Below are 144,179 nucleotides of genomic sequence, written 5' to 3'. Positions count from 1 at the left end.
AAACTGAAGTATCTGTTCTGCGTAATACCATAGGCCGTGATCATATTTCGAAAGAGTCTTCACCAGATTCTCCGGAAAGAAAACAGTGTCGTCATCACCAAAAACATACCATCTAACATCAGAGTGATTAAGAGCTACAGTCTATAAAACTACCCTCGCTACTCGAATTGCTGACCTCAGGCCTCCTCTGTAAGTATAACGAAATCTTGAAGTGTCCTCGGAGATGCATACCGGTGGAAGGGAGCTGCTACTGTTATTACTGTTAGCCTCTGCATCAGCAGTCGGCAGGCTTTCAAGAAACACACACCCCCGCATTTGTTCTGGTTTCCACTAAAGCTTAACGTAATCTTTGCGTTTTGGCCAAGAATTCTTGTCTGAAGCGATACCAAATACGATATGCTCAAGGGTGGTTGGTGGTGCATATACGTCATGTTGTGAGGAGAACACGAGTAGGATTGGAAGTGCCAAGTAGAAACACTGAAACGAGAAGATATATGATGCATACAGAAGAAGAGATTAAGATGAGATTGATGAAACGAGAAACAGGTTGTGTTTTGTATATGGATTGAAGAGGCTTAATTTTGTTTCAGGAGAGAAAAAAGAAAAAGAAAAAGAAAATGGGTTTAGACAGGATCTTTAATTTGCAAATTTTTTAGGTTCCGATGCAAACTGTAATGGTAGGTTTAAGTTGTTCAGCTACTTAAGAGAGTTGATAGGTATTGAATTATAAATACCTACCGTCTACCACCGCAATTAAAGGCGAAGGCAAGCAACATACAATTTTTGACACATTTACGTTTGTCATTTCTCTAACTGTGAGATAAAATTGTGGGAGTGTTTCCGCATAGGATGGAGCCTGTGACCAATCAGAGCCGTCCAGGTGGGCTCTCATGACATTATCGTGTTGACTCTTATGGGAGAGAGTTGCAGCAATTTGTCTTTGCCAATTTGGCTTTGGGGTTGGGTAGATCCATTAAATGCGTTAAATATGACTAATGAAAAATAATGGGCTGGTAATGCTTTTAGCGGGCGGCAGCTAGAATTTGAAACTGGTATTCAAAGTTACAACGGTTTCAACATGCCAATTGGCCTGAATCCATGTGCAATGTTGTTCTTTGGATTGGGATTCAACCCCTCAACGTTTAGGAAAAAGAATAAAAAACTCTTTAACGTTTCAAAAAAGACTTATAATCCATTTTTTGTTAACAAACACTGTTTGTTTTAATTATAAATTTATTTTTAATTTTTAATTACTATTATATCCTTATAATAAATAAATTAATATATTAATTTGAGATATATCACAATTAATAATTTTTTAAAAGCTTAAAATTGAGACAATTATTTTTTTGCCCAAATTATTTACTATAAATTACAGATATACCCTTTCGAATAACAAATACCAAAATACGCAGCCAATTTTACTTAGCATTTGTCCAATTTACATTTCATCTAAAAGTTAGTGATGGACATGTTTGGTGAAATTAAGCAAAAAGGCCAATAATTTGTCAATTGCCACTAGCAAAACATAATAATAAAAAATATAATTTGTTAATCGGTGCTAGTACATAATGGCAGAAGTTGTCGTGATTCATTCAAGAAAAAAAAATGCCCTGGAAGAAACACAATCTTGTCTACCAAAAGGATACAAATCCATAATTTATCCTAAACAATTTTTGTTTAAGCAATGTTCATCATTCCGATTAACAAACTTCGTATGGGTTCCATTACAAAGATCTACGTTTGATAGGAAAAAAAATATTGAGAAGTTGTGCCGGCAGCTGCAGCAAAGACGAAGAATAAAAATAATTAATATCTCAAAATCATCAAATGCTAATTTAAAAAAAAAACAGCCCACCTAAATGTTTAATATTTACCATGTCCTGATGTCCAATGGAATTACATCCATCTTTGTTGCTGACTTAAATGAGGTTCTTGTTGATCTCTATGGAGCTGAGATTTACTTGAAGAGGTGTGATGTTGATACTGTCTTAAAGAAACGCTATACTGATGCTAATTTGAAGGACAATGCTGATGCTGACTTGAAGATGGAATATCACAGTTCATAATAGATTGTAAGAGTGAAACATGTCTTCCCGAGATATTGCTTTGAAATGGAAAATTGCTTTTTGAAATATTGCTTTGAGCTAACAATTCTGTTGCATTATTAACAGTATGATTAATTAATAAAGATGAGAACCATAAAAAAGGTAAAAAGAATTTTAGGCTTACCTGATGCGGGCTGAAGGTTTTCTGAAGCAAATATGCTTTCTGATGTATTTGTATTTCCCAGCATAGGGCCCTGTAAGTGCATCTGATAAATATAAGTTATTGATTAGTGGACACTGATCAAGCTTATAAATGAAATATAAAAATATAAATGCAAACAACACTTAACTTGATCATTTGCAATGATCGGTGTATTTTTGCATGATCTTTTATTATGACCCAAATTTCCACAATTTCTACATTTTTGCTTGGCCTTTCTTTTTCCTTGTTGCTCCCCTGGCTCTCTTCTCCTCATTGTTTTAGGCCTACCAACTTTGACTTTCACTTGTGGAGGTAAGATTTTGATGCCTTCAACAGTCAACCCAGTAGTTTGATCAGGAAGTGGATGTATAACACCTGAGTATGTGGCTAAATATGCTTCCACCGTTAGTTTCTGATCCACATAATCAGCAGCATCCTCTTGCCTCCGGGCAATGCATGGCATGACATGTTTGCATGGTATCCCACAAATTTGGTAGGCACCACAATCACAAGTTCTATTCTGTAAGTTAACTACAAAGGTTTTGTATTTCTCATCCATTACCTCAAATTCATACTCACTGGCCATAAGAACCCTTACAAATCTTCCTTGTTGCCTAGATACATTCAACTTTCTCCTTACAGTTGGAGGCAGCTTCCCAACCCACTTTTTTGCCTCAGAATGCCTTTTATGCAATCTTTTCATTACTTTCTTTCTAATAAACTCTACAAGTGTTAGCACAGGCTTGTCTCTACATTCATTTAACCAGCTGTTCCATGACTCGCTCATGTTATTGGTTACATGATCAACTTTCACATTATCTACAAATGTATGCCTTGCCCACTCTCTCTTATCAATTTTGATCAGATAATCATAAGCAGCTTGTGTGTCCTTCTTAGCTATTCTTATTTTCTCCATGTTGTCTTTCCACTCAGCTTCACACGTGGCTCTTGCAGCTGCCCAAAATAGATTTCTATAGACTACATCAGGATGATTAAGTCTCAAATTCGCAAATATATGTCTGGCACAGTGCCTTACAGTAGCACCATGCCAATATACTTCTAATCCTTTCAATATTCCCTTTTGTCTATCAGTCATAAATGTCACTTGACTTTGATTCTCTATATTCAGCCACTCACTCATTATGGCCAAAAACCATTTCCAACTGTCAGCACATTCTGATTCGCAAATGCAAATAGCAATTGGGAAAATTCCACCGTTTGCATCCAAGGCTACTGCTGACAATAGCACACCCCCAAATGGCCCTTTTAAATGACAACCATCTAATCCTATAAACCATCTACATCCATAAATAAAACCATCTTTTAAAGCAGGAAAGCTAAACATAAACCTCTGAAACTTCAAAATTGGCCTTCTATTTTTATCAAAACTAGACTCAAACTTCATCTTTACTAACACATCGGGATTTCTCTCCCTGAGTACTTGAGCATAATCTCTCAAACTTTGATAAGCATCTGCATAGTTCCCATTTAATTTATCCAATGCTTTTTTCTTGGCCCTATATATTTTCTTCCTATTTGTCTCAATCCCTAATCTGCTAACCAGCTCATCTTTCATTAATTTAACCGGCATCTTTGGATTATTCTTTAATGTACTCTCAAATTGAGAGGCAATCCATGTATATGATGCTTCTTTAGTCTTTAACACTCCATCACACTCATGTACATCATTCAGTTTTTGAATTCTGAACTTTGTACCAGATTCTACCAGTGCTGCATAAATGAACCAAGGACAACCCTCATTGGAACATTTTGCTCTGAATCTATTGCTCTCATTCTTGATTCTGTTAAGGTCAAACCCATTCTTAATAATGTAGTCCTGAAGTACCCTTCGAAAATGTTGGACGTTGTCAAACTCTTGTCCAACAACCAATCTATCCACTCTACTAGACCAAGGAGTGTTTCATTCAACATGTTGATTGGATTTTGCTCATCTTCAGATTCTGAAAGCAAGGGATGCTCTTTATCCTCTGACTCATAGTTAGATAGAATTTCATCTCCTTCCTCACCGCATTTATTATCCCCTTCTTCGCCACCTCCATTGTTTCTAACATTTACTCCATCATCATTTCTACATGGTCCATCCTTATCTTCCTCATCATCTGACCAATATGCCTCATCATCCTCAAAATCTCCCCACTTATCAACAAGAGGCTGTAACGGGCCTTCTTGTTCAATCTGGGACTGGAAGTGGCTATCTTCAGTTATTTGTGGAACATATTCATTTTCCATAAAATAGGAAGTCCTGATATTCGAGTCTTGGAAGGAATGATCAACTTGGGAATGCAAATTTAGGTCATCAAAGTTGCTCTCAACTTCAAACATATTTGTTTGAGTTGCCATCTGCAATTCTGCGCATTAGTACAAGAATTTCATTGATAATGTTAAGAATGAAATGCATATGCTAGCATAAAGATGAAGATGGAGACAAAGGCAAAATTAATTATATTAGATGTTTAAAGTCAAGTTTAAAGAATAATATAAATCTCGATTCCTTAATCAAATGTACAATAAATATTAACTAATTCACTAGCACTCATCTCAAACCAAAATAAACTAATAAAAAAATCATTAATTTTTAGCACCAAAACGAAGTATCAGGACAAACAAGAAACAACCCAGCCACCTACATACCCAAAACCCCAAAAATCCAAAACTTATACACCAAGAAGCCCAAAAAAAAGCCGTATAATTCTGGTTCAATGTTTGAACATAGATTCTTTTCATGATAATAAAATCATTTATATTTATTTTTATAATAAAAAATTACAAAAAGATAAAAAAGAAAATTAGCAACTGCAGTACGATGAACATGGATACTAACCAAAACTTCTTCCAAAGAACAGGTTGAACTTTATCTCTCACTGTAAGTGTCGCCGTCAAGTCAATCTAGTGTAATGGTTTTGATTCCTCAAAGAAAAAGGGTTTTGATTCCTCAAAGAAAAAGGGTTCAAAGAAATATGTAATTGTATCTCAATTTTTAGTTTTAAAAAAATTATTAATTGTGACATGTCTCAAATCAATATATTAATTTATATTTATTATAAGGGTATAATAGTAATTAAAAATTAAAAATAAATTTACTATTAAAACAAACGGTGTTTGTTAACGGAAAGGGGGTTATAAGTCTTTTTTGAAACGTTGAGGGGTTTTTTGTCCCTTTTCATAAACGTTGGGGGGTTGAATGTCATTTTCCCTTGGGAAAATGAAGTCAAATTTCAGCTATTTCACATGGGTTATACTTTCCTTGATAAAAGGAAGAAATTTGCACAGTTTTTACACTTGATATTGAGGGTTTAACTTGAAAAAAGATTAAAAGATTGAATAGTTTATGACGATTATGGAAGATACAAGTACTTTTATTATAATTAACTTTGTCGCTTACCCCGGATATAATCTAAAGCTAAAGGTTTTACTTCGCATGATAGAATTTAACAAAATTTCTTGGAAAGCAAAATACCCCAAAACCGCAAATGGAGAAAGAAAAAGTGTTGCATTATCTAAAAGCAAATGCTGTATAAAAGTAGTCAAAAGTCTACATGTGTGCACAGGTTCCTATGCTCTTTCTTAAGTTTACAAAATCAGTCCATCTTGGCCAAAAATTTCTAACACCTTAGAGAAGTTTTATGAATGAAATTAGTTTATTTCCTTTAGAGTCCGCCACAAGATTCACAGGCATAATGCGTTCACAAAAGTGCTTTCCTACCAAACATAGTTCTCATGCACCGAGACTTCCACCTAAAATACCCAAAGCATGGAAGAGATAACAGAAACTCAGCAACTAGACCACTTAGAAATTCAAAGCCAAATGCAAATGTTAACAGAAAATATCAGCATGCACAGACCTTCAGTCGCTTCCAGTGACTGCAGTCATGGGGCAATGGTAAAATATTCCAACCGTTTTCTGCCAGGTGACTGCAATCGTGTCCAAGAAGAAGGCTACAGATTGTGATATTATGATCTGATTGGTTACCTTTCAAGCGTGGAATTGATGGAATAAGAGTCAAAGGAAGGTGACACATGTTCAACAGGGACAGATACTGCCAAGTAATTTGAAATGTGAAAGATTTGTCGGAACCCCACTTTGTTTTCTAAATTGCCTTGACAGAATTAGTTTTCATTTTCCAAGAATAGAACTGCCCTGCAACACGAATATAAAACTAACTCCCAGAATCGTCAGCATACTTATAATAAACTACTACAGCTCTAATCGAGAAGATATACTGCTTACTAATAAATCAGTCAACGAGAAGTTGAATACTCAAAAGATTACTCTTTTTTTCTTTTTTCTAGAGTTAGTTCATGAACAAAACCAATAGATACCAACGAATTTCACCAATAATTCACAGGTGTCTGCTTGACCAGTTCACCCCATCATTTGGATCATCCTTAAGCCCATTTTTCCTCCTCAAATGAACTTCACCTATTGGAAACCTCATCAGGGCTATTAGAATTTTCTCACCTTTCCACTAGATTATAATATCAAATCTTCAAATAGAGACACTCACTTGCCATAAGAATAGAAGCTCAAGATATCTTTTTTCTTTTTTTCCAGTAAATGGGGCAAGAGCAACAGTTTAGACACAAAGTATCTATCAGTCAAAATAAACAACATATTTCACCTAAGCCTTCCAGAAACAAACAGAAATATCAGGTTCATTTATTCTAGTGCTATAATACAGCAATTATGGCAGTGAAATTTGGAGATACAAAACAAAAGAATAGGATATAACATCAATCTTCAAATGGAGATATTCACTTAACAAAAGAATAGAAGCTAATGATATCTTTTTCTTTTTTCCAGAGGCAGGGGCAAGAGCAAGAGTTTAGACACAAAATATTGCATCAGTCAAAATAAATCATATATTTCACTTATGCCTTACAATAACGAACAGAAGTATCAGGTTCATTTATTCTAGTGAACTATAGTACAGCAATTATAGAATATTTGCAAAAGCAAAAAAGCAAAACAGGGGGTGGGGCCAAAGAGCTGGAGTTCAGAGACAATTTTCCATCATTCAAATCAAATCATACATTTCATTTTAAGCCTTTGCCAGGAATACAGCAATCACGGTAGTGAAACTTAGCATAAACAAAAATGATACATAAGCAAGATCACTAAAATTTTGACAGTTAAATTTTCTAAATTACTCCTAAAACATTGACATAATAGAAGTAGAACAAATAGAAAGGTAATAGACCTACATCAAATATACAGTATGCATAACGAGATTTATTTAGACAAGAAAAAGCAACGAACAAAAATTTTAACAAGAAGCATGATACTTTAACTTGAGTGCAAATATCTTCCACTACCAATTAGTTGATGACATAACACTTCTTAAGAGTTCCTAAAAAGTTTCTCCTTAGTAAGTGCAAACAGCCACATAATAAAATAATGCTACAAGCAGCCAATGCTCTGCAGGCCATGAAACAGATTATCAATGCTTTCAGACCTTCAATTTATTTTTTAACAGCTATCATGAGTTAATGTACCTGAAAATGTTTTAAATGAAGTGCAAGCAACAAGATATTACCTTGTAATTTACGCAGCAGGGAAATTCCAAGAGGACATCAAGAATGACTAAAGTTCCACAAGCTTTGTCTAACACCATCAGCAACCATTTGTCAAGAGCTAGAAATGCGTGGAAATCAGCTCGTTGCCTCCACATTGTCTAATTTGTATATGCATTGATTCATTATAAGAGGGAAAATGTCACAGCACTGTCAACGGGGAGATTTCATCTGCAGCAGAAATTCAAAATTTGCAAGACAACAAGGTGTCAAAATAAAATAGAATATGAAAATGGCATGACCAGACAGTTGACTTTAGAATATTTTGAAATGTTGACTTCTAAATTATAATCAAGCCTATTGAACCAATTCATTACTACCTCTTCAACGTCAAGTTCTAGCTTCTCTGAAAACACTCTGATCTTTTCCATTTTCCTTACAAGATCAGCTCTCGCACAATTTCCAACAACATGCTTCACATAGTTGCTTTGCATGCTGTTGTTATCAGATAAAACACTTTCCAAAAAGAAGACAATAGGTCTTTTAAATGGATCACTAGGATAGTCTCTCAAATTAAACATAAAGTGACTTTCAACGTTTGAACCTCTCCTCCATGACGTAAAGGTTCTCCACAATGAAAGGAGATCTGGAAGAAGTTGATTGCCTTCATAGACCTCAATTGCATAGCCCCATGCAACAGAAACAGTCAATAGACTTGACTCGTCATAACAAACTGTTTGCTGTAAAATTCCGGCTGGATCAACATTCACAGCTTTGAAAAGATGTTGCAGAGCTTGCTTCTGTTCATATTAGGGAAAATTGGGTCGATAGCATCCAAATGATGAAGAGACAGCAAAGGTTATAATGGATGTGCAGAAAGCAAACAAAACATATCCCCTCGCATGTCAAGCTGGCAAAATAAAATAAACTCAGAAGTTTGACTCCTTAACCACATGACTGACAAAAGCCAAAACTTTATCTGAGGAAAAACAACAGTACTAAAATGAATAAGATGGCATGATTTCCAACATCCAGTTATATAAGCCAACCAATCAACATCAGACGTTAAAAAGTCAACTCTTCCACTATGGTAACCACCCCTAAGGTAAATGTTCACATGAGCAAAACTTCCTCGACCAATAATCAAAGTTACCCAACAAACTAATTGTGCCATTTAAAAAGAACAGACAAGAGAAAACATCTCAAATCTCTTCATAGCACATAGCACAGAAGTCTTCATTTCCCCCTATGTTCAGTATCTACAAAATCAAGCGATAAATCAATCAAGAAAATGCCAAACTATAGATTCATTTTACACTACATCTAAAAGACTCAGTATTGAGTATTATTTCGACAAATGTCCATTGGTGCAGCCATTTATCTATTCTAAGAGACAAAGGTCAACCAGACTGTTGTATTGTACAATGGCATCTCAAGCAATATCACAATTCTGTCAAGCTCAGCTAATAACTTCACTTCTTTATATAGTACTTCCAATTTTTCCAACATCACGATGGAATTATAAATGCATTTGAAAAAAATCAATAAATCATCAAGTAACAAGGAAAATCAATAAATCATCAAGTAATAAGGTATTTTTACCTGATGAAAGCTGGGCTCAGGGTTTAACCCGACACCTACCTCGACCAATAATGCAAACCCACCTCCACCAAATGTCATATCAAATGAATGCTTTGCATTCTGCTCATAACCCTCGCTATTGCTCCCCACATAGAACCACCTATGGCTAATTGCAAACCCACCTCCACCAAATGTCATATCAAATGAATGCTTTGCATTCTGCTCATAACCCTCGCTATTGCTCCCCACATAGAACCACCTATCATCACCATACTTCGACAGCGTCTTCACCAAATTGTCCACAAAGGAAACAGCATTGCCGTCCCCGAAAACGAACCACCGAATGCCTGCCTTCTCATCCGTAAGGTCAACTGCCTCTTTGACAACACGGGCTACATGTACGGCGGAGCGGAGACCCTTGGGGAAAGTGGGGTCGCTGGCTGAAGAGGAATCTGCAGCACGGTCTAAGAAGGTCAGAGCTCGAGCGGAGTTGGAGGAGTACCAGAGGCGGACGTAGGAGCGGCAGCGGGGCCAGGAGCTGGATGAGGACGCTATCGAGAAGAGGAGGTGGCGGCGGGTGAGGGGATTAGCGGTGACCGCGTGTGAGGAGAGGAGACGTGGCGGCGCGTGGAGGGAGGGGTAGTAAACTGAAAAATATGTCCAATTTGGCAGATTTGTGAGGAGTATTGTACTAAACTGAAAATTTCAATTTGGCAGGACTTTACTCCAATAGTTAGATCTGATACTCCATTTAATATGTCCAAAGCCCTCAATACCGATTAGAACATGAATATAGTAATAAAAAATAAAAAAGGTTCAGATGCATACACAAGGATCTGATCAATGTGTCTAAAGTTGTAATCTAAATTTACTACAGAAAACAGCATGAATATTTGGTATTTGACAATACATGCTCATATAAAATAGTAAGAGAGGAACAAATGATTCTGTGTCTAAAGCTCTATAATTCTAAATTTATTGCAATAATAGCATTAATATTTCACTACTTTCAAGTAATTTACTAAAAATGATCATATGAATGCTCAAGTACAAAATTATGTAATTTCCTTAACAAATATTAACTCACAGGCAACTTCTTCTTTGCCCTTTATCAGTGGCACAAGAATTAAAACAAAGTTCACATGCAATCCCATTTTCATCCATAATTATAACACAAAGGTAATAATAAAGAGACGAGTAACTAAAAAAATTTTTTAGCTATTGTTTCCTTTATCTAGCAGAACAGATGCAAGAAAATAAATTGGTATTTCAAATTGCATTTTCAAATAGAACTGTTGCAAGACATAGCTACTGCATGCTGCCACATCAACTAGATTAGATTCAATAACTCGGTTGTCCAGATATTCATGGTCAATGAATTCCATCCATTTCTAAGTTTTAGCACAAAACTAAGAATTTTCAACAAACTAAAAGTACAATTACTGTCACAGACATTGATCTAAAGCATAGAAGCAAAAGGAAAAGTGTTGGCACCTAGGATGCCTTCTACATTGAGACCATTTTGGAGTCAGGACAGAAACCATGAGGACAGAAACCCATGTTGTGCATTACATTAAAAGGACACGCAAAAGAAAATCAAGACGAAAATTCCTCTCGACTCCTGTACAGGGCCCCCTCATTTGGTGGTTCTCTTCGGTTTACCTAAAACAAACACAACAAAAATCAGAAAACACAATTAGCACAAAAATGCAAAAAGAGTGGTTCAAAAATACGAATAAAAAAGAATAGTACATACCTAAATTTTTCACCGTGAATTGCAGCTCCAATAACAACAGCTTCATCAGGGGTCACGCCTCTTGGACTCTTCAAAGGACTCTTCCCAAAGAAGAGTTCCATGTACTCGCGCACTGAAGGTACACAGCCCAATCCACCAACAACAAGAATACCATCAAGATCCTTCCTCGTGATGTTTGCCACTTCCAAACATTTTTGACAAATAGCCCCAGTCTCCTCGATCAACTCACTAACCAAGGATTCAAACTCAGACCTCGTGATTGTGACCTCCAAATCTTTCTGCACGAGAGATTTCTTCACCTGAATATTGAGCAGGTTGTGAAGCTTAACTTCAACTTGGGGCTCTGAAGACAGTCTAACTTTTGCTCTTTCAGCAGCACCCAAGAACCTTTGAAGGACAAGTGGGTAATGTGAAGCATCAAATGCATGACAACGCGTAAATTCCCTCCATAAATGCCGCACCAATAACAAATCGAAGTCCAACCCTCCATGACTTAAGGATTTTCTCTTTGCTTTCACCTACAAAAGACAAATATAAATATGAGTTAGTAGTAAGCAATAAAAAACTGTATTTCATATTAAATATATATATATATATATATATATATACCTTAATGACACCATTTGAGATCTCCAAAATCGAAAACTCAAATGTACCTCCAAAACTGTAGACTGCAAAAAGCCCATCTCTCTTATCAAGGCCATATGCGAGTGCGGCAGCTACGGGATCCTCAACAACGCCCTGTATGTCGAGACCAGCAATATCACCGGCATACTTTATTGCTTCTCTTTGAGCTTCATTAAAACAAGCCGGAACACTTATCACGGCCTTTGTAGCAGACTCTTTCAAATAAACTTCGCCAATTGCTCTCATTTTGGCTAAGATGAATGCTTGTATCTTAGCCGGAGAGAATATGCCGAATTCCGTCTCCACCCATGCCTCTCCTTTAAAACCCCTTACAATCTTCGGGTAGAGACTTGTTTGAACTTTACTACTATCATACACTGTACCCACCAAATGTTTGGTATCAAACAGTGCGCGGGATGGGTACAGAGATGTCATCATATTTGCTTGTCTACCGACCCATGACTCCCCATTGGGTTTAAAGAACACTACTGAAGGCATCGATCGAAATGACTTCTTAGTATATCTGCCACCTTCTACCTCTTCAATCACCACGGGATCCTACACAATTTCATCATACGTTAGAGAGATGAACAAATAAAAGATAAAATATTCAAAGGTCAGCAATCTTACTTCTCCTTGCATAACTGCAACACGAGAATATGTAGTTCCAAGATCAATGCCAAGAACATTTCCCTGAGATTTAGAACTATACATGTATGTATATATATATATATATATAATCCATAAGAAATTTTGCCCACAATCAGTTTAAAAAAAGAAAAGAAAAAAAAAGCACTAACAAGTAACGAGATATAAGACCACACAAACACAATACCTGAAATTGCGTGCCAAACTCATAGATGAGACTAGACAGTGATGCATTGCTGGAACAAATTTGGGTTCTGGACTTACAACCTTTTAGAAAAAAGACAAAAGATAAAGAAATGAGTACAGATGAAAGGATGTTGTAAGAATATTAAGAATGGTTTATTACTAAGATGTTATTGTGCATATACCAAAACTGTGAATTATTTATTTCATTTGAGGTACAGGAATGTGCACTTATCGAGGGGGCATTTGCAGAGGAAGAACATTTAGAAAAATGAAAATGAATCACTTTAAGAATCATACTCTGATTGTGCAAAATTTAGAAGTTGGAATAGAGCAGTGGTTTGTAAGAGATTAGTACTACTAACAGCTAGTAGGAATTTCAAAAGGGGGTTGGAGAGCATATTCAAGGCCAAATTTAAAATTCAATCATTCCAGGATGACAAGGCAGTTTCTTTTAGGTGCTACAACCTCCTAGAAGCATAAGAGCTAGGTGCAATGGACTTCTGTAAATTGGAAGAAAACTTGTATGTGGGATTGAGCAAGTGGTCTGTGTACAAAAAGGTTGATTTGCTGGCCTACGGGTTAATATTTTTGGTTCGTAATTTCACATATGAAGACTTGAAATTCTTGAGAAAACTAGGGAGTGTGGTGGATGCTTCGCTTGAAGCTCATCATGAAAAACATCGAGACTTAGGACTTCAGAGAAGCAAAGATCAAGTGAGGAAGCCAGAAACAAGTTGTATTCTGCCGCAATCATGATTGAAGGAGTAAAGGAAGTGGCGATGGCCATGAGAATCTTGTATAACATGGTTGAGATTAGGGTTAGCGCAAAAGGTTGGCAAACTGAGACAGGTTGAAGATGAAAGGAACTGATTACATGGCAGTAGCAAAAGAGAAGAAAGAAGGTGCCTATCTAGAACAATGTCTGTAAGCAAGAATTACAAACAACAAATGTTATACAACCAAAAATTGCATATAGTGGTGTAATGCAGCACATACATGAAGATACTCTAAATGGACTTCTATTTAACATCATTCCTGGCTTTTTGAATAAAAAATGAAAACACCATTTACTTAAGGAATTTGGATAGTAAATATAAATTCACACATATCATTAAAATTTGTGCTTTGTACCTTGTTGGCAAGTTTCAAGAACTCCCTGCATCCCTGGCTGACGGACTGAAATAAACAGCAAAGAAAGCAAGTCAAGAATCTGAGTAGGTACAACCACATGTGAAATACAACACATAACAATTAACAAGTGCTCTGATAATTGTTCTTAATCCTTACAGAGGCAGAAGTCTTAGCCAATGGATAAGCACGACTGAGCTCACAAAGCTGCTCATATTTCTCCAATGTTTTTGGTATTGCTTGTTCTTGTGCTTCTTTAGCTGTTGGATGAGACATTTCTTCCAAGGTGACACCCTTTTGGCTGCTGACAGAATCCTTCATTTTCGCCAGCTCTTCTTCCTCCTCCTATAAATCAGTAAAAATTAATAAATTCATAACATATTTCCCACAGTTATGACAGCAAAATAAACAGGTATTATTTACCTCAAAATTTCTAACTCTAGTATCATAGTTCAACTGAACATTGAATATACAAGTTAATGGAGAATCTAAACTAAGATACTACCATCCACTGCTATCAGCCCAGCATTTCCAAAAATCCAGAAAGAAATGGGTAAGTAGCAAGGCATTGATACTTCCAACAATTAGTCACAACTTTGGACATTTGATACACATAGATTGACTTGAAGATTCAGTATGTAATGAAAATGGAACCTTTTTGCAGAATGAGTTTTGGTCGTGGAGTGTTTAGGTTTTCTCCAAGGGAAAATGGTCACAGAAGGTTTGGGATAATTCATAGACAGGATAATCCAGAGCAGGGAACAGGTTCAAATGAAGGGACCTCACAAGAATGAGCAATGTCAAAACGTCAATTCATAACATGAAGCTATTGTCAAGAAGTTAGGATTTTTCAGTTAATTTTAAAGTCTTATCAGAATAAAGTTTTAGATAATTAGTTTAGTTTTGAGGTTTATCAAAATAAAGTTTTAGATAATTATTTTTTAAAATTCAAGTTTAGATAAGTATCCTACAATTAGGGGATATTAATTAGGAGTTTGTTTTCTGCATTCTATTTAAGTGTAACTTGTAGAATGAATGAAATAAGAAAAAAAGAATTTCAAACTCTAAATATTCACATGGTATCAGCCGCTGGTGATATTTAGAGGTCTATTTTTCAATGGTGAAAATGAATATTTAGAGGTCTATCAAACTGCCATGACTGGTGAAAACTGTGGTGAAAATCAATGGTGAATGAATATCAAACTCTAAAATGAATATTTAGAGGTCTATTTTTCAATGGTGAAAACTGCCATGACTGGAGCTACAAAGAGCTCATCGGCATCCACCACCGAAGATGATGATAGTAACACCACAACTCCTCAGCCGCTGCTGCAGCAGTCTGAATATAACCAAGATAGCTCTTCTTTGCAACTAACTGTTCATAAATTGAATGGAAAAAATTACTTAGAGTGGGCACAGTGCGTTAAGTTGGTAATTTATGGAAAGGAAAGCTAGGGCATTTGACTGGTGAAGTAACAAAACCAGCTGCTGGAGATCCTTCTCTTCCGACCTGGAGATCAACAAATTTGATGGTTATTGCATGGTTGATAAACTCAATGGAGACTAGGATTGGTAAGCCTTATCTTTTCTTACCTACAACGAAGGCGGTGTGGGATGCAGTCCGAGATACCTATTCTGATTTAGAAAATTCATCTCAAATATTTGAGTTGAAAACTCGACTGTGGCAGTCTAAGCAAGGTAATCGGGACGTCACAACTTACTATAATGAACTGTTGATCCTTTGGCAGAAATTAGATCTTTGCTATGATGAGCAGTGGGACTGTTCGAGTGATAGTGTAAGGTATAAGAAGATGTTGGAAAATGACAGAGTATATGTGTTCTTGGCAGGGCTAAACCATGACTTAGACGAAGTGAGAGGCAGAATTCTGAGCAGGAAACCCCTTCCATCTATTCGAGAAGTGTTTTCTGAGGTAAGAAGAGAAGAAGCACGACGGAATGTCATGCTTAATGATGTTAAAGCCACCAGTGAAGTAGAGAGTTCAGAGAGTCCTGCTCTTGTTTCAAAGTCACTTGAACCTGATGGAGATCGAAGGAATTCAAAGAAACCTTGGTGCGACTTCTGTAAAAAGGCTTGGCATACAAGAGAAACTTGCTGGAAGCTACATGGCAAGCCTCCTCATGTGAAGAAGAAACAGGGAAGTGATGGACGAGCCTTCCAAGCTACTTCAGATCAAGAGCAATCAGGTTCTTCAGAGTCATCACCTTTCACCAAGGATCAATTAGAGCACTTGTATAAATTGTTTCAATCCTCATCCTTCAATTCATCTACTCCCTCTTGTTCATTAAATCAAAAAGGTAATTATCTTTCTGCTTCCCTTGTTTGTCATCATTCGAATCCTTGTTCTTGGATTATCGATTCAAGAGCAACCGATCACATGACAGGCTCTCCATCTTTGTTTTCTGCCTATAAGCCATGTTCCTAACTGCATGTTTCAGCTGTTAATAATGACAATGAAGTTTTGTTGTGGCACTTTAGGTTAGGCCATCCTAGTTTTCAGTATTTGCAATATTTATTTCCCAACTTGTTTGCTAATAAAAGTTCTTCTTCCTTTAAATGTGAAATTTGTGAATTAGCAAAACATCATCGTGCATCATTTCCTTCCCAACCCTACAAAGCCTCAAAACCTTTTTCTGTGATTCATAGTGATGTTTGGGGACCTAATAGAATTTCTACATTAATAGGAAAAAGATGGTTTATTACCTTCTTTGATGATCAAACCCGTATTTCTTGGGTATATTTAATGAAGAAAAAATCAGATGTGGAAATGATTTTTAAAACTTTTAACAACATGGTACAAACTCAGTTTCAAACTAAAATTCAAGTTTTCCGAACGGACAATGGGAAAGAATACTTTAACAAGTTTTTGGGAGATTATTTTGTGGAAAATGGCATATTTCATCAAAGTTCATGTACGGATACCCCCCAACAAAATGGAATTGCTGAACGCAAAAATAAGCATCTCCTTGAAGTTGCTAGATCCTTACTTTTTACAACTCACGTTCCTATGTATTTGTGGGGGAAGCTATACTCACCGCTGCCTATCTGATAAATCGAATGCCTTCAAAAGTTCTACAATTTCAAACTCCATCTGATTTCTTTAATCAATGTTTCTCTACCTCAAGAATTTGAGTCACACTTCTGCCCAAAGTATTCGGTTGCGTTGCTTTTGTCCATATTCACAACCAGAATCGGGGCAAACTTGCTCCAAAGGCTAGAAAATGCATTTTTGTTGGATATTCTCCAACACAAAAGGGTTATAAATGTTTTGATCCTATTTTTTAAAAAATATTTGTTACCATGGATGTTACATTTTTTGAAAAACGAAGATATTATGTAGATAATCATCTTCAGGGGGAGAATAGGAGTGAAGATTCTATCTTTAACACTATTCACCTAGAAACCCCTTCTATTTCTTCTGTGCTACACTCACTCCGTCCAAAAAAAAGTCTCGAGGCTGCTATACCTGAACCTAATACTCTCGTACATGTTCCAAACACTGCTATACCTGGTTCTACCATTCCTGATCCCATATTAGAACCTAGTGCACCTGAACCACAAGAAAACCTCACTACATCTGATAATTTTTTTTTTTGCTAAGAAACAAAGATTAAATATAACTATAAGAAATATGTACAAGGATTAGGAGGATTACAAATCCACAAAAAAGGACGAGAAGTCCCAATATAAACAGAACACTTAGAAACTGCAAAGATAAAATATCCCAAAACCCAAAAACATTATCATTAAATCTGATAATGTAAATGCTAATCAACCTGGACAGCCTTCTAATGTGCCATTAGAACCAAATTTATGTGCAAGACAAGGTAATAAACAATCTGAGTTTAATGTTTACTCAAGAAAGGGTACTAATCAAAGAAGAGAGAACCCTACTTTGCAGCAAGGCCATGATTCCAATCGAAGGTCGGATCAGACTTTCTTCTTCCTCAGGTAAATCTGATTCTAATTCTTCTTGTGAGTTAAATTCAAATTCTCAGGTTCTTAGTAATCTGGACATACCTATTGCTCTTAGGAAAGGTACTAGAAGTTGTGCCAAATACCCATTGTCTAACTTTGTTTCGTATCACAACCTATCACCTTCTTTCTATGCATTTACCTCACAACTTTCTAGCGTAGAAATTCCAAAGAATGTATAGGATGCTCTAAGTGTACCTAAATGGAAGGCAGCTGTCCTTGAAGAGATGAATGCTCTTGAGAAGAATCAGACTTGGAAGGTGGTCAATTTGCCTAAAAGGATGTCGACAGTTGGCTGCAAGTGGGTATTTACTGTCAAATACAATTCAGATGGTTCACTTAAGAGATACAAGGCTCGCCTACTGGCAAAGGGGTTTACTCAAACCTATGGGATTGACTATTTAGAGACCTTTGCACCAGTAGCAAAGTTAAACACTGTACGAGTTCTCTTGTCTATTGCTACAAACCTAAATTGGCCATTACAACAATTGGATGTGAAAAATGCATTTCTCAACGGGGATTTAAAAGAGGAAGTATGCATGGATCCTCCTCCTGGTTTCTCTGAAAAATTTAGGTCAAATGTGTGCAAGTTGCAAAAGTCCTTATATAAACAATCGCCTAGGGCTTGGTTTGAGAAATTTACTACAGCTGTGAATAGACAAGGTTACAGACAAAGTCAGGCTGATCACACAATGTTCACTAGAGTTTAAGCTAAAGGTAAAATCACTGTGCTTATAGTGTATGTGGATGACATTATTCTTGCTGGAGATGATTTAGTTGAAATGGACAGATTGAAGCAAAGCCTAGCCACTAATTTTGAAATCAAGGACTTAGGTGCCTTGAAATACTTTCTTGGAATGGTAGTTGCTCGTTCCAAGAAAGGTATAGTTGTCTCACAAAGGAAATACATCCTTGATTTATTGAAGGAAACTGGAATGAGTGGCTGCAAACCAGTTGATACACCTATGGAGTATAGCCTAAAGCTAGGTGAAGAAGAAAAAGCCTTAGTGGATGCACGACGATATCAGAATTTGGTGGGAAAACTTATTTACTTGTCTCATACTAGACCAGACATCGCTTTTGCAGTCAGTATAGTACGTCGCTTCATGCATCATCCTCGGGAAGAACATCTTGAAGTTGTTTACAGAATTCTCAGATATCTAAAAAGTACTCCAGGAAAGAGACTTTTGTTTAGAAAAACAGAGAATAAAGGTATTGAGGTATACACTGATGCTGATTAGGCAGGTTCGGTTACAGACAGGAAGTCTACTACAAGCTATTGCACTTTTGTATGGGGTAATTTAGTGACTTGGAGGAGTAAAAAACAAAATATGGTTGCACGAAGTACTGCTGAAGCTGAATTTAGAGCTATGGCACACGGGCTTTGTGAAGTATTGTGGCTGAAACAGGTTCTAGAGGATTTGAGAAGACCTACAGTTCTACCTATGAGGTTATACTGCGACAACAAAGCAGCAATCAGCATTGCACATAACCCAGTGCAACACGATAGGACCAAGCATGTTGAAATTGACCGTCACTTCATCAAGGAGAAACTTGAGAATAAGATTATCTGCCTATTGTTTGTTCCAACAAAACAACAAACAACAGATATCCTAACCAAGGGACTCCTCAAACCTAACTTTGGACATCTTGTCAGCAAGTTGGGAATGATTGACATCTACGCACCAACTCGAGGGGGAGTGTCAAGAAGTTAGGATTTTTCAGTTAGTTTTAAAGTCTTATCAGAATAAAGTTTTAGATATTTAGTTTAGTTTTAAGGTCTTATCAGAATAAAGTTTTAGATAATTATTTTTTAAAATTCAAGTTTAGATAAGTATCCTACAATTAGGGGATATTAATTAGGAGTTTGTTTTCTGCATTCTATTTAAGTGTAACTTGTAGAATGAATGAAATAAGAAAAATAGTATTTCAAACTCTAAATATTCATAGCTATGAACAAATCAATCCTACCTGCGGGAATCATCCCTCACATTCGACAATTTTAAATCCATAAATTCAATTTGAAATTACATATTGAACATTCTGATAATAAACAAATTTCATAATAGAAAAAAGAGTGAAGCATAAGTTTAGCATTCACTATTAAATGCCCCAACAATTTTTTTTTTAATTTATTTATTGCAACAACAAACGAAGAGCGTTTATTAACAAAAGGAATGCATCAATAGAATGTCAATAAAAAGAACAAAAGCTTTTATTGAGTAAATCATAGAAAACTAGAGTTATACTATTAAAGAAACACCAGCTCCCTGAACAAAGCAGAAGCAACAGTATTTTACCCATATAAAAAATTGCAAATGTAACTAAAGTGTCGTGTCAAAAACCTTGATTGGTTCTTCCTGCATCTCTAGGAACTCCAACTTCCTTCTACTTCCCAAAACAGAATCTTCCAATGGCAAGGTTGTAACCCCAACTGTATCCACAATCTTATCTGGAAGGAAGGAGAGTGTAGCTTGACCAGCTTTCTCTGGGCTAGCCTCTCCAGACGCATAGAAGGCTCTGCAGAGATTACAAAAGACAGAAAAATATAAATCTGGGCTTATTTCTGAAAACAAACACTTAAAAGGTGAAGCTTCAAGTTACCTAGAAAGAATCAAAAGAGACGATGGTACAGTATGATTGAGAGACAAATCCAGCCAATCATGCAACTGCATAAAGAAATACAGATTTAAAGGCCAGGATAATGGAACTTTTACTATAATTACACAGAGAACAATAAAAATTTGAAAGAAAGAAAACTTGAAACTACAGTTGCCAGCTAATTCAGAAGTTCCAGAACTCCTAATAAAGATAGATCTAATACATAACTTCTAAAAGAAAATCCTTATGGGTTTTTTGTTGATTAGGAAGTTGCTTTCATCCACTTCAGCACCTACTACCATTTTGTATTTAGATGAAGATCATGTTCAAAATCAAAAGTTAGGAGAAAAAGATATCATAATCCAGTAAAACTACTGAAGTAAGTGTGATATTATTTCTAACTTTAGCTTATATTAACACCTCTCTATCTATTGCGATACGAACCCCATGACATAACGAATCAAAATTAGCTACTGCATCTATTGTGTAATGTTCCTTCAATAGTTCAGTAATCAAAGCTTTGCTCAAGGCAGCTTCACATTCGGAATATTTTCCATATTTTAATATCCAATTTTTGAAACTGCAAAAATAGGGTCTGCTCCAAGTACAACAAGCCTGAAATAGAAATACAAAATTAACTCAACGAAATTAATTAATCAATAAGCCAAGCCAGAGTTAGTTATTATTATTCGAAATAGAAAAAAAGACACAAATAAACAAATGAATGAATGAATCCTCACCGGCTGGAAATTGTTATTAAGAAACCTACAAAATCAAATTAATTAACATAAACAAAATGAGAGATGTGGACGGAAAACAAAATAAAGAAGATGAGAATTTGGGAAACTGTGAAGGAAAAGGCTACCTGACTTTGAAAGCGAGTTCAGAGGCAAGCCACAACATGATTTGTGATTTTGTAACGGAGAAGAACAAAGGAATGTGATTGATCAAAACAGAAAAGATTTAATGAGACTTGAAGAGCTGTTTTGTTCCAGAGTCAGCCATCAGCCAGCTAAAGAATGCAAGAAATCAAATATTTCATACGTTAGAGTCTGCGAAATTCCAAGGAAGAATACATCTACAGAGTACAGATTACAGTTTAACAAAGACCTCAACTGAAAATTTTACTTTTCGAACATCATCCCAGTAACCAGAGGCTCATTGATACAAAAATGATCATAGCAAAGGATGTTTAAAGCTGATAACGCAAAAACAAAAAGTTCTACTGATATAACTTACAACATAGCTCCAAATTTTACAAGCAAAGCCAGTATATAACAACCAGTTTTACATTATTAATAATTATTGATAGTTTCATTATCCACTTATAAATGACAGAATCGGTTTACACAAAAATCACCCAACAACAGATCATGAGAAACATCATTAAAAACAACAACAAAAACAATAATAATAATAATAATAATAATAAAACTAAACAAAATCTGATGAATCACATTGAAGAGCTTACCATTAATCATAAATATCCACAAATCAAATGAATTTACAATAAATGCAGAGCTAATCAATGCAAAATCCAACTAAAAAATAAATAGCAAAAGCAATCATCCCATGCACCCACAAACCAACCAACCGCGATGGTTTATTGTGTTCAAATCAACGAGAACTTTTTTAATGGGGTCAGACGTCACAATCTTTTAATGATATATCAACTGAAAACAGTAAACGAAGGGCTAGGGATTTAATATATATAAAGATGGAAATGTCGAATGACAAAAGTAAAGAATGGGCTTGAGATTCCATCATTACTGTTCTCTTAAAATGGCCAGATCGTTACCTGCAGTGATGAAGACGGTGACGAGATGCTTGAGATCGGCGGTGAAGACGAACAGTGAATATCGCGCTATGAAAACGAAGGGAGACGAAACCGGCACAAACGGAGAAGAAACGGGAAACCAGCTGCTGCTTCACAGCTGATGGACCAGCGATGGCGAAAACGGTGGTTGATTTTGGCAGCGACAGTGAGGTTTGGCTGCGATAGCGTTCGGCCGGATGGAGCTTCGATGCGAGGCGCTAGGCTTTGGATTTGGCGGGATGGCAAAATCTGGATACAACCGGATCCGGGTCTACATTAAAGTATGGGGTTCACCTACGTTGCAACGGTTTTACCATACCCCGGTTTTTGTTTTTTGTGATTTAACTAAGGGTAAATTTTAATTGAGTCCTCATTATTTTTTTAAAAAAAATTCAAAGACCAAAAGTTTACTAAATGAATCAATTAAATCATTTCAAGTGCAAATTTATGTCATTCAAACCCTTAACCCAATTTTTCCGTTAAAAAAATCAGTGAAAATGTTAAATATAGAAAGATAGGTATATCGCTATAATCATATTAGTGATTTAAAGTACAATTTTAACCTTGGACATTATTTTTTTTTCAATCTAACAGCCTATTTATCAATTTGAGCAACTGAAAACACTAAACGAATATCTTTAGCCAATTTTTTTAAAAATTCAAATATAAAGAGTGAATTATACATGAAAATGTAATTTGCTATCCATATAATTTCATCACATCTATAAAAATATGATAATTGTTAAACAAAAGAACATATGTATTGAATATAATATTAAAAAAACTACAATAACATTCGGTCTAAAAATGAAATTAAAAGTATGAAAGTCAATTAAATTCAAACTAACAAATACCTTAACAATACTAAGGTAAACTGAAATTTAAACACAAAAACTAGTTAATTGTCTTCTGAATTCTATAATGGAGAATTAAATGTCAACCCAAGGTGAAATTATACTATCCTACTCCTTGTTAACAGTGATAAGTGTTAGCCTAAAGGGCTGTACATAATGTAATTTTGATGATAACAAACATATGTATTAAGTGATTTAATAAATATTGTATTTCACATTTTCACTAGTTTTTGAAGGATAATATTTATGCAAGTGAATCAAGTGAAATCAAGATTGAAGACACTCAACGGACAACGGCGACATCAAGAATATCGTTTAAAGCTTAACGAACAAATTAGTGCGATAAATTCTTGTAAAGCCGGTATGATTTAATTGATGCATGATTTAGCATTTGAGAAGCTCAATAGATTAATTTAATTAAATACTTTTCATAAACTAAAATGTTTTGTTTTTATAAAGTAAAGTATTTTGTGGATTTGAGTAAATTGGACTTAAATGCTAAGATTTGAAATCTTTGATTTTAATAAGTATTAAAATTCGGAGTTGGACGTTTTTACAAACATTTGAAATGTTTTGGGCCATACTATAATTTATGAATATTTTTGGACTAAAGTGAAAGATTTTGAGAACTTTGAAAAATATAGGTATTATGTTGAAAAGGACCTTTGTGTGAAACAAGAAAATCTTTGGGGCCATATCATAATTTCAGAAAGTTTGAGAAAGACATCTATTTTTATGAAGTTCTGAAATTGGACCTATTTATAAAGTTTTTTGACATTTTGAGCCATAATATAATTATAGAAAGTTTTGGGCTAAAGTGTAATTTCAATTAACAGTGTTACTGTAGCAAATTCAAAAATAACGGTAATATTACTGTTCCTGAGCGGCTAGCCGGATAATCAAGCGGCTAACCGCTTGAGCGCTGGAATTTGCCTATAACGGCTAGTTTTTGGGCTTTCACTATAAAAACTCAACTCAAACTTCATTTTAAGAACTAACACAAGCAAATATAAGATCATATAACATATATTGAGCTTTCATTTCGTAAATCATCATTTGTTGAATCATCATTGAGCTATAATTTGTTATTCACTCTTAAAGAGAGTTTTATTGTTGTGAATTTCATTTCTCATCAATTTGTGAGTGTACAAGTGTGGGAAACACTTGGGGTGAAGAGATTGGGGATATAATCTCTTGTTGTAAAGGTTCATTGACACCTTGGAAGTCAATTGTAAACATTTGAAGCCTTGGGAGGCTTGGATAGTGAAATCCTCAAGCCGGGTGAGCTTGGAGCCGTGGACGTAGGCGGGGATAGCCGAACCACGTAAAAATCCTTGTGTTCGATTTCTCTTCCCTTACTCTTTTAATATTGTACTTGATTGAATTTATTGTTTTTGATTTGATTAAGGCGGTAGATTAAATTGTTGTGCGAATTGTATTGCATAAAATTTAAAATCCCAATTCACCCCCCCTCTTGGGTTGCATAACTTGCATTTCAATAAGTTCTTCATTTTGAGGTTGAAGTACAGTCCATAATAGTTGTGTATGTAGTCCCACTAGTTGAGTGACATTGATTGAAGCCTAACTAGTAGGGGTGTTCAGAATCCAATCAAATCCGCTCAATTCGTCTAATCTGTAGAAATCCGATCCGTAAAAATCCGATCCGTGGATTGGTGGATTGGATTGGATTGAAAATTTGATAATCCGCAATCGGTGGATTGGATATGGATTTACTTCTGTAAATTCGTAAAAATCCGTGAATCGGCAAAAAAATAAAAAGTATTTATTTAATTAAAAAAAAACTTGTAAATATGACATTATTACTTGATACCTGTTTGGTATGGCTTATTTAATAGATGTAAGTGCTTATTTAATCTTATAAGCGCTTATCATAATTTTTGTTATTGTTTGATTGTTTTTCTAATAGAGCTTTTGAAACTTAAATAAGTTATTTTTCCTCTACTAGTAAAAGCTCAAATTTTGGGCTTTTGGGAGTAGAAGTTGAAAAACTTTTTTTAAATATTAAAATATCTAAAAATCCTCTATTTATTTGTAATTTTATTTTATTCTTTTCATAACATAACTTTAAAAAATTTATCTATGAAAGTAATTTCATAAAATTTTAATAAAAGCTCTTATTGACAACCAAACAACTAAATTTTTTTTAGTAAAAACTCGATTTATAAAATCTCTACTTGAAAAGTTGTACTAAACAGAGCCTTACTAGTTAATAAATTAGTTAAAATATAGTTACAGTAACACTATATTATATCTTATCCGATGATAATATAAAATAATGAAAAATTGAATGAACAAATATAGCTTCCTAAATAATTAATTTCCATGTACTGATCTAAACGAATGAGATTTTTTTCGTTTTGGTGTATTATATTTTGAAACTTTAAATGTATTTTCTAGTATTATTTAAACAGTTAATTTATTTAAATCTTATTTAATTTTAAATTTGATCAGTAATAAAATTATTTTTTTATTTAGTTAATTTGTGGATTGGACAGAATTAAAAATTTTCAGTCCGCAAACCAATTCGCAAAATGGTGGATTTGATATGGATTTGGTTAAATCCGCATCCGATCCGCAGATGTATGGATTGGATTTGAATTGAATTTCACCAATCCATGGATTGGATTGGATTGAAAATTTATAATCCGTAAAATCGTGGATCGAATATGGATTGATGTCCAATCCGTAAAATCTGATCCGCGAACACCCCTACTAACTAGCTTGTTCATAACTATCGCCAATTGATTGTTCATTGACATCTACTTCTTGAGATTGTGGGTTAGTTCCATGCTGTCCAAAAAGGGAAAAAAAAGACATCAATTTCATTTATTAAGAAAAAAGAATCAATCTATTCAATATAATTTCATGATCAAATCAAACATGTATAGCTAGTCATGTCTTATTGGTTGCCTACACATCACTAGGATCACCAAGTTATTAATCCATTTGATAACATAACAAAAAATATATAACGAGATTCAATTACAAAATCAGACCTGTGCAGTTGATTAAGTGATATCACTTGCCTGCGCACAAAAAAAATCACCAAGTCTTAAGCAATTTAATGAAAAAGAACAAAAAAAATCCTTTAGAATTAAACTTTCATAATTAGATTAAACATGTCCACTTGATTAAGTCTTATTTCTTCCTTGCACACAACCAATATCACCAAGTTTTAAGCAATATCTAGTGCAAAAGAAAAAAAAAATCCTTTTGAATTAAATTTTTATAATTAAATTAAACATGTGCACTTGATGAAGTCCTATTGCTTCCCTACACAACATCATGATCAATATTTGTTAACTTCACCCAATGAAATTTAAAAAACAAAAATGACTCTTATATTATAGCTCTATGGTTCTTGTGAATTTTGGAAAATTAAGGCAGCCCCTTTTGTTGTGCCGAAGACATCTACAAGCATTACATTTGATAGTAAACCTTTTACTAGTTAGTTTGGCCTCACCAGGTTTTTTTGTTCTTTTTTTTTCGGTCTACCAACTGGAGCCTTTATGTAAGATGGTCCAACCTTTACAAGCACCACAACATCTGAAGGTTCAGCTTCCACTTCAGGCCATGCACACTCATCAGGAATAGGATTTATAGTCCCTATGTATGTCATCATAAAAGATTCCTTGGTTAGATAATGATGCACATAATCTTTAGGTTGCCCTCCTTTATGAAGAATAGCAGCTACTGCATGTTTGCAAGGCGCTCTACTAACTTGCCACATCCCACAGTCACAGGTACCATCTGTAATATGTACTAGGAAGTTTCTATAGCCAGCTTGACAACATTCAAACAACTCCCCTCTACCTCCAAAGACCTTAATTCTCCTTGTCTCATTTGAGGATTGATTTAGTATTTCTCTAGCATATGGGGTCAAACGGTCTTGCCAAGTTTCCCCTTACTGATATTTTTCCAACATTCTCACCATTAGTTGTCTACGAATATGCTCAAGAATAGTTAGGATAGGCTTGTCCCTAACCTCATCCACCCACTTGTTAAAAGATTCAGTCATGTTGTTTGTAACATGGTCAGATTTCACATGGTGATCAAACCCGCTTCTAGACCACTGTGCAGGTGGTATTTTTCTCAACCATTCACAACAATTTTGGTCTTTAGCCCTAATTTGACTCATTGCCCTCTCAAAGTCATACTGATTTGCATCCCTACAAGCTTTCCAGATTAACCCCATGACATTCAAACCAGAAAACTTACACTTCAAATTTGCAAAGATATGCCTAGCACAATATGTAGTACTAGCATTAGGCCAATATTTTTCCAATCCCCATAAAAGACCTTTTTGTCTATCACTAATAATAGTCACAAGCTTATGATTATCAGCCCCAATGAATTCATACAGCAAAGATAAAAAATAACCCCAACTATCATAGTTCTCTACCTCACATATGCAAAAAGCCAATGGAAAAATTCCACTATCAGTATCTAATGCAACAACAGATAACAATACTCCCCTGTATGGCCCCTTCAAGTGACACCCATCCAATCCTATGAAAGGTCTACACCCAGTTAGGTACCCCACTTTAAGTGTAGGAAATGACAAAAAAAAAAAAAATCTTTGAAAAACTGGGCTATTTGACAATGGCCTATCAACCTTTACCTTGACACAAGCACCTTTATTCATGTTCAGTAGAATGTGAGCATATTTCAAAAGCTTTCTATAGCAAGCAATGTGGTCAGCACCTAGGTTTTTTAATGCAATTTTTTTTCCTTGTATAGTTTTTGTTTGTCACATTCAATCCCATGTTTATCTTTTAACTCGCTCCTTATGACATTTACACCAACTCCTGGGTTAGCTTGAATAAGTTCAGCACAAACTTTAGCCATCCAAGGTGCTATTGCATCTTTGTTAACTAATTTAATCTGGCAATCATGTTTCCCTTTAATATACCTAATTTTAAAAGTTATCCCATCAACCATCGATGAAGCATGAAGTTTCCAAGTGCATTTTGGATTGACACAACAACAAGTATACCTAATACCATCATTTTTAATCCTATTTAACTCAAAACCCTCTTGGATTGCATATTTCACCATAACCTCACTTAATAATGCAACAGATTCAAAGGTATTTCCTACTTTTAGACTAACTGAACCATTTAGATTTGGTTTCCACTCATTATCAATAATGGATTCATACATATGTGAGAAATCATTCTCTTCATCGGATGAGTGGGACAACTATTGGTAAAGAACTCCTCAAAAACCGAATACAATTCACTATCATTTGAAATTAGCTTCCTCTGCCTACTTGTAGTCCATGACAACATAACAGAAATTTCAATCAAATCCATTTCATTGTGTCCATACTTAACCATGACTTCTAAAATTTCATGAAACAACCTAATAATCTTATATTCCTCTGGGTCCCTATATCCTATCTCATACACCTCCCCATTAATTTTAACCAACAAAAAAAAGGTAACATGGCTACCTGCATCAATTTTAAACAAAAAGTATTGCATAAAAAACTGGCTAAACTAATACGATTTTATTTAGTAAAGAATAAAAACTCAACCTAAATGAAATATACATGTAATTCGGTTAAAAAAAGTACAAAAGCAAATTTAATCTAATACATATAAAAATAAAAACTGAAAAGAAAAAATAACCCAGCAACTATAGAGAATTTAGTCTAATATATATATAAATTACCACTCATAATAACACATAGAATTCAATTTTACATGAACAAAGAAGTAAATACAATGAATTCAATCTTATTAATATAACAATACCAATTGGTTGAAATGAAATATTGTACATATACAACAACTCAAGAAAGCCCATAAAATAGGCAACATAAGTTCAATAAATACATATATAAATATGGTGTATTTGTTCTAATTATTATATAAAGAGCAAATTAAAAAAAAGTATATTAAATACAACATTCAATAAAAAAAATCCACCAATAATTAAACATAGTTTGTCATTTAGAAAAATAGACTTGAAAAACCTAATTTTTCACAAAGATCACTAAATATGGAAACAATTTTATCAGAAAATGCTTGCAAAAATTACTAAAAAATTAGAGTTACTAACCTTTAAACTCAGGTTCTCTCCAATACTTGAACTCAATCAATGCTAACAAAGCTTTGGTCAAAATCACAGTAGATTTATACAACATTTTTGGCGTCATCCCACGTTCTCTCAATCTCTCCTCTCACACGAAGAATATGGCAGTTTCTATAGTTTTTTTTTTTTGAAAGAACTTTAACTTGGTTAGGTTAATTGACATTGCTTTAAACTATTGCCACCTGTAAGCAAACTATTGCCACCTGTCACAAATAAAAGAATGAGGAAGGGTTCAATTGTTCTTTTACTAAACTACCCTCAACGTTGTTAATATGTCTAATTGACGAGTTAAGTTAAGGACTTGAATGACATTAGTTTATACTTGAAAGGATTTAATTGATTCATTTAGTAAACTTCTGGTCTCTGAATTTTTTTCTAAAAATAATGAGGACTCAATTAGAAATTACCCTTTAACTAATGTTAAAATTATAATATTTTCTACTCACATATACAAATAAAATTATATTTAGCGCCTTACAATCTTTTTATTTATTATTTTTCATAAGTATTAAAGTATTTATTTGTTAGTATCCAAGATATATTAATCAACACAAAACACTAATATAAATAAAAAGACAACAATACCCTTAAATCTCTCTTCTTCCCACCGTTGTCTCCATCATCATTACACCCACCTTCATCTTCCTCCATCATTATCATCTTCACCTACATCTTCACAGTTTTTAAGAAGAAGAAGAAAATATTATTATGCTTTCAGATCCAAAATCGGCAAAACCCATAAAAAGAAAAAGAAAAAGAAAAAGAAAAAGAAGATGATGATAATATTTTGTCTTCGGAACCAAAATCAACAAAATCCCTAAAAAGAAGAAGAAGAAGATATTTTTTTTTTTCAATCTAAAATCGGCAAAATCCAAAAAAAAAAAAATGATCTTGAGGTTCAAACTAACATTAATAAACCCACTTCATACTTCTTAAAATAAATAATTTCCAACCTCAAAAAAGCTGCACTATAAAAGACCTAGCTTTATTCCAAAACCTACCCATCAAATTCCACTTATCCAATCTCTTTCTCCCTGCTTCAACAACAACTTCAGCAAGCAAAGTCCATTGTTGCCGCGCCTTTTCATGAGCATAAAAGTACTTGAACTCTGCACCTTATCTATTTTCTTCAACATTTTTCAGGAAGGGTAATTTTGTCCTTCTAAGACTTATAAACAAATTGTAAATGAAAAGAGTACAAGATGCTCAAGTAAATTTGACAATAGTTAAATCATAAAAGACAAAAGTTGGGGTACGGTATAACAATTGCAGCATAGGCGGATCCTAAAGTATGATGGCAATATTCCCACGGCGGCTCATACCCATCGGGCCCCAATCAATTTGGGTTCGGTATAGGCCTTCAAAAAATTTTAAAATTAAAAATGAGTCTATGTTAAAAATAAACAAAAATTTTAAATATATTTTGGGTTTGGATTCGGTGATTTCATCATGCTCCCGAACTCAAACCCAAACCCGAGATATTTTTTCTAAATCCAAATATTTTTTAATTTTATCAAATAATTAAAAAATACTCAACACAATGAAAAAAAAAAACAAAACCTTGGATCTAAAACTCACAATCTCTCTGAAAAAAACTATCAGTCGCATCGCCACTTCCAAGTCTCCACCAGGGCTTCGCTTCTCGGCCGTCATATCACCTCCAAGTGGACGCCGATTCCCACTATTAACCTATTCGGCACCGTTTAGTGCTACTTCGCGACGATGATGTTAATTTCTCTATTTACTCCACCAATGCGGTTTCTGCTACTCTTTACGTGATCACTCTCTAATTTGTAAGAGGTAAATTTTTTAGTTTTACTTTTATTTTGTTTATTTTATTTTTTGCTGGAATTTCATTAATTAATTGCTGATTGCTTTATTACACAGAATTTTGAGCTGGCAATGTTGATTTTTGTTTTTGAACACTACCCTAGCTTTTCAAAAAAAATTCAAAAATTTTGTAGTTGGTATGTTGCTTGAATTTATTTTGTCTAATGATTAAGTACTATTAAATTAGCCTTCAAGTCATATGATTTAAATGGATTGATTCGAATAATGCAATAAATTTCTTAATTGATTGTTAATTAATCTGCTTTGGTTCTTATTACTCCCCGTGAAAAAATTTTATTACTAGTAAAGTGAAATAAAATGTGATGCTCTTGCTATGTGCTGATTCTTGTTTTTTGTTTTCTTCCTCACTTGCACAACAAGTTCCTACCCATGCCATCATCTATTCGAGGCAATTTTTGAAGTGGGCTTGGTATCAGACCCAATTCCCTTCCTTTGTTGTGTCACAAGTTTCAATTTGCTCGCAATTGCAGGCTCCATGTGCCAAAAAGTAAGGGGGTTTATTTCTTCAAGTCTTCACATTATGTGGCTAGTGTAATAGATTGTCTATTATTGCCCCACTATTGGTGAGTTTTATTTGAAATTTAGAAACTTTTGGTTGATTTTTTTGGTTAACTGTTTCTGGATATTTGCTACTTTTATATTTTAGCTTTATAGCATTGCTAGTTTTTCAGCTTAAATTCATGAATTTGACTTTTTAAGGTGTTGTGCTTAGAAGCTTCTGATTAAAATTTAAAGATTTTTACTAATGTGATATTGAAATTTAAGGATTTCTACAAATGTGATTGTGTTTGTTGACTACTTATTATTGATTATTTTTATGTTTTTGTGGTATTGGTTATTCGTTGAATTTATATTTTAGGTCAAATTTAGTAGATTCTGCTTGTTTATATGAATTTAGAGGGAGTGAATGTGGTGAGGCAGAGTTAAGCTGAGTTGCGATAACTAGTTGACTACAATGAGATTAAAGAATTGTGCATTTCAATTACGTGGCAATCTGAATTTGGCCTGAAAATTTTAATTTGTGATTTGTTTAGATGAATTTTTTATTAAAAGGACAAACCATGGTGATCAAATTACTATATTCATCATAATAGTATTAAAATATCCTTGTTTTATAAGAGTTTATGGGTTATGTCTGTGGCTGACAAGATAAATTTTTAATTTTGATGATCTGGTTATATTCATCGGAATATTATTAACATATGGTTTGTTTTAAATTATTTACATTTTCTTTTAATTTTTTTTTAATTTTGATGTCTATTTTTCTATTTCTGAGGATGTGGTGATATTTTCATTTACATATTGTCTATAGATTCAATAAAGAATAAGATTATTGATTATAGGTTCGACATTCAACATGTCAAGTTCTTTGCCCACACCAAACTTATTAGATGATGATGGCAATCAAACTCAAGCTGGATATGAGCTCTTTGTGGAGTTATATGGTTTACATTTTAATTTTTATATTTTTATTTATTTAATTTAACTAATAACTAAGTTGATTTTAGTTTTTATTTGTGTTTTTTTAATTAGCTGTGGCATTTACCTCGCGACCTTTGCCAAAATTCTTGATGAGGAACTTGAGATTGAAACCGATGTAGAGGTTGTGGAGGCATATACTTTTAATTTATATTATTTTGTTAAGTATTTAGTTGAAATTGTTAAAACATGTTTTTATTTTCTTTAGTTTATCTTCTTATAGGTTTATGAAGAATCTTAAAATGTGCATCAATGGTGATGATTACAGAAAAACTAATGCAAGTTTATGTTTAAGGCTTAGAATTATTATGTTTTCATTTATATGGAGGTTGTTCAAATTTGATCATTTGTAATTTTTATTTTTAAATTTGTATGTCCAAAATTTTTTTTTTTTTAAAAAGAGACCCGAATATGAAAAATTTATTCATTTTTTTCTTTACAATTATTCATTACAATATCATTTAATTATTATTATTATTATTATTTAGCTTCTTAACGAATTTTTCAAAGTTAAGGAAGATTATGGAGTTAATTATGGTTATACATATTAAATATATAATTCAACTTATATATTTTTCAATTGAAATTTCATTAGATAAATAATTTAATTAAAAATAATGCGTATCCGGATCTGGATCCGCACAGATCTTAAATTTAGGCCCCGGATCTATATTTTTTAATCAGATTCGGATTTTCCCAGATTCAGATCTTCCGAATCTTTGCAGATGCTGGCTAGACTAGGATTTTTTTGGCATCCTAGGATTTGCTTTTTAAAAAAAATTTCTTGATATTTATATTTTTCATTTTAAAGAGAGTTTAAAATACTACTGGGTTAGAACTGGAACTGAATTTTTGTAAAACTATGTAAAATTATTTAGCTCTCCATCTAACCTTCTTATAATATACAATAGAGGTAAATAAAGGTAAATCTTTTTCTTTTTGGTCTTATGTAGGGATGGGTGTTTGGTTCGGGTTAACTTATGAAATCCAAACGGGTCGAAAGTTACAACCTGATCAGTTTAATTTCGACTTAGGGTTTAATATATATCTCCTTAGCGCGGCCAAACCAAATTCCAAATCCCCAACCACAAGCACAACAATAACAGCCACAACTTACAGTCGTTTGCCCATCCTGACTCCAACTAATGCCCGATGCCCACACTCACCTTATGACTCACTCACTCCCGTAGAGCCACAGTCTCACTCTCACACACCCACACAACCATACTCTACTAACGCTGACACTATCAGTTTTGTACTGCCGTGGCCCGTTCGCTTCCAATCTAGCTACCATGCCTTCTAATCCATCAAGGTTAATACTCACTAGTCACTTGCCAGTAGCTTACTTCTTATTATTGTTATTATATTATCATTATTACCAATTAGTAATTTAGTAATGATAGAATTTGTTCTACAGTTTCACTTCTTTTTTTCAGTCAGGGTCCCTGTTGTTCAACATAAGCCATTTTGTATTTTTGTGTTTTAATCTTTCTGTTATAAAATCACATTTGATTACTTAGAACTTAAAAGTTCATTAAAGATGCTAAGCTTACTTGATTGTAGAAAATGCTTTGGTTAAAAAGTTGTTCACATCTTAAATTGGTGTAAAATGATTTGTTTTGTTACATTATTTGGGTTATTGAATCCCTTTTTTTTAATAAAATTTTTGAGCCATTATGTAATTTGCAAAATTTGAATTGTTTCATGAGTTCTCATTTGCATCAAGATTTTTTTTTCAGTTTTTCTTTGTCTGGTTATGTTTATGCTGTACATTCATTTCAGATCTTTGATGCTATGGATTCAAAGCATTGGAATAAGCAGGACAAGACAAAATTCTTTGTGGAAATACCGAATTTTTTTTTAGGATGATCCTTACTTATTCAAGTATTATAGGGATCAAATTGTCAGTGATTGTGGTACCTACTTTTGCAATAGACCATTTAAAGCTCTTTTGGCGAAGTACTCCATGATGCATAAAATGACAATCCTATATCATCTGTAAACCAGTGGTTAAGTCGAGATCTCCAATCAGGAAATAAAACATATATTCGAAAATATGGTGAGACTAGACAAGAAACACTAGTCATTAAGGCATGTTGATACACTTTGGGCATATCGAATAGCTTTCAAGACTCGTATTATCATGTCTTCATATAAGCTAATATATGGGAAAGCTTGTCACCCACTAGTAGAACTTGAGCTCGTACATATTAGGCCATCAAGAAATTTAACTTTTACATAAAATAAGCTAGTTTGGAAAGGAGATTATAGTTAGCAAAACTTGAGGAGATTCACAGTGACGTGCATGAAAATGCCAAGAGTTATAACCAGTAGACGAAAGTCTTTCATGACAAGCACATCATGAGAAAATCTTTTAGACTAAGAGAAAAAGTACTTTTATTTAATTCTCACCTACATCTGCTCCGAGAATTGATTTTTTTTTTTGTTTGGTGTAATTTAATTTATTACTCTGATTAAATGGTAGATAATGGTATTTCATTATAATTAAAGTCGATTACATCAATTTCCTGCAGCAACTGATATTCTCAGCCTAAGGTATGGATAGAAACTCAATCTTTGCAAAGCCTTACAAACGATTTCTTTCACTTCCTCAAAATCTATAAAACTCGGTCTGAAGGGTTGCGACTGCTCATGAGGAGTAGCATCCCCGTTGACATCTGTTAGTAAATCAAAGGTAAAGTATGATTTGTAGGTGAGTTACCTCTTAAATTTATTGCCTATGTACTTGGTTGCGGGAAAGAAAATTATGCAAGAAAATAAAGAGCTAGACGGCTTCAAGTGTTTATCCTACGTATACCTAAACAAACTGCAACAGACGTCCTTGTACATCTTTAGGAATGGTGTCCAATAACATGAAAAATAAGATTCAATTCATTAGGAATGGCTTAAATAAAGAGTTATTGGACGATGTCCTTTTGTCTCTTAAAATGCATGTCAATGGATATTTACAAAGAGCAATTACCCAGTTATGACCATCACTCCAAAAAGAATATACACGATACATTCTCGAAAATTTGACTATAAATACTACTGTTTGCCAGTTTATAAGAAACTTAAGTGGGAAGTCTATCCTCAACCCATAGAGAGCGTTCAAGTAGTTTCTAGACGTAAAGAGGAAGACTGATATGAACCCTGTCAAGAACTAACATAACCCTAATCAATTTAGTCCCCAAGATCGAATCTAAACCAGAAATTGAATGAAACCTCGACTTAATGCTTAATGAAAGCACGAACCTTGGTATGTGAAGACGCCACAATTAGCTATGGATGGTCTGATTGATAAGTCAAGAGTTTGAACGCCACGTAAATCCAATAAGTTCAAAGAGTTTGTAAAGAACCAAAGAGAATTAACTTTCTCATCAATTGCATTTAAACTTCTTTGTTTATTGAATACGAATACATTATATAGGGTTACTTACAAGAATTTTTAGAAATATATTATAAACCAAAAATCAAATCTGAATCTGAATATGAATCTAAACAAATAGGAAAGAATTTAAATCAAATCAGAATCCTAATCTAAGCAAATAGGAAAGAATCTAAATCAAATCAGAATCTTAATCTAAGTAAATAAGAAAAAATCTAAATCAAATCAGGATCTTAATTGGCTTAAATGCCTTACATCAATTAAAATGGAAACTAGATGATTAAAATAGAAATCATTGATTTGTTTCTCTAATAGCCTCCTCATGTCTGGAAAAGGAAAATAATATATTTTCTCGCCACAATGTGCAAGCCAACTCCCTATTTCACGGAAGTGATTATTTGGAAACTTCAAGAGCCTTAATCATGTATTTATCACGTGCGATTTCTTCAACGAGACTCTATGAATTTGATTGAGCCCAAATTGTTTGAATAAATCCATTAAGCGCTTCTTTGAATTTTTTTGCTCGAACTCTTGTAACGGGCCCGACGAGAACTTGAGTAGGATCTGAATATGCCTTATTCCATGTGCTTGTGATAGTTTTATCCTTAATCGCATCAAAGACATGAGTCACATCAAAACTACTATTAAAAATCTTTTTTTAATGTTCTTTATCATTTGCATGATTGCTTCTAATGGTGTGATTTTATATCTAATCATTGTTTACTTTTTTTTTTACTATTTACTTTTGACTTTTAAGTTATGAGCTTTACAAGTCATTTTACAAACACACCATCCTATTTATAGGTATGTTTTATTGTATCTGTCACCAAGATCTTTAAATACAAACTTCTTTTTTCATTCACTCACAAATTAACTCAAGAACATTTGTGTGCTCTCTGGGTTCAACTATGGAAAATACAAAAAGTTTATTCAATTAGTTATAGATCTTGATCGCGTCCTAGCAGAAGGGAAAATACACCTGGTATATAGAGGATGTGACTAAGGGTTACTAAAGTTTGTCTTAAAAGCTGCTTATATTAGAGGAAACTAAGTGTTAGACATCAACCCAAAAGCCTACCGACTAGAGAGGAGTTAGTCGTCTCAGGAAGTCTTATAAATCTAAGGTAGTAATTACTTTGGAATTTGATAACTCTATGAAATGAGAGTTATCATGGCACTTTTAGAGTTAAATCAATAATACTTAGAGAGTAAATAATGTTTTTCATTGCATTTTTATTATATTTTGCATAAACATTCATCTTAGTTTATTCTTAATAAATTTTGTTTGATTTAGAATAATTTGTGTGCTAAATCATATGCATTATTGTAGGTGTCCGGAAGCTTAAATTTCAAAGAATGAATGTTGATGCAATAGGTTTGCAAAAATAAGGAAAGAACATGGCTACAAAAGAGTTGAAACAAATCTGGAACAATGCAGTTGCTGTAGCAATTCTGGAACAACGACAGAGAAAATTCCGCGCGAGATACTTGCTGTTTCCTAATCTGACTTATGTGCGCACTAAGCTTCTGTTTACCCGAATTTTCAGCTATAAAAGAAGCACACATCATAAGGAATAAAGGGGGGCCGTCACCCAAGAAGAAAAACTACAAAAAAACAAAAGAAAAACAAGATTCAAGAGAGAAATTAAGGGCTGCACAAGAGGAGAATTTGCATAAATCAATTGGGAGCTCAGTCCTTCTTATTCTTCTATTATTTTCTCGTTTTCTATTTATTTATGGGGATGTGTTTCGTGGCTGAAACTTTGTTCTTTATTTTTTTTTTTACAAATCATGAACTAAATTTATTTGTAGTTGAGTGATAAACAATCTTGATGGTTTATTGATTGAAAATATGAGCTGTTGCATGTTTGCTATAGCATTTTATTTTGATACCATTTATTTTTATTCATTATTTCAGCTAATCACCCATTTAATGATACAAGTTAAGGGAGAGTCATAAAATGACCTATTTTAGTGGAACATATCAAAGTGATACTTGATCTTGCATTAGGTTTTCCGTAGAGATGGCAACATTCCCCAGGGGGCCCATACCCATGGGTCCCCAATCAATTCGGGTTGGGTATGGGCTCCCAAAATGATTTAATTTTAAAAACGGGTCCATTTTGGGGATGGACCCAAACCCTAAATAAATTTTGGGTTTGGGTTCGGGGATTTTATCGGGCCCCCAAACCCAAACCCGAAATATGCTTTACTTAAAAAAATTTAAAAAAAAATGTTTTAATTTAATCAAATAATAAAAAATCAAAGTACATATGCTTAATTAAATAATTAAAAAAATTTAAGAAAACTAAAACCCTAGATCTAAACTCACAGGAGTCACTCACATTGCCGCCTCCAAGACTCCAATGAAGCTTCACCTTCCTGGCCATGGCTTCACTTTTTGATTCACTTTTTCTCACCGCTCTCATTTCTCACTTTTCCATTTGGGTTTAAAGAGCTTCACTTTTTGAACCAATAGAAGAAAATGTAAAAATCCATATTATAACCTACCACGAATTTGAGATCTCTGAAATTAAGCGTAAGAATTAGTGATGGAGACCACGAAGAAATTGTTGGTGGTGTTGGATGTCGGAGCCTGGGCCATGAACGCATAAGCTCCCTTGGAATTAATATGGCCAACAAGCAGCTTATGTCCTCCTCCCATCATGCTTCCAGCTTTGGTTTGTCTCCGATCTGATCTAATCTTATTTTTCAATTGTAGAATTTATTATTATTTCATTACTTTCAACATAATTTCTTTCATCTCTTTATGAATCACTTTTCCGTAATTTCTTTTTTTCAATAGAATTGCAATACAGCCCAACGATTTTAACTAAGGATAAATTTATGTTTCAAAATCTATATATAATTATTAATTTTTTTGAAAAAATCCAAATATTTAAAATTATAAATTTTTATGAAAAAAATGGGGAACGGGTCCCCATTTTAATCCCCACCTAGTTCAGGGATTATCGGGTGCATCCTCGAATTATCCCTAATTAATTTTTTTTCGGGTATGGGTCGGGTTCGGGGATTACTTCCAAATCGGGTTCAGGTTCGGGGATCATGATTCCCGCCCTGAACCCGCCCCACTGCCATCACTAGTTTTCTGGATTGAGTTTTACTTGAGTCCCAAAACGGTAATGCTTGATTTAAGATTAGTGATGAACTAGACATAGAGATTCACCTTGTAGGATAAATATAACATAAGCATGTAATGTTATATCTTATATTGGCATAATAACTTATCACTGTTGGTTGCATATAAATATAAGGTATCTAACATGCGACTGCTGAGGATGCATAAGGATTCTACCCAGTGCTATAGTAGATATTGCAGCAACCGAACCAACCATTAGAAAATAGTCAAGACCATTAGGAGAGTTTATTCACTCAACTACTCTATATTCCCATTGGTTTTATCCTTGAGTTTGACGTGATAATTTACTTTATTGCATTTTATTTATTGCGTTTTTATTTAATTAGTATATTAATTTCATTAATTGTTTTATTTTAATTTAGAACAAAATCTGCACTGTTAAAATTACTGTAGCAAGTTTGATAACATTAATCCCTGTGGAGATGATCTTGAATACTTATCATTATATTACTTGATATGTACACTTGCACATGGACACTAATAGCATTAGTATTTATACCCAACAAGTTTTTGGCGCCGTTGCTGGGGATTGATTGTTCATTGTGATTTGTAAAATTAGTTTTAACGGTGCTAATTTTTAATTTTATTTTGATTTGTTTATTTTGTTGACATAGGTGATCTAGCAACCCTTGCATGCCCAAATATAAATATGTTGAATTCCAGTTTGATCCAGAAATTTAAAGAACTGCAAGGAGATTGAGAAGAGAGCATCAGAAATTACAAGATGCTGTAGCAATGGATGATTTGCAAGATTTGAGAAACTTGAACCATAGAGAGAAGATACAACTAGTCAATGTACATAAAGGTTTGAATGGACAATGTGTTCAAAGGCAACCAGGGAACAACAACATTATTCACATGGCGAACGATAGAGATAGAGTCATTCAAGACTACGCAGTGTTGACTCCTCAAGCCATACATCCGGGAATATTTAGACCTGACGTTCAAGCTGACAATTTTGAACTCAAACCCGTGATGTTTCAGATGCTTCAAATAGTAGGGTTATTCAATGGTTTGCAATCCGAAGATCCTCATCTACACCTTAAGTTATTTTTAGAAGTAAGTGATACTTTTAAGATTGCTGGAGCATCACTGGAAGCATTGAGACTCAGACTTTTCTTGTTTTCTTTGAGAGATCGAGCAAGAGCATGGTTGAATTCTCTACCACCAGATTCTATCACTACATGGAATGATGTGGCTGACAAATTTTGGATAAGACACTTCTTGCCAACCAAGAATGCAAAGTTGAGGAACGAGATCACATCTTTCCAATAACTTGAAGATGAGAACTTATGTGATGCATGTGAGAGATTTAAGGAGTTACTCAGAAGATGTCCTCATCATGGTATTCCTTGTTGCATATAGTTGGAAACTTTCTATAATGGTTTCAACCCAAGCACTAGATTAATGGTGGACGCTTCAGCAAATGAGGCCTTGTTATCTAAGTCTTACAATGAGGCTTACGAAAGTTTGGAGAGGATAGCCAATAATAACTATCAATGGCCATCAACCAGACAAGCTGCAACAAGAGGAACATCAGGAGTCCATAACATAGATGCCTTGACAACATTGTTAGCCTAAGTAACTTCATTAACAAAGATGGTAAATGATATAACTACTGCTCTAGCAACTGTTAACCATATTTCTGATGTGTCTTGCATTTATTGTGGAGAAATGCATTTATTTGACAATTGTCCTGGTAATCCAGCTTCGGTTAACTATATGGGCAGCTTCAATAGACATAACCAGAGCAATCCATATTCAAACACTTACAACCCTAGATGGAGACAGCATCCGAACTTTTCATGGAGTTATCAGAACCAGACTGCTGCAGCACCCAGTATATTTTATCAGCAAAATCAAGAGTAAAGAAGCATCAACAATGATCAACTCAGCTCCCTTGAAGGTTTGATTAAGGATTACATTGTGAAGAATGAAGCAGTTGTCTAAAGTCATACCGTATCTTTGAGAAACTTGGAAAATCAAATCGGACAGCTTGCTACAACATTGAGCAACAGACCTCAAAGTAGTTTACCCAGTAATACAGAGGACGCAAGAAGAGAAGGGAAAGAGCACTGCAAAGTGATTAACTTAAGATCTGAAATGATGTTCATAGTCCCGTTGGTGTACCAAAAAGAAGAGCTGAGTCCACTTCAATCCAGAAAGAAACTCAAATTGAAAAAGAGTCACAATCCTCCACTTCACAGCACACTGGTAAGAGCAACCAAGCTACAACATCTGTCGAAAAAGATTATCCAACACATGTGGACAACGACGCTGCAGCACCAACCCAGAAGTCCAGAACATGGTAAAAGAGAAGCAATCTGTACAGCCTGCTGTAGCACAATACTTTAGGCGTCCACCACCATTTCCTCAAAGGTTCCAGAGACAGCAATAAGACAAGCAGTTCAGCAAAATCTTAGAAGTGCTGAAACAGTTACATATCAATATCCCCTTTGTGGAAGCTCTAGAGCAAATGCCAAATTATGCGAAATTTTTTAAAGATATTTTGACCAAAAAAAAAAGAAGACTGGAAGAATTAGAAACAGTTGCCCTAACACAAGCGTGTAGCCGAATGCTTCAGAGTAAGATACCACAGAAGATGAAAGATCTAGGAAGCTTCATAATCCCATGCTCGATAGGCACTAAATATAGTGGCAAAGCACTTTATGATCTGAGGGCTAATATCAATCTCATGCCTTTAACAGTGTTTAAGCAATTGGGAGTTGGTAAATGTAGACTAACAACAGTGACTCTACAACTTGCTGACATATCTCATGCATATCCAGAAGAGATTGAAGATGTGTTGGTAAAAGTGGATAAATTTATTTTTCTGGTGGATTTCATTGTGCTAGACTTTGAGGCAGACAAAGAAGTGCCAATCATTCTAGGGAGACCATTCTTAGCCACGAGAAAGACTTTAATTGATGTTCAAAAAGGAGAATTAACCATGAGAGTGAATGACTGTTGTGCAAATTTTATTGAACTCGCAAGTGCACGAATCTATTATAGAATAGATTAATGGTGACGAGTGTCGATCCCACGAGGAGGTGGATTTTAATTATATGTAGAATTAATTTTGTATAAGGGTGGTTGGATTTGTGGTGAAAGTGACTTAGATTATCTTAAAATTGGAATTGAAATGGCGAGAATAAATTGAAGAGAATTCTATAGAAATACGACACTTGCGTATCTGGATCCGTATCAACATGCACCATGGGCTAAATATTCCTTATTAGTGCTAATTAAATCATGACGGGGAATCCACACCTCATGAACCACACTCTAATCAATATGGTGCTAAGGGCTTATCGTGCCAAATAATAATAACCTTGTACTAGGGAGCCGGTGAAACTAAGGCGGTATCTAGACAAGATTATTATTATTTATTGACGAAAAGTCAAAACATCCAGAATAATTAGAGGGGAAGAGAAAATAAATTTACCAAATAAAGCCCATGACACATGTTGAGACTTCACCTTCAACCCAAGCTTGAAAGAAAATTAGCTACTCATAATTGAACTAGGGGTAAAATGGGAATTTATTAAAATACATAGAAAATACAAGATGGAGAAGGAATTACAGAAAATAAAGCCCAAAAATGGATCAAGAGATATCAAATTAAGGGAGGATGCCCTCTTTTTATAGATACATTGAGTAAATCATGGCCATCGAATCAAAAACAGTTTGGACGCTCAGGATTGCGCCATGTCATCAGTCAACAGTACACGGTTTGAACAGTGACATGGTTTGACCCGGCTTGAACAGTAACGCGGTTTGGTTGAAAATAATCCTATGTATATGCATGTACCGTATGCGTAATTTTTGGTCCACTAATATGCTGCCACGTCACCAATAAACAGTGCATAAGAATTTTAGTCCAACAGGATCGTGACACCTCATCAGTCAATACCACATCATCGGTCAATGCCACGTCATCGATCCATCTATGTGAACAGTGTCGTGAACAGTAACGTAGACTGTACCATTTTTCCTTTTATGCTCCTCCTAAGGTTTTCGACAGTCCTGAGTTCAAAAGTGATGTCCGTTTTGCCGTCTAATCTCTCGTTCATTGTGAAATGACTATGATGCTCCTAAAATACATAAAATACTTAATTATAATACAACACACATAATTAAATGACAAGAAGCTTAAATACATAAAAGTAAGGGTGTTAGTAAAACTTGAAGTGTAAATGACGATTTTCTCCTTTATAAGTATACATTTTCTAGCACTCAACACACCCCCCAACCAGCTTATTGCTAGTCCCTAGCAAATAAAGCGAAAATAAAATTCAAATCCAAAATAATTTTTTCTCATTATTTTTTTTAGCAATCATGTTTATTCAATCAGACTAATGATAGTAATCAAATAAAAGTATAAGCATTATCTCCAGTCTAAAGAAATATCACACCCACATCAACCATCCATATGAATCAACCCAGTAGACTTTGTCATAGCTACTTTCAAGAATGACATGTCAAACCCCAAAATCTAACTGGAAGTAGCGACACTCTCACAAAGAAATTAAACCCAATAAAAATAGTCACTTCAATGAATGGTAATTGAAAGAAAATAATAAAGAAGTGATATCACATACTCTCACAAAGATGAAAGAAATATGCCATCAGCTTAGAAATAATACGATCTCAAGTCAAATAAAAATGCTAGTCAACCCAATTTATTTATTTATTTTTTATGCATTTTAGCCCATATAACTAGCTTCTACTTCAGACTATAGTTCCCTAAAATAAAAAAAGACTTTTATTAGGACGTAACGTAGGTTAGGGATATGGCTAACAAAGGAGAGAAAATAAGGAAAATAAAGTGTATGTTTGAGAAAAATGTAGAGATTTTTTTTTGGAAGTTGCAAGGTGAATTTCACCTATAATTGTTTTTTTTAAACAACAATTTTTTTATTTTTGCTTTTGTTGGGCATAACTTCACTGTACAAAATATTTATTTATATTTTTCTCAAACATAAATAGGTGATGGAACTTGTAAGATATTGGGTAATACGCCAAATCGGAGTGGGTCAAAATGATAAGTTTGACAAAGAAAAGTTTTTTTTTTTAAGGCTCAAAAGGGTTAACTATGGATATTTGATAAAATGGATGGCTAGAAAGGCTCAAACGGATCAAAGATGACCCTTCCATAATCTTTTAGGGCTCTAAATAATCTCCCATATCTACTAGTTAGATTGGTCTCCAGATGTAGCAACACACATTTTTTTTCTTCTTTTTTTTTAATTTTACAACTTTTTTTTAAGGGTTAACTCAAAAGAAATCTAGAGATCGTGTATAAAATAATAAACTGCTAAACTGTATGAAGAATGGGCAAAACGGTTACTCTCCAAGAAAAATGATAGGCTCAAAAACTCACTTGGTACTTATTATGACATGTTCATTCCTTTAAGCAACACATATTTGTCTCCGACATCAACATGTAGAGTAGCAAACATGGCGTAATATCACTTAAGACCAAAGATAATACAAATACTAAAATTTGAAATTCATTATGTCATCCAATGTTAAAACAAATCACACAATTTTTTTTTTCAAACAACATTCTACCCCCCAACCTATTCTAAATATGAAAGGAAAATATGCATGCAGAAATGTGAAAATGATGTAGAAAAACTAATTAGAAAAGTTACACTTAAAATGATAGAAAAAGAAAATGATTTTTTTTTTAACTAAGAAGATGCGTTTCTAGAGGCACTACACTCCATATTCAGCCATTTTCGACTAAAAAATTTGAAAATGTATATTTATAAAGGAGAAATTAAAAAGAAGAAGAAAAATGAATATCAAAGCTTAATAAAGAAAAAGAAAATGTCTGAATTATTTTTATTTTTATTTTTTTTTCAAACGATGAAGATGCGTTTCTAGAGTCACTACACTCCATATTCAGCCATCTTCAACACAAAAAGTTAGCAACAATTAGTTTCTACAACAAAAAATCGTAAAAACTTAACCAAGATTCCACAATTGTCGACTATTCCCTCCCCCCAACCAGAACGCAACATTATCCTCAATGTTTTAAAGGAAAGAAGTAGAGTTTAGAAGACATCACCTGGGTGGTCCAACACAGAATAAAATATTTACAAGTGAAGAGTTAAATCTAATTTGTACTTCTTACTGCGGCTACTGTTACCATCATTATTTGGACGCTCCAACACAAAGGTCCAGGGTCTGGCTCCGGTCTATAAGCTTGTAACAGATCAAGTAGCTCATTAGCAGTGTGAGCACAAATAAAAAGTTTTTTCGCATTGGAAGGAATGAAATAGTTTTTTATTGCATAGTTAAGAAATGCGATGAAACCATCATAAAAGTTATTGACATTTAACAAACCGATGGGTTTCTAGTGAATGTGCAGATGGGCCCAAGATGCTAGTGTGATAAGTGCCTCTAGTGTTGCAAGATCTCCTGGAAAGAAAATAAAAGCATCAGCATGATTAAGCATTTCAGTTATTCTTTCTTGCATACCTGAGACAACTAACTCTTCTCCAGTCGGTGAGTCAGACAAACTGCCCAAAGGTTTTAGGGCTCTTGGGATGATGCCTAACACTTAGATTCCTCTGACAAAAGCAGCTTCTGAGACCAATTTTGATAACTCTCGGTTACCTCCTCCGTACACCAAGTGTAATTTTCTCTCTCCTATATTTCGACCAAGATCCATGGTTGCCTCAACGAACTCTTTATGTTTGTCATAATTAAATCCAGAAAGCACACAAATGTTCTTGAATTGTCTATTGAGAGTAGCTGCCATTGAGATACTTCTCAAAAAAAATTTGTGAGTGCTTGACAAAAAATCATATTTAATAATCTTGGTGACAGTGGGTCACAGCTGTGTATGAGGTAGCATGTCAGTGTCAATTAACGTGTAAAGCACATGGCTTGAGAGTCAAAAAGCAAACAGTAAAAAGAAAAAAAATGATAAAATAAAATTATTAAAGACAATAATGCAAATGATAAAACAACAGTAAAATAAAACAATAGTGAAGTAAAAGGATATTTACAGATAGTTACAACTGTGGCTCATATCTTCCTCTGGTTTTACATCCAGAAACAGCTTGAATGCCCTTTATGGGTCGAGGATAGGCTTCCCATCCAGTTTTCTTATAAACTGGCAAACAGAGTCGTTTATAGTCAGATTCCTGAGACTATATCGTGAATGCTCTTTCTAGAATAATGGCCATAACTAGAGAATTGCTCCTTGCAAATATTCACTGTGATGCGTTTCAAGAGACAAAAGGATATCATCCAATGACTCATTATTCAAGCCATCCCTAATGAATTGAATCTTATCTTCCCTGATATCATACACCATTCCTAAAGAACATGGGTTTTTATTGCATCTCATTCTGGCACATTTATGACAAGCAACACAAATTCTTCGAGTTCTTCGTTTTCTTGCATAATTTCCTTTACCATAACCAGGCATGTATGCAATAAATTTTGGAGGTAACTCACCTGTCAATCGTACTTTAGCCTCGATTAACCAACGGATGTCAACAGGTATGTTATTCCTCATGAGCAATCGTATGCGTTTGGACTAAGCTTTATAGATTATAAGGAGGGCATTCTGAGGAAGTGAAGGAAATCGATTGTGAAGATTTGCTAAAATCTCGTTTCTGTCCATATCTTCGCCTCAGAATATCAGTTATTATGGGAAACTGAAGTAACCGACTTGATTGTCACGGAGTACCGTTATCCGCCACTTCACCGGAGTAACAAACTAAGCACATAAACAAAGAAAAAAAAACTAAAGCACATAAAGAAAATCACAATCGTCCTCTTATTGAATTTACCTCAAGCTCCAACTGGATGTTGTAGACACTTCTCTCAATGTCTCTGAGTTGGCTTTCTAAATCCTCAACATAGGCTACTAACTCTGGTGGTTGCAGAGTCCAAATACGATGTGTTTTACAAAATCGAATTTGCTTTTTGAGATGAGATTTTACACGTTGAAGTTTTTAAGAATGTTCAAGAGGAATTGTTTAGCTATGACACTCATGATTAACAATGATAAGAGAAAACTTAATGGTTAAACAAACACACTTATACAAAAATAATTAGCAAAAGAATAATAAAAAGAAGGAAAAAAAATCAAATCACCGAAAAGAAATAAAAAAAAACTCAATTCAAATCTAGTAGGTCACTCAAATTTATTTTGGTGTCCTCTCCATGTGGTTGGTACTCTAGATATGGCTTTAATCTTTGACCGTTGACTTTAAACATGACACCGTTCTTTAGGTCCTTAATTTCAATTGCCCCATGTGGAAAAACAGTATGAACAATAAAGGGGACAGACCATCGAGAGCGTAACTTACCTGGGAATAGGTGCAAGCGAGAAATGAATAAAAGCACTTTCTGACCTGGAGTGAAAGATTTTCTCATAATTTGCTTGTGATGGAAGACTTTCATTCGCTGCTTGTAAATCTTGGCATTTTCGTATATGTCATTGCAAATTTCTTCAAGTTTTGCCAGTTGTAATCTTCTTTCTGAGTTAGCTTGCTGCATGTCACAGTTGAATTTCTTGATGGCCCAGTACGCACGATGCTCGAGTTCTACTGGTAGGTGGCAAGCTTTTCCATACACTAGTCTGTAGGATGACATCCCAATCGGGGTCTTGAAAGTCGTTCTATATGCCCATAATGCATCATCAAGTCTTAATGACCAATCTTTTCTGTCTGGCCTCACCGTCTTTTCTAATATGTGCTTTATTTTTCGATTGGAGATCTCAACTTGGCCACTGGTTTGCGGATGATATGGGGTCGCCACTTTGTGAGTGATTGAATACTTTGTCAAAAGAGCTTTGAATGCTTTGTTACAAAAGTGGGCACCACCATCACTGATTATCGCTCGAGGGAATCCAAAGCGTGAAACAATGTTGCTTTTCAAAAATCCTATCACCACCTTGTGATCATTAGTTCTATATGAAATTTCTTCTACCCATTTCGATACGTAATCAACAGCAACCAATATATATTGATGGCCAAAAGAAGGGGGAAAGGGTCCCATGAAGTCGATACCCAATACATCAAAAATCTCAACCACTAAAATTGGATTTAGTGGCATCATATTCCTTCGCGTAATGCTCCCCATTCGTTGACACCTATCACATGAGGAACAAAAAGTGTAAGCATCTCGAAATATAGTTGGCCAATAAAAACCACATTGTAAAACTTTAGTCGTTGTTTTCTTAGCACTGAAATGGCCTCCACAAGCTTGTTCATGGCAGAATGAAATGATATTTTGAATTTCACTTTCTGGGACACATCGTCTAACAATTTGATCTGTATAATACTTGAACAAATACGGGTAATCCCAAAAGAAATTCTTTATTTCTGCAAAAAATTTGGCCTTGTCTTGCTTGGTCCAATGCTCTGGAAGTTGACATGTAACAAGATAATTCACGATGTCAGCATACCACGGTAATACTTCCATACTCATCAATTGTTCATCTGGAAATGACTCATTCAATGGTAATGTTTCCATAATTGTGTCAAAATGGAGACGAGAGATATGGTCAGCCACAATATTTTCTATGCCTTTCTTATCTTTAAATTTCAAGTCGAACTCCTGCGAAAGTAATACCCAACAAATTAGTCTAGCTTTTGCATCTTTCTTTGTGAAAAGATATTTAAGAGCAGCATGATCGGTGAACACAATTATTTTACAACTAATGAGATAAGATCAAAATTTCTCTAATGCAAACACTACTGCTAGCATTTCTTTTTCAGTAGTTGAATAGTTCAACTGTGCATCATTCAATGTCATACTGGCATAGTAAATAACATGGGGAATTCGATTAACTCTTTGTCCTAATACTCCTCCTACTGCATAATCAAATCCATTACACATGAGCTCGAATGGTAAGCTACAGTTTGGGGGCTGAATGATGGGTGATGATGTCAACAACTGCTTTAATTTTTCAAATGCCACAAGACATGAATCATCAAAGACAAAAGGTACATCCTTAGCAAGTAGATTGCATAAGGGTCTAGAAACTTTGCTAAAATCTTTAATGAGACGTCTATAGAAACCAGCATGCCCAAGGAAAGATCTTACTTTTCTGACTGTTTTGGGTAAAGGAAGATTTGAAATGAAATCCACCTTGGCTTTGTTAACCTCAATACCTTTGCTCGAAATGATGTGACCGAGAACAATACCTTATTTTACCATAAAATGGCACTTCTCCCAATTTAAGAATAAGTTCTTCTCGACACATCTCTGCATAACTAGTGTTAGATGATGTAAACATTGATCAAATGAATCACTAAAGACAGAAAAGTCATTCATAACGACTTCAAGGAATCGTTCAACCATATCAGAAAAAAATGCTCAACATGCATTATTGAAATGTAGCAGGTGCATTACATAATCCAAATGGCATTCTCCTATATGCAAAAGTGCCAAAAGGGCAAGTAAAAGTGGTCTTCTCTTGATCTTTTGGTGCTATGGGGATCTGATTGTATCCTGAGTAGCCATCTAGAAAGCAATAAAATTCATGGCCTGCTAATCTATCAAGCATTTGATCAATAAATGGTAAAGGAAAATGGTTTTTACGTGTGACATAATTCAACTTTCTATAATCAATGCAAACACGCCATCATGTAGTTACTCTAGTGGGTATCAATTCATTATCAGCATTGGTAACTATTGTGACTCCTGACTTTTTGGGGACAATTTGTATAGGACTGACCCATGAACTATCAAAAATTGGGTAAATGATACCTGCGTCTAATAGCTTAAGAACTTCAGTTCTAACAACTTCTTTCATGTTAGGATTTAACCGACGTTGCACTTCTTTAGTAAGTTTAGCATTTTCATCAAGGTGAATGTAATGCATGCAGTCTACTGGGTTTATACCTTTTATGTCCACTATGGTCCATCCTAATGCTCCTTTGTGCTCTTTTAAAACATCCAACAATTTACCTTTTTATTCGTCGTTTAAGGATGATGAGATAATTACCGGTAGAGTACTTTCTTCTCCCAAAAATGCATATACCAATGTGTTGGGTAATGGTTTGAGCTCGAGTTTCAGTGATGATTTTGATGATGGATGAGTTTCTTCTCTGATGGTGTTAGTTGTTCAACTCTTGACTTCCATTTATTAGTGTCCATGGATGGTGCTGAGTCAAGTAGGGCGTTATCCTCATCGACTGATCTGTCAATATCAAAATCCAAACCAAAGTGAGTTAAACATGTTTGTAAATGGTCATCACTAAGGTTTGAAAGAAAGGTGTCATCAACTAATGCTTCAATTAAATCTACATCAACAATTCCATCATCTGCATTTTGAGGTTGTTTGGCAATGTTGAAGATGTTTAGCTCCATAGTCATGTTGCCGAAGGACAACTGCATATTTCCAGTCCTGCATTGAATGTGAGCATCCGCAGTTACCAAGAAATGTCGGCCTAAAATAATGGAGATGTGCTTCCTTGAATCCTATATTGGTTGAGTGTCAATTAAAATAAAATCAACAGGAAAATAAAACTTGTCTATCTGGATAAGCACATCCTTCACAATACCACGAGGTATTTTCGTTGATCGATCTGTAAGCTGTAACACCACTGGAGTTGGGTGTAATTCTCCCAGTCCAAGTTTCACAAATACAGAGTAAGGCAACAAATTTACACTAGCTCCTAAATCCAACAAAGCATTCTCAATTGTGTGGTTCTCTATACTACATGAGATAGTAGGGGAGTCTGTGTCTTTGCATTTTAAAGGAATTTTGTGTTGGAGGATAGAACTAACGTTTTTTGTTAAAAATGCTTTCTTTTGAACATGAATATTTCTCTTTTTAGTACAAAGGTCTTTAAGAAACTTGGCATAAGATGGAACTTACTTTATAGCATCAAGTAAAGGGATGTTAACACTTACCTGTTTTAAGATTTCAAAAATCTCACCTGTGGATTTTTCCTTCTTTCCTTTAGCTAGCCTCTGAGGAAATGGAGCTTTCGGAACGTATTCTCGTGGGTTGGTTTCTTCTCTCTCCTCCGGTGATGAGTCCTCAATATTCACAGGTACAATTTGATTTTCTTTTGTCACCAGCATCTCTACTTTGTTGTCGACTTCTTTTCCTTTTCGCAAGGTCATGACTACTTTGACCTCTCCATGCTGTTGTGGTGAACTGGTACTTGCTTCATGCACTCCTTTAGGATTCGGCACTAGTTGACTTGGAAACTTACTTTTCTCAACAGTCATTGCCAAGGTCTGAACTAAAGAAGCAAGCTGTCCCACCATCTTCTCGAGGCTTGAAACTGATTGGGCTTGTGAGTTGAAGCCTGCTTTCAACTCATTTTGTAGTCCATCAATGGTGCGATTCTGTTGCTCAATCGTGGAGTGAGTAAGATTATTGAGATTCTGGAATGCATCCTCCCATGGTCTAGGTTGAGAGTAGTTTTGGTTCTGATTATATGGTCTAAATAGTGGCTGAGAGGCTTGAGGAACTTGAGGAATTTATTGCATTGGTGGAACTGAAGTTGCTGGTCTATTTTGGTGGAATCCTTGAGACCATGAAAAATTGGGGTGGGCTCTCCATCCAGGGTTATATGTGTTGGAGTATGGGTTGTAATTTGATGGTTTTCTCATTACACCTATGGCATTGACTTGATCTGAGTATGAGTCATGACATGTGGTTATGTTGATATAGCAGTCGTTAACGATGCTATTTGTCGAGAGAGACCTTCAACCATCTCTTTGACTTCTTTAACTCCCGAAGTTGACTCACCAATGTAAACCTCATTCACTCCTTTAATTCTTTCAGTATTCCTGAGTGATCGACTCCATTGTTGGGAATTATCCGCTTGTCGCTGGAAGAATTCCCAAATCTCTGATGCACTTTTTGACATTACCTCTCCTCCACTTGTTGCCATTAGCCATTCTTGCACATTTGGCAATAATCCCTCCAAAAAGTATTGGCATTGGTGCCATTTCTCGTACCCATGATGTGGACACTTCAAGAGTAGTCCATTGAATCGCTCCCATGTTTCGAAAAACTGCTCGTCTTCTCTCTGAGTAAACTATGAAATTTGCCTGCGAATTGCATTGGTTTTATGCACTGGGAAATATTTATTCAAAAATTTTGTTACCATTTGTTCCCATGATGTAATGCTATTAGCAGGTAAAGTATTTAACCATGAACGAGCTCTATCCTTTAAAGAAAATGGGAATAGTCTAAGTTTAACATCATCATCTGAAAAATTCTCATATTTAAATGTTTGACAAATAGTATGAAAATCATTCAAATGATTATATGGGTCCTCATTTTCTAGGCCATAGAATGTTGGAGACAATTTAGCACACTAGGTTTTAATTCAAAACTCCTAGCAGCTACATTTGAGTATCTTATACATGATGTGCTCAAATTAGCTAAAGGAATGAAGTAGTCCTTAAATGGCATCTCATGTGGTGGTGCTTGTTGTTGCAAATCTATTTTATTTTTAACGTGTTTGTGTGTGTAAAGTGTTTTCTCAAGTTCAAGGTCTATAGGCTCAAGATTAGGTAATAATGACCTTCGACCATACATGCAAGAAACACAAAAATAAATGGAAACAAAACAAATAAAAATAAAGAAGAATGAGAAATTACAGTACTAACCTTATCACGTTGTTACAACTTTTCTATAAAAACACACTAAAACAAATACGTAAAATAAATTAACTAAAATTAAATTAATAAGATAAACAAAAAAAATTACAAAGAAAAATAACTTGACAATTAAATTACAGAATTTTAAAGAAGAGAAAAAAAAATTCTTAGCTCAAAATGTAAATTCACTCTTTTTTTTTCTTTCTTTCTTTTTTAAAAATAAAAAAAATTACAAGAAAAATAACTAAAAGAAATTTTTTTACAAAAATTAATTCTACAAATTAAAATAACTTACCTCCCCGGCAACGACGCCAAAAACTTGTTGTGTAAATTTCATTGAACTCGCAAGTGCACAAATCTATTGTAGAATAGATTAATGGTAACGAGTATCGATCCCACGAGGAGGTGGATTTTAATTATATGTAGAATTAATTTTGTATGAGGGTGGTTGGATTTGTGGTGAAAGTGACTTAAATTGTCTTAAAATTGGAATTGAAATGACGAGAATAAATTGAAGAGAATTCTATTGAAATACGGCACTTGGGTATCTGGATCCGTATCAACATGCACCATGGGCTAAATATTCCTTATTAGTGCCAATTAAATCATAAGGGGGGAATCCACACCTCATGAACCACACTCTAATCAATATGGTGCTAAGGGCTTATCGTGCCAAATAATAATAACCTTGTACTAGGGAGCCGGTGAAACCAGGGCGGTATTTAGACAAGATTATTATTATTTGTCGATGAAAAGTCAAAACATCCACAATAATTAGAGGGGAAGAGAAAGTAAATTTACCAAATAAAGCCCATAACACATGTTGAGACTTCACCTTCAACCCAAGTTTGAAAGAAAATTAGCTACTCATAATTGAACTAGGGGCAAAATAGAAATTTATTAAAATACGTAGAAAATACAAGATGGAGAAGGAATTACAGAAAATAGAGCCCAAAAATGGATTCAGAGATATCAAATTAGGGGGGGAGGCCCCTTTTTATAGATACATTGAGTAAATCATGGCAATCGGATTAAAAACAGTTTGGCCGCTCAAGATTGCGCCACGTCATCAGTCAACAGTATACGATTTGACCACGCGATTTGAACAGTGACACAATTTGACCCGGCTTGAACAGTAATGCGGTTGGTTGAAAATAATTCTGTGTATATGCATGTATCGTACGCGCAATTTTTGGTCCACTAACATGCTGCCACGTCACCAATCAATAGTTCATAAGAATTTTAGTCCAACAGGATCGTGACACCTCATCAGTCAATGCCACATCATCGGTCAATGCCACATCATCGATCTGTCTATGTGAACAGTGTCGTGAACAGTAATGTAGACTGTACCATACATGTGAATAGTACCGTACATGTGAACAGTGCCATTTTTCCTTTTATGCTCCTCCTAAGGTTTTCGACCGTCCTGAGTTCAAAAGTGATGTCCGTTTTGCCGTCTGATCTCTCGTTCATTGTGAAATGACTATGATGCTCCTAAAATACATAAAATACTTAATTATAATACAACACACATAATTAAATGACAAGAAGCTTAAATACATAAAAGTAAGGGTGTTAGTAAAACTTGAAGTGTAAATGACGATTTTCTTCTTTATAAGTATACATTTTCTAGCACTCAACAATGACCACCAAGTTAAATTCAATGTGCTGTGAAGAGTCCCGATGAGGTTGAAGACTGTAATTTTATCAATGTTGTAGACTTTGTTGTAGCAAAGAGATTACACAGTTGCTGTAGTAAAGAAAAAATCAATGTTGTAACATTTGAAGAACTTGATGATGAAGATCGTGGAGTAGCTAACATAGAATGGTCAGGAGAAAAGCAACCATTTAGAATTGACGAGCAAATCCAGCAAAAGGAACTCAATCCAGACCAACAAGAATTCAAGGTTAATGGGCCAAGAGTGAAGCATTATATGGGAGCTGATGTGAACAACCTATAGAAGGATCGATTCTTGAAGGATCCAGATTGAGAAAACAAGAAAGGTCAGACTGAAAGACTTAAAATCAAGCGCTAATTGGGAGGCAACCCAATAAGTGAAGTTGCTTTAAGTTTTTCAAGCATTAAATTTAGTTTTAAAATTATTTAATTTGTCTTTTTGTTATTTTAAGTGTCCATCTAATTTTTTGTCTTTGTGTTAAATTACAGCAAGTAAAAAAAAAGGAAGGAATTACTACAGCATCACTTACAGCATGACATATAACAGAAGATTCTCAAACAACATAGGAATTTCTTGCTTTTGCAGCATCACTGGATTGATCAGATTTTATGATAAGGAGCGTTTGAGAAGTGGATCAAAGAAAAAGTGACCCTTTACAGCCTGTGCTGCAGCAATGCTTCCAGCAACAGGGGAGTACCCCCTAACCGCCAGCTTATTTTACTCCTTTATGCAAAACTTTTCTTTTATTTAGTTTTAATTTTCTGATTCATTCTGCATGTCTTTTCATTTAGTGTATGCATGTGTAGTTTGTGTTATTTTGTTTTTTGTGCTTGTGAGGACACAACACCTCTCAAGTTTGGGAGTAGGTTGTGTTATTGTGTAAAATTTTTGTGAGTGCATGTGTTTGTATTGTGTGTTATGTGAAGCTCTGTTATCTACTATTTGTGTATGGATTTGAAAACCTAATGAAGATAAATTGAATGTTATTCAATATTTATGAGAATGCCAAGTAGGGATAGTTATAGATGGAGGTTGAAAATTTGTCCCAACACTTAGACTTTGGTTGAATTTTATGAGAATGCTGTAGCAGAGCCAGGAAAACAAAAAAAAGTAGAAAATATCTCAAGTTTGGGGGAAAATTTTTGTTGAACTGTGCATGTTATGAAATATATTTTGCTTCAATGACTTAAGTTGCTGAGTAACCAAGATTGAGTATGTACCATATGCAGACTTGAGTCCAAAGGCAACAAGAGTTATGAGCAGTATTGTAGCAACTATATATTAAAAAAATGGTAATGAAGGAATGAAAAATAAGGGGTTCCGCTGCCTAGGATACTGAGTAACCTAGTCTGTTCATGAGCCCCATGTTCAGCCTTGAATCAAAGGCATCCAAAGGTAAGACCTAGATATAACATCCTAGATGTGTTTGCTGTAGCAACTCTAACATGTACTTTGAGTGAGTAATTGGGTGTCGTCATTACAAGTGATAAGCATTCACATGAAGGCTCCATGTTACATTGAAGAGAGTTTAAAAAAAATTATTATCATTATTGCACAGTTTGAGTTTATTTGTGAATTCTGCTTCCCCATATGTGAATATATTTATGTTCTACCTCTAAATTATATGCAATGTTGTAGCACCTTTGGAAACTTATCAAAGTGGCACACACACACTTTGGACAGAATAAAGCCTAAGTCCATGACTGAACTGCTATGGCTATTTTGCATGATTAAGAGTGTGATCTTAGGGTGAAAGAATCCTTGCAAATTTGATGACAGAGCTAAGTTATTTGTTGCATGATTGTGTAGTGTTGTCATTACTTGAGGACAAGTAATGGTTTAAGTTTGGAGGTGTGATAACTCTATGAAATGAGAGTTATCATGGCACTTTTAGACTTAAATCAATAATACTTAGAGAGTAAAAAATGTTTTTTCATTGCATTTTTATTATATTTTGCATAAACATTCATCTTAGTTTATTCCTAATAAATTTTGTTTGGTCTAGAATAATTTGTGTGCTAAATCATATGCATAATTGTAAGTGTCCGGAAGCTCAAATTTCAAGGAAGGAATGCTGATGCAATAGGCTTACAAAAATAAGGAAAGAACATGGCTACAAAAGAGTTGAAACAAATCTGGAACAGTGTAGTTGTTGTAGTCGTTGCTGTAGCAATCTTGGAACAATAACAAAGAAAATTTCGTACTGGATACTTGCAGAATTGCGATATGCAGTTTCCTAATCTAACTTATGTGCGCCCTAAGCTTCCGTTTACCCTAATTTGCATCTATAAAAGAAGCACACATCATAAGGAATAAGGGGGGTCGTCACCCAAGGAGAAAAACCACAAAGAAACAAAAGAAAAACAAGATTCAAGAGAGAAATTAAGGGCTACACAAGAGGAGAATTTGCAGAAATCAATTGGGAGCTCAGTCCTTCTTATTCTTCTCTTATTTTCTCATTTTCTATTTATTTATCGGGATGTATTTCATGGCTGAAACTTTGTTCTTTATTTTTCTTTTCAAACCATGAACTAAATTTATTTGTAGTTGAGTGATAAACAATCTTGATGGTTTATTGATTGAAAATATGAGTTGTTGCATGTTTGCTGTAGCATTTTGTTTTAATAGCATTTATTTTTATTCATTATTTCAACTGATCACCCATTGAATGATACAATTTAAGGGAGAGCCACAAAATGGCTTATCTTAGTGGAACATATCAAAGCAATACTTGATTTTAATTTGGATTTCTCGGATTGAGTTTTACTTGAGTCCCTAAAGGGCAATGCTTGATTTAAGAATAGTGATGAACTAGATATAGGGATTCACCTTGTAGGATAAATAGAACATAAGCGTGTAATGTTATATCTTATGTTGCCATAACAACTGGTCACTGTTAAGTTGCATATAGATTCAACATGCGACGGCTGAGGATGCATAAGAATTCTGCCTAATGTTGTACTAGATACTGCAGCAACCGAGCCAATAATTAGAATATAGTCAAGATCATTATGAGAGTTTATTCACTCAACTACTCTATATTTGAGTTGGTTTTATCCTTGAGTTTGACGTGATAATTTACTTTGTTGCATTTTATTTATTGCATTTTTATTTTTGTTAGTATATTAATTTCATTCATTGTTTTATTTTAATTTAGAACAAAATCTACACGGCTAAAATTGTTGTAGCAAGTCTGATAACATCAATCCCTGTGGAGACGATCTTGAATACTTATCATTATATTACTTGTTGTGTACATTTGCATATTGACACTAATAATTAAAATTGTTGTAGCAAATCTGATAACATCAATTCATGTTGAGACGATCTTGAATACTTATCATTATATTACTTGTTGTATACACTTGTACATTGACACTAATAGCATTAGTATTTATACCCAACAGCATCTTAGGCTCATTTGAACATTCATAAAAAACTCATAGGCTTATTAAATGTTAATAACTTTTATGATGGCTTGATAATATTTCTTAACCACGCAATTTAGAATCATTTCACAAAAGTGGTGCAACTTCTTCTCATCTTCTTTTAAGCTTCTAAAGCTAGTTCAGCGTGATCTCTCCAACTTGTTCTTTTAGTATTTATGTTTCCTTAATCTTTTTTTTTCCTTTTTGTATACATATATTTAGATTATGAAATATTAAAAACAATGTTTATAATAGGTTTGGGGTAAGGTATTTTAATTTTTTTTTTAAAAGTAAGGCATTTTGTACAATTTTGTGAGCTTGGCTGACACGATAACTTTTAAATTTTAGTAATTGTATTATTTTTTGCTTTGAGTTAAGTTACACTACGTTAAAGTCTTCGTATGTTGATGTTTGTGACAAGAGTGAAATGAGAAATTTGATTAATGAAATTGATTGAGTCACTTGAAAGAATGTATATGTTATAATAAGTTTCACGTGAGTTTTTAAGCTTTTTTTTTTTGGAGAATAAGCATTTTTACTTTTTTTTCATAGCTTAACAGTTTATTATTTTAAACATGATATATGTATCTTCTTCTCAATCAACAATTAAAAAAAAAAACTTTTTATGTGTTTTTGTATCTGAAGTTCATTAAATTAGTAGATATAAAAGACTGTTTAGAGCTCTAAGAGATGATAGAAAGGCTATATTTTATTCGTTTGAATCTTTTATAATCATCCCTATTATAAAATATCTACAGTTAATGCTTTTGAACATGTATTTATTAAAAAAAATTATTTGTTAACTTGTCATGATATCCCCCTTCAATTTGAAGCATTACTTTATGTTTTCCATCACCAGTCATGATTGAGAAAAATAGGGATGACTAGTTATTCATAAAAGTGGTGTAATAAAAATAAAAAATAATATAAAAATAAAAAAGAGAAAAATTAAAAAATAAATAAATAAATAAATACCCAAGATTGAAAAAGAAAAGGCGATGTGAAATACAACTTGTAATTTTTAAAATCTCTATTTTTCTAAAGATATATTTTGTTTTTCTTATTATTCCTTTTTTATTAGCTATGTTCCTAACCTACATTACTTCCAATAAGGGTCCTTCTTGATTTCACATAACTATAATCTGAAATAAAAACTAGTGATACGAACTGAAAGATGTGATGATTTATAAAAATGAATAAATTTAATATTATTGCTTCAACCAGTAATTCATTTGGATTAAAATCATATTATTTCTAAGTTGTAGACAATATCCTTGCAACATTTTGGGTTTTGACATGTTATTCTTGAAGTGACTTGATTAATGTTGTTTTGATAATTGATTATTTTACATGAGTTACTTGCCATATTCATGTGAACGGTTGATGTGAGAGTGATATTGGATATTGGGTTTTTTGAAACATGTTTGCTTAATTAAGAGAATCCATAACTTATAAACTAGTCTAAGAATATTGAATATTACATACTTCCCGTTTTAAGGATCTCACGTTCTCATAAAGTTAATAGAAATACAACGAAATCATATCATTAATATATATATATATATATATATATATAGGCTCACAGTCCGTCACGGTTTTGTTATTGGGCTTTCCAATCCAAAACACATCTACTTAATTAGGAGAGCTCACAACTTATAAACCAATCTAGAAACTTACTTGTTAGCGATGTGGGATACTATATACTTCTCCCTTGAGGACCTCACATTCTCTTGATGGTTATGAGAGATATAACAAAATGAAATAACATAATAAATATATCCATCCATACATTGGGTCAAGAGTCAACTCTGATACCAATTGTAATATCCAAGCTCAACAACTAAGTAGATATTATCTACTTTGGGCTCCTCCCAACCTAGCACGATTTTGTTATTGGCTTCAAAATCCAAACTTGTTTACTTAATTACAAGAGTCCATAACTTATAAAACAATTTAGGAATTCACTCACTAACAATATGGGATATTACATGAAGTTATTCATAAGAATTAGCGAGTCAGCTTATAAGTTGATGTTACCACCTGCATCTAAAATTTATCTTGTGTTCCATGTAGCTGAACTTAAAGGAAGAATTAGCAAAGAATGTCTTCTAGAAACTTATCTTCGAGAAATCAACCAAGATGATCAGCTTATACCAGTTCTAAATGTTGTACTTGAGCGCAGGACAAGAAAGGGAAGGGAAGAAATTCTTGTTCACTAGCAAGGCATATCACCCACAGAAGCCACTTGGGACGATTGTGTATCAACTAGACACTACTAGGAAAATGGGCTTTACTGACACCAATTTAGTATCAGTAATAACTTTTACTGACACTTGTTAATTGTGTCAGTAATGCTCCAGCCAGAACACACTGACACTAATTTTTGGTGTCAGTGCTTTTCGTGTCAGTAATTCGTGTTACTGTAGTATCACTAAAATAATGACACTATGGCGTTAGTACTTAATGATACTATTTACGTGTCAGTAATTCATGTCACTATAGTATCACTAAAATAATGATACGAAGTGTAAACATTTAATGATACTATTTACATATCAATATTTAAAATTGAGTCAGTATTTAGTGATGTTATGCTGCTTTTGGTTAGTAATATATTTTTATTTTAATTATATTTTTCCAGTTTGTTTTACAATTAAAAAAATAAATATATTAAATATATCAAATCTCCCAACACAATTCACATAATAAATATCCCAAATACATCACTTAAATTAACATAATTCAACTACATCATTGTTTGGAAAAAAAAAAAGAACATAAGTATCAAATTAAGTTTTCGACAAGTTTTAAGCAACAAAGTACTAAATTCAGTTTCAACGAACATTAACCAACAATAATAAGCACAAGAATGTACTGAATATCCATACGTGGCTTCATTTTTTTCCCCCACCTACAAGCACATAAAATCAATTAGAACACCACAAAAAATAAGTCTTAGAGATTTGGAAGCAAAAGTGGTCCTAAATTACTCATATATTACCTCGCGATTGTAGGTTTTAATTAACTTGGCAACATATGTAGCCTATTGATCACGAAGTTGCGAGAGCTCTTTCATCGAGTACTCATCAATTCCCTTGAACTTTAATTTCAAAACAAGAAGTTATTCGCCAAAAGTTAAATTGTAAACTTCTTAATTATCATTCATTTAAATATATCCGTGTGATAACAATTCAAAACACTTTATGCACTTGAAATGAACTCCAATAATGTTACTCTTCTATCCAAAATTATACAGGCAAACACTAAATATCTTGAAAACCATGCTAATAAGAAAAATTTTTCAACGAGTGTTGATCTACATTATTATATAGTAATGTTTGAAGCCGAAGCAACTTGTGAACACCAACACTAACCACTTTAATGCAAATGTGGATGTAGATATAAACCTCAATAGGTATATCTTCATCAAAGTGAAGTAAAAGCAACAATATTGTAACGTGTTGCCACTAATAACAACTTTGCAACAAACCCATTAAAACGTAAGCGAGTGATGAGCAGTAGAAGATGGACAGGTAAAAGTAGATATTTAGAAGGTTTATAATTAAGCACTTATAATAGTAATTTGAACAAAATCCTAAAATTGAAACAAAAGAAGCTTTGAAAGCAAAACAGAAGATGAACAAGCAAGAAGGGCCCTAATGGTTTTTTATTAAGTTAAGCTAATTCATAAGTGAAGTAACTAATAAAAATTAAGACTTAAAATAAAATAAAAAGTCTTCATATTGTTTAATCATCATATACATTTTTTTTAATGTTTAAAGTATATGTATAGAGAGAGAACACTCAATTTTACAACCTACTTATGAATTAAAATTTATCCACAAAAAAGCAAAAAAACACAAAGCTAAAGTTTTAATTTCACAGTTGGTGATCAGCAGCTGGGGCAATAGGAGAGGCAAAGCCTGATGAATTGGAAACTCCCCCAGCATATATAATATTAAATGCAGCAACAATTATAGCAAAGACTAGTGAGAAAACATATGCATCAAAGCTGTTTTTGACACCCAATTCTGCCAGAATAAAATTAGTAAGCGTAACAACTAATTGAACCACAGAGAAAGAAATTTCCGCAGTCCTAACTAGTTGCATCTGCCTATGTACTCTAGTTGCAGTTCTGGTTCTTCCCATGATATAAGTATACATACTCGTAGCAAAACCAAATGCTGACAATAGAAATGCAGCAAGAAGAATTATTCTCTTCATTTTTCCCAAGGTAGATTGCCAATTTTCCTGTTACTGTTATCTCCTACCATTTTTGTAATCTCTAATAATTCCCCTAACAACATAAGTTTATAATATTACACTTATTTTCAAATACACTTTAATTCATATTTATTATAGATTAAATAAATCACATGAATCATTTGATTTTTATTGCCTGATCGAATTGAACCGAATTGCCATAATACAACTCAATTAGATTCAGTTTGGATTGAACCAAGTCAAATGCTCACCCCAATCAAGACCATGTTATTCTACTGTTCGTTTTCATTTCAACTTGGGAAGAACCAAATAGAAAAAGGGAAACAACCATTTGACTCTCCTCCCTGTTTGAAATTTCAATGGCGTGGGATTCTCTTTGAAATTTCCATTGAAAACTAAAATCAAACATAATTTTCATACTCGACTTCATAGCAATCCAAATCTAGTTGAATTAAGTACACATAGACAAATGTATAGCTTATGTGTGTACATATTTGTTAATATTACAAAAGGGTTCATGAGTCCCTCTCATTCTACAATAGGCAACTACAACTGCAACCCACTCCTTTTTTCTTTATTACATTACAATACCCACCATGACCATCTCCACCTACTTGCCTCTACTGCCGCCAGATGCCTAATGCTACTGCATTTACCCTCCACTTCACTTTTTTGTTCATGACTTTTATTTGCCCATCATGCCATTTTCAATTAAGCCCATTTTTCAATTTAAAGTCATCATGGATAACCTAGATATTTCTATTAAGAGATGCTAATAACATGTCGATAATCAAAGACTCATTGCAACAATAATTCTAGTACATGTTCAAGAGCAATACTTCATCAAAATCAGTATAGTTAATGTGTGCGGTAAGTAAATTCTATCACGTCGCATGTATAAGTAATAAGTTGGTGATAATGGACAGAAAAATAAAATTTCTTTATAAATATTTCAAAACAAATTTGATCTCGTCAAAATAATAATTATAACAAAATTATCAAAATAAATCTTAATTTGTAATTGTAGTCAATTAGAAATTAAAGAGAGCACAGAAAGAAGACCAATGAAAGAAATAAATTAAAAAAGGCAGAGATTGAGGCAGTCATAAGATTGAGCTTACCTTGAATAGAGATTGAGGCAGTACAGAAGCGACGACGGAGATTGAGGTAGTACAACAACGACCACAAAGGCTGATATATTATACCAATGATGAATAGCTGAGTATTGATGATGGGTGGAAGCGGTTACGACCTTAGGGTGATGACGACAGTGGATTTATTACCGGCGACGACACAAAATCATAAAACAGGGGATTTTGAACTTTCACGACAGGGGATTTTGAATTTTGGTGCACAGGAGATGATGACAGCAAAAGAGACCAGACTTTGGTGCATGGGAGTCGACGGCAGTGGGTAGTCGAGTGACGGCAGTGATAGGAGAGGTTTTGGATGCGTCGGCGGCGTGGTAGATTTAGGGATTTTGTAAGTTTTCGTTTGTAAGTTTTCGTTTGTAAGTTTTATTCACTTAGACGAAATGAGGGGAAGAGATCTATTGGGGATTTTGTTTTTTAATTTTTGTTCTTTAATCTTTTAATATAATATTTGGGTCTTAATTCTATCGGTCTGATGGTTTGCGGAACAAACATAAGTATTTTAAATTTTAGAAGTCTTAGGTTCGAGTTCAAAGTTTTACAAATTCTAATTATTTTTTTTAAACTTTTGATACTTTAGTATCAGTGATTTTTAATATTTAATTTACTGACACGTTAGTATCAATAATTTATAATACTTGTTTGTTAAAAGCGGAAAATGGTGCATATGTACATAATTACTGATACTTTTTATAAAGTGTCAGAAACTAAGTGTCAGTAAAGATCATTTTTTTAGTAGTGAGAATTCAGTATCCTGAACTCACTCTAAAGGACAAGGATGTCCTTTGAGAGGAAGGGAAGCTGTTACAATCTTTGTGCAATTGGATGTAGCTCTTCCATGCAACTCCAATGGGGTTTCGTGGCTATTTGGTGAGTCAATCAAGGCTGAGTCAAGGACCCTTTATCGAGTCAAATAATGATTTTGTAGTTCTTTATTTTTTGCATGTTCTTGATTTTTTTTCATTTTCTAAGTTAGATAATGGTCCTTATTTATAGATTGAATTTTGTTATCTCACTGTTATATATTACAACTAGTGAAATGATTAAAGGTGTGAAAATTTATTTTGAAAAACCAGTATTTGTGTGGAGGAGCTAGACCCTCGAAGCGCTTGCGAAATTTCATCATTTTAATTCAATCATCTACTTTTATTTAATCAATCAGTGCTGCAACACAAAGACACAAATTAAGCTAATGAATCTTCCTTGCAATTATTTAGGGAAAAAAAAGGTGATCTTCAACAGATGTACTTTATTTCCTTTTCGGAAAAAAGGCAAAAAAAATTGCAAAATGGAAAGAAATCGTCGTGGATGAATTACGAACAGCCACACCCCTAAGTGCTCCAACATTCACATAATACTTCTTCTATATTGTGTGCTTGTCTTTAAGCCCAACATGCACCTTTGCGGCCCACGTCCACAGCGAGGCCAGAAACTCGTCATTGGACTCCATGCGAGAGCGCGACACACATTCTCACAATTGAAGGTGTTTGGTTATTCTTGGAAGTCGGAAACAAACTTTTGATTTTGAATTTTGATTGTGAACAAGCCTTGGAAGCTGAACCAAAATTGAACATAAAGCAATCAGAATTTGCGTGTATCAAGGTATAAAGTAGCTGTTATCTTCCATCTTCTAAAGTTACAGTGAGCTCATTATGAGAGAATGTTTCTTGTTTACTCAACGAAGAAGCCCTACTAGAAGTAGAAGTGCATCGACGGACCACAAAGGCCGGCTGTTTAGGCGTTGGCAGAGTTGCGGTCTCACTTCCAAGCATGAATACGACATTTGACATTGTGGGACGCTCACTGGGATCTTCTTGTACGCATAACAGACCAACAATTACACACTTCACTACATCCTCTACATCGCAATTTTCGCTTATGCTCTGCTCCACTAGATTCATTGCCTTGTCTTCTTTCCACAATTGCCATGCCTGCAAACAAACAAATATTGTCAATTAGTTATAAGCCTATGTGAATGTGATAAAGATAGATAAGAGATACTCTTGTGACTTGTCCGTGGAGTGGATTATTGGTTATAATATAATATTATGAATATGAAAATTGCAACACACTCACGTAGCCTAAAAGACTCAAATTCTGTTCTGGCTGATAAAATCCTGTATTCCTTTTGCCACTGATGATCTCAAGTACAACAACACCAAAGCTGAAGACATCAGACTTGAATGAGAATAGCCCATCTAATGCATATTCAGGAGACATATACCCACTGCATTAATAGTAATACCTACCAATTAGTAAATTCTGCCTCATTAATACTTGTTTTAAAGAATGTAAAGTTATATATATGTATCACTTACTAAGTTCCAACTACTCTCTTTGTGTTAACAGCAGTTTCTTTGCCTCCGAAAATTCTAGCCAAGCCAAAGTCTGAAATTTTTGGATTCATATCCTCGTCTAATAAAATGTTGCTCGTTTTTAAATCTCTATGAATAATCCTCAGCCTAGAATCTTGATGAAGATATAGAAGCCCTCGAGCAATTCCCAATATGATGTTGTAACGCAGCTCCCAGTCCAATAGCATGCTTAGTTTTTTATCTAAAGCAAGGTTTCATTAACTTTGAATTAGTATTAAACAACAACTATATGAAGGCAATATATATGCATAGGTATAGGCAGAGGCTAACCAAATATGAAGGAGTCCAAGCTTTTGTTAGGCATGTATTCGTAGAGTAACATCTTCTCATCTCCGCTAACACAATAGCCCAGAAGTCTTACAAGATTTCGGTGTTGAAGTTTGGCAATCAACACCACCTCATTTTTAAATTCCTCTAAGCCTTGTCCAGAGCAACTGGAGAGTCTCTTTACTGCAATTTCTTGTCCTCCTGGGAATTTAGCCTGATAGTACAATCCCACATTAGACAATACTAAATTGTAAATTAGTTGACAAAAAACTTCAATAATGGGTGTTATTACCTTGTAAACAGCCCCAAACCCTCCTTGTCCTAGCCTGTTTGTGTTTGAGAAGTAATCTGTAGCGGCTAGTATGCTCTCGAAATCAAAAAATGGTACATGTATGCCTTTTGCATTGTCTTCTTGGAACCGTCCTGAGTCGATCAAGTCTTTGACACGTCTCTCACTGTCACACAAGTGAAGTGCCAGATTTCTCTGAATGTCTCCCCTGTTTCCTGGATTCAAAAGTCTCTTTGTAACAAGCTAGCTATTTTTCTGTTTTAGGGAATAGTGATTCAGTAATTAATAGTTACCATGTCCCTCGGCATTTCTTCTTCTTCTTTGCACATACATGTAAAGAATGGTGCTCGCAAGGCTAACTAAAACGATTATGCTTATAAAAGTTATTGGAATTGTCAGAGACAAAAAAGATTTTCCTCTTGAAACCCCATATCTGTGCTTCCTGTCACCACCTACAAGAGTAAAAAAATATTCCCATTCATACAAATAAAGTGCATAAATATTTCCAAATGTTTGAGTTTTTCCATGGCAGTAAATTCCATATTGCATTCAGTCAAACTTCATACTTCATCCTCTCACATGTTTATTTACTTTTAGAGTCCATGAGAAATATAATTCTATATGTAATCCCCATATATAATTACAATCTACAGTCAATTTCATGGCAATAATTATTCTATACTCTTTTTCCTCTCTGAGCATGAAAAGCAGAACACCGTGTGCTTTAGATAAATAGTGGTCTCACCTTTACTACAACTTAAACTTGCGCTATCCCATTGAAAGTTTCTATCACAAAGGCACCTTTTCTTCCCATCTCTTGTTTCATTGCATGAAGAATTTGGCCATCCCTTGCAGTCTGCAGATGACGAGCAAGTCAGCTCTGGTGATGGTTCCCATAATATCTCCACTTCATTAGTACCTGCAAGTGGATCTGCATTGCACCAGCCAGTGACATGAAAAGGTGAAGACTGGTCAAGATGCAAAAACTCGGCTCTTGAATTGCCTCCTTCACAATTCTCTCCAACTTTGGTTTGGATGACAAATTTTTGAGTTTCTGGATTGATTCTTGTGACTTTGAATGTGCCACCAGGTGCCTGAAAGCTAACCTGGCCTGTGGAGATGTTGCAGTGGAAGTTAAAGTAAGCAGCATCACCACATTTTGGACCAGTGCTAAGGGGATAAGGAATCAGGTTTGTGCCACAGATCTCACAAGTTCTTGGCATTAGTTCTGCAAAAGGTGAACAATAGTTAAAACGTAAATGGGTAACTCTGCTACTATTAGGCCTTCATGTTGTGTTCTTTTTCACATTGGAAGTGGAGCTTGGTATCTCTTAGAGGTGTTGATTTTTAACATAAATTATTTAGAGTAATCCTGTGTCAGCCTGAAATGACATTTCCTACTAATGTGAACCATCATAATAGTTTTTAATCTAAAATCAATCGTAACTTTCATTTCACTAATATCTTTAAAAAATAATAATAATAAAGGTTTTAGAACTAGATTAGTTGGATAAATTAGTCACCACACTTCATTGGAAAAAATTAGGGGTGTTCGCGGATCGGATTTTGTGGATTGGACATCAATCTATATCTGATCCATGATTTTACAGATTATAAATTTCCAATCCACGGATTGATAAAATTCAATTTATATGTCGATGGATCGGATTCAAACTTGATTCAATCCATATTCAATCCACCATTTTGCTGATTGATTTGCAAATTAAAAATTTTTAATTTTGTCTAATCTACGAAGTAATTAAATTTAAAAAATCTAATATAAAAATAATTTTACTACCGATTAAAGTCAAAATTGAATAAGATTTAGATAAATTAGTTTAGATAAAGTTAGGATAATACATCGAAAGTTTCAAAATATAACACTCTAAAAAGAAAAAAATCTCATTTGTTTAGAACAATACATGAAAATTAACTAAAATTATGAATTTAAATATATACATAAATTGAAACCTGAGAGCTTGGATGTAACAGAAGAAATTAAGAAACTTGAAGAGATTGAAAAACTCGAAAAGAAAGTAAGAAATTAAGCTTAATCACCTCAAGTGGTGAAGCAAAACAGCGATGGCTTATGTGTGCAGTGGGGTAGAGGTCTGATGTTATGTGCTAAAGTGTTCTATTTAGTTTAGGGTTTTTTGTTTTGTTTTAGAATTTTTAATGTTGAGCTATATTTGCTTATTTAATTATTCAAATATTTAATTATTTTATATTTTATATTATTATCGAATAAGATATAATATAGTATTAATTTAACTATATTTTAACTTATTTATTTATTAGTAAGTAGCAATACTACATTTATAAGTTTTATTTTTTTTATAAAATGAATTTTTTTTTATTTATGGATTTTTGCGAATTTAAAGAAGTAAATTTATATCCAATCCACCAACTACGGATTTTTAAATTTTCAATTCAATTATATCCAGTTATCCACTAATCACAGATCGAATTTTTGCAGATTAGACAGATTGAGCGAATCAGATTGGGTTCTAAACACCCCTATGAAAAATATGTCCTCTAATTCTGCAGATTCTTAGAGGCTACTGAGACTCAAATTTGCAAATACTTAATGGTGATTCGGACGGGGCTTAAGCTAATCAAACTGGAACAATGCTGATGATTTTAAATTTGGGGGGAGCAGCATCCTCAAAATTGTATTGTAAGGGGTGTTTAAGCCCATCCCCATTCTGAAGGCATCATCTAACTAAGCAAGTGGAGTAAATGTGAGTCCTAAACTTCAGAACTACCAAGAAGTAACCCTAGCACCTAAGCTATTTTGTTTTCTCTTGCAATTCAAATAGCCATGAGTTTAAACATTGTCCAAATAACGTAAAATTCATACCTACATCTTGGCCTGCCACACGGACATAGAGGCTACCACCGCCCTCATATTCCTCCTGGAGATTATTGAGATCCAGAGACCAAATCCAGCAAGCATTGCCATCAGTAACACCCCGTTGTGTGATTTTAGCTTCTTCATAGGAATAAGCTTTGCACTGGCAGTTATTGAGGCACTCTAATTTGCATTCCATTTCATTCTTAGCCTTAAATTGAGAATCAGGGTTCCCTACATTCATCATTCGTAAACTCAAGAATGTATCACTCTCAGCAGTTTTGGAACAGATTTTTGACTTTCTGGAGCATCCACCAGAAAAGTCTCCATTATTCCAGTTATCTGGCAAGCTAGGATCAAACCCAGGCAAACACTTGCACAACACCTTGTTATTACTATTACAGATGCCAAAATTTCCACAAGCATTATAGACACTGCAGCTGTCTCTCGGTTCTGCCCAAATTAAAGACCAATCCTTCTCATTTTTCCACTTAAAATACAGAATCTGGCCAGTAAAACTCATTATCATCCTTGTATCACTGTATAATGCTGAAGTGAGGTAAGGCACAGTGATATTTTGGGTACTTGAGGTGAAATTTGATAGCAAGTAAGACAATGCAGAAGGCATCTCATCAGAACCTATGAATTTACCCGAAACTCCACTCTTCCAGTACCTCATTGATCTTTTCCAAATGACGAACTGGCTATCTCCTTCTTGATCCAGCTGAAAAGTGAAGTTCCCAGGCACTGGATCATCGTAACTTGTCCATGAAGTCAATATTATATTTTCATCCATTTTCATGCCTGGAAGAAATGTATCAGTTGGATTACCAAAACTCTGCCATAGGATCCTCCCCAAGTGATTCTCTTCATCTTCATCACTGATGACAAGATTCCCACTATCCATAATTTTTGCTGTTCTGTTCATAGAAGGCGATCCTTCAAGATTTGTCGACCAGTAAGTTCTCCCATTTTCATCGAACACCTTAAGGTTGCCATCTCCTGCAATGGAAAGAACTCCACTATCATCTAAAACTGGACTGTCCCGATTGGCAACCCATACAATTATTTGTGGATTAGACCGGTAATACCATATTCCTACATATCTTCTGTGAGCAGCGCTGCCGTTAGGAGTGAAGAATCCTAGTTCAAATTTGTTGCCACTTGAAACAAGAGTGTCTCCTTGACTGTCACTAATCAAATTGTCTAACATTGTTATAGTGTCTCTAGCTGAGGCATATTGAAAAGGAGTGGAAATCAAGAATGCATGCAAAAAGAAGAATGATATCATGTGTTCTATGTACCATCTAATGATGAAAGTGTTTGTGATCTTTCCTCTTTTTCTTGTCATGGTGAAAGGATGTAAAATAGATTTTAGAAATTCTTTTCTTAACTAGAGGACTTGCACTAGTAACCAATCATCAACTTTTTTAATTACTGGTGGGTTTTTCATTATCGACAATGTCCCCACATGGAGATCGGTGGTGACAAAGTCAACAAGTTACAGTAAGTTGTGTTGATCGGAGTGGAAATGTTCGCATAATTGAATAATTGTCTAAAGTTAATAACGACAGCCTTGTCTCATCTAAGAATAAAGTTCTCCTGTAGATTGGAAATATAAAACAAGGGGGAAAAGGTTAGACAGCGTCTCCTTTTGTAAAGTGGCGTAACCAGAATTCAAACCGAGCAGCCACAAATTTATTTATTTTTTTAATAGAATTTGATTTTTCACAATGTTTTTAAATAATTTTAGATTTATCAGATTCATTTAAAGTGATTCTAATGATGATAATTTAATTTTAAAACTACGTTTTTACTTATTATTCAAAGTTGGTGGAGAGTGAGGACAAATTTTATTAGGAACAAATAAAATTTTTGGTTGAATATTAAAAAATATTTTCTAAAAAAATTAAGACTTGCAGGGGCACCTGCCCTACTTATCTCTATGCAGCTCTCTGCATGCACGTCCAAAGGACATTAGGTAAGGAACTGAGGAAACCTCATATCCGATCCGTCCATGTAAGAAATTTTCAAACGAGGTGAGCAATATAACCCATTAAGTTATTCGATTTGGTCCAAATCGAATTGGTGGTTTTTTTTTTGGGTGGGGGACATGAATTAAGAGTGATAAAGTATAGTTATTACTTTGGTGTCTTAACCACATTTGTTAATGCTGGGACACGGGTCGGGAGCTTCAGCTTAGTATTACGTGTGATGTGTGTGGTCTAGTTGTAGTGGAGTTAAAAAATCATCTATGGGTTAGAATCTCAGTTGAGTGGCCTAAAAATAAAGCTTTTAGGATTGACTGGCAAATTGCTAGGCAAAGTTGAATTATTGGAACAGCAAGCTGGCTAGTAATTAAGGTCAAGGTCTTTGAAATTTTTCTTAATCATCTTTTTATAGCCGGTCCCCTGTCTCCTCGTCTTTTCTCCTTCTTCTAGAATGAAAAGATCGTAGACATGACTACACTACTCCGGCAAATATTTAAAAGAAAAAAAAAAATCTCTTCCTCACTAATTATATAATTTAATGATAATGACCCGTGAAGACTGTGTTGACTGCTGTAATCATCAGCTTCAATGCATTTTTAAATAACAAAAGGTTGTAGTAGGAGGCTAGAGTAATTACATTGCCTTCAGACTTCACTCGTTGTTTGTCATTGAATGACTGGAGGTTCAATTCATTACATTTGTGATCCAAGCTTTGCATAAACATTGAAAATCATGATTCCCTAATAACACAGGATACATTGCAGGCACCTTCCTATATGAGAACCAAAGTTTGATGATGTACAGTAAGCTGATTGTGCAGGACTAATAAAAGGAGGACAAACTTATAAAGAATTCTGCCCCATTATCTACCTTCTAAACTGTGTGTTAGTTCGTTGTTTGATTCTGGTTTATTAAAAGTAGATGCCGAGCTAGAAGATCCTCTCCTGACGACAAAGGCTGGTCGTTTAGGGGATGCAAGGTTCACAGCTTCACTGCCAAGCATGATAACAACATCAGACATTGTGGGACGATCATTTGGATCTTCCTGCACACATAGGAGCCCAACATTTATGCACTTTAAGATTTCATTTGCTTTTGAGATGGCACCTGCTTTCTGATCCATCATATCTAATGCCTTGCCTTCTTGCCACAATTTCCATGCCTGAAAGTTTAAATTAACAAGAAATTGATAAGAAGTTTTAAATGGCGAAAACAATATGAAAATTTCTTCTCTACTTGCGTAACCTAGAAGGCTCAAAGCTAGTTCTGAATTATAAAATCCAGTGTTTCTTTTTCCACTGATAATCTGAAGCACAACTATGGACTGAGAAAAATCCATCTAATGCATACTCTGGAGACATATAGCCACTGCATTACAATAGACATTGTGATTTTTCACTTATATTACTTCGTCAATTTTCATAATTTATTGCATCAGGAAACTGAAATTTGTGTATATGGTAAAATTATAACTTACTAAGTTCCAACCACTCGATTTGTGGTTCCATCAGTTTGTTTGCCTTCAAAAATCCTTGTCAAGCCGAAGTCAGAAATTTTGGGATTCATCTCGTGATCCAGTAGTATATTACTCGTTTTGAAATCTCTATGAATAATTCTCAATTTAGAATCTTGGTGAAGATAGAGAAGCCCTCTAGCAACTCCAAGAATGATGTTGAAGAGCATCTCCATGTCCAATAACACACTTAGCGTAGCATCTGAAAAGGTTTTCATTTCATGTACAAAAGCCTTAATGTTAGTAACTACGAGTGCTAGTTTCTATCTATCAAAATACACTATATTGTCGTGTTGACTTGAAGACAATTAGGACATGGGTTAAGGACTAACCAAATATGAAAAAGTCCAAGCTTTTATTGGGCATATATTCAGACAATAAAATCTTTTCGTGCCCTTATATGCAGAAGCCCAAAAGTCTAACAAGGTTGCGATGCTGAAGCCTAGCAATCAGCAAATGCTCATTCTTAAAACTCCTCCAAACCCTGTCCTGAGATAAAATTGTTTAAAGGGCTGTTTGGTTAACAAGAAAATTGAAAGAGTAAAAACTACAGTTCAAAGAATTCTAGAATATTATTTGATTCATTCTGAATTGATTGACAAAGTGATTACATGGTTGTTTATATACACAGCTGAATATATCAGCTCGAGCTTGTTACTAACTCTAACTAATCAAAACGAATCTTCACGTGTGCTGGTAATTACATAACCACCAGGTGCCACCTGGACAACCAAATCATCAATCTTTAACCGTGTGCTGTAGCTGCTGCAATCCTTTGCTTTATCTTCTGTTTGGCTTATCGTACTGCAAGCAAGATGAGCTTCCTTAACATCCTCCCTCAAGCTCAATGGTATGTTGATGACATTGAGCTTGGATCTGAAATAGCTGAACTTAGGTAGAGATAAAGATTTGGTGAGAATGTCAGCCACTTGCTCTTCAGTGGGAATGTATCTTACTTCTAATTCCTTGCTAAGAACCTTATCCCTGATGTAATGCACATCTAATTCAATGTGCTTGGTTTTAGAATGAAAAACATGATTCTTAGCTAGTTCCCCTGCACTTTGATTGTCACACCAAAGCACTGAAGTGGGCAGCTGAGCTATGTTCAATTTTGAAAACAAAGATTGAAGCCAGGAAAGTTCTGAACATGCTGATGATAAGGCCCTGTATTCACTCTCAGTGTTGGACTTTGCTACAACCCCTTGCTTTTTAGAGGACCAAGAGATTAAGTTGTTGTCGAGATAAATGCAATATGCTCCAATGGACTTCCTATCATCAATATCACAAGCCCAATCTGCATCAGAATAGCTATTTAAACCAGTAACTCCAAGTGATCCCCCCTGTTGTAGATAAAGACCATGAGTAATGGTAGCTTGAAGATATCTTAGAACCTTTTTACAAGCTAACCAATGCTGGATTGTGGGAGAACTCAGATACTGACTGAGTTTGTGTACAAAATATGCAATATCATGTCTTGTTAGGACTAAGTACTGAAGACCTCCAATAATGCTCCTGTAGAGAGTTGGATTTTCAAATTCCTGTCCCAAAGATCCTTTTGCTTGCCTTTCCAGCTTAAGACCTGTACTGAAAGGTGTGTCAGTCCCCTTACAATCTTGCATGGAAGCTCTACTTAACAGATCCTTAATGTATTTGGTTTGAGAAAGGTGCATCCCATGATGCGTATAACACACTTCCACACTAAGAAAATAAACTAGCAAACCCAAATCCTTTAAAGAAAACACCTTGCTTAGTTTAGCAACAAACTCTTCTAAAACAGAAGAATCAGGACCTGTGACTAGGATATCATCGACATAAATCAGAACTATAATCAGCCCTTTGGTGTCATGCTTAATGAACAAAGAAGTGTCTGCTTTAGAATTGTAGAAGTGCCAGGTTGTAAGGCAATGTTTCAGCTTGTCATACCAGGCTCTTGGAGCTTGTTTAAGCCCATAAAGAGCTTTGTTGAGCTTGCATACATAGCCTTTTTCAACTGTAAAACCCTCTGGTTGTGTCATGTATACATCTTCTATTAAATCTCCATTAAGAAAGGCATTATTTATGTCAATTTGCCTAACTTTCCAGCCTTACATCACAGCCAAACTCAGAATAACTCTGATTGTTAAGGACTTGATTACAGGGCTGAAAGTTTCTGAATAGTCAACCCCTGCAGTTTGATGGAATCCTTTTGCAACAAGTCTAGCTTTATGCTTTGAGATTGATCCATCAGTGTTGTATTTAGTTCGAAATACCCACTTGCAACCTACAACCTTGAAATCTGAACACATTGGTACAAGACTCCAGGTTTTGTTTTTGATGAGGGAATTATACTCATCTTGCTTTGCAGCTTTCCAGTTTGGATCTGACGATGCATCAAAAGGGGTAGTTGGTTCAAGGCTGTTGTGAGAAGTTAAAATGGCCTTGGGTTTAAAAATGCCAGCCTTTGCTCTGGTAATCATGTGGTGAGTTGAGGCTATGGATTTGGTCTGAGAGTTAGGGACTGGAGTAGGAGAAGATGAATGAGATAAAGGTATTTGAGCTGAAGATGATGGGCAGTGGGATGTATTTTCACTTTGTGAGTTTGAATATGGAAGTATAGGTATTGTACTAGGTGAATTGGATGAAGTATTTGTATCTAGACAGGGAGAAATGAGATCAGTACCTGTGGCATCAGCTCCAAAGGTGTTGAGATTGCTGTTAGATGTTGGTAAGGAATATGTCTGTAGAAGATTGTATTGAAAAGATGGAGTGTTTTGTTGTGAAGAAGAGTGATTGAAAAATGATGAATATGGAAAAGAACTTTAAAAAAAAAGAACATGACTTGATATATAAACTTTTCTAGAATGATGCAAACATTTATATCCTTTATGGAGAGAACTATAGCCTATGAAGATACACTTAGAAGTATGAAAAGAGAATTTGTGTTTGTTATAATCTCTGAGAAAAGGAAAACAGGAACAACTAAAGCTTCTAAGAAATTTGTAATCAGGTTTCAAATGAAAAATAGCTTCATAGGGTGATTTCATGGATAATGTAAGAGTGGGCAATCTATTTATGATGTAAGTAGCTGTATGAAAGGAGTCCCACCAGAATTTTATAGGTAAAGTTGCTTGTGCAAGCAAGGTTAAACCAAGTTCTGTGATATGTCTATGTTTTCTCTCTAATGCTCCATTTTGGTTATGTGTGTAAGGACAAGAATGCCTGAATGTAATGCCTTCTTGATGAAGAAAAGGGACAAAGGGTCTGAATTCACCACCCCAATCAGATTGTAGGCATTTAATGGATCTGTTTAGCTGTTTTTCAACCTGAGTTTTGAAGACTTTGAAGACAGAGAGAGTTTCACTTTTGGTTTTTAATGAAAATATCCAGGTGAATCTTGTAAAGTCATCAACAAAGCGCACATAATATCTATAGCCTTGTGAAGAAAGTTCAGGGGTTGGTCCCCATAAATCAGTGTGTAGAAGTTCTAAAGGGCTGCTGGTTTTGATGAAGCTAACTGGAAAATGTAATCTATGTAACTTTCCCATCATACAAGCATCACGAGATTCAAAAGATTTACTTCCATTGATTGCCTTTAAGGCTGGATAAGTTTTGATTACATGATCTAAAATTTTTGAACTCAGATGTCCTAGCCTTTGATGCAAAACAGAAGTACTTAAAAAGCATCTAGAGTTCATACATGAAGCTGAGACAGTGTATGAACAAGAAGTTTTATTTTCCAAATCAGATGAAACAGCAGAAAACATTGAAAGAGGAACAACTTGAGCAGCTGACTCAATAGTTGTGACATGACTTCGAGAATAAGTTTTATTGGGTGACATTAACAGCAATCTGTATAAACCTTTGTCAGCCTTGCCCTGTAGTATGATCAAATTCTTCACCTTGTCCTTCATAAAACAAAATTTGTTAGTGAATTCAACTGCCACATTATTGTCTTTGGTTAACTGGGATATGCTAATAAGGTTTTTGGTGATTTGAGGAACTAGCAGTATATTGTGCAGGTTAAGTATGAATGAAGCTTTTGTATTATAATCATGCATCTTTAGAGTGGCACGACCAAGATGAGTAATGCTTAGACTAGCACCATTACCAACTACAAGTTTAGATATACTTGCAAAAGGCTCATCAACATGCATGTTGTTCATGTCATTAGTGAGGTGATGTGTTGCCCCACTGTCAAGATACCAGTTGGTATCTGAAGCACCTTCTATGTTTGCTAGATAAACAGACTTTGGATTCCTGTTTGGTGGTGACTTATAAGCACCTAAAGCAATGAACTCTTCAAGTTTCCAACAGATATTAACTGTATGACCTGTCTTAAGACAAATTTGACAGGTAGGTTTGGAAGCATTCCATTGAGGTTTAACATTTCCAGATGTCTTAATATTATTGAAGTTGCCATATCCACCAGGATTCTGATTCCAGTTCCCTCCATTTCTCTGATTATCACCAGAATAACCTCTTTGCTGAAAATTGACACCAGATGAATTTCCTCCATTGGCTCCAGCACCTCCAGAATATCCTTTATAGCCACCATAGCCATAATGTCCAGCATTACCAAAATCAGGATTATATCCATAGCCACCATTCTTACCTCCAGATATAAAACCTTTCTTAAAACTTCTATTATGGACTAAATTTGCCTCAAAATTCCGTTTCACATCCATACCAGCAATCATGTGTGCTTGTTGTTTTATTCTAGCTTTTTGAGTTAACAACATTGCATATGCCTCATTTACATTCATTTTACCAACTCCTATTTGACTAGTTATGTATGTAGCAGCATAATTATATTCAGGTCTTAAACCAGAAAGTATGTGCAGAATCAAATCATCATCACTTAAAGCACTTCCAGCAGCAGCCATATTATCAGCTATGTTTTTCATTTTAATGAAATAATCAGTGACTTTCATATCATCTTTCCTAGTTGAATTCATCATGTACCTCAGATGCAACAATTTGAATTTAGATTGTGAACCAAATTGGACTTTAATAGCTTTCCATACCTCAAGTGAAGTTTTTAGACTAAAGACCAGACTGATGATGCCTTCACTCATTGAAGAAAGCAGTCATCCAAGCAGCATCTGATCTTGTGATCTCCAGGTGACATACTCTGGATTTTCAACAGATCTGAGGTCATCACCAATTCTTTGAGCAGTGTGAGAGGGTGGAGGAGTTACAGAATCATCAATGAATTTTTCAAGTCTATTTCCACGAATGGAAGTAAGAACTTGAGATCGTCAAATCAAGTAATTTGATTGATCCAGCTTAACAGGAGTGTTGAATGAAAAGGTGATTGTGCTCGTATTAATGGCAGCATTATGAACTGTATTAGAAGATGAAGCAAGATGTACTGAAGCCACACTGGCTCTGATACTAGGGGTGGGTGATACTAGGGGTGGGCAAATTCGGTTTGGATCGGTTTGAGACATATTATCAAACTGATCCAAACTTATCGGTTTGAAATATTTTCAAACCGATATCAACCTAAATTTTTTCAAACCGAACCGATCCAAACCGACTGGATTGGTTTGGATCCTCGGTTTGAGTTTATTAGTTAAAAGCCCACTTCTTTTATATTATTTTACCTAAATTATTTGTTATTTTTTTTGTGTCCGCAATCTAAATTGATACCTCTTTTATATTATTGATATCTACTTTGATATCTACATAAGAATTCAAAGATACATCCATACAAGTTCACAACATAATACATTAGTATAAAAAAGTTCTTAACTTGTTCATTCAAAACAAACTCACAAAATTAAAATAAACCTGAACAACATTTGACAATTAAAATATTGTGCATCTTGTCCGTAAAAACTTATGGCCTAATTGCTTTTGATTTGTCAAAATCTGCATAAAATGATAAATATAATTAGTTAGATTGCTTAACTTAGAATATAATGTAATTATATAATATTTCTGGATTGGATCGGTTTGAATCGGTTTGGAATCCTTCCAAACCGAAATCCAAACCGAGTGATGTCGGTTTGCAATCCAATAAACCGAAACCAGTTTTTTTTTACTAATGAAACCAATCCAAATGGTCGGTTTGGATCGGTTCGGTTAAAATATGCCCACCCCCTATCTGATACCAAGATAAAATTGTTTAAAGAACTGTTTGGTTAACAAGAAAATGAAAGAAAATTGAAAGAGTAAAAACTGCAGTTTAGAGAATTCTAGAATATTATTTGATTCATTGAATTGATTGACAAAGTGATTACATGGTTGTTTATATACACAGCTGAATATAACAGCTCGAGCTTGTTACTAACTCTAACTAATCAAAACGAATCTTCACGTATGCTGGTAATTACATAACCACCAGGTGCCACCTGGACAGCCAAATCATCAATCTTTAACCGTGTGCTGTAGCTGCTGCAATCCTCTGCTTTATCTTCTGTTTGGCTTATCGTACTGCAAGCAAGAGGAGCTTCCTTAACACCCTGAAGCACTTGAGAGCCTCTTTACAGCAATTTGTTGACCTTCAGGAAACATACACTGGGATCACAATTATTACAAGCATAATTGTACTGATGACTGGAATCTTGCTGCAATGAATGCTAGTGTGTCTTGCGAGTATTACCATGTAAACAGGCCCCGGAGTTTATTTGCTTCTGAGAAATTATCTGTAGCGGCTAATATGCTTTCAAAATCAATGAAAGGTAAATCTATGCCTTTCTTGTCTTCTTCTTTGAACTGGTCTGAGTCTACCATTTCTTTGACATGCCTCGCACTCTCGTAGAAGCGAGCTGCCATATTTGGTCGATTGATCGATCTGCCTTTTGGATTCAAAATATCATTTGTATAATCATAGTCTCATGTAATCTAAATCGAAGAACAGCTAACATTGTTTAGTTCTGGTTTGTTGTTTTAGTAGAATAATGTGCATAATGGATGGATTCTTTTACGTCGAGTGTAAAAATAAATAATGATGCAAGACAAAATGATCCCACTAGCAATAGTCACTCCAAAAATCAGAGTCCATTGCTGCTTCTTTCTTCCATTAAAGGCATCAACTTGCTGAGTGGAATCTCCTCCTGGCTTATTTTCAGCTCTATCTGCAAGAATAATACTAGTCTAAGAATAGATATATAGAAACAGTGAGCATGACACAATTTCAAATGCCCGAATCTAATTATGTATGGGAAATAGAATGAAACCTTTTTTATTATGTTTACAATCAAAATCCATATGCTGATATAACAATTATCATACCAGGCCATCCATTGCTTGGAAAGCCAATTCTTCCTTTCTCTACAGGAACATTTTTGCCAGTGGCACATATATCGTGTCCTTTTAATGAGTAATTTCCATTCTTACGTTGAATACACTTTAAAGCATTGCCATCCCACCGAAAAGTTTCGTTGCAGAGGCACCTCGTCTCTCCATTATCCGTTAATTTGCAAGTCGAATGTGGCCAATCTTCACAGTCTCTTGGTGAAGTACGTGTTGGCTCGGGTGGAGGATTCCAACCAATCTCTACTTCATATGCATTCTTATATGAAAAATAAAAAGTAGAATTTCCCAGATTTGCAAGGGCAATAAAATAAAATGGCAACGATTGGTTGAGATGAAATGTTCCGTTTGGATTCCTTCTGTAATTATCTGCACCTTTTAATTGGATACTGAAATTTCTTGAATCTGGATAGATTCCAGTGACAGAGTAGGTGCCAATGGGTGCCATGAAGTTAATTTGTCCTGTGGACGTGTTACAGAGAAAGCTGTAAGTACCTGGGGTCACCACAATCTGCCTTAGTACTTAGAGGGTATGGTATCAGGTTTGTACCACAAGTCTCGTAATTTCTTTTTGTTAGCTCTGCAAAAGGTTCCGAATTTAGAGAGTTATAGAACCTACCCGATGTGCTTTATACGATATTTTTTCAGGCTATTGCTACAGCTTGCTAAGTTCTAGTTCATAAAGTAAGAGACAAATCAGGCCCTAAGTATGAAAAAATATTATAATTGTTATGGATCGGAAATCTGATACCAATCAAGGGGATTTAGCACTTAATTGTCGCAGATCAATGTTAACTAGCCATTTTCTATAACATATAATAGTTCTATCTAATCAGATTGTGTCTCTGTTTGCAATTGAGATTGAGCTGAGCTAGGTTAGCTAAATACCATCGTTTTTCCCAAATGCGAGAGAGAGAGTTACCAAGGTCAGAAGCTGCCACACGGACACAAAGGACACGGCTACCATTGGAAAAGCCTTGCTGAAGGTCGTTGAGTTCCTCTGTCCAAATCCAGCACGTGCCGCCATCACTCGGATTATCTCTTCGTGTGTTGTCTGATTCTTCGTATGAATATGCCTGGCACCGGCAAGAGCTAAGGCACTCCTTCAAGCATTTTGTTTCGTTATTGACCGGTAAGTTTGAGTCTGTTTTCCAAATTTTAGTCATCTTCAACCTCAAGAACATGTCCTTTCCACCACATAATGCAGTTTTCCCGGTGGGGCCGCCTGAAAAATCTCTCGAATTCCAATGTTCAGGTGAAACAGGCCCAAAGCCTGGCAAACATTGGCACTCCCGCTCATAGTTACTGTTACAGCTGCCAAACGTTCCACAACTGTGAATCACACTGCAGGGATCTCTTGGTTCCCACCAAATCAAAGACCACCCCTTCACTTTATCTTCAATCCAACATTGAATCTCCCCAGTGCAATTCATGATCAACCTCGTTCTGGAATAGTCTATTGGGGTAACAGTTAAGTTATTATGGACATATTTCTTACCGGCGGGATTGACACTCTGGCTGAAATTTGATAACAAGTATAATATTTGATAAGGAATAATTTCATCTGGGCTAAAGACATCCTGCAGCTCTGCAATTCTCCAATACCAAATAAACGGTTTCGTGATTTGGTACTGATTTTCTCCTTGATCCATCTTAAAAGTGAAATTCCCAGGCTTTGGATCGTCTTGACCTGCCCATGAAGTCGAAGAAAGATTTTCAGCCATATACGTGCCGGCAAGAAATGTATCCGTTGGGTGTTTGAAGCTCTCCCATAGACTTATTCCAACCTGATCATCTTGTAGAACGAAGTTTCCAGAATCCATGAGCTTGGCCACTCTGCGTAGAGGTGATGAACGTTCAACTTCTGTATACCAATATGGAATTCCATTTTCATCTAATAACTTGAGCTTGCCATCTTCTGCAATAGCTAAAACTCCACCGTTGTACGGAAGGGGTTTATCTCTATTGGCAATCCACAAAATATTCTTGGATATGACTTGTAATACCATAATCCTACATATATTGGGATACCCTCAGCCTCAGAGCTATTAGCTGAGGAAAAGAACCCGAGTTCAAATCTTTCTCCAGCTGACGCAAGAGTTTGTCCAGCACAGAGCAAACTGCCAAATGTTATGTTATCTCTGGCAGAGCACTGTGGAAGAAAAATGCGTGACAAATTTGCATAGATAATGAATATCGTAGGTGGTAGGTGTTATCAGACCATCTTCTGATGATTCTTCTCTGAAATCTTTCTCTTCTACTCACCATTTCGAAACAATTCAAAATGTTTTTTCCGTCCATGGACAAGTAGCTACATTTGACATACATTTGCTGCCACAGGCATTTTTCAACGGATGCTTAGGCAATTGTTGGGAAAGAGAGTACCACAACCAGCTGTAAATTAAGAAAAAATAAAACTATTTCCCTCTTTGTGTGATTAAAATAAGAAGTGTATTACAAATAAATAAGGAGAAAAATAAATCAAAGCAATTCAAAGCAAAAATCAACTATAAGATATACAGATTTTTACGTGGAAAATCCAAAATTAGAAAAATCATGGGACCGTAATATGATATAATCTTCGACTATATTAATGAGATTATAACACAAATTTAGGTTACAACAACAGTCTAATAATTATCTGTCTAATAAGTAGGTATCTCAAATAATAACCAATGAAAAGATAAAATAAAAATCAAGTCAAGTGGAATTGTAGAGGGCGATATCAGGAATTTACCCTCAAAATTTGAGAGAAAACGGAGTTAATTTTGCATTCTGATCGTCCAATCAACAATTGAAATTCAAGCCCTAAATATAATGTTGTGTCACTGTTGTCTCTCGTCTTTTCTTCTCCATTCGTTTTTTGTGATTTCGTAATTAGGGCTGCCCTTGTTGTTCTCTCTTCTCTTTCTCATATTTTTCTTCTCCACTTGTTTTTGTGATTTCATAATTAGGACTGCCCAATACTTTTGCGTCACTATTCTCTTTTCTCTCTATCGTCTTTTTTTCTCCACTTACTTTTTTTGCCTTTCGATCGTCCAACCAAAAATTGAAATTCAAGCCTCAAATATAATATTGGGTCACTGTTCTTTCTTCTTTCTCATCTTTTTTTTCTCCACTTGTCTTTTGAGATTTCCTAATTAGTGCTGCCCATTACTTTTTAAAGCCAAATTTCATGATAATTTTCACATAATCCTAATTTATTTCTTTTAATTACTTAAATGCCCAAATTAATAAAACTTGGGCTCGGGCCACCAAATGAGATGGACCCAACAGCAATTGCCTCCACTGTGTCGTTTTTCTCTGCATCGTTGTCTCATTTAATTCACAGGACTCCCATCTTGCAAACTTTATTAACCCTATTAATTTATTTTAGCAGCTTTCTACATTTTGGATATGTCTACTTGCTTAGTTTGTTTTTCCACCATCCAGTGGATGGTATCCTCATGTTTTCTACTCAAATTAACAACAACGTCTAATGCAATGACACGTGTACTATTTTTAAATTTCCATGCATTTTTTTTAGCTATGCATCTCCAAATGAATTGAGAAAGCAGTGTTTTTTAAAAAATTAATATGCATGTGAAGGGTGTAGTAAATAGTAAATAAATAAAGATTAATGTTCTAGGAACATCAAAAAAATTTAATTATTTGTGAAGTTTTTTTAAAAGTTGTCTTTTACTTGGGATCGAAATTTAAAGTAATATTCTTATAGAAAATCTCCCAAATTATCTTGTCCTTTTCTACCTTCAATTTTGAACTGTTTACCCAAAAATAAAAGTTTGATTCTTTTTCAAATTTTCACCAAGATTTGTTTCGAAGAACTTCTCTCTGAGTTCCAACTTCTTCCTTCATTGAAAAAATGTTGCATTCGAAAATAAACATATAAGAAAACGTAGCATATCCGGTAAAAAAATAATAATGTAATAATAATTAGGACGATGAAGCAATTTAAGTGGTAATGTGTTAATAGTTGCACCAGCTGGAAGCTGGGAACCCAAGTCAAGGTCATCTAAGTTTGTCGATTTCACTTTGGATGGTTCTAAAAAGTTGATAGAGAAATCTTGTCTCTTTCATTACTATCAATGTTCGTTGACCGGAACCCCCGAAGACATTTCTTAATGAAACAATTGACGCTAAATGCAAGAGCCAATTGATGATGGTTAGGACTAATAATAGGTCGTGTTTAAACAATTTCATATCTTGCTCTTATTACATCGTATTAAATAACATATATCTAAATTTATTTATTTATTTATTTGATCAAAAATGAGAGTACGAACCCATTCATTATTATTATTGTATTACACGAACCGACTTATTTAACCCATTATTTCAATATTATATCTTTAGTTAGAAGCAAAAATAGTAATTTGTAAATCAAAGCTCTTTAAAAAAATAATACCAAACAAAAGAAAATATTAATATTCTCATGTTTAACATCATAAAAAAATGTAAAAAAATTAATTATTTATTTCTATACATTGATTAAAATCTTAGGAGGAAAAAATTATAAAAAGAGATTTTAATTGCATAAGAAGATGCAATTGTACAGTGATGGCTACAAATTTTACAATACGTATCTATAAATTTTACGATTTATCATAACTTTACATAAGTAGTCATTTTAAAGTTTATTTTTTTCTTTAAAAATTTATAAATTGAGTTATAAAATTTATTAAATTGTATAATAAATGTTAATGAGTAATGAGTGAAATTGACTTTTGATCTTAAACTCAAATCGGATTCCTTATGAAATCCATTGTAATGAGTTGACCCATTGGCCTAACCCAATAAAAATCGACCCAACAATAGTTTTTATTGCGTTGTATAATATGTCCTGTGAACTTTTGCCATGTCTAATACTACTTTCAACAAGCTGAAGGATAACATTTGTCTATAAGGTTCTTGAAAACGCAACTTCTGCACAATAAAATTAAAATGAATGGCAAAAGCTCTAAAATCTCAGATCAGCTTCATTCAAAAATGAAAATTAAGAGGAAAGATTGAAGTTTAATTATCTTACTTGTAGTTTCTGAAATAACTTCATGAGATAGGAGAAAAGGACCAAAAACAAAAAGTTACAAAAATTGTCCAGGAAATAGACCATTACACGAACATCTTCTATTTTTGTGTGATTTGAGATTCTTAAAACAACCCCAATTTTGATGCCTCTAATCAATCTACACTTAGAAATCTCACAAGAGTCCATAGGATTTGGAATCACCAAATTTCATTTTGAAATGAAAGAGATAATAAAGAAATATGAATGTTAGTTCATAATCATTCATTCCACCAAGTAAAGCTGACACTATCTTTTCAATAATGGCACCAAACATTATCATTTCAATAATTTTTTTAATCAAATTAATTTTGAATAAATAAATAGCTTAAATATTACTTGATCTTGAGCTTATTTTTGTGACATGTTTTTATGCTTTTTCCTAATCCATATTAGGTCCAATAAAAGCCCAAAATTCTGTATCCAAAATTGGTCTAAAAGTTCATAATCATTTATGAACCGAAACATGTCCAATATGGTCTTTTTACATGATTGATCTCAAACCCAATGTTTGATTAAAAATTTATGAAATTTATTTTGTTCCTTAAACGGTTTATGAAACATCAAATTTTCTATCTTAAATCATATTTAAGATACATATTCATTTTTTAATAAATTATAACATAAATACCAATTTTCTTAAAATTAAGAAATTTAACTTCTCATTTTCTAGTAACTCTTTTTTCATTTCTATTATGAATGTGACCTTTTAGGTTCTTTGTTACAAGGTAGTAAAACTATTTTAATGATAACTCTTATTCATTAAAAGATGCTACGATTTTTTGTTATCAATTAGAACTTTTCTAATGACCTTAATGTCACGGGCCGCTCAAAACTCTATGATTGGAGGTTAATTTACGCACGCAGGCTCGCTTAGTACTCAAGGCGGGTACACTTAGAAGTGGGGTTAACTTAGAAATGGGCCACCAAGACAACTAACTAGCAGTGGTGCGATTAGCAACCCAAGTCCGGCCCAAGATCTAGAACTCTCTACATATTACTCATTCACTAGAACATTCTAGGACTCACCACTTGGGTCCCTAAATATTTTGCCACTTGTAGTAGAGTTCTCTAGAATTAAGCACTCCACCCCCTATAAATAGGAGTGAGCACCCATCATTTGCACCACCAACACACCCACACAACACATCTAGCACACAAGCTCTCTTGTACAAACATCATTGTAATCTTTCTAAGTGTGTATAATACAATCATACTTGGGCATCCTACTCTTGTTTCCCATAACATTTTCTACAAGTGTTTGTGCTTGGCTTATTTGGGGAGTAATCAAGGCTTACTTGGCGACTCACGCGCTAAGGTCGCTCAAGTGTCGCACGGGACTTTGCTGCGCAAAATTATCATCCCGTTGAAATGCAAGTTATGCAACCCAATAGGGGGGGTGAATTGGGATTTTAAAATTATGCAATACAATTCGCACAACAATTTAATCTATATGCCTTAATCAAATAAAAAACAATAAATTCAATCAAGCACAATATTAAAAGAGTAAGGGAAGAGAAAACAAACACAAGGATTTTTACGTGGTTCGGCTATCCTCGCCTACGTCCACGCCTCCAAGCACACCCGGCTTGAGATTTCACTATCCAAACCTCCCAAGGCTTCAAATGTTTACAATTGACTTCTAAGGTGTCAATGGACCTTTACAACAAGAGATTATCTCCCCAATCTCTTCACCCCAAGTGTTTCTCACACTTGTACACTCACAATTTGATGAGAAATGAAAATCACAACAATGAAACTCTCTTTAAGAGTAGATAACAAATTATAGCTCAATGATGATTCAATAAATGATGATTTGTGAAATGGAAGCTCAATATATGTTATATGATCTTGTTTTTCCTTGTATTTAATCTTAGAATGAAGTTTGAGTTGAGTTTTTATAGTTAAAGCCCGTAAACTAGCCGTTATAGGCAAATTCCCGCGCCCAAGCGGTTAGCCGCTTGATTTATCTGGCTAGCCACTCAGGAACAGTGATATTACCGTTGTTTTCTACAGTAACACTGTTTACTAAAATTATACTTTGGCCCAAAACTTTTTATAATTATATTACGACCCAAAACGTCATAAAACTTTGCAAATAGATCCAATTTCAGAATTTCCTAAGAATAATTGTCTTTCCAAAACTTTCTAAAATTATGATATGACCCCAAAGATATTATTATTTCGCAAAAAGGTCCTTTTCAACATAATGCCCATATTCTTCAAAGTTCTCAAAACCTTTCACTTTAGTCCAAAATATTCATACATTATAGTATGGCCCAAAACATTTCAAATGTTTGTAAAAACGTCCAACTCCGAAATTTAATAATAATACTTATTAAAATCAAATATTTCAAAACTTTATATTTAAGTCCAAATTACTCAAAACCACAAGGTACTTTATCTTATAAAAATAAAACCTTTTAGTTTATAAAAAGTAATTAATTAAATTTATCTCTTGAGCTTTTCAAATGCTAAATCATGCATCAATTAAATTATACCGGCTTTACAAGAATTTATCGCACTAATTTATCCGTTGAGCTCTAAACTTTATTCTTGATTTCACCGTTGTCCGTTGAGTGTCTTGAGCTTGATTTCACTTGATTCACTTGCATAAATATTACCCTTCAAAAACTAGTGAAAATGTGAAATACAATATTTATTAAATCACTTAATACATATGTTTGTTATCATCAAAATTACATTATGTATAGCCCTTTAGGCTAACAATCTCCCCCTTTTTGATGATGACAAACATCTCATCTATTTTGACATTTATACTCCCCCTTAATACATGACATATATAATTAAACGTATAAATCAAATTCAAAACAAAAACTCCCCCTGAATATTTCAAAAATATGAACAAATACTTTAAGATCAAAATACATATTATATTTCTTCATATTCAAAATACATGACTCCTCCCCCTTCATCATCAAAATTACTAGAAATTCATGCGAAAATCGATAATAGGTCAATGGTTAATCAAGAAACATATAATAACCAAACATCCAATTAACCATAAAATGATCATGAATCATCACGCCATCAAAAGAATGCTCATAATACATATTATCCAAAATCATATTGTATGCTCCCCCTAAATATATGGCCAATTAAAAAATTTAACCAAAATGATATTATCCAAAAACATATCATATTTATCTCCTCCTTCATAAAAAAATAGATCGATGCAATCGAAACAAGAACATAAAAAATAATTCGATAAAGATATTACTAATTTTGCGCGAGCAAAAATTTCGGCAGAGTCTCCCCTTAAAATGAACAAATCCTTAAATATACAACATGGTTAAAAACACTTCCATATAAGCTGAAACAATTATAACAAACCAACAACTCCATTAATTCATCAAGCAACACACGTATAATCATCAATCATCGAAAGTACTATAAATCCATGCTTATACCAAAAAGAATATCTCAATGATTAATCAAGAAGCATATAAAAATAAAGCATGCAATTAATCCAAAGAGTCATATTCATTCTAAGAATTCAGAAAATATCATCCAAATATAAATTATCCAAATATTAAACAACCATCATCCGTAATCCACAATTAAAACAATTATGCATATGAAAATGTACGTGCATAATATAATAAGGAACGATGGTAAAATCCATAAGGAGAGCACACTATGGAAGTGGTAATTTAAAATACCCAAAGTGCACAAATTCGGTTTTGTAAAATAATGAGTGAAATGCATGATTTTAAACCGATTATATGGATCCAAGAGATCATTTAAGATAATAGATGGTGTTGATTGGATCAAAAGTGGGCTAAAAAGAGCTTAAATTGGAAGAGAATGAAATGGGTAAGTTAGGTTTTCGATTTTGGGTTTTATGTGGAGAGATGATGAAATCAAGTTTTGAGAGTGAAAATTGAAGGAGTAATGAATGAATAATGATTTGAGTGATTGATTTTAACAAGAAAATGAGTGAAAGATGAAGAGATTTGAGAAAGAAAATGGAGAGGCACTATTCACGCGTGAGAGAGAAAAAGAAATGAGTGAAGAACAAGTGAAGAAAAGATTATGGAGAAGTGATTAACGAAGATGAGATGCATGGGTTTTAGTTTGAATGATTGATTTGGGCATAAAAATGGATGGGTGGTTTACGGTTTTGGATGAAAGAGAGAACAAGTGCAGAAAAATAACAAGTGAAGAAGAAGAAGCAAAAAAAAAACACCCAACCCGTGACCAAGCGGCTAGCCGCCTGGTGGCTGTCCATCTGCACAATAGTTGCTTTCCGGCTAGTTTCGATCAATCCCGTAACCATTTTGTGATCCCGAAACATCTCAAGAGCCAATTTAATGCATGATTCATGATTTTAAACATCTAAAAGATGATTAATTCAAACTAATAATCCATCCATCATGTATAAATTTTACTTCAATCATGAAACATATATGCATTCAAAGATTAATAAGCATATCACTCATTTATCATGTTTGCATTACATAATCATTAAAATCAAACAAATCAATCATGATGAGTTGACAAGCTATCATCATATATATATAACCATGCATCATGATAAAGCACTCAATGTTAAACACAATGATAATTCAATCATGTAAACATACAAGTATACTTTCACAAATTCAAGCTACCATCCATTTTTCATGATTCACTCAACATGATACCAAATGAATTATTAAATACTTACTAAGCTTAAAAGACCATCACTTTATAATCAATAAGGCAATAATTGTTACCAAAACAATTAAATCATATTGTCTCATCATTTTTGCTTACACCATGATCAAGTGATTATTCTCATAAGCTTTTATCAAGGAACTCTCCGCCATTCCTTGATTATGGTGCCTACAAAAAATATTCAAGTTGTGTGCTTTGGTACCCAAATATTCTTGGGTCATTGAGTGTTAACAATAGTTCCTTTTGGAACTCAAATACATGTTACTCCATAATATGCATTTCTTTTAACCGGACATCTAAGCTTGATGTGACCATTTTGATTGCAATAATGACATACAATTTTATCATTAATGGAGGTAGTTTTAATAAAATAACTCTTATAATATTTTTGTTTCAAATTTGGCTTATAACCAATACCTCCTTTATCAAACACACATTTTTGTGAATTAAGCAAGTTATCCAACATCTTTTGCTCATTTGTGAATTTTAACACAATTTAATTTAGCTCATTGCTCTTCTTCTTAAGCACTTCATTTTCTTTCATTAATTCATCAACATGTGATTTCTCATGCTCATATGAAGTACTTTGTTTGCATTTAAATGATGCAATTCTGTCATGCAATATTTTATTATCTAACTCTAGTCCTTTAATCTTTTCATTTAATGAATCATTGCATTTTTGTAAAGCATCCTTTTCATTTTTCAAGTTATCTACATATAATTCTAGATGCTCATGTGAAGTGCTAGGTTTCTCATTTAATAATGCAACTCTATCATGCAATGTTTTATTATCTAATTCTAGGCATGTAATCTTTACACTTAGAGATTCATTCTCATTTGTGAGCTTTACCATTTTCTTTTTAAGACATGCATTCTTTTTACCAATTTTTATCCAATTATCATGCAATTCTTTAAAAGCATCATATAATTCATCATAAGTAGAAAGATCATTTACCTCATCAAGTTCATCATCCGATTCATCTCCAATTGCCATGAGAGCTAGATTTGTCATTTCTTGATGTTTTTCATCATCACTTGTTTCCTCATCGCTATCATCCCATGTGGCTACCATTGCTCTCTTCTTGGGCTTGTTGAGAAGAGGGCATTCCGTTCTTATATGACCAGGCTTCTTGCACTCATAACATTTGATTACTTCCTTCTTCTCCTTTTGGTTCTTGAGGTCTCTAAATTTTCTTCGCTCACTGAATTTCTTAAAAAGTTTTCTAAACCTCCTAGCCAGCATATCTATCTCCTCCTCATCCAGCTCGCTTTCCTCATCACTTTCATGTTTCAAGGCTTTGAGAGCAATGCTTTTCTTCTTCTCCTCATGGCCTTTTTCGGTTGCCAAGTCTTCCTCATAAGAAATAAGAGAACCAATTAAATCATCAATAGGTAAAATATTTAAATCTTTGGCTTCCTCAATGGCAGTCCTTTTTGGTCTTCATTCCTTAGGTAGCGACCTAATGATTTTCTTAACTTTCTCGCTATTTGAAAAGGTATTTCCTAGGGCTCCTAGAGTGTTCACTATGTCCGTAAATCTAGTATACATAGAATACACACTCTCATTTTGTTCCATTTGAAACAATTCATATTGTCGAGTGTACCTATTAATTTTAGACTCTTTCACTTGATTCGTGCCTTCATAAACAACTTCAAGTTTGTGCCAAATTTCATTAGCACTTTCACAACTAGATACTCTATGAAACTCTTTCTTATCTAGTGCACAAAATAAGGCATTCATAGCTTTGGAATTTAGAGAAGCTCTTCTCTTTTCCAATTCATTCCATTCTCGTGAAGGTTTTGGAATATTTTCCCCGACTTCGTTTTTAGTCAAAGGCATAAATGGACCATCACAAACAATTTCCCAAATTTCATAATCTAAAGCTTGTAAATAAATTCTCATCCTAGTTTTCCAATATGGGTAGTCATTACCATCAAAGAATGGTGGTCTAATTGTAGATTGTCTTTCCTTAAAAGTTGAGTCATTATGGGTTGCCATTGATCTTTAACTCTAGATGGTTAAGTCTGCACAAGAGCACCTTGCTCTGATACCAAATGAAATGCAAGTTATGCAACCCAAGAGGGGGGTGAATTGGGATTTTAAAATTATGCAATACAATTCGCACAACAATTTAATCTATATGCCTTAATCAAATAAAAAACAATAAATTCAATCAAGCACAATATTAAAAGAGTAAGGGAAGAGAAAACAAACACAAGGATTTTTACGTGGTTCGGCTATCCTCGCCTACGTCCACGCCTCCAAGCACACCCGGCTTGAGATTTCACTATCCAAACCTCCCAAGGCTTCAAATGTTTACAATTGACTTCCAAGGTGTCAATGGACCTTTACAACAAGAGATTATCTCCCCAATTTCTTCACCCCAAGTGTTTCTCACACTTGTACACTCACAATTTGATGAGAAATGAAAATCACAACAATGAAACTCTCTTTAAGAGTAGATAACAAATTATAGCTCAATGATGATTCAATAAATGATGATTTGCGAAATGGAAGCTCAATATATGTTATATGATCTTGTTTTTCCTTGTATTTAATCTTAGAATGAAGTTTGAGTTGAGTTTTTATAGTTAAAGCCCGAAAACTAGCCGTTATAGGCAAATTCCAGCGCCCAAGCGGTTAGCCGCTTGATTTATCTGGCTAGCCGCTCAGGAACAGTGATATTACCGTTATTTTTGAATTTTACTACAATAACACTGTTCACTAAAATTATACGTTGGCCCAAAACTTTTTATAATTATACTACAGCCCAAAACGTCATAAAATTTTCTAAATAGATCCAATTTCAGAATTTCCTAAGAATAATTGTCTTTCCAAAACTTTCTAAAATTATGATATGACCCCAAAGATATTATTATTTCGCAAAAAGGTCCTTTTCAACATAATGCCCATATTCTTCAAAGTTCTCAAAACCTTTCACTTTAGTCCAAAATATTCATACATTATAGTATGGCCCAAAACATTTCAAATGTTTGTAAAAACGTCCAACTCCGAAATTTAATAATAATACTTATTAAAATCAAATATTTCAAAACTTTATATTTAAGTCCAAATTACTCAAAACCACAAGGTACTTTATCTTATAAAAATAAAACCTTTTAGTTTATAAAAAGTAATTAATTAAATTTATCTCTTGAGCTTTTCAAATGCTAAATCATGCATCAATTAAATTATACCGGCTTTACAAGAATTTATCGCACTAATTTATCCGTTGAGTTCTAAACTTTATTCTTGATTTTGCCGTTGTCCGTTGAATGTCTCGAGCTTGATTTCACTTGATTCACTTGCATAAATATTACCCTTCAAAAACTAGTGAAAATGTGAAATACAATATTTATTAAATCACTTAATACATATGTTTGTTATCATCAAAATTACATTATGTATAGCCCTTTAGGCTAACACCCGTGACAAGTGGTATCAGAGTTACGGTTTGCACCCACCCGCAAGCTAGCTCGGAGACGATGGCCAATCCTTCCAGAACATTGCAAGAGGGCACACTCGGTGCGGAGGTACCGGAGCAAGCTCGTGGCCGCGAGGAGGGATGACGCGGACAGCCAAAGTCCCGAGGTAAGTCCAAAGCCCCTTCTATGGATGAATTGGAACCTTGTGTTGCCACGCTCGAAACTTCAATGGCTTCTGCCCAAGACACCCTTGATACATTAGAGGAGCGAGTCGATGGCCTTGAGTGTGAGTATGGCGAATTCACGGTCGCCACCAAAGCCCTCGTGCAAGACCAAGCCGACTCCCTCCGAGGGGAGTTTCGAGCGTTCCATGACGAGCTGCTCAATTTGCGTAGCTTTGTGTAAAATGAGTTGCATTCAGTCCGTGCGGAGGTCGATGAGGTCCGCTCGGACTGGGCTTGGCACAAGCGCACACTCACACCTAGCCCGACTGCGGTTCCCGCAAGCTCGAGTGATGCGCGCCCATTGACGTGCCCAAGCCCAATACTGATGATGGTGCGCACAACGCCGTTGTGGTGGATAACTTCCTCTTTGGGCTAGAGCAATATTTCAATGCCATGGGTGTTCATGACGAGGCATCAAAGGTAGGCACCGCACCTACATTCCTCCGAGGCGCTGCACAACTATGGTGGCGGCGAAAACACGGTAAGATGGGCAAGGGCATTTGCGCCATCAGCACATGCGCCGAATTTCAGCAAGAACTCCGCAAGCATTTTGCCCCGAGTAATGCGGAGAAGGAAGCACGAGTGCGGTTATGTCGGCTCAAGCAAACGGATAGCGTCAGCGATTACATCAACGACTTCACCACCCTTATGCTTGAGATTTCCGACATGTCCGATAAGGACTCTCTCTTCTACTTTCAAGACGGCCTTAAAGATTGGGCCAAGACGGAGCTTGATAAGCATGGCGTGCAAACTCTCGACGATGCCATTGCCATTGCGGAATCACTTTCCGATTACTTCGTCTAGCCCAAAGATAAGAGGCCTAGCCACAGTAAAGGTGGGGGAGAGGGCCAGAAGGACAAAGGCCGCAACCGCAAGGAATAGGGACAGAAAAAGCCTTCAAGCGGTAAGAGCGGGCAAAGCAAGCGTTGTTAAATTTCTATAAGCAATTATTATCAATCCCAATGTGCAAGTATACACAACAAGTAATAAAGTGATGAGTATTCAAGATCGTCTCCACAGGGATTGATGTTACTCGAAATGCTAAAGCAAATCACAATAATGCAAATCAATTAAGGACCGAAACAAACAATTATCAAATAATTCTATGTAACTAATAATTGTGAGAGATGAAAATAAAACAATATTGTAATGAAATAAACTGAGTTGAATGTGTGTAAGATTCAATTGAGAATATAGTAGTTGAATGATCAAACTCTCCTAATGGGATGACTGTTGTTTACCAAATTAGTACCAGTTGTTACAATAAGTGTTGCAGCAATGGGTAGAATAAATTTGCATCCGCAGCTATCGCATGTTGGAAATCTCATTCATTTAAATCTACTAACAATGACCAGTTGCTCATATCTTTATAGTATGGCATTATAACATTTAATCTCTCTACCCTACAAGGTGAACACCTATGTCTAGAGTGTCACAAATCTTAACTTCAAGTATTGCCCTTATGGGATTCAAGATAACCTAATCCAGGAAACTCGACTTAAGAACAAATAATACTCTAATAATGTCCGCTAAGACATGCCCTTTTGCTGCTCTGTCTTAACTAAAACTATTAAATGGGTGGTCAACCGAAAAAACAGTTGTATTCATAAAAACTACTAGAGTATAATGCTACAGAATTACCATAACAACATAAAAGAACAGTCAATTCTGCATGATTGTCCAATGTTGCCGAAACAACACTCTTCAATTCTGATCTTCTTCTCCTTCGTTCTGTCTAATTACTCTAATGATAATTCCTTGCCGCCCTTCTATGTGGTGCACGCCTCCTTTTTATATTGCAAATTAGGTTAAAACCAAAGCCCATGAGCGTGCATGTGTTTAAATTAGGAAACCTGCAGATCGCGACTTTATGGTTGACTCGCACTTAAATTTTCTCCCGCACTGCTCCCAAATTGCTACAGCACTAGTTGCTCTGACAGCCGCTACAACATTTTTTTATTCCCGATTGTGCTTTACTTCTTTTGTGGCCATCTTCCTTCCTCCTCTTGCTCTTCTAATGTCTCAACATCCTCTCACAAATTTAAAACCTACAATTTAAAACCTGTTTTTAGCACAAATTACTATGATTCAATCAATACTTATTAAAACTCAACTAAAATTAATGTTTATACAAAAGGTACCCAAAATGTAATAAAAACACCTTATTGGTTCTCTAAGTGACCTTGATTCAAGTCTACAATTGATGTAATAACTCTCATTTTCTAGAGTTATCACACCCCCAAACTTAAACCATTGCTTGCCCTCAAGTAATGACATATACTAATATTTCCTGCAAACAAACATGCACACAACTTTAGCTCTTTTATCCAATTTGTAAAGATTCTTCCACCTTCAGATCTCAATCCCAATCATACAAAATGCCCATAGTAAATCAGTTCTAGACTTAAGCTTCTTTCTGTCCATAGTGTGTGTGTGCTATTTTGATTAAATTCCAGATATGGTGTAACATCACCAATGAATTGCAGAAATTTCAGCAGTGATATACTTTATTCATAAAAGGGGTAGCATAAATTTCACATATTCAAACTGTGATTGTTCTAATATTGCTAAATTAGAGAGTCATCAACCTCCTCACTGTAACATTTATTTTTCATGTGAATGTCAATCACTTGTAATGATGACACCCAATTACTCAAACCATGCCCAGATCAGAGTTGCTGCAGCAGTAACTATAATGTAATCTTATCTAGAGATATCTTTTACTCAAGGCTAAACATGGGGCTCATGAACAGACTTGGCTACTTGATGTCTTAGACAGAGGATATATATATATATATATTTTAACAGTGCTACAACATTGCTCATAACTCTTACTACCTTTGAACACAATTCTGCATATAGGGTACATATTCAGATCTGGTTTACTCAGCAACTTGAGCCATTGGAACATATTGTATTTCATAGAAATCACAGTTAATCAAACGTGCTTCTCCCCCCAAACTTAGGATCTGTTCTATTCTTCTGGCTTTGCTCTAGTAGTCTCATACAATTTAACCAAAGTCTAAGTGTCAGGACAGAATGTCACTTTCATCTATAACTTATCTCTACTTGGCACTCTCATAATACTTAATAACACTCAATTTATCTTCATTAGGTATTTAAATCTATACACAAATACTAGATAACAGAGCTTCACACAACACAGACATAAACACATACATAAAACATAAATCACATGCATTCGGCAATAACCTCCCCAAACTTAAGAGATTATGTGTCCTCACAAGCATACATAACAACAACTCACAAATGGACAAACAATAAACTAGTAAAGCTTTTTTTGTTTTTTTTAACTGAAATGAACTAGTAAAGAAAGAGTACTCCCCTGGGGTGGGGACTGCAGCACAGGACATGTTGCTCATTAGCGCTTCTTTGATGCACTGCGCAGCTTATCCTTTGGTGAAGCTTTGGGGGAGGTGGCTGGCAATGTCTTTGTCTTTTTCGTTGCGGGGCTGGTGAGAGGAGTGGTGGCTGGGGTTGCTGTAGCGGTACCTTTAGACGTACTGCTTTTTCTTTTGCTGGATTGTCTTGGACTAGTGCGGATAGGCTGGCTAGGAGTTTGTTGTGGAGGCTTTGGGGTCAATGCATCAGCTGCCTGGCCCTCAGCAGTGATGGCAGCAATAACCGCAAGTAGTTGCTTGGCTTGCTCAGATGTAGGCATAGCTCTGGCTGCTGCAGCAGCCAGCTCAGCATCGACTCGCTCCATTTCATCTTCAGAGGCTGGAGGGGTTGCCAATTTAGCTTTACTCTTATCCTTGCTCTTACTCGCAAAAACTGGAATAGAGGGTTCCTCTTTAGGGTCTTCTTCCTTTTCTTCTTGAATAATGTGTTTCTTTTTGGTTTTAGGTTGAGCTGGGACGGTTAGTTCCTCACTTTCTTTTTCTGAGTTGTCTTCTGCCTCTGAGGGTGAGCTATCAGTCTCAGACTTGTCACCTTCGTCCTCAGGTGGGTCAGATGGCTCAGCCTCTTCTAAGTCGACTGATGCTTGTGGCTCAGTGGCAGCTTCCTCTGTTGGTTCATCTGAAGCAGTGGCTTCTTCACTGGCTGCTGCTAGAGCACCTGTGGTGCTGGTGTCAAAATTGAACTGCTGGAGCAGTGCATCAGGGAAGTTCCGGTGAGTGCGTTTCATGTACAGAGCAAATTAGTGTAGTTGGTTATCCAGGTGCTGTAGATAGCTCCAAAATCGATCATTTTCCCTCTGTTGGGCTTCTACACATTGAGTTATACTATTGCTGAGTTCCTGGATTGTCTGTTCTAACCCAATAGCTCGTCTTGCTCCAGTGACAACAGCTGGTTCGGTGGTTGTTCCAGCACTCTCACCAGCAACTCTCTCAATGGTACGTGCCGTAAAGGCACCATCATTTTTTACACGTTCATCTCTGGCGTCAAGACGAATACCTGAAACTACACAAATGCTAGTGACAAGAGAGGGAAATAGCAAGGCAGCAGTTCGGTGAGTTTTGACTACACAATCTCAGATTTCTTGTGCAATGATGCTACCCACATCTATGGGAAACCCTCCAACAATAACATATAACAAGACCAACCTCTCTTGAAAAACTGTAGTGGTGTGAGTGGTGGGCATAAGCCTAGATTTCAGAAATTTCACCCACACCTTAGCAATAGGTGTCAAATCTATCCTATTAACTACATGTCCTTCCTCGTTAACCCATGATGCCTCTTCGATAGTAAAAGTTTTGAAAATGGTATTCCACTTTTTCGGGGTCAACTTATCACGCAACTTAGCATACTCACAGGCAATTTCAGCAGGTAAGTTATAGAAAGTATTGATAACACAAGAGTCTAATGGGACAAGTGTATTTCTTACCCATACGTTGTGCTGATCAGGGCTTACCAAATTGACGTAAAATTCTTTGACAACAGGCAGCACAGGATCTCAAGGGTGGTTGCAAAACTCTAGCCATCCTCGCTTTGCCACAGCATTATGAATGGTTTGTACAATTCCCGTGAGTTGGTCTGGGAATTGAAACCCTTTTTCTTCCCGAATTCGACGTGGCTCTATGAATTCTTCATATTTTTCTTCAGCGTGATAACTCTGGAATCGTGACGGATCTTTGAGGCGGCTTGCTGTTTTCTTGTATCTCGGCATTGCTGTAGCAGTAATAAATTGAGGTTACTGTTCCTGAGAGTAAAAAGAGAAGAAGAGGTTAAGAATTATGAGAGTTGGATTTTGCGAAGGAGATGGGGAATAATGGCGTAAAGTACTAAGCACAGTGACTCCTTTTTATAGTGGACTTTTAATTGGAGATAACTACGGTAACTTGAAATAATTAAGGGAATAAAATATTTTGAATTAAATGTGCATATCCCAAAATCATCGGCCAGTGCATTTAAAGCTCTATTTTCGGAGATTTGTTTCCGCAATTTTTATCCATATCCATGCATCCATCTGTCATGATTTTATCTCCAACGATAAGTGAAAGGCTCCAGCTTTTAATTTACTGTAACGGTACAATTAGCTGCTGCAACACCCATTCGTTTATTCTAAGCACGGATCTATACTCCCCACTAAAAGCTTCTGACACGTGGTTCACCTCTAAATTCTGCCACCATGCATTCTCACGTGTCAATATAGAATTCAATTGTCACACTTACTAAATTCAAGCCTAAAATTATTAAAAGACATAGATATATCAAATTGAAGTGAAACTAAAGTATGCCATAATGGAAAAGGATAAAAAAAATAAATGGTTAACATGGAAAAACAAGATTAAATAAAATAGTAAAGAGGGAGAGCTGTCCATAAAACCAAAGGATATCAAAATTGGTTTGAAGTGGCTGTCTCCTCAATGGGCTGCCTCCCATGAAGCGCTTGATTTAAGGTCTTTCAGCCTGACCTTCTATCTTTGCTCAATAGCTGGGTTCTTTAAGGAGTAACACCTCCTTTGAACATTCTGCTGCTGGATGTATGTAATGCTTAACCCTGTGCCCATTAACCTTGAACTCGTGGCCTGTTTGTTCATCTAGAAGATCAACAACTCCATGAGGGTAAGATTGTAACAGCTTAAACGGGCCAAACCATCGTGACTTGAGTTTTCCCGGAAACAATCTTAGTCTTGTGTTGTGGAGCAACATTAATTGACCAGGGGTGAATTTCCTGTGTTGAATATGCTTGTTGCCAGTGTTTTGTTATCTCTTTATAGATTCTTGCATTTTCATATGAAAATAGTCATAATTCATCAAGCTCACAAAATTGAAGTTTTCTTTGCTCTGCTGCAGCATGCATATCCCAATTTAATTTCTCCAGTGCCCAATGGGCTTTGTGCTCTAGCTCTAGTGGCAAATGACATGCTTTGTCATAAACAATTTGGTAAGAAGACATGCCGAGTGGAGTTTTGTATGTTGTTTTGTAAGCCCATAGAGTGTCATGCAAATGTAAAAATCAATCCTTCCTTGTTGGGTTCACCACTTTTTCTAAGATCTTTTTAATTTCTCTGTTGGACACTTTTCATCATTGCTGCAGCAAAGATTTTGTTGCAAAAATGTGTGCCTTCATCACTAATAATTGCTCTAGGAGTGCCAAACCTGGAGAAAATATTTTTTTGAAGAAAAGTCACCATTGTTTTAGCATCATTGGTAGGTAGTGCTGCAGCTTCTACCCACTTAGAGACATAATCTACAGCAATAAGGATATATAAGTTCCCAAAGTATGGGGGAAAAGGTCCCATGAAATCTATTCCCCAAACATCGAAAACTTCTACTTCCAGTATGTTAGTCAATGGCATCTCATGTCTGCTAGTTATGTTCCCTATCCTTTGACACCTGTCACAACATTTAACAAATTCATAAGCATCTTTAAAGATAGTGGGCCAATAATAACCCGATTGCATAACTTTGGCAGCTGTTCTGTGACCACCAAAATGTCCTTCATATGCTGCAGCATGACATGACTCCAGTATTTGAGGCATTTCTTCTGTTGCAACACATCTTCTTATTACTTGATCTGAGCATAGCTTATATAAATGTGGGTCATCCCACTGATAACTTCTAACATCATGAAGAAATTTCTTTTTCTCTTGAAACTTCAGCTCAGGTGGTAGCAACCCACTTACTAAGTAGTTAGCCAAGTCTGCATACCATGGAGGTTCTGATTGCTGTAGCATCTGTGATTGCTGTATTACCAACAGCTGTTCATCAGGAAAAGTTTCGGTGATGCCCTTCCTTGTCATTGTACTAGTGTCTGCTTCCAGCCGTGACAAGTGGTCTGCCACTTGATTCTCAGTCCCCTTTCTATCTTCAATTTCCAGATTAAATTCTTGAACCAATAAGATCCATCGGATTAGTCTTAGTTTGGCATCCTTCTTTGAAATTAAATATTTGATGGCTGTATGGTTTGTGTAAACAGTTACTTTGGTACCCACCAGGTAAGCTCTGAATTTGTCAAAAGCAAAAACTACTGCTAGTAACTCTTTCTCTGTAGTGGTGTAATTGATCTGAGTTGGAGTAAACGTTTTGCTTGCATAGTATATGGAATGAAAAACCTTATCCTTTCTTTGCCCCAATACTGCCCCCACAGAATGATCACTATCATCACACATCAATTCAAATGGTAAAGTCCAATCTGGAGATATAACTACTGGAGCAGTGATCAGAGCTTTCTTTAGTTCTCCAAATGCTTTAAGGCACTTTGTGTCAAAGTGAAATGGTTGGTCATGCTCCAGTAATGAACACAGAGGCTTAGCTACCTTGGAGAAATCCTTAATGAATCTTCTGTAGAATCCAGCATGACCCAAAAAACTCCTAACACTGGTGGCAGTTTATCTATTACCTCTATCTTGGCTTTATCTACCTCAATACCATCCTTGGATATTTTGTGACCCAGCATTATTCATTCTTGCACCATGAAATGGCACTTTTCCCAATTGAGTACTAAGTTGGTCATCTCACATCTTTTAAGAACTTCTTCTAAGTTGTGTAAACAATCATTGTATGTTTCCCCAAAAACTGAGAAGTCATCCATGAAAACTTCCAAAGTTTGCTCTACCATTTCAGAAAATATAGACATCATGCATCTCTGAAAAGTTGCTGGAGCATTACATAGCCCAAATGGCATTCTTCTGAAGGCAAATGTTCTATAAGGACAAGTAAATGTAGTCTTCTCCTGATCCTCTGGAGTTATAGCAATCTGGTTGTAGCCTCAATACCCATATAAGAAACGGTAGTACTGTTTTCCAGCAAGTCTGTCCAACATCTGATCTATGAATGGAAGTGGGAAATGGTCTTTTCTTGTGGCTTTTTTGAGCTTCCTGTAATCCATACATACTCTCCATCCAGTCACTGTCCTTGTAGGAATAAGTTCATTCTTCTCATTAGCCATTACTGTTATCCCTCATTTCTTGGGAACACATTGAACTGGGCTCACCCATGAACTGTCTGATATTGGGTATATGATTCCAGCATCTAACCATTTGATGATTTTCTTCTTCACCACTTCTTTCATGATAGGGTTCAACCTTCTCTGGTGCTCAACTGAATTGCTGGAGCAATCTTCTAGCAGAATTTTATGCATGCAAATTGATGGGCTTATCCCCTTTATATCTGCCATGGTTCATCCAATTGCTCTTCTGTATTTTCTAAGTAAATCTACTAAACTTTGTTCTTGACATGCATCCAAAGTAGAAGAGATGATTACAGACAGTGTGTTATTTTGACCAAGATAAGCATATTTTAAATGTGAAGATAATAATTTCAATTCAAGACTAGGAGGTGATTCAATAGATGGTAAAGCTATTTTTACTTCCCTGTCTAAAAGATTCAAATGCTCAATAAACCTGGTGTGCCTATCCGATTGTTTTTCTTCCATCCAATCTGTCTGAATTGCTGCAACATCTTCCTCTTCTGCATCATCAAAGGTATTGACTCTGTCAAATGCTTTACTGCAGCATCTATCCATTCTGTCTGCTACAATAAAATCCACTACACTCAGGAAGTTGTAGTCTTCTACTTCATCAGGGTTTCTCATAGCTTCTAGTACATTAAATGTGACTTGCTGATTATTCACTCTTATTGTGAGCTCTTCTTTATGAACATCTATCAGAGTCTTTCCAGTTGCTAGGAAAGGTCTTCCAAGTATAATGGGTACCTCTTTATCAGCTTTAAAATCCAGTACAATGAAATCCACTGGAAAGATGAATTTATCAACCTTCACCAGTACATCCTCTATTTTTCCTTCAGGGTATGCATGAGATCTGTCAGCCAATTGCAGAGTGACTGTTGTTGGTCTGCATTCCCCTACTCCAAGCTGTTTAAATACATATAATGGCATCAAATTAATGCTAGCTCCCAAGTCACAAAGTGCTCTGCCAGCATACCTTGTCCCTACAGAGCAAGGTATTGTAAAACTCCCTGGATCTTTCAATTTTGTGGGAATTTTACTCTGGAGCATATGACTGTTCTCCTGTGTTAAAGCAACAGTTTCAAACTCTCCCAGCCTTCTTTTTCGTGCTAAGATATCTTTTAGAAATTTCACATAATTTGGCATTTGTTCTAAAGCTTCTACAAAAGGTATATTTATGTGTAGTTGCTTCAGCACTTCCAGGAATTTGCTGAACTGCTTGTCTTGTTTTTGCTTCTGGAACCTTTGAGGGAAAGGTGGTGGATGTCTAAACTGCTGATTAGATTCAGGAGGTACCAAACTTTGTTTGTTTAGGGTGGTGCAGGTTGTGGCTACTGGTATGGCAGCTTCCTTTTCAGCATGATCTGATTGCATTTCTTCTGCAGTTGTTGTAGCTTGGCCTAATAATTCAGTGTCTTGATGGGGATTTTTCTGTAGCACACTTCCCTTTTGAGTTGGTTTTTGTGCTTAATTGCATTCCATCCCCTTTTTAGTTATCTCAACTAGTATATCAACATTTTTTCCAGATCTCAAACTAATTACCTTGCAGTGTTCCTTGCTCTCTCTCCTAGGATCTTCTGTGTTGCTAGACAGGCTCCCTTGAGTTCTGCTACTTATTGTTGTAGCTAGTTGTCTCATTTGGTTCGCAAGGTTTCTTAAGGATACAGCTTAACTCTGCACAATTGCTTCATTCTTTGCAATATACTCATTGATCAGTGTTTCTAATGAAGTGATTGGATCCTGACTGATTTGTTTTTGCCCTTGACTCTACTGATGAAAACCAGGTGGCTGTGTGTTTCTATTATGTCCATTGAATGCTGGAGCATTTCGATTCTAACTGCTCCATGAAAAATTTAGGTGTTGTTTCCAGCCTGGGTTGTAAGTATTTGAATATGGGTTGTTCTGAGGTTGTAGATTGAAGTTACCCACATAGTTTACTGAGGCTGGATTTCCAGGATAATTATCAAAATCATGTTCTTCACCACAGTAGACACAAGAAAATTCAGTAACTGGCTTTACTATTGCTGGAACAGCTGTCATGGCTTTTACCATGTTAGTCAATGAGGTTACTTGAGCTGATAAGGCTGTAATTGCATCAATGTTATGTACCCCTACTGATCCTCTTGCTGCTGGTTGCCTGGCTGAAGGCCATTGGTAATTATTGTTGGCTATTCTTTCCAGAATTTCATAGGCTTCAGTGTAAGATTTGGATAATAGAGCTCCATTTGCTGAAGCATCCACCATTAACCTTGTACTCGGATTCAACCCATTGTAGAAAGTTTCTAATTGAATGCAACAAGGGATACTATGATAAGGACACCTTCTGAGCAATTCCTTGAATCTTTCCCAAGCCTCATACAGACTTTTATCTTCAAGTTGGTGGAATGAAGTAATCTCATTCCGCAACTTTGCATTTTTTTTCGGTGGGAAATATTTCATTAAGAACTTATCAGCCAATTCATTCCATGTAGTGATGGAATCAGATGGTAACGAATTTAACCATGCTCTTGCTCGATCTCTTAAAGAATAAGGGAAGAGCCTCAGCCTTAAGGCAGTTTGTGTTGCTCCAGCAATCTTGAAAGCATCACTCACTTCCAAGAATAATTTGAGATGGAGATGAGGATCTTCATTAGGCAATCCACTGAATTGTCCCACTGTTTGTAACATTTGAAACATCACTGGTTTTAACTCAAAATTTGCTGCTTCTACCTCAGGTTTGACGATCCCAGGGTGTACAACTTGCGAAGTTAGTACAGCGTAATCTCTTATAACTTTGTCTCTATCATCAGCCATGTAAATAATATTGTTGTTGCCTGGCTGTCTCCCGTTAGCATGTTCATTCTGTTATTCTTGAATGTTGACTGGTTGTAGAGGCCCGTGAGGATTCAAATTTTGTGCATCCTGTAAATTATTCATGCTTGAAGCAATTTCTTAATTCCTTTGTTCTCTTCGTAGTTTCCTGGCAGTCCTTTCAATCTCATGATCGAATTGGAATGCCACAAATCTGTCTTTGCGCATGCATGTACCGATCTACCAATAAATAGAATGAATCAAATCAAATTTGGCGCTATCAAGATTTACTTCACACTTCAAAAATAAACAATCAACCCCCGGCAACGGCGCCAAAAACTTGTTGGTAAATTTCTATAAGCAATTATTATCAATGCCAATGTGCAAGTATACACAACAAGTAATAAAGTGATGAGTATTCAAGATCGTCTCCACAGGGATTGATGTTACTCGAAATGCTAAAGCAAATCACAATAATGCAAATCAATTAAGGACTGAAACAAACAATTATCAAATAATTCTATGTAACTAATAATTGTGAGAGATGAAAATAAAAAAATATTGTAATGAAATAAACTGAGTTGAATGTGTCTAAGATTCAATTGAGAATATAGTAGTAAAATGATCAAACTCTCCTAATGGGATGACTGTTGTTTACCAAATTAGTACCAGTTGTTACAATAAGTGCTGTAGCAATGGGTAGAATAAATTTGCATCCGCAGCTATCGCTACGATTGGAGGTTAATTTGCGCACGCAAGCTCACTTAGTACTCAAGGCAGGTACACTTAGAAGTGGGGTTAACTTAGAAATGAACCACCAAGACAACTAACTAGCCGTGGTGCGATTAGCAACCCAAGTCCGGCCCAAGATCTAGAACTCTCTACATATTACTCATTCACTAGAACATTCTAGGACTCACCACTTGGGTCCCTAAATATTTTGCCACTTTTAGTAGAGTTCTCTAGAATTAAGCACTCCACCCCCTATAAATAAGAGTGAGCACCCATCATTTGTACCACCAACACACCCACACAACACATCTAGCACACAAGCTCTCTTGTACAAACACCCTTGTAATCTTTCTAAGTGTGTATAATACAATCATACTTGGCCATCCTACTCTTGCTTCCTATAACATTTTCTACAAGTGTGTGTGCTTGGCTTGTTTGGGGAGTAATCAAGGCTTACTTGGTGACTCACGCGCTAAGGTCGCTCAAGTGCCGCACGGGACTTTGCTGCGCAAAATTATCATCCCGTGACATTAAGATGCATTGCTAATATCATTGAACAATAATGATGTTAAGGTTTCTATAAGTCATGAATAACACCTAACAATATTTCATAACCATCCAAATAACAAGAATTGCTGGATCTATAGAACCTCTTCTAATTGTTTCTCTATGTCCTAGTCTTTTCATCATCCATGCTCAGAGGAAAGCATGGCTTCTGGTTTAGAGTGTTAAGCACTTATGCTTTATCTCAAAATAAATGTAAATGAACTTGACATGAAAAATATAATTTGAAATCCTTCAAATACATTTCACCTTACCCAATGATTTCTCATGCCAATTCATATTAACTTATAGGGGATATCCTTTTTGTTTGTTACAAAGTGATGAATTTCATATTGGTCGTACACTTGTCTCCATACATAACTAACCATGATAGCTACAGCTGAATCTCTTCCTTGATTCGGAATCAATTCTTATGCTTTCACATATCATAAATGTCTATGTACAAGACATCTGTGATGCCTCATGTCTAAAGACCATTATTAAATATAGTATCTATTGCAATGTATAATAAGCTATTAACACTCAATACCATATGACTTATTATTATTAGGTCAAGTTAAGTAAACTTGTTCTTACAACAAGTAGCTATGTGTTTGACTTGGTATATCATGTCAATGATATGAAACTTACCATCCATTTTAGTAAGCATACCATAAAAGAGTCATAACATATACTAGTGTTTATAGAAATTTTCAATGTCCAATCATAAATCTACCACTAGAAACTATTTTAGAATTATATTACAAAGGATACATGTTTCATATTCTTGACAATATCGAGATTGTGTTCCGTAACTATTTTACTTCTTGGACTAAATTTTGTCATTTTATAAATATTAAAATACTAATCAAATACAATAATTCCCTAAAAGCAAGCGCCACTCGATTGGCCTTTAAGGCATATCACTAACACAAGCATACAAAAGCTATTATCCAACTTTCTAACATAATTTTTTCAATAATTGGATAGACAAGTTCTTTTCTTATGGTTCAAATTTGAATTGTCAAATTGATTGAATGAGCAAAATAATCTTGGCTTGGAGATCAAGGCATGTGTAATTACTCTTGATTTTAACTCAATTCTTTATTATCACAATTTGGGGCCTAAAGGGACCTGATGACCTTTGAAATAGAATTTGTTTTAGTAATTGTTGGAAACCATCAATTATCTTTGACATGTTCGAGTGGTTAAAGGTTAAGGAGACACATTTAAGATATCTGTGCAAGGTCATTTTGTGTTGTCAACGCGATCTTTTGGGCTCATCAATTTTATGAAGAATAGTTAAGTGGATACAATGAGTAGAGTTGCTGCCACTAGGGATGGCATTTTTTCTTATTAGGATAGAATCATGTGGGATCCCATCTTGTTTGGGACATGATTTGGACATATTTTTGTTCTAAAAAAATAAAGAGTCGGGAACGAGGTATTTTTTTTTATCGCACTTGTATAATCAGGACAAGACTGAGATTGACAAGTCCCGTCCCATCCCATCCCATCCTATTGCTAATCCTATTGGTTTGGTTTATTATTATATTATTGAATTATTAGATATTTTAACATAGTTGAGGTTGGTTACTGTCCAAATATATTGTTTTTGAAGCGTGAATCTTAATATAAATGTGTAATGGAAGTAATAGGCAATTAAAAAATGTTAGCCTAAAATTATATTCGAACATGCATGTAGTTAAAATAAAACTATTATTTGATTATTCTACTTTATATTTATTCAAGATTTTTACTATATTGAATTATGATGAGCCTTAAAAGAGAAAATTCATAATTTATTTATTTACATTTGAGACTGTTCATGATAATAAAATAGGACGAGATATTTAATGGGACGAGATTATAACAAATTTTTGTCACAAAAAAAATAAATAAAAGGACAGAAATGAATTTTTTTTTATCCCATCTGCATATACAGGACGAGACTAAGATATCGTTTTTACATCAGTTTTACAACTCATTTTCTCTCTCATTATAAAAAATTTTCACAACACACCCCCACAGATATCTCATCTCTTTCACCATACTTGGCTTTTTTTTTTTTTCAAAAGAAGAGTTTTGTATATAACTTTCATGTGAAAAATAAATAATTAATGAAAAAAATACTTGGCCTTTTCTTTTGGCACATGGGATTTACCTTATTAAAGGTTTTGTAATTTTTTTTCGTAAGAATTTTGCATATTCTTCTTAAGACATGTCTATTTTTAAATTTCTTTTTCATTTAGAATTGCCTTAAACCTAAAAAAAGTAGTATATATTCGATGTGCTTTCAAAAGCGAGCCACACCCTACTTGGTCATGTAGAGTTAAAAATTGAGAGAGAGAACTTGTCTATAGAACAGTAAGAGAAGTGTTGTGCAAGGGATTTATCCATTATATTAGAGAAAAATGTAGGATAAGAGGAGTCTAACTAGAGGGCAGTTTTGGAATCGTTGGGTGTTATTCGATGTTTTTTTTTTCTTATAACTTTATAAACTTTTAAATGAGGTACATTTAGGTGGTGTTTGTTTTTTTGTCTGAAATCTGAATAGACCTGAATTAGTCTGAATTCTAAATTGGTCTGAATGTCTGAATCTGAATAATATGTTTGTTTTTTCGTCTGAATCTCGAAAAATAAGTATTAAGTTGTTTTTTTTTCAAGTTAAAAAGCTGAAAATATGTACTTTTACATTTGTATCCTTATTAAATTTGAATGTCAAATAAATAATATATTAAATACCACAATATTTTAACATTTATAAGTAAAATTATATTCAATTGAATACATAATTATTTTGGAATTTTAATATATAAAATACCATAAATTTCAAATTTTATCGTATATAATATAAGAAAGAAAAAACAGAGATATTTTTATGTGGGGTAAATATCTATGGGTGAGTTTTGGGATAGACATGAAAAATAAATTATAAAACAGGGATATTTTTGACATTAGCAAGTAATTGACTTAATTCAGATTTCTCCAGTAAGTAAAAAGCCAAAAAAATTAGCTTATTTTATTAAGTCAAATTATCTAAAAATTCTCATTAAGTTATAAAAACAAACACCTCTAATTAACTTAATTAATTAAGTTAAGTCACTTTAAGTCATTAAGTTAAAAAACAAACGCCACCTTAGTTAGGAGAGGGGTTTTATGAGTTAAAATTTTGGGTGTCAAAGCCTCAACTCGGCCACAATGTAAGCCTGCGTACATAGAGTAATCATGGACATGATTGCTCTATTCTGGCAAATATTTAAAAAAAAAAGAGAGAAAAATGGAAAAAAAAAAATCTCTTTCTCTGTAATTATATTTTTTTAATCATAATGACCCATGAAGACTGTTGACTGCTGTAATCATCAGCTTCAAAACATTTTTAAATTACAAATGGTTGTAATAGTAGGTTAGAGTCATTTCATTGCCTTCAGACTTCACTTATTGATTGTCCTTGGACGATTGGACATTCAATTCGATACATTCGTGATCCAAAGCTTTGCACAAACATTGAAAATCATGATTCCTGAAGAGAAGTACCTAATAATAAAGGATACATAGCAGGCAACTTCTGATATAAGAACCAACATTTGATGATGTACAATAAGCTGATTGTGCAGGATTAACAAAAGGAGGACAAACTTATTAAGAATTCTCCCTGATTATCTACATTCTAAAGTATTTGTTAGTTCGTTGTTTGATTCTGGTTTATTAGAAGAAGATGCCGAGCTAGAAGATCCTCTCCTGATGACAAAGGCTGGTCGTTTAGGAGTTGCAAGGTTCATAGCTTCACTGCCAAGCATGATAACAACATCAGACATCGTGGGACGATCGTTTGGATCTTCCTGCACACATAAGAGCCCAACATTTATGCACTTTAAGATTTCATTTGGTTTGGAGCTGGCATGTAGTTTCTGATCCATCATATCTAATGCCTTGCCTTCTTGCCACAATTTCCACGCCTGCAAGTTTAAAATAGAACTTGATAAGAAGTTTAAAAATAGACAAAACAGTGTGAAAATTTCTTCTCTACTTACGTAACCTAGAAGGCTCAAAGCTTGTTCTGAATTATAAAATCCAGTGTTTCTTTTTCCACTGATAATCTCAAGCACAACTACGCCAAAGCTGAAAACATCGGACTTGACTGAGAAAAATCCATCTAATGCATACTCTGGAGACATATAGCCACTGCATTATAACAGACATTGTGATTTTTCACTTATATTAGTTAGACAAGTTGAATACAATTTCCATAATTTATTGCATCAGGAACCTGAAATCTGTGTATACGATAAAATTAAAACTTACTAAGTTCCAACCACTCGATTTGTGGTTCCCTCAGTTTGTTTGCCTTTGAAAATCCTTGCCAAGCCGAAGTCAGAAATTTTAGGATTCATCTCCTGATCCAGCAGAATGTTGCTCGTTTTCAAGTCTCTATGAATAATTCTCAACCTAGAATCTTGGTGAAGATAAAGAAGACCTCTAGCAATTCCAATAATGATGTTGAAGCGCATCTCCCAGTGCAATAGCGCACTAAGCATAGGATCTGAAAAGGTTTTCATTTCACGTACAAAAGCCTTAACGTTAGCGACTATGGTTGCATTACGGTTGCTAGTTTCTATCTATCAAAATACACTAAATTGTTGTGTTGACTTGAAGACAATTAGGACATGGGTTAAGGACTTACCAAATATGAAAAAGTCCAAGCTTTTATTGGGCATATATTCATACAATAAAATCTTTTCGTGCCCTTCTATGCAGTAGCCCAAAAGCCTAACAAGATTGCGATGCTGAAGCCTAGCAATCAGCACAACCTCATTCTTAAACTCCTCCAAACCCTGTCCTGAAGCACTTGAGAGCCTCTTTACAGCAATTTGTTGACCTCCAGGAAACTTAGCCTGCAATCACAATTATTACATGCATAATTATATTGATGACTAGAAACTTGCTTCAATGGATACTAGTGTGTCTTGTGAGTACTACCTTGTAAACAGGCCCAAATCCCCCTTTTCCAAGTTTATTTGCTTCTGAGAAATTATCTGTAGCAGCTAATATGCTTTCAAAATCAATGAAAGGTAAATCTATGCCTTGCTTCTCTTCTTCTTTGAACTGGTCTGAGTCTACTACCATGTCTTTGACGTGCCTCGCACTCTCATAAAAGGGAGCTGCCATATTTGGTCGATTGATCGATCTGCCTTTTGAATTCAAAAAATCATTTTTATAATCATAGTCTCATGCAATTTAAATGGAAGAACACCTAATATTGTTTAGCTCTTGTTTTAGTAGAACAATGTGCACAATGCATATTAGTTACCTTGACTATTGATTCTTTTCCTTCGAGTGTAGAAATAAATAATTATGCAAGACAGAATGATCCCACTAGCAATAGTCATTCCAAAAATCAGAGTCCATTGGTGCTTCTTTCTTCCATTAAAGGCTTCAACTTGCTGGGTGGAACCGCCTTCTGTCTTATTCTCTGCACTTTCTGAAAGAATAATACTAATCTGACTAAGAATAACCATGTAAGGGGTTCTTTAATTTTTGCAGTCAAAACCCATATGTTGTTGCATTGACAATAAACTATATTGCTGGGTCATGCCTTGGAAAGCAAGTCATTTTACTCAAGAGTGGTACATACATCATGACCTTTTTCGTGCAAACCTTGAGTACAATTGAAGGCAATAGCCATTTTCAGACTAATGCTTATACGGGTCATAATATAGTATGCAGTTTGCTGACAACTTTGTTCATAAAACAAGAGAAAAATCATGGCCAAAGTGGGAATGAGTACTAGAAAAGGAGAGATTAAATTATACTACGATAACTTTGATATTGTCACTGTACTGTTTGCAATTATGATTGAACTAGCCTGGCACTTTCCACAATTATTCTAAAAGTGTGAGAGATACCTAAGTCAGTAGCTGCCACACGGATGTAGAGTTCATGACCACCATTAGAAAAATCTTCCCGAAGGTCCTTGAGTTCCTCTATCCAAATGTAGCATGTGCCAGCTTCATCTCTTCGTTTTGATTCTTTATATGAATATGCCGTGCACGGGCAAAATCCACGGCACTGCTTCGAGCACTCTGCTTCGCTTACGACCAGTAAGCATGAATCCGTTTTCCCAACTTTTGTAATCTGCCTCTTCAAGAACATGTCCTTTCCACCGCACAATGCAGTTTTTCTGATGCAGCCGCCCAAAAAATCTTCTGAACTCCAACTTTCAGGTGAAGAAGGCACAAAGCCTTGCAAACATTGGCACTTCCGCTTATGGTTACTGTTACAGATGCCAAAATTTCCGCAGTAATGAAAAAGACTGCAGTTGTCTCTTGGTTCCCTCCAAATCAAAGACCACCCCTTCACTTTATCTTCAATCCAATACTGTATCTCCCCAGTGTAATTCATGATCAACCTCGTTCTAGAATAGTCTATTGGGGTAACAGTTAAGTTATTATGGACAGATTTCTCACCGTCGGGATTGACACTCTGGCTGAAATTTGATAACAAGTGTAATATTTGATAAGGAATAATTTCATTTGGGCTAAAGACATCCTTGAACTCTGCACTTCTCCAATGCCGAATAAGCGGTTTCGTGATTTGGTACTGATTTTTTCCTTGATCCATCTTAAAAGTGAAATTCCCAGGCTTTGGATCGTCGTGACCAGCCCATGAAGTCAAATAAAGATTTTCGCCCATACACATGCCGGCAAGAAATGTATCCGTTGGGTATTTGAAGCTCTCCCATAGATTTTTTCTAACCTGATCATCTTGTAGAACAAAGTTTCCAGAATCCATGAGCTTTGCCACTCTGTGTGGAGATGATGAACTTTCAACTTCTGTATACCAGTACGGGGTTCCACTTTCATCTAATAACTTGAGATTTCCATCTTCTGCAATAGCTAAAACTCCACTTTTGTAAACCAGGGGATTTTCTCTGTTGGCAACCCACAAAAATATTCTTGGATTTGACTTGTAATACCATATTCCTACATATCTTGGCCTTGGGATACCCTCAGCCTCAGGGCTATCAGCTGGGGAAAAGAACCCGAGTTCGAATCTTTCTCCGGCTGACACAAGAGTTTGTCCATCACTGAGCAAACTGCTAGATGTTATGTTATCTCTGGCAGAACCATGTGGAAGAAAAAAGCATGACAAAATTGCATAGATAATGAATATCGCAGATGGTAGGTGATTATCAGACCATCTACTGATGATTCTTCTCTGGAATCTCTCTCTTCTACCCACCATTTCGAAATAATTCAAAATTTTGTTCGTCAATGGACAAGTAGCTCTGCATTTCACATACATTTGCTACCACATGCTTTTCGATGGACGCTTAGGCAATTGCCTCCTTGAGCCTCCACTGCGTCGTTTTTCCCTGGATCGTTAGCTCATTAATTTACTTGACTTCCATCTTGGAAATTTTAGTAACCCTATTAAATTATTTTTAGCATCTTTCCTCATTTTGGATATGCTTACTTGCTTAGTTTGTTTTTCCACCAGCCAGTGGATGGTATCCTCATGTTTTCTACTCAAATTGACAACAACGTCTAATTCAATATCCATGCACTTTTTTTTTTTTTATAAACTATGTATCCTCAAATTAATTAAGAAAGCAACTACTGTTTTTAAGAAAATTAGCATGTATATTCAGGTGTAGTAAGTGAATAAATAAATAATTATGTTTTAAGAATATCAAAGATCTTTTCTTATTCTTAAAGTTGTCCTCCACTCTGAATAGAAATTTATTTTAATATTATTAAAAAATCTTCGAAATTATCTGGCCCTTTTTCGACATTCAATTTTGAGCTGTTTATACAAAAATATCAAGTTTGATTCTTCCTCAATCTTTCGCCAAAGATTTCTTTGAAGAACTTCTCCCTGAGTTCCAACTTTTTTAATTGAAAAAATGTTTTATTTTAGAAAAATAAACAAATTAAAAGACGTAGCATAACTAGTCAATAGAAAAAAAATATTAGGGCGATTGAGCAATTTAAGTGGTAACGTGTTAAAAGTTGCGCCAGCTGGGTGGTGGGAACCTAGTCAAGGTCATCTGGGTTTGTCGGTTTCGCATTGGATGGTCCTCGCCATTTTGTGATGTAGAGAAACCTCTGACTCCCTTTCATTGGAATTATGTTCCATGACATGACGCCCGACGACCTTTCTTAAACAATTGACGCTGCCTAAGTGCAAGGGCTAAGAGATAATGCTTAGGCCTAATAATTGGTAGTGGTTTGGTATCGTGTTCTTCTCATGTTGTATTTGGGTCCCTCTATCTTACATGCATGTAAGATACACTCCCCTCACATGAATAGTGTGTGGGTCCCATACATATACTATTCATGTGAGGGGAATGTATCTTACATGCATGTAAGATAGAGATTGCCGTTGTATTTTAGTTATATATATCTAAATTTATTTATTGATTTATTGGGTTGAAAAATAAAATTATCAATTCATTTGTTATCATTATTGTGTTACTCGAACTAACCCATGTAATTCTCTATTTCTGTATTGTATCTTTAATTTAAAGCGAAAATAGCAATTTGTGAAACAAAACTCTTTAAGAATACAATATCAAACAAAAGAAAATATTAATATTCTCATGTTTGACATCATCAAATAATGTACAAAAAATCAACTATAGTTCTAGGCACCAATATCATTGATTAAAATCTTAGAAGGAACAAATTATAGAAAAAGAATTGTCTTGCATTAGAAGATACAGTTGTATAGTTATGATTATAAAAATTTTACCATAAGTACTTAAAAATTTTACAATTTATCATAACTTTACGTAATTAGTCAATTTAAAGTTAATTTATTTTTCTTTAAAAATTTATAAATTAAGTTATAAAATTTATTAAATTGTATATTAAATGTTAATGAGAGAAATTAATTTTTTATCATAAACCCAAACTTGACTCTTTATGAAATAAATTTTAATGAGTTGACCGTTGACAACCTGACCCAATAAAAATTAACCCATCAAACATGTTTATCGTGTAAATTCGTATCATGTTAATTAGTGGTATAAACTCTTGCCGTGCCCAATTCTACTTTCAACATGCACACAGAAGCTCTTATCCAAGTTCCTAACTTGTAATTTTTTCAATAATTCAATTGACAAGTTCTTTTCTTATACATAACCCAACTTTGAATTGAGCAATCAAGATTAAAATGATTAAGATTGATGAAGTCTTTAATCAAAGTACTTAGGCCATATAATGAATTGAGCAAAGAGTAAACTTTCTGGAAACAAACGAATTCCAATTAACTCAGAAAACGATCAACCGATATTTTCTAGAGAGGAATTTTTTATTCTGGAAAATAACGATGAATCATTTATGAGAAAACTGCTAACCAATATCTTCCAAAGATGATTTTTTATTGCGGAAAATAACAATGAACTTTTTACTATATAACAACTAACCGATAGTTTCCAGAAATGAGTCTATTTTGCAAATAATTCTTTTGAAGATCACTGGAAAATAATGGCGATCCAACTTCTGAAAAACGATGATCCGACAATTTGAAATTACAACATAACAATCATTTGCTCAGGTCAAAACGACAATCCGACAGTAACTACAACGACCTGATTATGTGCAGAAGGTCAATAACAACTAATTTTTCATCTCCAACTATAAAAAGAATCAATCAAATTCAAATTTAACAAGATTCTATAATTTATCATTGAGCTTGTCATTGTATATTCAATTTCTCTTATGCTTAAAACTTGTTATTCTTTCATTAAATCACACTTTGCGCTTTCATTTGTCAACACATATATTATGTGAGGGAAACTCTTTGTAATCTTCATTTTTGAGTGATTATAAGTGTGAGAAGCATTTGAAATAAGAGGTCTGGGATAAACTCAGATTGTAAAGGTCGATTGACACCTTGAAAGTCAATTATAAAGATTTTGAAGCCTTAAGGTGTAAAGCTTGAATAGTGAAATTCTCAAGTCCAGTAAACTTGGAGACGTGGACATAGATGGAGTTTGCCAAACCACGTAAAATCCCGTGTTCGATTCTCTTTCCCTTCTTTGTTTATATTTTAATTTTTTATATTAATTTAATTATTATTTTTTGAGTTTATTGGATATTTGCATTGATATTGTTTTAATTATTTCATAAGTTTTCATAAATGAATTATTTTCAAAACTTAGAGATAAATTAGAAAATGTTTTTGAGATATTTGAAAATAACAAGCATGAAATCCTGAAAAATAGGCTTAATTGAGTTTCACATCGTTTTTGTCAAATTTGAGCTTATGGAATTTAAACGATGAACCGCCAAGATTACCATTAATTTTGACATACATACCATTAAACATGAAGCCCTCTCAATCGAAAACAGTTAGCCCCTTACTCACAAAGACTAACTGTTTGTAAACAGATACCCTCTCACTCAAAAATAGTTAGCTACTTACTCATAACGGCTAACCGTTTACAAACAAAAACCCTCTCAATCGAAAACGGTTAGCCGCTTAATGATAATGGCTACCCGTTTGCAACTTCGTGTCTTTGCTTCTAGCTAATATCATTAAGTTCCCTTTTAGTTTATTTAAATTACATCTTACCCAAGACTTCCTACATTAATATTATAAGATCGGCCAATTTTTTTGTTTTCCTTATTTTAGTTATTGCGATGGTTGAAGTCGGAAATCTAAGAGCATCTCCAAAAGGGTCTTTAAATTTTACTCTTCAAATTTCAATTTGCTTACTGATGTGGCAAATAAGTGTATAGAAAAATATAATCCCCTCCAAAAGGCTCATCAAATAAGAATAAATTAATATTATTTTAATCAAATCTTTCCCATTATCAAATGGAATTGTTATTATATTTTTTAAAAGAAACATAAATAATAATTATTGTAGTCTTATCTTTTCAATAAATAATAATAAAATATTAATAGAAGAGGGAGAAACTCACTCGGCAATATTGAAGAGTGAGAAATAAATCTTATTTGAAGAATCTAAATTAACGTGTCTTTTGGAGTGTTTAATATTGATATGGCTCTTCAAATAAGAAGTAGAATCTTATTTGAAGAGCCTTTTGGAGATGCTCAAGGCTCCGTCAATTCGATATCAATAATGCCCCGATTAGCGTGTTCAAATTAATTAATATTATCATTTTCGGTTCCTTCGAATTTCCTAATTGTTGTCGTGTTCAAGTCACACTAATGAACTATGTCACAAATTATCACATTTGTTTGTAATTTAAACAACTATAATAATAGTTAATATTCGAGTTTATAGTTCTCATTAATAACATATTGACTTATTTTTTCACTAATAGAATTGTGCTATATAAGTCCTATTTTTAAAATGGGGGCAGATCATCAATCCCTAAAAATGATTTTATTTTTATGTTTCTTAATATTTATTGAACCAATTAACGGATGGAATTTTTTAAAATTAAATATCCAGATCATTTTTAATATTTTATCTCTTCGCATCAACCTCACCCGAATTACTCTCTCTTTTCTTCCACTTTTTAGCTTTTGAATGTGCTCTCTCTCCCTCCCTTTTTTTTTTTTTCTTCAATCAGTAACTCCTTTTTTTTTTAATTTGATATTTTTCTCAACAACCCATAAAATATCGAACCATGAATTTTGATTCGTTTGATATCCCAGTTGCCTCGTTTAACATTTTCTCACATAAAAGTATTCTAGAAGAGAGGTGCACGCACGAAGGCTTTTCAGTTTTGAGAAAAAACTCAATCGTCTTGAGTGCTGGAAATGGCTTGTGTTATATTCGAAGTCCAGTCCATAACAAATGACTTGATCATGTCCCAACAATCGTGATCATGCTACATTGAATTCTACTTGCACAATTGGGACGTCGGATTGTACTTGTACCTAGTCAACTGCAGCATATTGAATACACTATGCTGATACTCCATCACATACGTTTCCATTTATTACAACAAAATACCTTAAATTTTCCTAAACTGGTTGATGAACATAAGTATCCATCCTTTTATTGGGAGATCTTAAAGTAATAATAAGAATAATAGTATTCCATAGTAATAATAAACAAGAAAATTTTCTAATTACTGAAATGAATATTAATAACAAGACAACATCTCTAGTTATGTATCACAGGACCTTTAACAGCTTGACGACAGATTGATAGGCTCACCACACAGCTGCTCCAATTCACTTTCCAGAAGTTTTAACAAGTTAGCTTTAGTGCGTCTATATACCCAGCCTTGTGCACCCGTATCCCAATCAAACCTGGATGGACCGCTGCAAACAGGAGTATTTTCCTTCAGACTAACTAAAAGAAGATAGTAGAAAATGCACAAAATGATCGAATATGTGACTGTGCGTCTGGTAAGTTTCCCACTTGGGAGCTATGCCTCAGGCCCACAGCTCCTCAAATGGACACTAGCATGCATGGTGCCGGCAACTCAGAAAATGCTAAATAGAAATTTGAATAAACAAACATGGATCAGGGAAATTGTCAGCCATCTACCCAAAAATTATCCTTTTATCAAAAATACTACAAAGCTTCAGATTTGTTCGATTTTCCACCCATTATTTACAATGTTCATCCGCTGTCAACCAAAAAGACAGAATTATCCTTACAAAATAGCTACTACTATAATTTGTGTTTGCTTTTGATTTATCATTTTGCAAGGATAATTCTGTTTTTTTGGTGGATGGTCGATACAAATTACATACAGTAGATGCAAAATTGAACAAATTCAAGCTTTTGTAGTATTTTTGATAATGAGGTAACCTTAGGGTGGATGGCTGATAATTTTACAATAAATACTACCTCCTTTAAAAACAAAACAAAACAAACAAAGCAAAACAAAATGAAAGCAGAAAACAAAACCAGTCCACAGGAAAGTCATCAATATGATCGACCACAATAATACCTCACTGGAGAAGACAACCAAATTTGCCTATTTGGCGTTTGCTTGTTCAACACATAAGTGCCCAAAGCCCCAAGTTTAAGGGTCAAAACCTCATTCTGCAAATAGTAGCAAATTTGCATCAGAACATACACAACACGTACCAAAAGGATCAATCAACTCGAAATGTTTCTCACCCCATAATCTACATCAAAGCCATCAATTTGGATGGTATCACCGTATTCCTGTGAGGACCAAAGAAAAGAGAGTAAAACGATTAACACTACAGTGGATGCACTTGCACAAATGATTAAGAAACATATAATAACTTGGTTTAATGGGAAGATACCACAAAATTTTCAGCTAAATTAAAACAATTACACATTATCCTTACTACATGCATTGCAAAACAGATTGTTATAAAGAATAAATAGCATTCCCATCCCTTGTTACAGAAATATGTTATCCAGTGTAACATTGCTGAATATCAATCGCCAAAGAAGAATGGCAGGTCATAACTTCCAAGCTAAATTCTGTGAGTACTAGAACAAGGACAAAACTCATATGCAACTATTAAAATGAAAAACTCAAATAATCATAACGAAGAAAATTATAAGCATCACAACGTTTTCATATCCACTTTCATCTTTTCAAAAGGCTTCATACATACTTTCAATTTTCTCTGACTCATCATCTCCTGAAGCACTCTTACCTTACTCATATCTCAACAGTGTTCAGACCTAAACCACTCATCACATATTTTTAATCCAAAATACGGGTTAAATAAATCTGAAAGAGAGTTAGGTTTTCCTTGCAGTGGTGGCTTTTATGGTCCCACCTCATATAAAAATGCCCAGAGACTACTAAATCGTCATCAGCAATATTCTCTTCTTCTTCTTTTTCTTCTTCTTTAATCTTTGTCAACAATAACACCTTTTTGTTCCTATCAACTTGGTTTTTCTACTATCTTTTGCTCTTTGGAAGAGGCCATAACAAATTGCAGGATCAAAGAGTTGGCAAAAAATGACTTTATTTGATCACCCACCAATTTCAGTAAGCATAATAGCTCAAACAGTTACAACAGCAAATTCATAAGGTTGTTATAGCTAGATATTCATCTCCTTCTTCACCCAACCTCCACCATCACCGTCCTCTATTCTTTGCCAAGAGCTACATCATTATGTTTATTATCTTTCTGGCTTTTATGCTATTGCTTTTGGTTACCTTACGTCACTTTATGAGGCCAAATAATTTGCAGTTAACAAGAAATGGCTTCATTCGTCGCATTGTATGAATGATAACTCCAATTTTTGGGTATGAAAAGCTATAAGATTATTGGTGGCTAGACATTCCACTCCTTCATTACCTCACATCACCACATCTAAAGCAGCAAAGAAAACAAAAGCAAGAGCAGAAAAACCAAGTAGACAAAAAGCAAAAGGGTGTAGTGGTTGAGAAAGAAAGTGTAAATGAAAATTATGGACTGTGGACATATAATATGATAAGGTGGGCCACAAATTCCATGATCATTCACCATTGCAAGGGGAAAATAGCTCCAGTTGGGATTATTTTAACCCATATTGTGAACCAAAACAAATGGTTCAAGTCTAAACCTTGCGGAGAATACAATAAGGGCAAGAGAACTATAGGTGACCACCAAAGCCAGATTTGAGAGACGTTGGTAGGTGGAGAAATGTCAGGAATGTGTATAAAAGACATTGCTGAGTGGATAAATGTCGACAACGTATATAGAAGAATAGTGAGCCACTGTGAGAGTCGTTGGCGCTAATTCTACAGCAACTTTGAGAGAGAGCAATATGGGCTTTGTACTAGAAAAATAAACCAAAAAGAATAGAGGCTTAAGGAAGTTTTGTTGGCCTTAGCAGTTTTGCTTATGGAGTTCTTAGAAGTAAGAATTGTATATTCACTGATTAGATTGTGTTAAACTGGCTTCCTGCTGAATCCAATAACGGTGGGCAGATGATTCCTGGTGAATATTGCAGAAAATGTTTGGGTATTAATCTATTTAAGTATCTATTAGTTTTAATGAAGTGAAATGTGTGGAAGAATGTACTTTCTTAAAATCTCAAAAAGCATACAACAGGAATTACCTCAAATTTCTCTTGCAAGTCATGGATTGTGGAGTTAGCTAGCCTGTGAAATTCATCCTCCTGCAGAAGAGAACTGTATCCAAATTAATCAACATGTGCTCTGTTATTGTCACTAATAACATCACCACCAGAAAATAATGAAATTTCATATAATAAATGAGAAAGTTTTTAACTAAAAGAAAGAACTACTCATCATTTTTGGTCAAAATAACAAGAACTAGAGGCCACATACCGATAATCAATGGCTTCAGGGGCTTGAAAGTCACTGTCTAGACCGGAAGGACGAGAGGAGAAGTTTCTAGTAGCAGTAATTAAGGTACTAGAAGGATGCCGGAGACTGTTGCCAGGCAGCATATTGATAATTCTAGAAGGTACTAGAAGACGAGAACAAGACCTATGAATTGGAGAAGAAGGTTTTACAGCTCCTGAGAGCCTTCTTAGGACCAACAACTTGGAAGCCTTATCCATTATTGCTTATCAAACACCAACTGTTTCTTCAGTCGCAAGATGATCATATATCTCTAGACCTACACAGTATAAAATCCATTATTACTGCATGTTAAAAAAAAGGGAAAAAAAGAAAGATGCACATTAACTTGCAGTGGAAAGTATTAGATCTACAAATAGACAGCCATTAACTCTAAAATTTCCAAACAGAAGGAAAATTGGGAAATCTTTTTTGCTCAAAGCCCAAGAGGAATTACAAAGTGCAACAAGAAATTATTAAAAAAATTAATAACAAGTAAAACGAAAGCACGGTAAGTAAATATTTTACTTTTCTGAAGGCTAGTGTGGCAGCAACAATGTCTGCGGCGGTATTGAGGCTGAGGGATGAACAGAGAAGCTAACAGAGGGAGTAAGAAAGATGAAATTAGGGTTTTTCAAAGCGTGTAGAACACAACAAAATTGATTAAAAACTCTGCATTCAGGGATGAAAGTGAAACAGTCTTTAGTTAGTCAATGTCAGCGGCAGTCAACTGTTAAACATTACCAGATTCATTAACCAGCTAATGCTTGAGGGTAAAGTGATATTATTTAAACTATTGGGCCAAATTTTATATTTGGTAAGTTAAAAGAAAAAAGGAGAAACACTTCTGATGTTTTCAACTTTGATAAGAACAGAAGAAAAATTGAGAAATCTTTTTACTCGAAGCCTAAAAGGAGGAATTACAAAGTACAATACAAAATCATAAAAACAATAATAAACAAATAAAATGAAAGCATGGTAACTAGATATTGTACCATTCTGAAGGCTTTCGTTATGGTTTTCTATGATGCTTTTGTTAATTAGGGGCGGGCAAATTGGGTTTCAGTTCGGGTTGTTCGAGTTTCGATTTGGATTACAACCAATTCAGATTGGAGAATTCAACCCAATTCGGTTCCAAAAAAAAAAAACACCCAAACAAATTCGGTTCGGTTCAGGTTTCAGATAGGTTTGGATTGAAAACTCGGGTCTAAATTTCAGTTTGGGCTGCAATTCAGGTAAAACCTATTCCAAAATTCAACTCAACTTAAAAATGAATCAAATCCCAGCCAGACAACCAACCAATATACCAAAAGAATCAAATACCGGTCCAGCTCAATGATGCAAAAAAGGAAGAGAGAAATATGAATACCAGCTATCAAGCATCCTCAACAAGTCTTTTTAAAAATCAGAAGTTAACAAATAACAAAAAATAAAAAAATAACAAGCAGTCGAGTACCAAGGCACCAAGATATTGAAGGTTGGCAACAGGGGTGAGAAAATCGGGTTTCAGTTCCGGTTGTTCAAGTTCCGATTTAAGTTACAACCTGTTTAGATTGGAAAATTCGATCCAATTGGGTTCAAAATGCAACCCCAAACTGAACCGAAATTAATTCGGTTTGGGTTTGAGTATTGGATGGGTTTGGATTGAAAATACAGGTCTTAATTTCGGTTTGGGTTGCAATTCAGGTTACAACCTATTTCAAAATGAATCAAATCCCCACCAGACAGCCACCTAAAATTATAAAAATCTCAAATGCCTGCCCAGCTCAATGATGCAAAAATGAAAAACAAAAATGAATACTAACTACCAAGCATCCTCAACAAGTCTTTTAAAAATCACAAGTTAACAAACAACAATAAATAAATTAATAAATGAATAAAGAAATAAGAAATAAATATAACAATAAATAAAATAACATGCAGCCGAGTACCAAGCTGCCAAGTTACTGAAGTTACATCTCCAATTACAAACAACCCATCTCCATAAACACATCTCTAAATGAAAAACATATATAATAGACTAATAATCCATTACCATCAACACTCAAGACAATAACAATTACAATGTTAAGAAACCAAATCAGCAAGAACTACAAACAGCCACTATATAAAAAAGATTGCACAGTTTCATTGCCTGTAACGCCTCTTACCCATGCCCAAAAGAAGATTTAACTACAAACAGCGATTCATGCTTCACTTGGAACCGCAAGTATAACCTCACCTTCTGTGGCTGACGACGGCGAAAGAATCCGGAGGCAGCGACGGCAGAGACGACAATAGTTGGACCGAGGAAGCAAATCAAGAACGGCTAGAAGCTGCAGCGTCGAACACACTTGGACCGAAGTGACAGCGGCAGCTGCGTGGCGTAGGCGTTTGTTTTGAAAGGGCAAAGCTAATCCGATCGGTTTTTAAATTTGAACCGGATCGGATTTTTTGGCTCTCGATTCGGTTTAACCCAATCCAACTACCGGCAACGCCTATTACCATGGGTACGGGCAGAATGATTGTGGGAACGATTAGATGCGTTCATATAGATAGGTTTTGCCATTGGTGTGAAGTGTGATGTTGACGTGTGACGGATGACGAGATTGCCAAGTGAAATAGGACATTTTATTTTTCATGTACACAAAACAATCCATGAATTAATAGGCTTAACATGAAGAAAACTTTATTAATTTAGTAAATATTAATATGCCAATAATAATAATAAATTTTATGAAATATAGAGTAGTATATTTAAAAAACTTAATGATTCCTTCAAGTTGTCATATGTATATATGTGTCTGTATTGTTTGGGGAATAAATAAGAGAATGCCACATGTCAAGTAAATGATCAAAATAACAGAGGAAGTCACTACTTAATATTCGTAAGTATACATTTAATAAAAGTTAAAATTCTTTTTTTCTTACAATGTTAATAACACTAATAATTTCATTACATTTATAAATCTCTAATTTATTTTTTGAATGATTTATTATTATTTGTTTTTAGGTATGATTTTTGTGTTTTGTAGGAAAATCACTAAAACTATGATGTTGGATAGGAAAAACAGCATGAAATTTGGATACTAGAAGTTTAGAAGCTTTTGAAAGAATTCTACCATTTGATTTGACATTATTTATGAATGATTTGAGATCGTTCGTATGTTTGAGCTTATGTGCACCCTGTTACATTAGATTTAACACACTAAATTTGGTAGTTTAACTTCCTCAACAAATGAGCAAAAGAAAGCATAGATTTTGATTCAAAATTTAGCCATTGATTATGTTCAGTCTAATAATCCATAATGATTGCAATTTAAGACGCTTGGATTTTATTACTAAATCTCATTGTAAGATTGTGATTTAAGCTTACCAAAAAGATTATGTAAATACCTATTCTTGATCACTCAAAATTCACCATTAGAAAGGCAGGAGCTCTCACAATTGAGGGTGTGCTAGATTTTAGGGGTAAAGAAAAAAATGGGAGAGAATTATGAGGTGGATTTTAAAGGAGAGCATTTTAGGTGTAAATCTATAGTGAATTTTAGGGAAAATTCTCTTTTCTTTCCCTTTGTTTTCAATTTTCTCGTATTGTACTTCATAAAGTATATTAAATAAAATGAGTGTTTTCCTTTTAAATATGAGTAATTAAATTTTTTGAGTTAAGATGAAAGGTAAGCTCAAGGAATCAAATCTTGTAATTTAATTAATCTTTCAAGTGAGTTTTAAATTCATTTTCTTTGTTATATCTTTCTTTTGTATTTTTTCTTTATTGTTTACTTTTATGTCATGTTAATTTGTAAATCTAAGTCTCCTGGGATCTATATGAAATTTTGACATAATGTCGACACTTTAATTTAATTGTGGTACATTAGGTACTTGATCATGTATTTATCCATATAAATGGTTAGTTAAGAATTAAATGGTATAATAATTAATTAGAAAAAGAAATGCATAATATAAATATGATAGATTATTATGATCATAATTTGAAATTCGAGAGTGAATCTCATAATCTTAGCATTTTTCTAATTGGCCTCTATCAATTTCTTTTTCTACCATTCAATTTTATTTAATAACTAACTACTAAATTTATAGATTTCTTGTGGTTCGACCCTAAACTTATCGGGTTATATTATAACTAGACACTTTTATACTTGAGAGTAATCACTATCTTTTCAATCGTGTCAGTCACCAAAAGGAAGTTTGTATGCCAGGTGATTGAAATGGTATGAGGGATACACCATGTAAAGGCAGAAAGATTATAGCAAAATATTCGAGAATGTCAGGTGCTTAAGGACACAATATTACCCAAAAAAGAATGATTAAATCTTTTGAACATAATAAGAAATCAATAAAAAAATATGGTGCTAAAAAAAAGGGACAATAGGCTACTACATCAGCCAAAAAGACCAAAAAAGTAGTTATAGGACAATTGGGACCATCTGTCCTCACCTTCCATGTCCACAACTGCTTAGCAGGCTCTGCAAAGGTATGTTGAACTATCTAGTATAGCTCAACACATATATGTGTGGGTAATATGTGAAATAATGAAATAACTTGCTCTTCAAGCATGCATCCAAGGCTCTAACAATCATGAAAAGCCAAAGAACAAGAATATTCTTTAGTCAGAGAGATAAAAGACCAAAAAAAATTGTGTCAAATGGTAGGATAGCAAAGGTGCCTCGGGCACTCCATATAAAGACGTCAGGTTTTATTTTTCTCACTCATCATAAAATACACTCACAACAAAAATTAAGGCTTTCTTTAACCTCTAGCCACCAATGTGTTAAGGGCTTGCAAACTCTTAACACTAAAAAAATAACACCAAAACTAACTTGATCATCGGAATGTAGTCCTCGACCACCACTGGCTCCACCTTTTACCTTTTTTTTCTCCATTTTGTAAGATAAACAAAACCTTCAAACCGACCCTACCCAAATCTAAACCTCTCACAGTATCGTGACTTTCTCAATTTACTCTAAAGCTTCATCTAAAGTCATATCAAGTAACATACCTTGGTTAGGGTTTTTGTTTAGCTAGGTTTTTGTTTTCCTTTTCTTTCATCCCTAAATCTAGTTAAAACAATTGGTGATCTCTTAATCGCGAGTGTATGAAAAAGCCTCCACAACAATATCAAGCTTATCATTGCGTGTGTTTACACAAAGATGGCACTTGACCTATCTTTAGATTATATGATGTGAGCAATCTAAAGCAAATAGGAGACCACAACAGTAAAAAGATAGGTGATTCAACAAGGAGAGCACCCCAGCTTGATAAGGCAAATCCATCAAGCAATCAACTGGTATTTGCCTAGATGAAGAACTTATCTCTCATAAGCGCTTTAAGGATCTCACATATACAATCCTTAGAGTAGTGGGATCTTGGATGCCCGAACTAGCAATTCCCTCAATGATTCAAGTTACTCCACCATAACAAATTGATAAACAAATCATGCCACAAGATGAACATTCCACCGCCTCTTGCTCTTCCTATAGTAGCCAGGGTACTAAGTGCACAAAACAAGCCCGCAAGGATCTTTAAGACAACCTAAATGCCAAAAAGTCTTTTTAAATGGCAGCAGCATCCTCAGGTGCATGCGGGGTACCCCGTGAGTCTTTAAAAAAATAGAACACCTGAAAGTTTAAGTAAAGCTCTTTTCTGAAAGTTTAAGTAAAGCTCTTTTCTGAAAAGTAAATGTCACTGGTGATCCAAAGGACACATTGACATTCACCACAAATATCTAAATAGCAATTCTTTTAGAAGCATTCACTACGCCTCAAATATCCCAGTAATTTGGTAATCGGGCACCACAAATCCAATCAAGCACGTCGAGCTATATCGTGACTAGATGCTTATCAAGGTTATTTGCATACCTAGTGTACGGTGTTTACACACACCTCGTTAGACTAGCTGTTAATGGAGTTTAATCATGAGTTTTCCTGCACTTCCTCTCAAGATTAAGCGACTTTCAAACTTGCTTTTATCAAGTAACGGGAACCGCAATCTTGGCTAATTATCTAAGTCACTTCCACACAAAAAAAAATATTGTGGACCGATGCATTTGGTCACCAATGCACATTGTCCCACTTTGAAAAGAACTGATGGTTGAAAAAATTATGGCATCCTTTTCAAAAGAAAAGCCCATTTTCATATGGCGAAGCCTATTCTAAATTTTGCAATAGATCAAGATATATGAAGTAAACAATTAGGCTAAGATAACCTCTTTTGGTACAAGCCAATCAATTGATACTATCATAATGGAACGATAGTAATGCACTTATAAACTACTATCATGATGAGGAGATACTACTAGCAAAGGGATAACACTTTACCTATTTGTGTTTACTTTATCTATTTTCTATAATGCTTATGTTTTTATAACATGTGGTAAGCCCTGTAAGAAACCTAGTATACCCTATGGTGATCATTTGCATTTTTAATTCTTAAGTTTTTTATGACAAGAACAAGAGATCTCAAGATCCTGTCTTCTCTTTAGGATAACAAAGTTGAATCACGTAATGATCCACACTTTCGTTATCAATGAATGCATTTTCTTTTCAAAATATGATGATGTGTGTTATTTTATTCACCTCTCAATTAGGGAATATAGATAAATACTTTGAAATGATGTTTAATTTGAAGATAATTGCATTTAGTTTAACTCCATATATGTTGTTGTGCAATGTTTATTATGACATAGTATAGTGTTAAGAGATCGCTTTATTTTAAAGTAAGCTACGATACTTAACTTATCCTGATCATGACGATCTACTCAAGGTCAGAGACAGCAAAAAGAATATAGAGAAATCAAAAGTGGCTTTTCAGAGCGATTATGAAAATGCGACTATTTGAACAAAAAAATGGAGAGTAAAAAAAGACATAAGGGCAAAGTAAGTAGTCGTACCCTAGCTTCATAAGGTTTTGTTAAAGTATGCATGTGTTCATACCTTTATTCTCTTGCTTATAGAAAGTAGGGATCAGCTAGTAAAAAATGAATAACAATCATGAGAGTTGAGTGTCTAAAATAAAATAGGTAGGCGACCAACCGCCTTTATTATTATCTATCATTTTAATACTAATTTGAAGTGAATGGAAAAACATGAAATTTTGGACCATTTTACAAAAAAAAAAAAAAAGCCTAGGAGGATTCTAAAGAATGCTTTAGAAAAGCAAGAAATGAATTAGTTTACCATTGTTGTTATGCCAATTGAGAATTTTCATTCTTAATCAAATTGTTATGATGATACTTTGATTATTGATTATTTGTTGAGATTTGCCACAATTTCTTTTAAAATATGCAGCAAGTATGTCTAAGTAAATCACCATATATCTAATGGGATAGAGTTGCTCCAACCCGAAGGAAGGGATAACTTCACAAAAGTATAAGCCAACAGGCACTTAAGGTACCTCATCTCTAAAAAAAATTTCCTTTTATGTAGTGAAGGGTGCCCAATAAATCTTTAAGACACATGCTTAACTAAAAGTCCAAACACAAAGGTATAGATAATGAAGATAATGCACCCAAAACAAAGTTTAGCATTAAAGTTCAAGTACAGGCAATGGCATGATTGCCGAAAGAATCTAATGTAAGAGAATAATTCAGGTACACCGGATGGAAAGCCATAGTATGAGAGCAGAAAAAGAATTTCAAGCATAGAATTCAAAGAATGCTAGTAAGTGAAATGTTGCACTAGTATGAATTCACATTAGATAGATCATTTTTTACCATCTTTCTCAAGAAAGAGATCGGTAGAAGTTGCAGAAGTATAAGCTTCAGTGGCAGGAACGTTCGATCAGAGTTTTGGCTGGGTTTGGTCAGATACACTAAATCACCTCTATGGACTATTAAACAGGGGTGCACAAGATTTCATTTTGCCTTTGATCATAGCTAAGATAGTTGATCTATCTAACTACTTCTCCACCTTTAGTACTTTCAACATTGGCTCTACAATCCAAACTTCAATCATTATACAAGCTCAGCCCATAACTCCTCATAATTTTTGGCAACACGAGCTTTTTCTTTAGATAGATCATTGACGCGCCCCTTCAAAACTTTGTTTTCCTGAGTTGCATGTAGCCAATAGGAGGTACCCCAATAAATGTACAAGAAAAAATAGAGAGGAAATAAGAAAACGAGTCAGATTCAAATAACTACTCACATCCTAATGGGCTTTGGGGTGCTTGGTTATAACATTCACTCAAGTCAAACCTATCCACCTCTGCCACAACTTTAGGGGCAATGTTCTCAATAACATAGTGCATAAACCCAAGCAAATATGAGACTTTTTCATTCGCCACCATATCTAACCCTTCTTTAGCAAAATCCTTAAGTAGAAAGAAGAGCAACCATAATTTTCTTTTGCTCGTAGTAGGTGTATTCATGGAGCCACTTGTTTTTCAGTTTAATCTATCTACGCGAGTACTTTTACCAAGTGAGCTGCAAATTAATATTTTAAGCTTTTTAGTGACCCATTTCATCTATGAGAAGCAAGAAGGCCTAGTGCTCTTTATTGAAAGAATGATACCAAAGCCACCCAAGAAGTCATTGTAAAAAAAAATTAAAATCATTTAAGAGAGAATCCACATTTGCCAACTACTGTACATAAAAGAGAAAGGTCAATTGCATAAGTACGAGACTCTAAGGCCACAAAGGAAAAAGAGGGGTATGGAATGTAAAAAATATAAACAAACGCAAGATGAGGGGGATATCCCAAAAACACCTTTTAACAATATATACCCTACACGTAGAAGCAGATACAAAGGCTTTCATCAATCAGTCGACTTTCTCCAATCTTTCTACACTTAACACATCACTCTCTCTTTGTAGAGCCACAATCCCCTCTTTAAAGTCGCTCACTTTTTTCCCCACCTCTTGAATATGATATTTTCCCTTAATATAAATGACATCTACAAGGTCACAGGGAGCCTCAGGAGAGAAGAATAATTTATATATGGAAAAATAGGATTAAAAAAAAGAAATGAGCCACACACTGTTTTCATTGAAGGAATTCCAAAACTTTACTTACTCACCATTAGTTAGGGTATCCCGCCTCTACTAACCATCGACTACTAAACAAGAATATTTGTAACCATTTTTAAAGGTAGCATCCATTTCCACAAAATTTTTGTGGGTGGCCCAAGTAGAAAAATATGTGGTGGATAAAGCCTCAAATTTTTTCAATTGATAAAACGCTCTCAATTCTCTAAGAGAAATATCTTTCCCAAATAGTCCTGACCATAATACCCGTAAATGGCTAAACATCATCATGAAAAAGGGTCGAAGGGGTAAACGGGGTGTTAGGTTGTTAGGTGCTTAATGAGTCAACATCGTCCAAAAAAGAATAATCATATAATAAGAATCAATAAAAAAAATGGTGCTAAAAAAGAGGGGACATCTAGCTGTCACACTTGCCAAAAACGACAAAAGTTAGTCACAGAATAGTTGGGATCATCTGTCTTCACCTGTCATGTCTACAACTGCTCAGTAGCCTTTGAAGAGGCATGTTGGACCACCCGACATGTTGGACCACCCGGCATAGCTCAACATGTGTTTGTGTGGGTAATATGTGAAATAATAAAATAACTTGTTCTCCAAGCATGCACTCAAGGCTCCAACAGTCATAAAAAGCCAAAGGACCGGAATTTTCTTTGGTTAGAGATAGAAAAGGCCACAAATAATAAGTAAGGGAGTATGACAACTAGGGACCCCAGGGTACTCCATAAAAAGACGCCCAATTTCTATTTTTCGTATTCAGCATAAAATACACACATAACAAGGGTTGAGGCTTTCTTCAACCTCCAGTCACTATTATTAAGGACTGCAAGCTCTTAACAACCGAAAAATAGAATCAAAACTGACTTGAGCATCAGAGTGTGGTTATCAGTCACCACTGGCTCCCTCTTTAACCTCTTTTCTCCATTTTGCAGGATAAACAAAACCTTCAAGCCAATCCTCTCCAAATCTAAGCCTCCACAGCACACTTACTTCCTCCATTCATTCTCATGCTTCATCTAAGGTCATATCAAGTAACACACCTCAACTTCGCAAGGCACCTTGTCACCTTGATAAAAAATTATTATGTTTAGCTAGGTTTCTGTTTTCTTTTTCCTTCATCCCAAAATCTAGTTTGTGTGTGTGTGTGTGTGTTGTGTGTATTTTTAGTTCAATTAATATTAAAAAAATATAAAATGTTTGATACAAAATCACAATTAATTTAAAATATAGCGGGTATTCACAAAATTCTAACTAAAATATGGCTTTGCGTAACAATACTAACAACCAAAAGGACCTAAGCACGCAATATTCAGAATAAAAATCTGTTAAGGTTGAGGCCAACAGAAATGGTTAAAAACTCTGCATTCATGGGTCAAAGTGAAAGAGTTTTTGGATCAATCAATGTTATTGACGGTCAACTGTTAAACATTAATATATTCTTGTACCAACTAACGATTGAGGGTAAAGTAATATTATTTAAACTATTAGGTTGATTACTTGGGATTTTTCTTAATATTGTTTGCTCACCTTTTGATTGAAAAATTAAATTGAGTAGTTTCTTGTGACATGATTAGGTTGTTGAAACTATTTTTTGGGGTCATTGTATTAGTTTGCTAACGAATTTCTTTTGACCAAGTAATTCTTACCTTACTGTGGGTATTGATGATGCGAGAACTAAACTTAAGCTGGCATTTGATATTGGAATCCATGATACCATTGGTATGAATTTTTTATTATTAGCTTCTACTGTAATTCTCTTTTAGGTTGCAATGAGTGTTAATGATATTGTTACTTTTGAGGCAAAGCCATTAATTTTCCTAAATTACTTTGCGACAAGCCACCCAAATGTTGATCTTTCTAAAAAGGTACATGTGATAGTCAATTGCTGGGGATGTATGAACGGTGTCAATTTTTTTTGCATTAGCAACCTTGTGTTGATTATCTATATTTCTTCTTCAATTTATAAAAGGTATTGCTAACAGTTGCCAACAATTTAACTGTGATCTTCGGGAAAAGATGTGTGTATTTTTTTTTTTAGTATCCATTCAATTAGTTACATTTGTTATTAAGTGTTTAGTTACTACTTCTTTATAGGAATGTCATTTTAGTACTGAATTTAAAGATAGAGAAAATCTAATTTTAGAATCTGCTTATCTAGAAATGACAAGTTCATTTGGTCTTGCAATGTTCAGCCTACCACAAATGTTTGCTCCAACTTTAAAGCACTGTTCTAATTATAGGAAGTAAGAGATCATAAGAGTCCAACAAACTCATATTTCTCATCAATTGTCCATGTTGTTGTCTGATAGCCAAAGAACATATCCATTCAATATGTAATGTTTTTAGAATTTTAACATTTACAATCGTTATGGAATGTTAGCATTATGGGATATTAGTTTATTTGTTTCTCTTATAATTAAATTTACTATTGTTTTTGTAACTCGTTTAATTAATTTTGTTGGAAATGTTGTGCCTTTCCAACTGCAGAGATGCCAAATTTTTATACAGCGGGTAAGTATGATCGCAGTGGTTTTACGGTTGGCATTGTTAAAAAAGATTCATTTATTGATAGAAAACCATTGTGCCTAGAGATGTACTCATTGGCCTACCATCTAGTGGAGTCCATTCAATGGCTTCTGTCTTGCAAGAAGGTCATAATTACTATTTAATGTTGAAATTTGCCTAAAGACTTGATTGATAATATAAAGTATATTTGCTGCAGTAGCTTTCTTCCAAACGAAGATTGACTTATACTAAAATCCCAAGATTTGAGCTTGTGTCTCTTAATAGGGTTTTGGCCCAAAGTAGCTTTTCTCTGAAGGACCAACTCCCTAGTGAAAACACTACACTAGATGAAGCTTTGATGGGGCTAATTATTATATTTGTCGTGCAGGTCTTTTCATTAACCTCTACTTAACTTTGATGGTTGCACATTGCCATCCTAACTAATGCTAGAACATAAATATTTGGTCAGAAAGGTGCTGGACATAATTAGTAAGGGATGAGTAAAAGGAATAACGCACATCACTCATGGCGATTTCACAGACAATATATCACAAGTGTTCCTGAAAGGCCTGGGTGATGTCATCTATAGGTGAAAAGCAATTTTCTAGCTGTATTCAAATGATGGGAAATCTTTGCAAAATCATTAAACATAGTTATATAATATAGATCCACCAAAGTATACTAATAAATCTCTCTAGCAGGATGTGACAATTGAAGACAAACATGATGCATGAAGTTTCTTCTTAGGATTTATTAATCTGCCTATCACATGACAATATCGCACATGGATGCAAAAGGTCAATTAGATATAATATATTCGTATGTAATTCAAAATCCATTGACATTTAAGCAACCAAACATTAACATTTCAATATAGTCACAAAATCTATTGCAGTTGAAAAGATTGAAAATAATCCTGCAATATTTTTATACCAAATCACAACAACAAAGATAAATGAAATAATTTAAAAGCAATATACAATTTAGCTAGAGCTCGCTCCTTCACCACTCACAACCTCACCAATGCGATAGGTTGTGTACGCTCCATGTCCTCCCTCAACTATTTTGCCAGAGGCTTCCTTGCTCACAATGAGGAACATCCCAATATCTATGTTAAAAGTTTGCCTCATCTCACCATCTTCTATTCTCACATGTCTTTCAACTCATTATGTGATGTGAACAATTTTCTCTCTTTTTATTTTTTATTTTTGGGGATGAAATATACATTAGTCAATAATAAATTCATTATTATGATTTCTACTTGTATTTATTAGACATATATGTACAATTATGCAATAGAATCATGACATGTATATGTGAAAGATATTTTTTTTCGAGCCATCTTAATCTTAATAAAAACCGCTAATGATAATGAAATTGCATAGAATAACATTGTTGTTAATAAATATGATTTAAGTAGATAGTATAGTACAACTAATATTTTTAACAAATCTAAAAGTAAGAAAAAGTACGACATCCCCTCGTATTTAAGGAAATAAAATCTAGTTGGAAAGAGGTCACTTTTTCTTTCTTTCTTTTTTATTTATTTATTTACTTTTTGGCTGTTAAAATTGTTCTTGTTAACTGTTTGAGATCTATTTCATTGATGCTTGATGAAGCTTCTAGATAAAAAATGGATTTATTAAGCTATGGCCTATGGGTTGATTTCTTTTGAGTTGCTTTATTAATATATGTGGATTTGTACATGTTTTATCATAACATCTATGTGGGTCATGTATCCAATTAGTACCTGATAGATTTGTGTGAAGTATTGAAAAGTTAACATAAAGCTAAGGAAACAATAGATACTTTGGAACTTAGCCATTGCAACTTCATGAATATGTGTGTTTGTTTAGTTATGCTTTTAAGTGTCTAATATACTTTTGTTGTTGATCTATGGATCAAAAGGGTTGTTTTCTTTTGTCATTTTGACAGGCTAATTAAGCCCTCTTATTCATGGTAGGGATTGGGTTTTCCGACTACCATTTTTCACTCTGGCTACTGTCCTCTTAGTGGGTGTGGGGGTGGGGGGGGGGGAGGGGGGGGGGAGGAAATAATTTTACTTTATGTTTTAAGAAGATCAAGGTTATCTCGTGTTTGGAGATTGTGCCATGTTTCTATGGGTTTGTCGCTCTATTATGGCTAAGGTCGTCTTTTGCTAAGTACCAGAATATAGATCTTAGCTTGTCTCTTGGGTCTTTATTTGGTCATACATAGTTTTTCCGATTTTTTTTTTCTTTTTACAACAAAAAGGAAGATTTTGCGTTGATGTATCTCTGGTCAATATTGCTACAATGGTGAGATTTTCGTGCTTCAGTACTCAAGACTTACTCCCAGAGACCAAAGGTAAGTGGAAGAATCAATTCATTTTCCTGAAATTGGATTTAGTCTTTCTAGGGTTTTTATTTCTTTTATTTTTTTTCATTTGTATGTCTAATTCCTGAGTATTGCCTTCTCCCTCAGAAAACAGTTCAATCATCGGTTGAAGAAATGTGGAAAAGTTTGCAAGACTCGCAGCAATTCAGGCAATGAAAGATTCACCTAATTCTATGAATGCAAAAACAATTCTATTGAGTGCACGTGGACACACTAAAATCAATGATGATGTTGATGCTGAAATCTGCTCGTCCTTAGACCGACCAGATTCTTTCACCAACGTTTACGTTATTGACTGTTGCTCGAACCACTCAGGCTGGAATCACCTTCTTTTCCCTCGCTAGACCTGCGTTCACCAAAAACGGATCAGAGACGCCGGTGATTTTGCCGGCGTAAACCCTCCGATGCCTAAGTTAGCACAAGGTGTTTACGGGAAAACAGTGTAATATGATTTCAGGAAATTTGTAAGGAAATGGCCTGGTTGCAATTTGGCAGCGTTTCCCCTCTCTCTCTCTTTTTCCGTCCCCATCTTCTTCGATGTCTTTCTTTTTTATAGCCGCCCTTTGTCCCACGTTTTCCGTTTGCCCCTGATTCCTCCTTTTTCGGGTGGTGGTAGCCCCTCATGGGACTCTAACTGTTAGATTGTGGGCAAACGTGGATCTCGCGTGTCCTTCAACCGTTCTGGGAGAAACGCAACTACCGCGGTTTTGTGGGATCGTGTTCCCGCTTTCCTGGGGATGAGTATTGGCTCGGCATATATTTCTGGTCGGTATGTTTCCCTGGTTGTTCTCTCCTCTGATCGGCTCATGCTTGCCCACATGCTCTGCTCGTATATAAGAGATGAAGCAATCCGTTCTGGGATGGAACTAGTTGCATGGCCGACCTGGTGTTCTTCATGCACTCAACAGATGATGCCAAGCATCTTGCAAGTTCTTCCTCAATTGAACGTGTTTGGAAATCAGACGAAATAAAGGGCATAATCAATTCTGAAAAATGGCATGGGGATCCGTAAGTTAGGACAGCTGAAAAAAAGCCTATCTCTTGGAAGTTGACTATGCTGGGAGGGGGAGTATCTTGGTGAAAATGATACAGGAGGAGACTGAGGGGTTCTCTTCTGATTCCCAATGACCAAAATGGTCAAACAGTACAAAATGGCTCCGGTTGTCAGCCCACCCAGTATCAAAAAGCTCCACTCTCAATATTATTTCATATTAATAATGAATCTATATTCTCAATCGGAGATTCTCGTAATTCAAAAAGGAAGGCCACAACCAATATCTGGTCTTGTTGACTCTGCTGATAATTGTACTGACCTTATGCCTCATACCCTTCCTTTGATCGCAAAATCATGTTCTTTGCCTAACATCAAAGATTTTTTGTGCCCTTCCAAAGAATGCTCTACTCTTAAACATTTTGCTCCTCATTTCAGATCTTCTGATTATCTACAGATTTTAGGCATGTCACATGTGGCAAAAAGATACTTCAGTTCAGAACATTGACGCACAGGTTATGCAAAAGCAAGAAAGATATGCTGATCTGTGTAAAATGGAGGAAACAGATTTGCGAACTCTGTGGCTGACTATTGCTATGATTCTTATAATTATTCTGCTTTAGCAAAAGATTGGGTAATGCCAGATGAGAACTCTGAAAAATACCTTCAAGGAGAATCCGCGGATGGCCAGTGGGATAAATTGCCGGGCAAGCATTTTACGATTAAGCGCATTCAAGAGTGGGTTAATGATCTTTAGCATTGCAGCCAATTGGAAGAATCAAATGAAACATCTGTTTCTAATGATCAGGTGAAGAGAGATTTTGAGGGCTTGAATGGTCCAACTGCTATTAAAGTGGATGGTAAGGTAACTACTGGCGTGGAAGCTGTAAAAATATATATATATATATCTTTTTTGAGTGCCTCCGCCACAACAGTTCAGCAGTCAAATCTTAGATCGGTTGCCATCCGATTTTTTTAGTGCATTTGTCAGCCTCAGGGTCTCAATCAATCAGGAAATGCCATATGTATGCACGTCCATTGGCAGCTCTATCCTTGTGCATTTATTATCTATTACATGCAAAAATAGTGTACTCCAGATCCAAGGAAGTATCGCTTTTGTTGAACATTTTATCTGTCCTTTTACTCCTTGTAGTGAGGATCACCGCTGGTGCCCTTCCTCGAGGACTTCATATACTGAATCTGTTAAAAAACAATATTTCCGCAATTGAGGGCTTGCGCGAGAACTTACCCGCAATGTTCTATGTTGATTCTTTCATTCTTTGATTCATAAAAAATACTCAGAGCACCTTGCAATTTACATGTACCAAGGTCCATGCGCATGCAATTGTAGCTTTTTCAGTTAACAGAACGTTGCATTTTCTTGGAATGGGTTTATTTTTATCATGCTAACTTGCTAAGCTGATTCTTGGTTTAGTGGAAAATGTTTTTATTGGATAAGTTGTCTGTGATAGGTTCGTTTGTTTTTCACTTCTCATTTTCTTTAAATAAGTAAAAATATAGTTAATTAATTAATTATAGGAGTGGCAATCTGAGTTAGGATTCGTTTATTCAATTTGATTCGCTAATTTAACGAATTGAATTCATGTTTGAGGATATTTATTTATTTCTTAGTTTAGGATTCGCTTAATAAATAGGTTATAATCGAATCAAATATGATTAATTCATTTACTTTTTCGTTTAATTAAATTACTTATTTATCCTTAAATATGTATGAAAATTTTATAGTTTGAAGGCTAATATATTAATTATAAATGATAATAAGTTGTATTTTATAAGATGTTAAATTTTTGGTCTTTTTATATTTTATTTTGCTTAATTTTTATTTATTAATTATATTTTTGTAAACAAATTCATATTTAATTCGATTCGTTATGGATTCATTATAAGATATATGAATAGTAAATGAATTAAGATTCGATTCAATTCGATTTATTTATTGATTCTACTAAATTAATTAAACAAATCGAATTGAATATTCATTTAATAAAAAAGAGAATCTGAATCTTGAGATTTCAACTTGTTTAATAAACAAATTGAATCTAAATCCGTAGAATTTTGACCTAATTCATTTACTATTCGATTCAAATTCGATTAATTTATTCATTTTACTGCCCCTAAATTTAATTCCACCAAAAATTACTGAACAATAATAACCATGGAACACGAACTCAATGTACTAATAATTTAAAACACTACATAATTATACACTATTTTTCATCCTAAAAAATACGCCATGTTTATATTGGTGTCCTTTGACTGTGAGTATATATTGAGACTTCATTTACCTCCTAAATATATAATTAGATATGATTATATATCTTTTCCAATGTGTAGAAGGAATAAATATCCTCTTTAATATTGGGAGAGTCTTTGAAGAGTAAATGATAAATACTTTTTCTTTAAAATAATATTCTTTCAGATAATTATCTTTGAAAAAATGACTTCTAAAATGATAAATACTTACGTCATTCAATCTCTTTGAAAAAGCCAACCGGTGCGGGTGCAGGGTGCTGACTGAAACGACGCCGTAGGATCCAAAGATGTGCTACTGCTACCCAGTAGCGCCACGGGTCCACAACAACTTGAAGCATTTCAGCTTTCCACTACCCAGGAGCCACGGGTAACGGGTTCACTCATCCATAAAGGCTGAAAAATATTTGAAATTTCAAAAATACAGCCGTTTTAATTCTCCCTCTCAATTGAGAAACCGCCACCGCTGATCTCATGCACAAAAATGGAGAAAGGCCTGATCTCGGTGGATCGATGGACAGAAGGAAGTCAGGTTTACTTTTTAACTCACCTACACTTGGACCACACCCAAGGCCTGAGCTCGGCGTGGGCGAGGGGCCCACTCTTCTGCTCGCGACTCACCGCCAAGCTCTTCCCCCTCAAGTTCCCCGGCTTGGACCTCTCGTTGATTCGCGTCCTCGATATCGGTTCGTGGCATTCGATCTTCGTGGTCTCGCCGTCTTCCGGAGAGAAGACGTTTGTCGAAGTTAGCGCAATTGACGCTCACCATTGTCCCGGTAAGTCCCGATTAAGCTGACAGTAAAGATAACGGCGTTGATAACGGACTGCATTACTTTCGAGAAGTCGATACATACACACACAACACACACGGTCGCACGCACACACGATAATAAACGCGTTTAAATCATCTAATAAAATTGTATAGCGAGAAATAATTTAATTACAAAAAGGTTGCTCGACATATATTGAAAAATAAACAAGAAATTGAACAAAGTCATAAATTTATTGACATCCGAATTCTGAATATATGGTGTGTGTCTTCAGTGGGGAATGTTATCTTTTGCATACGGTTATTTTTATTGATATTTAATACCTCAATTTTATGTTCAATTGGAAGGAATTCTAGGCAGTTCAGTTTTCTACTTACGGTATTATCACGATCGTTGTTATTGAGAAAATTGTGGCAATTTTTTTGATTGATCATGATGATTTTCGTACGTGGCAGGCTCGGTGATGCCGTTATTTCGCGAAGCATTTGGATGCCTGCTCTATACTGGTGATTTTCGCTGGGAAGCAAGTAATGAGAGGGCCGAGATAGGAAGGAACACGCTCGTCAAAGCTTTAAAAGATGATGTAGTCGACATTCTTTATTTAGATAACACATATTGCAATCCATCATATGCTTTTCCTTCACGAGAAGTTGCAGCTCAGCAGGTACACTTTTTAAATTTCTCTCCTGCGTTATCTTTTCCTTTCTAGTTTGACAACTTTCAGTTTCACTCCAGAATTATCTACTGAATTAAAGATTAAAATGGTAGATGAAAGAAATAGTCCAGGTACTGATTTGTAGTGTTAGTTATCTGCCTGAAAACAGGTTGTTGACATAATTGCCTCCCATCCAGATCATGACGTCATCATTGGGATTGACTCACTTGGAAAAGAAGAACTTTTATTTCACATATCGCATAAGCTCAATATAAAGGTTTGCTCACCCTTTTTATATCGGAAAACCTTTTCTTACATAACGATCGTCACGATGGTCTCTCCAAGGGGGATGAAATCAATAGCATATATACAGCAAATTGACATGTTATCTAATTTTTGGATCACTTGTAGATGATTTAGAAGGATTTTGATAGTTTTTATTCTTCTAACATCTAAAATATGTTTTACTTTTTAGAAACTGGGCGGGTTAGATTGTCATTTGGTGGATTTAATTGTGGCCAAATTCATACATCTAATGTATTGTCACTCATGTATTATTGGATGCATCCAATTGTATGTTCTTCCTCCTACATGTGCCATGAGAACTTAAAACTGTCCTCTTCATCTCTTGCAAAATGTTGTTTAGTCACAAGCAAGTGGAATAAAAATTTTTGCATTTATTTCCAAAGCAGATATTTACTCTGTATTTCTTGTTTCACATTTTTTTTATAGATTTGGGTGTGGCCAGAACGCCTGCAAACCATGCATCTGCTTGGCTTCCATGACATATTCACAACCAAAACTTCTCTTACTAGAGTGCGAGCTGTTCCACGGTATAGTTTTAGCGTTGATACTTTAGAGAGTTTAAATACAATGCACCCAACCATTGGAATTATGCCATCTGGTCTTCCTTGGGTGGTTCAGCCTCTTAAAGGAGGTGGCAGTCTTCCTGGTTCTCTTTTTTCTTCTTACCAGAGCAAATGGAGAGCAACGAGTGGGACTCAGACTGAGAAACTGAAGGAAGCTTTAGGATCAGTGGACAGGTTTCATAAGTGCATATATTCAGTTCCATATTCTGATCACTCCTGCTTTACAGAGATAGAGAAATTTTTAAACCTTGTCCAGCCATCGAATATCAGAGGCATCGTGTCTTCATCATCTTGTTATGTTGACCCTCTTTACTACTTTGGCCACCTTTGCAGAGCAAATCAACCACCACTGAGGTATAACCAGGAAAAGAGAGTGCAGCACAAAACAGTTGTAGCCGCCCAAATAAAATTCAATGTTGAAAGTGGTAGATCCACTAAGGTAGATAGGAAACGTAGGACTGCAGAAGTAGGTATTTTAGGAGTTCACATGAGTAAGGTGGATGCCCTTAGGCGGGCCCGACGAGGTGCGAAGCTTGCCGAAGTGAGAGTTCTGATTGCTTAGTGTCAAATATCAATATCAGGTAAGCTTGAAATTCTTGCAAGTAATGTTACCTGTATAGGTTTGAATTCAGAGTGTATCGTATGGTTGCAGAATACATATGATGGTATAGGGTGTAAGGAATATAATCCTTTTTTCTATTTACTTATCTTGGATGTCTAAAGCAACGGCCTGTTAGTGCTCATTAAAGAAAATGGTTGTGTGAAAGCACTTCGTCTGGATCAGTCATTTGATTGTTTACACGGGATAGTTATAGTGTCTTTTTAGTTTAGATTATTATAGTTGTTTTCAAACTTGTGGTGTTTAAACACATTATAGTTTGACAATCATGGTCTTTACTTGATTTGCAATAAGGTAAAGAAGTCAAATGGGTAATTATTTTCTGTGAGAGTGAATTGCGGCAAACGTGAGCAATTTTTGCATCATTGTGCATTTTGTTGTAGAATGAGGAGTCAACTTTCCTGACCATCTAGATGAGCCTTTAGTTGAATCTCTCCATGGCCATAAGTGGGCGGCATAGACCAAATCCTGCAACTAGTCATGGTCTAATATGCAGACCACTCTGACTATGGCCAAGACACTAGAAAATGGTGAACGTTGACTAAGTTTTGAAAGTTATCAAATTTAATAAAACAAATCAAATTTATAAAGTTTTGAAAGTTATCAAAATTTAATAAAAAAAATCAAATTTATAATTAAACTCCTCTTTAGCTATTTTGAAGATTAATATCATATTTCAGATTTTCTAATCATGTTTTTTATTTTGAAGATTTCAGTTTTGACAATTTGACTAAATAAATATGCGGGTTAAAAATTTCATGATCTAAAAAAATGTAACGAGAACTAATAAAATTTATTATTTTATTGCGTGTTATATCATTTGAAATGTTTATTTAATATAAATGGTATGTCCGGCCTTGTGGTGGGTGCAATTTGAGATGGTAAAAATTTTTTATTTTGAAGACAACAGGTGAATCCGATTTACATGGTAGTGTAAAAAGGTGAGTACTATTTTAAATGTTTAGTATTAATATTAAATTAAGAAGCCATAAAGAAGTTAACCAGCCTAGAAGCCGTAAAGAAGTCAAGCGGCCTAGAAGCCATAAAGATGTCAAGCAGCCAAGAAGCCATAAAGAAACCGAAGATCATAAACTAAAGAAAAGATAAAACAGAGAGTAATAGCAGCAGCAAAAAACAGAGAACAGCAGCTTAGAAGCCGTAAAAAAATCAAGCGGCCTAGAAGCCATAAAGAAGTCAAGCAGGTAGGAAGCCATAAAAAAACCGAAGATCATAAGCTAAAGAAAAGATAAAACAAAGAGTAATAGCAGCAACAAAAAATAGAGAACAACAGCTTATAAATAAATAAATAAATATATATATATATATATATATATATATATATATATATATGATACATATTCCTTTTTCAGTACGGATATCCTCTTTTTTTTTCATGCAAACATGTGTTTAGATCGTATGATTTAATAGTAAGATTTTAATGCTATTAAACTATATGATTTTATAGTACATTCAAAAATAAATCTATGAAGCCGCACGACTTAACAACATATTCGCATTAAAAAGAAAAAGAGGGAATTCTGTGCTTGAGAATGATTATGTGTGTGTGTAAATGTTCTAATCTAAAATTTTTAATTTGTTAAAGTTTGGAAAAATTATTAAATTATGGTTTAATAATGTAATGACTGTGAAAGTTATTAAATCACACGATTTAATAATATAATGTCATTTTACTTAGGGGTGGGCATTTTACCCGATCCGACCCGACCCGATCCGACCCGACCCGATAAATTTCGGGTTCGGGTCGGGATCGAAACCCGATCGGTTTGAAATTTACAAACCCGATTGGGTTGTGATCGGTTCGGATCAAACCCGACCCGATCCGAATACCCGATCGGGTTCTTAAAAAAAAAAAAAAAAAAACGTACTGACCCGAATTGACCTGATTTCAACCGACCCGAACTGACCCGAATTGACCCGAACTGACCCTATTTCAACCGACCCGAATTGACCCGAATTGACCCAAATTGACCCGAACTCAATTCTACCCATTTTAAATCCAACCCGATCCAATCCGAACATAACCCGAATTAATGACCCGACCCGAACTATGTTCGGGTCGGTTCGGGTCGGGTCATTAATTCGGGTTATGTTCGGATTGTTCCTTGTCTAACCCGAACAACCCGAAACCCGATCGGGTTGACCCGAACCCGACCCGAACCCGATTTTGCCCACCCCTAATTTTACTATTAAATCATGTGATTCAATAATTTTTCTAGACTTTAATAAAGTTCACTATCTTGAATTAGATTAGCACTATATATATATATATATATATATATATATATAGGGGGAGAGAGAGGGGACGAGGGGTATATGTAACAAACAAATTTAAAGCACAACTATAGTAAAAATTTGTTAACCTTTAGATTAGAACAAAATAAATGGCTGAGATTTAATGACGTTAAAATAGAGCATTAATTTTATGATTTTTTTTCTCTTTCCTCTCCATAGTGAATTTATTCTCTATTTTCTTCATTCTTCTTTTTTTCTCCCCTCTCATTGCCACCTCTTCAACCTTTTAGGTTTCACCCAAAAAAAATTAATTCCAAAGGTAAAACAAACTGCACATCTAAATTGAAAAATATTTCGGGCATATATTACAAAAACAAAACGCTACTAAAGACAAATTGAAAAATATAACTGAATTTATGTTTTTTCTTTCTTTTAATTCGTTTCACTGGATCTTAATTTGTTTTGTGCAAGTGAAAAGCTTTTCAATTTGAGCGTAATAAAAACCGAAAAATTTTGAGGAGAAGGATAGAGAGGAAAAAATAGATAAGAATTGGAGTTTAAATCTATATCTATCTATATCTATATCTATATATCTATATAAAGCTAGGACTTGAGGAGGTGATGTGGTATCACCATTTCTCATCTTTATATATTCTTTATTATCTAATAAATAGATAAATTTTCTTTTAGATTTGGCTTTTCATCTTCTCATAATTAATTTAATTGTTATTACAAAATAACAATTATGTAAATATTTTAATTAGGCATATTCTTTGTAATGAACATTCAAGGGAGATTGTTATGAATTTATTAAAATATATAGATGTTCATAACATATATCTCTTAGTCTCCCCACTATCTCCCATTAGCAACCTTTAGCTTCCTTATAACTCCCACTATCTCACAAGGAATTATGATCCATAATTTTTCATTAATTTCATAGAGTGATTATGTAATTATAAAAGGAGAGCTCATCTTTTTGTTTTGTACACACACAATTGGAATGAATAAAATCACTCTATAATATATTCTCTCATTTTATTCTTTATTTTGCGTTGCTTCTTTATTTGTATTGCTGGCTAATAGCTTTTTTTGTTTTTTATAAGGCTGCCTTATCTTAAAAAAAAATCAATTCATATTTTTTATCAGTTTCATCAAGTGTAAAGGAAGAAAAAAAGATAATACTAAATTTTTTTTTAAGCCGCGTGAAGCGCGGTTCTATTTTCTAGTATATATATAAAGCTGTGAC

At 34.7% G+C, this 144,179-nt stretch overlaps 6 protein-coding genes, 1 long non-coding RNA gene, 4 other non-coding genes and 1 pseudogene across 25 annotated transcripts in view; 5 read left to right on the top strand and 7 right to left on the bottom strand.

Annotated features, from left to right (window-relative positions):
• LOC18053204 overlaps positions 1–683 on the bottom strand; it is a 2,245-nt gene extending 1,562 nt beyond the window's left edge. Inside the window, exon 1 of the mRNA XM_024192106.1 lies at positions 1–683. This exon is cut by the window's left edge and continues 178 nt beyond it. Within this exon, the coding sequence (XP_024047874.1) occupies positions 1–44 (44 nt within the window). The 5' untranslated portion in view covers positions 45–683.
• An 883-nt stretch (positions 684–1,566) lies between these two features.
• On the bottom strand, positions 1,567–3,851 carry LOC112101193. 3 transcript variants are annotated; one of them, XM_024191900.1, is made up of 4 exons: positions 2,399–3,851; positions 2,233–2,314; positions 1,878–2,156; positions 1,567–1,781 (listed from the first exon to the last, which is right to left on the bottom strand). In XM_024191900.1, exons 1-3 carry the CDS (start codon positions 3,839–3,841, stop codon positions 2,014–2,016), a joined length of 1,668 nt encoding a protein of 555 aa, XP_024047668.1. In that variant the 5' UTR covers positions 3,842–3,851; the 3' UTR covers positions 1,567–1,781; positions 1,878–2,013. The 3 variants fall into 3 exon arrangements, with proteins under 3 accessions (XP_024047668.1, XP_024047670.1, XP_024047669.1); XM_024191902.1 differs by having other exon boundaries at positions 1,878–1,953; XM_024191901.1 differs by having other exon boundaries at positions 2,233–2,302.
• A 5,594-nt stretch (positions 3,852–9,445) lies between these two features.
• Positions 9,446–22,395, bottom strand: LOC18053202 (heat shock 70 kDa protein, mitochondrial). 5 transcript variants are annotated; one of them, XR_002907297.1, is made up of 15 exons: positions 22,102–22,395; positions 21,169–21,315; positions 21,044–21,068; positions 20,724–20,918; positions 20,307–20,371; positions 20,048–20,222; positions 13,868–14,053; positions 13,712–13,756; positions 12,582–12,661; positions 12,377–12,452; positions 11,729–12,304; positions 11,120–11,637; positions 10,858–11,025; positions 9,623–10,010; positions 9,446–9,523 (listed from the first exon to the last, which is right to left on the bottom strand). XR_002907297.1 is itself a non-coding variant. In XM_024191898.1 (13 exons), exons 2-13 carry the CDS (start codon positions 21,204–21,206, stop codon positions 11,022–11,024), a joined length of 1,983 nt encoding a protein of 660 aa, XP_024047666.1. In that variant the 5' UTR covers positions 21,207–21,315; positions 22,102–22,395; the 3' UTR covers positions 10,728–11,021. The 5 variants fall into 5 exon arrangements, 3 of the variants coding, with proteins under 3 accessions (XP_024047666.1, XP_024047667.1, XP_006447433.2); XR_002907296.1 differs by having other exon boundaries at positions 9,446–10,010; XM_024191898.1 differs by lacking the exons at positions 9,446–9,523; positions 9,623–10,010 and having other exon boundaries at positions 10,728–11,025.
• Positions 22,396–30,635: 8,240 nt separating this feature from the next.
• On the top strand, positions 30,636–32,738 carry LOC112101133. 3 transcript variants are annotated; one of them, XR_002907221.1, is made up of 4 exons: positions 30,636–30,893; positions 31,305–31,507; positions 32,288–32,389; positions 32,478–32,734. It is a non-coding gene; the product is annotated as an uncharacterized LOC112101133 (long non-coding RNA). The 3 variants fall into 3 exon arrangements; XR_002907222.1 differs by lacking the exon at positions 30,636–30,893 and having other exon boundaries at positions 30,952–31,507; positions 32,288–32,381; positions 32,478–32,738; XR_002907220.1 differs by lacking the exon at positions 30,636–30,893 and having other exon boundaries at positions 30,952–31,507; positions 32,478–32,737.
• Positions 32,739–40,213: 7,475 nt separating this feature from the next.
• Positions 40,214–40,320, bottom strand: LOC112101306. Its single transcript, XR_002907432.1, has one exon. It is a non-coding gene; the product is annotated as a small nucleolar RNA R71 (small nucleolar RNA).
• An 11,602-nt stretch (positions 40,321–51,922) lies between these two features.
• On the top strand, positions 51,923–52,026 carry LOC112101302. Its single transcript, XR_002907429.1, has one exon. It is a non-coding gene; the product is annotated as a small nucleolar RNA R71 (small nucleolar RNA).
• Positions 52,027–64,658: 12,632 nt separating this feature from the next.
• LOC18053200 (G-type lectin S-receptor-like serine/threonine-protein kinase At4g03230) lies at positions 64,659–112,950 on the bottom strand. 3 transcript variants are annotated; one of them, XM_024191134.1, is made up of 14 exons: positions 111,324–112,950; positions 110,729–110,899; positions 110,398–110,609; positions 110,180–110,312; positions 109,723–109,960; positions 109,452–109,602; positions 109,085–109,376; positions 68,837–70,070; positions 66,296–66,431; positions 65,993–66,220; positions 65,704–65,914; positions 65,377–65,614; positions 65,135–65,285; positions 64,659–64,989 (listed from the first exon to the last, which is right to left on the bottom strand). In XM_024191134.1, exons 1-14 carry the CDS (start codon positions 112,720–112,722, stop codon positions 64,675–64,677), a joined length of 5,109 nt encoding a protein of 1,702 aa, XP_024046902.1. In that variant the 5' UTR covers positions 112,723–112,950; the 3' UTR covers positions 64,659–64,674. The 3 variants fall into 3 exon arrangements, with proteins under 3 accessions (XP_024046902.1, XP_024046903.1, XP_006447430.1); XM_024191135.1 differs by lacking the exons at positions 109,085–109,376; positions 109,452–109,602; positions 109,723–109,960; ... (2 more) ...; positions 110,729–110,899; positions 111,324–112,950 and adding an exon at positions 66,741–67,217 and having other exon boundaries at positions 65,993–66,192; positions 66,283–66,441; positions 68,850–70,068; XM_006447367.2 differs by lacking the exons at positions 64,659–64,989; positions 65,135–65,285; positions 65,377–65,614; ... (2 more) ...; positions 66,296–66,431; positions 68,837–70,070 and having other exon boundaries at positions 108,829–109,376; positions 110,102–110,312.
• Positions 77,052–77,188, bottom strand: LOC112101351. The gene has a single exon (XR_002907478.1). It is a non-coding gene; the product is annotated as a small nucleolar RNA Z247 (small nucleolar RNA).
• On the top strand, positions 103,655–103,761 carry LOC112101405. The gene has a single exon (XR_002907531.1). It is a non-coding gene; the product is annotated as a small nucleolar RNA R71 (small nucleolar RNA).
• A 4,411-nt stretch (positions 112,951–117,361) lies between the features above and the next one.
• LOC18053198 (frataxin, mitochondrial) lies at positions 117,362–123,217 on the bottom strand. Of its 5 annotated transcripts, none has more exons than XM_024191615.1 (7): positions 122,792–123,217; positions 121,170–121,238; positions 120,627–120,921; positions 120,395–120,467; positions 118,481–118,528; positions 118,308–118,402; positions 117,362–117,669 (listed from the first exon to the last, which is right to left on the bottom strand). In XM_024191615.1, the coding sequence occupies exons 3-7, from the start codon at positions 120,860–120,862 to the stop codon at positions 117,531–117,533; spliced, it is 591 nt and encodes a 196-aa protein (XP_024047383.1). In that variant the 5' UTR covers positions 120,863–120,921; positions 121,170–121,238; positions 122,792–123,217; the 3' UTR covers positions 117,362–117,530. The 5 variants fall into 5 exon arrangements, with proteins under 5 accessions (XP_024047383.1, XP_006447426.1, XP_024047384.1 ...); XM_006447363.2 differs by having other exon boundaries at positions 122,863–123,217; XM_024191616.1 differs by lacking the exon at positions 122,792–123,217 and adding an exon at positions 122,098–122,114.
• Positions 123,218–130,967: 7,750 nt separating this feature from the next.
• On the top strand, positions 130,968–132,719 carry LOC112100951 (annotated as a pseudogene).
• Positions 132,720–138,034: 5,315 nt separating this feature from the next.
• On the top strand, positions 138,035–140,857 carry LOC18053197 (5' exonuclease Apollo). The gene is made up of 4 exons (XM_024191331.1): positions 138,035–138,540; positions 138,990–139,198; positions 139,359–139,466; positions 139,922–140,857. The coding sequence occupies exons 1-4, from the start codon at positions 138,249–138,251 to the stop codon at positions 140,618–140,620; spliced, it is 1,308 nt and encodes a 435-aa protein (XP_024047099.1). The 5' UTR covers positions 138,035–138,248; the 3' UTR covers positions 140,621–140,857.
• The last annotated feature ends 3,322 nt before the right edge of the window (positions 140,858–144,179 follow it).

This window comes from Citrus clementina, unplaced genomic scaffold (genome assembly GCF_000493195.1).
Source record: "Citrus clementina cultivar Clemenules unplaced genomic scaffold, Citrus_clementina_v1.0 scaffold_2, whole genome shotgun sequence".
Taxonomy (NCBI): Eukaryota; Viridiplantae; Streptophyta; class Magnoliopsida; order Sapindales; family Rutaceae; genus Citrus; species Citrus x clementina.
Note: the sequence above shows the minus strand (reverse complement) of the source record. Positions and strands in the feature narration are given on the sequence as shown.

Bases quoted from the DNA above. Each gene is read 5' to 3' on its own strand.
- LOC112101193 (XM_024191900.1), bottom strand. From the start codon at position 3,841: ATGCCGGTTAAATTAATGAAAGATGAGCTGGTTAGCAGATTAGGGATT. The intron at 2,315-2,398 runs GTTAAGTGTTGT...TATATTTATCAG, and splicing joins CGATCATTGCAAATGATCAA to ATGCACTTACAGGGCCCTAT. The intron at 2,157-2,232 runs GTAAGCCTAAAA...ATAATGCAACAG, and splicing joins AAACCTTCAGCCCGCATCAG to AATTGTTAGCTCAAAGCAAT.
- LOC18053202 (XM_024191898.1), bottom strand. From the start codon at position 21,206: ATGTTGTGGCTTGCCTCTGAACTCGCTTTCAAAGTCAG. The intron at 20,223-20,306 runs GTAACTTGAAGC...TAATCTCTGCAG, and splicing joins TCTCTTTTGATTCTTTCTAG to AGCCTTCTATGCGTCTGGAG. The intron at 11,638-11,728 runs GTATATATATAT...TGTCTTTTGTAG, and splicing joins TCTCAAATGGTGTCATTAAG to GTGAAAGCAAAGAGAAAATC.
- LOC18053200 (XM_024191134.1), bottom strand. From the start codon at position 112,722: ATGTATGTGAAATGCAGAGCTACTTGTCCATTGACGAACAAAATTTTG. The intron at 109,603-109,722 runs GTAAGTTTTAAT...GTTATAATGCAG, and splicing joins AATCGAGTGGTTGGAACTTA to TGGCTATATGTCTCCAGAGT. The intron at 66,432-68,836 runs GTTATTTGGACA...AGGTGGTGACAG, and splicing joins GATGTAGGTATGAATTTTAC to GAAGCACAGATATGGGGTTT.
- LOC18053198 (XM_024191615.1), bottom strand. From the start codon at position 120,862: ATGGATAAGGCTTCCAAGTTGTTGGTCCTAAGAAGGCTCTCAGGAGCT. The intron at 118,529-120,394 runs GTAATTCCTGTT...TGGTCCTCACAG, and splicing joins ACTTGCAAGAGAAATTTGAG to GAATACGGTGATACCATCCA. The intron at 117,670-118,307 runs GTATTATTGTGG...TCCTGTTTGCAG, and splicing joins TGGTTGTCTTCTCCAGTGAG to CGGTCCATCCAGGTTTGATT.
- LOC18053197 (XM_024191331.1), top strand. From the start codon at position 138,249: ATGGAGAAAGGCCTGATCTCGGTGGATCGATGGACAGAAGGAAGTCAG. The intron at 138,541-138,989 runs GTAAGTCCCGAT...CGTACGTGGCAG, and splicing joins TGACGCTCACCATTGTCCCG to GCTCGGTGATGCCGTTATTT. The intron at 139,467-139,921 runs GTTTGCTCACCC...TTTTTTTTATAG, and splicing joins CGCATAAGCTCAATATAAAG to ATTTGGGTGTGGCCAGAACG.